The 104,348-nt window shown below is 44.4% G+C and overlaps 1 protein-coding gene across 3 annotated transcripts; it reads right to left on the reverse strand.

Moving 5' to 3' along the window:
* Positions 1-16,467: 16,467 nt before the first annotated feature.
* Positions 16,468-94,897, reverse strand: RIN3 (Ras and Rab interactor 3). 3 transcript variants are annotated; one of them, XM_053376474.1, is made up of 10 exons: positions 94,745-94,897; positions 72,165-72,354; positions 69,823-69,937; positions 58,262-58,334; positions 54,927-55,018; positions 49,601-51,073; positions 40,166-40,474; positions 28,017-28,148; positions 21,205-21,368; positions 16,468-20,177 (listed from the first exon to the last, which is right to left on the reverse strand). In XM_053376474.1, the coding sequence occupies exons 1-10, from the start codon at positions 94,774-94,776 to the stop codon at positions 19,869-19,871; spliced, it is 2,889 nt and encodes a 962-aa protein (XP_053232449.1). In that variant the 5' UTR covers positions 94,777-94,897; the 3' UTR covers positions 16,468-19,868. The 3 variants fall into 3 exon arrangements, with proteins under 3 accessions (XP_053232449.1, XP_053232458.1, XP_053232468.1); XM_053376493.1 differs by lacking the exon at positions 16,468-20,177 and adding an exon at positions 20,184-20,336; XM_053376483.1 differs by lacking the exons at positions 69,823-69,937; positions 72,165-72,354; positions 94,745-94,897 and adding an exon at positions 65,222-65,357.
* Positions 94,898-104,348: the final 9,451 nt, after the last annotated feature.

Raw genomic sequence — 104,348 nt, forward strand, 5'->3', positions numbered from 1 at the left:
GTGAGAGCTGTTTCCTAGTTCTGCTGGATCTCTCAGCGGCCTTTGACACCATCGACCATAACATCCTTCTGGACCGTCTTGAGGGGCTGGGAGCTGGGGGCACTGTCATACAGTGGTTCCGCTCCTTCCTCCTGGGCCGTGTTCAGAAAGTGGTGGTGGGGGATGAGTGTTCAGACCCCTGGGCTCTCACTTGTGGGGTGCCTCAGGGTTCTGTCCTCTCCCCCATGCTTTTTAATATCTATATGAAGCCGCTGGGAGAGATCATCAGGGGGTTTGGACTGGATGTTCATCAGTATGCAGATGACACCCAGCTCTACCTCTCCTTTAAATCAGAACCAGTGAAGGCGGTGAAGGTCCTGTGTGAGTGCCTGGAGGCGGTTGGAGGATGGATGGCGGCTAACAGATTGAGGTTGAATCCTGACAAGACAGAAGTACTGTTTTTGGGGGACAGGCAGCGGGTTGGTGTGGGGGATTCCCTGGTCTTGAATGGGGTAACTGTGCCCCTGAAGGACCAGGTGCGCAGCCTGGGAGTCATTTTGGACTCACAGCTGTCCATGGAGGCGCAGGTTAACTCTGTGTCCAGGGCAGCTGTCTACCAGCTCCACCTGGTACGCAGGCTAAGACACTACCTGCCCGCGAACTGTCTCGCTAGAGTGGTGCATGCTCTAGTTATCTCACGCTTGGACTACTGCAATGCGCTCTACGTGGGGCTACCTTTGAAGGTGACCCGGAAACTGCAATTAATCCAGAATGCGGCAGCTAGACTGGTGACTGGGAGTGGCCGCCGGGACCACATAACACCGGTTCTGAGAGATCTGCATTGGCTCCCAGTACGTTTCCGAGCACGATTCAAAGTGTTGGTGCTGACCTTTAAAGCCCTAAACGGCCTCGGTCCTGTATACCTGAAGGAGCGTCTCCACCCCCATCGTTCAGCCCGGACACTGAGATCCAGCGCCGAGGGCCTTCTTGCGGTTCCCTCATTGCGAGAAGTGAGGCTACAGGGAACCAGACAGAGGGCCTTCTCGGTAGTGGCGCCCACCCTGTGGAACGCCCTCCCATCAGATGTCAAAGAGATAAATAATTACTTGACATTCAGAAGACATCTTAAGGCAGCCCTGTTCAGGGAAGTTTTTAATATGTAACGCTGTACTGTTTTTAACACTGATTGGGAGCCGCCCAGAGTGGCTGGGGAAACTCAGCCAGATGGGTGGGGTATAAATAATAAATTATTATTATTATTATTATTATTATTATTATTATTATTATTATTATCAAATAACCACATTGGATCCCATTGTAAAAGCCCACATAGAGCAGATGTCCCCTTTGCTTAGTCCAGTGGTCTGCATTCACCCCTGGACAGCAGGGTTGCATGACAGTGGTGGCTCTGGCCAAAAGTCGGGTGGCTTTACCCCACACTTGCATACAGCCCCTTCTTCAGCTGGTTGGTGCGGGTGAGCTGAGGAGGTGTTTTTCCCCATCCCATAATCAATCGGATGATCAAGAAGAGAACATCTTGCATTTTTTACCAGGGTGCTCTGCTCTGCTCTCCCCAGCATGGCACCAACTTAATTTCATCCTGTTGCCGCTGCCAAAATCAGTGGGGTCTTGGGGGGGAATGTGGCGAAAAGGCCCAATTGAGTCCCCAAACTGGGAGTTAGCAACCACTGAAAGTAGCTACTCCCCCACCTTGCTGCCTTTCCTAGCTCACCGTTCCTTTGTATATTTCAAAAACACAAACTCTCAATCTGACCTTTTGCAAGTGCTTACGGAGCTGCTTGTAGCCCCAAAGTTCCATGCTAGGAAGCTGCAGGTAAAATGTTGCTGTTGCCTTCTGAAAACATTGAATACTGATCCATTCATTATTCACTGAGACCTAGACTGTTGCGCACACTCCCATGTACTCTGCATCCTGAGCGCTTGCACCACTGATTCAGAAAGTGGTGTATATCCAATATTATTCAGTCCATATCCATCCTGTCTTCTCCTAGGAAATACTTCGTTTTGATCCATTCCCCTGCCCCAAGCCTGCTTTTGATTTGAATTGAGAAAAAGAATGACTTAGCTGTGTTTTACGCTCTTGTACACGGACGGCCCAAATGCTGAACTCCAGCCGGTTGCAGATTAATTGTATTGTGGCAGGAGCTGTAGTTCAGTGGTAGAACACCTTGCCTTGCAGCCAGAAGCTCCCAGGTTGACCGGGCATAAGCTGCTGTCTGGAGAGCTGCTGCCTGCCAGTGCCTGCAATACATTGTCTGCTAAGTAGTGACATGTTGGTGTATGGGTGTCTGAGTAGAAATATACTGCATTCTCTGGAGTGACTAGGACATTTCTTCTTGGGCAACAAGTCTCTTGGAGTCTTGCAGCTGCTGCCAGTTGTAATCCTGGCACAGAGTAGTAGACCTTTTTTGGGGGGGGGGAGAGAGATCTGCTGATTAAACCAACAGCACAGATCTATTCTTTATAGGAATGTTTCCAAGACAAGATGTAGGGGTGCCTTCAGACCCTTTCTATTTTGTGGGTGGGATTTCAAAGAATCATAGAACTGTAGAGTTGGAGGGGACTTGGGGGGGGGTCACCCAGTCCAACCCTCTGCAATGCAGGAGTCTTGACTGGCAAGTTCAAGGTTGCACAGTGAAAGTGGGTTTGGCACTCTTGCACAACTAATCCGCTTCACTGAGAAGTCATTCTTATTTTGTAATCAGTAAAGGGATTGATGCAATGTCTTATAACTTCTCCATAAACAAAGAACAGTGCATGCTCAGTAAGTAGCAGGTGTCAAATAATCCCCAACCCCTGAGGATTGAAAGTTTGAGGAATTTATATTACATCCAACCTAATCCTATGTCTAGGTAAAGGGACCCCTGACCATTAGGTCCAGTCGTGGCCAACTCTGGGGTTGCGGCGCTCATCTCGCTTTATTGACCGAGGGAGCCGGTGTACAGCTTCCGGGTCTTGTGGCCAGCATGACTAAGCCGCTTCTGGCGAACCAGAGCAATGCACGGAAACGCCGTTTACCTTCCCGCTAGATTTACGAGCCACAGGAGCTCACCCTGTCATGGGGATTCGAACCTCCGACCTTCTGATCGGCAGGTCCTAGACTCTGTGGTTTAACCCACAGCACCACCCGCATCCCTAATCCTATGTCTACCTAGAAGTAAATCCCACTGTGTTTGACCCTACTCCCAAATTACTATGCATAGAATTTTACCATTAAACCATTTTATATTTTAGAATGTCTGTGTTTGTATGGGTTCGTCATGGCCTTCAGCTAGCACAATTTACTGAATTTGAGTTTGAACTCTGCCAAAATTGTAAGGTCCCTTAAACCAGATTGCTTTTCACCCCACTTGGATAACATTTTTATTTGTTGCTGCTAAGCACAGAATGGTTCTGTAAGTCTTCCATTGTCCACACTTCAACCATATCATGTTCTGGTATGATTTTGTTCCAACACAAACATCAAATGTTCTGTGAAATGCATGTTTTACAGCTGCTGCTGTTGTTTTTTTAACCACACAATGCTCAGTGTTAGGCCCCAGGATGCTGATTAAATGCTACTTATGTGAAAACTCACGCTATTGAAATCACCACCAAGGCTGTGTATACAGTGGTACCTCAGGTTACATACGCTTCAGGTTACATACGCTTCAGGTTACAGACTCCACTAACCCAGAAATAGTACCTCGGGTTAAGAACTTTGCTTCAGGATGAGAACAGAAATCGTGCGGCAGCAGCAGGAGGCCCCATTAGCTAAAGTGGTGCTTCAGGTTAAGAACAGTTTCAGATTAAGAAAGGACCTCCGGAACGAATTAAGTACTTAACCTGAGGTACCACTGTATTCAAAGAGGAATTCTCTGCAAGAACTTGCCTCTTTTGACTGATCAATTTTTCTGTGACATAGAAAATATATTTTTTTTTTTGCTGGGAGAGCTCATCCTAGTCTAGCTTTCCACAACCTGCTGCCCTCCAGAACTTTTTGACGACAACTCACATCAGCCCTTCCTGATGTAGGCAATAAAATATCCCTTCCAAGACAACAGCCATCAGTACCCTTTTTAAAAGCTACGGTATCTCTTCCATTCCTGGATGCAGCAGTTACACTAGGAGCACCACTGCTCACTTTACATTTTCTTCAGATATCTTTAATTTCAAATGTGCTTCCCCCTTGTTGCCCAGGGATGGGGAGCTCGCAGCCCTCCAGGAGTTATTGAACTCCAAGTCCCATCAGTCACAGCCAGCATGGCCAACGGTCAGGAAAAATGGGAGCTGAAATCCAATAACACATGGGAGGGGCACAACTTGCCTATATCTGCCTTACCCCGTGGAACATAAGAAAAGCCTGCAGGATCAGGCCAATGGCTCGTCTGGTGCAGCATCCTGGTCCCACAGTGGCTGAACACCTGCCTGTGGGAAACCAGCAAGCAGGATTCGCACACAAGAGCCTTCTGTGGTTTCCAGCAACTGGCATTCAGGAGCCTTGCTGCCTCCCAGAATGGAATCCCAGGGTGGACTGCAGGCCATTGCAACACTCCAAAAAGGCAAAGAGAGATGGTCACCTAAGGCAGTGGATGCAGGAGGGCAGAGAGTGGTTGCTGCACAGTGATGGACCTACATTTGGGGGCCCCTGAAGCTTAAACTGTTATGGGGGCTCCTTTGCAACCAGCAACAAGGTCTGCGTAACCACTGTTATCTTCTTCAGAGGGGTGGTTCCATGACAGATCACCACAATTTTTTTCGTGAGTTTGTACTTTAGGTATCCACTTAAGTACTGTTACAAAAGTTGGGTGCCTCGCCATCTCTCTGCTGAGTGGTAGCAAAAGTCCGTGGGGCTCCAGGCACTCACCCAGGGTCTTGCGGCCATTTGGAGAATTGAGACATGACAGAGCCTGGAAAACGTACTACGAGCTTGTTGAAGCTTCAATGACACACTGGGCAATAGATATAGGACAAAATATAGATCTCAACCTGTGGGAGAAACTCTGGAAAAGCGACCTCAAATTTGCAGCATGCTATTCATTGAAAGAGAACTATTTGAAAATGATTCATCGGTGGTACCTGACTCTGAATAGGTTGGCTAAGATTTATAAGACAGAATCAGATACATGCTGGAAGTGTAAAGAAGTGGCGGGAACATTCTTCCACATGTGGTGTGTAGGAGTGCAAATATCCAGAGTGTGGGGTCAGGTGGGATTACTATGAGGAATTATAAAATATGCATCAAGCCATTGTGTCCATGATGAATGCATTGTGTTGACTGGGTTTGATACATTGACAATAATTTCTGACCAAATCCCACAACCCTCTGCATCTCTGGCCATTTCCTCTACTGTCCATTTCTCTCTGCTTGACAAGCAGTTCAGCCCAGTTGCTTCGCCAGGCAGGCTTCTGGGTCATTAAAGATAGTAAGCAAGCTTCTTTGAAGTAGCTTTCTGATATGTTGATCTTAGGATGTTAATCTTAGGGCCAGGAAACAAATCTCACATGAAGGTGATAATGATCGCTGTCCTCCTAGCCATCCTTCTTATCATGTATATTGCTTGTTTATCACCTCCAGGGTTGCCAAATGTACTCCTTTGTAGTTCTGTTAATTAGTTTTGGTAGTTTAACTTTTTTCCCATGTGGGGGTTGTTGAAATGCTCAGAAGAAATCTGATTGGTTCTTATGAACACTCTGTAAAAGTTCTTTTGTGAATAAAACGACCTGGGCCGAGGGGTGGAGAGAGACACATAGAGAGAGATTATTATACGCACCCTTCCAAGAGTCTTGCTGGTTCAAACCTCTGTGTGTATTCTTATTAATCAGAGTTCAATCCTTCCTTTACCTTGGGAACGCCTCATGGTGGACATGTAAAAAGGTAAAAGGGTAATGGGAAATAATTTATAATGAATTGAAAAAAATGTTCAAAATTACTCCCCCACCTCCAAAACAGAGTCATTTTTGCTGGGGATAACCCAGACTGAAATTCCCAGGTGTCAGAAAAGGGTATTCATGTATGCAGCAACTGTGGCCCATGTTTCGTTAGACCCCAAAATGGAGAGTCAGCGAGGTCCCAGCTAAAGAGGATTGGCAACTTAAGTTGACAGAATATGCACAACCTGCAGATTTAACATAGAATAAGAGAGCAAGGAGAACATATGTTTAAAGAAGATTGGAAAACATTTATTGAATATATGGAAAATAACTGTGTACAGCTGAAAATGCTGGCAGCATTAAGATAAATCTAACACAGTAAATAATTTTTGATGGATGAAAAAGTGGAAAATTGATTTGAATGGTAATAGTAAAATATGCAGGGATCTGTAAAATGAACCATGAAAAGAGAAGAAGGGAAGTCATTGGATATTTTAAAGTTTGTAAAATGTTTATTTGAAATTGTAAGACAGAAAAGTTAATAAAAAATTATTACAAAGACATGACAGACACCATTGGAGCTTGAAGAAATATGGTTTATTCACCATTTACACCTTCAGTCTGTATGGAGGGAGAGAGTCCAGATTTTATGTTCATTTCTATAGGGGCCTGTCCCCCACAGCAATACAGCCCCAGAGTGCAAGGCATCTCTCCGAGCCAGCCTGCCCAAGATGGATCCCAGTTCCTTCTTTTTCCTTCTTCTTCCCAGCAACCCTTGCTCAAAAACTCTCTTTTCCTGTCACCTCAATCACACACCCCATCACCTTGGCAACGTCTGTCTCCCCGCCCCGACCAAAGAATTCCTCTCAGATAGCCCATCAATCCCTTTGTCATGTCAACAGATTTGCTCTTTGCTAGACCAGCCACCAGGGATTCCTTGTCTGGGACAGTTCTGCTGCTTGTTGCTGTTTAGTCATTTAGTCGTGTCTGACTCTTCATGACCCCATGGACCAGAGCACGCCAGGCACCTCTGTCTTCCACTGCCTCCCGCAGTTTGGTCAAACTCATGTTGGTAACTTCGAGAACACTATCCAACCATCTCGTCCTCTGTCGTCCCCTTCTCCTTGTGCCCTCCATCTTTCCCAACATCAGGGTCTTTTCCAGGGAGTCTTCTCTTCTCATGAGATGGCCACAGTATTGGAGCCTCAGCTTCAGGATCTGTCCTTCCACTGAGCACTCAGGGATGATTTCCTTGAGAATGGATAGGTTTGATCTTCTTGCAGTCCATGGGACTCTCAAGAGTCTCCTCCAGCACCATAATTCAAAAGCATCAATTCTTTGGCGATCAGCCTTCTTTATGGTCCAGCTCTCACTTCCATACATCACTACTGGGAAAACCATAGCTTTAACTATACGGGTCTTTGTTGGCAAGGCGATGTCTCTGCTTTTAAGATGCTGTCTAGGTTTGTCATTGCTGTTCTCCCAAGAAGCAGGTGTCTTTTAATTTCGTGACTGCTGTCACCATCTGCAGTGATCATGGAGCCCAAGAAAGTAAAATCTCTCACTGCCTCCATTTCTTCCCCTTCTATTAGCCAGGAGGTGATGGGACCAGTGGCCACGATCTTAGTTTTTTTACTTTCATCCATACCCAAATGATCAAAATCCTACCATTTATTAATTTCTAGAGGGGGGGACCCCAAATCTATAACTTCTTTCATGAATTCATTATTATTCCTCTAGGGTCTTGACCTTTGTTAGAAAGGGAGTAAAAATATATTAGCCACAGCAGGACAGCCAACTTACCACAACACGACACCTTTACAATATCTGTGCTACTGACTCTCAAACTTTGGGGTTGTTGGAACACATACAAAACAAAATTAATCCATTTGAGTTGCGTGGCTCAAATTGGGTCTTCTCTACCCAAAATGTTTAAGCAATGTGGTCTAAAGTCTTCTCTGAAGCCCCTCTAGGATTAGGGGCCTGAAGCTTAAGCTTCATTAGTTTGATAGCAGAACTGCCCCTGGGCAGTGCCAGGGAAGTGTTGGAGGGCCGAGCTGTGTGGGCACCACAAGGCCTGGCTTGCACACTCTACAGGGCCAGCCAAGACCCTTTGCTGCCAAATTACAGGTAGGTAGCTGTGTTGGTCTGCCGTGGTTAAAACAAAATTTAAAAAATCCTTCCAGTAGCACCTTAAGGTAAAGGTAAAGGGACCCCTGACCATTAGGTCCAGTCGTGACCGACTCTGGGGTTGTGGCGCTCATCTCGCTTTATTGGCCGAGGGAGCTGGCGTACAGCTTCCGGGTCATGTGGCCAGCATGACTAAGCCGCTTCTGGCGAACCAAAGCAGCGCACGGAAACGCCATTTACCTTCCTGCCCAAGTGGTACTTATTTATCTACTTGCACTTTGACGTGCTTTTGAACTGCTAGGTTGGCAGGAGCTGGGACCAAGCAATGGGAGCTCACCCCTTCGCGGGGATTCAAACTGCCGACCTTCTGATCGGCAAGTGCTAAGCTCTGTGGTTTAACCCACAGCGCCACCCGCATCCAACTAAGTTTGTTACTGGTATGAGCTTCCGTGTGCATGAAACTCATACCAATAACAAACTTAGTTGGTCTCTAAGGTGCTACTAAGGTGGGATGCGGGTGGCGCTGTGGGTAAAAGCCTCAGCGCCTAGGGCTTGCCGATTGAAAGGTCGGCGGTTCGAATCCCCGCGGCGGGGTGCGCTCCCGTTGCTCGATCCCAGCGCCTGCCAACCTAGCAGTTTGAAAGCACACCAGTGCAAGTAGATAAATAGGGACCTCTTACTAGCGGGAAGGTAAACGGCGTTTCCGTGTGCTGCGCTGGCTCGCCAGAGCAGCGATGTCACGCTGGCCACGTGACCCGGAAGTGTCTCCGGACAGTGCTGGCCCCCGGCCTCTTGAGTGAGATGGGCGCACAACCCTAGAGTCTGTCAAGACTGGCCTGTATGGGCAGGGGTACCTTTACCTTTACCTAAGGTGCTACTGGAATGAATTTTTTTTACTTTGCTCCCTAAGGCAGGCTACAAGGTGGCTTCCTCAATTTGCCCTTACAGAAGCTGAGAAGCACTTGAATCGGGGTTTAGTACTGGCGATGAGACAGCGTTCTCCACTGCACCCAAGCTAGCTTAGGGGAGAGAGGGTATGCTAAATGGTGCAAATAGCACTGCCAAATCTACTGGCTGCTTGAGGTGATTGATGAAGCACCATTCCATCCCAGTGAAATAATTCAATGTGTTGCTACCTTCAAAGATGGCATGCACAGTGCACTTTAACTTACCAGTCTCTGTATGTTCACCTAGCTAAGTACTGGTCATTGGCCTTGCTGCCTGGGGTTGATGGGAGGTGCAGTTAAACGATATCTGGAGGGTCAGAGGTTTGTCACTCCTACCATGGAGTTTGGCTCCTTTTGGGTGGTTGAGAGCACATTTAGGGTGTCCTTCAGTGTAATCTTATTCCTCTTTTATCACACTTGCTGTACTCATCTTGTCTTTGCTGCTTAGGAACATGAAGGGAAGGGTCATCTAGGCTCAGTCCCATAATCTTCTGCTTCACAGCCATCACGAGGATATTGCATCACCTATTAGCGTGTATAGGATGAGAATGAGAAAAACAAGGGAAAGCAGATACCAAACAAAATGAGTGGACAGCCAGATCCTGTTTTTGAGAAAGCAAACATTTTATTTTCTCAAGAAGGATTGCAGCAGCAGCAGTTCCCCCCGCCTGACCCCACAAAAAGCAGAAAGTCAGGTTTCTTGATTTGCATGCAGACTGGTTGCACTCAGATTGAAAAAATATCTTTTTACAAAATGCACATGAATTAAGACGCAGTTTGCAGTACGGTTTCCTGTCTTTGAGGAAAGTTTTCTTCTTTTAATATATATAACCCACTCAGCCATGGGCTGTTAGGGGAGGGGTAGTACTTCTGGGGTAGGGATGCAGGGGGCGCTGTGGTCTAAACCACTGAGCCTATTGGGCTTACTGATCAGAAGGTCAGCGGTTCGAATCCATGCGGCGGAGTGAGCTCCCGTTGCTCTGTCCCAGCTCCTGCCAACCTAGCAGTTCAAAAGCACACCAGTGCAAGTAGATAAATAGGTACCGCTGTGGTGGGAAGGTAAACAGCATTTCTGTGCACTCTGGTTTCCGTCCATTGTGTCAGAAGCAGTCTAGTCATGCTGGCCACATTACCTGGAAAGTTTTCTGTGGACAAATGCCACCTCCCTCTGCCTGAAGTGAGATGAGCGCCACAACTGAGTGCCTCTCCCCATAGTCGCCTTTGATTGGACTTAACCATCCAGGGGTACCTTACCTTTTACCTAGTACTTCTGGTGCTCCTCAGCTCTCACCAGTGGCTCCTAGAAGCTGTCAGCATGTGACAGTGGCCACACCCCGGGAAACAACTTTGACTGGCCAGCTAACCAAGTGAGGGTAGCCAGTGGGTCTCAAATCCTTGGTGAGTGAGGGACTTCCCCTGCAGGTGAAGACAGGCTCTGGAGAATTGAATGGACGAGACCAATATTGAGTCCAATGGTCAAGAAGGAAGTTTCTGCTCGTGCTGTAGGGGGAAGTGACCGGCAGATGAGACTTGTCAACCTGGGAATATAGCCCATCTAGGATGAGGAAAACTCTGATCCTAAGCCTCTGCCATCTTGTGGGATATTTTCGGGGGAAGAAATGGCTAAGGAGTACACCCTACTTAAATCTGCTGTGGGGTCCTTAAGACACATTGTACGTCTCCTTCCGGCAACTCCTGCAGCCAAGCTGGTGCCAAACATCTGCTCTGCTATTCTTTGGAGCACATCAGTGAGACCGAGAGGGGGAAGGGTCTTGCCATCTGAGCATCCCAGGAGCTTCATACACACTGCCCAGGCTTGCGCCCCAGTTTAGTGCTGCAAACACACAGATTTGACTTCACCCTTGGAGGCACACTCCATTGACTCTTGAGGCAGATGCCGACAACAACAACCATGGGCTCAGGTAATGCCTGCACACCGAGGACATACTGCAATATTTTGTTGTGGGACCCACTTGTAATTTTGTAGGGCAGCAATCCTTAATGGATGGGGAAGGGAGGCTCAAAGGCGATGAAATTACCTGATCCAAAGCCCTAGTAGGGTTGCATGAGCGCAGGGCAGAAGAGGGAGGGCTGATTTCTTCCTTTGTATGCATGTGTCTGCTTCAGGTTTGTTTGTTTTTTAAAGATTTTCCTGGAAAGGTGGAGAACTGGACTTTAGACTGGGAAAATGAGAAACTGAGAAAAACCAAAACTGACAGATTTGCTCATTCTTAGTTCCTGCTTACCCAGTGATTAAGTGAACACATGACCCTATGTCTCTCTCAAATGCATTTCTCAGTTATTTATTTATTTGCATGCAAAAACAAGAGTTTTGCAAGGAAACAGATGTTTGTCTCCATTGTGCAACGGTCCCAGAGGGCAAAATTCACAAGTCATGTGAATCTCCTGAGTCACTCAGGTCATCCCTCCTTTCACATGATCATGGTGGTCATTAGCACAAAACTGCTGCCCTTGCTTTTGTAAAAACTGTGATAGAAAGGTGTGGTTGTCTGGGGCAGTATAATAAGGAGATAGCATAGTCTCCAAGAGATCAGAGGTGAAATACTCACAAGGCCACACACCAAGGATCATGGTCTGAGGCGCCCCCCCCCCGTCCCCCATGTTACATATTGTGCAAGAATCTTCTCTGACTTCTGTACAGTGTGTTATCTAGTCTGCAAAAGCCTGACATGCACTGATTTTTAAGTCAGTAGGACCTGCATTGTTTTAGCTTACTATGCTAGAAATTTTTATCTACCAAGCATCCTGGTGCTCCCTGTTTATGGAACGCTCAGGTTTTCATTTAATATTTTTTAAATCTATGTTGGAATTGTTTTGACTGCTGTTTTCATTCAATTGCTGTTCACCCACTACTGTGTTTATCTTCTGATCTATTGGTTTTTACAGTGGCTTTTGGGTAAGCCAAACTAGACATTGTTTTACCCTGAAGACCAGGGAATCTGATCATTCAAGCCATCCATCCATCCATCTATTCATCTGCTCTGCAGAAGAGAGGCATCTGCTCACCACTCAGAAGTTTAACTTCTAGGGCCTCGGTGGAGGGAGCTAGAAATACAAATAATGGCAGCCCTATCAGCTTGCACACCAACGCTGAGATCACTGTAGGAGCATCACTGCTTGTCCCCGGAGTTGGTGAGGCCCATTTGGAATCAGCATGAAACTGGACCTTCAATATTATTGGCCTGCTGTTCTTCCAATAGATATTCTACAGGCGCCTTCCGTGTTAATTTTCAAACAGTTTGCTGAAAACTTTTATTTGCTTGCAGGCAATTAAGGAAAACAGTTTCCATAAGAGTCAGCTGTTTTTTGGGGGGTTTTGTGTGTGTGTGTGTGGTTTTGTATTATAATCCCTCTTAACTACTTTTATTGCTTTTATGGAATTGCAGTATACAAATATTTTTATAAATAAGATACTAAAGGCTGTGTTCAACTAGCTCGTTTTGCTAGTGGAAATCAGTGCAAGGAGTCCCACTAGTGCAAGAAAACTTTCCACCTCTAAACCCCCCCACCTCCCCCCAATCTGCTCTAGCAGGTGAGTTTGTACTGTTGGGAAAGCAGAAATTGTTGCACCTTAAGCTTATGTTTAATACACTCCCATATAAATAAACAAGTGAAACACAGTTTTGAAAATACCCCACAGTGATGGGGGAGTGATGGTAAGCAGAGAGAGGAACTCCAGAGGCTTGAAAGGAAATGAAATGCATTGCACACCCAACACATTTTGGCACATGATGACTTCTGAAGTCACTAGTACAGGGTCCCCATGCTTCTAAAAATGTAGCCCCAGGAAGGGTTTCTTTCCAAATGTACTGAGCCTGGAATAAATTTCATTTCAGGTTTCTCTCTTTCTTGTTCTCTCTCTTTCCCTGCCATTGGTGCTTTCTTGTTTTTTGTGTTTTTGTGGGACTGACAGTAGCTTACTATGATACTCAGTTTTCTGTTAGTGTTGGGTACACCATCTACTGCCCGAAGAGCATAAGAAAAGCCTGACTGCTGGATCAGGCCAAAGGCTCATCTAGTCCAGCATCCTGTTCTCACAGTGGCCAACTATGGAAGCTGGAAAGAAGGATCAGAGTGAAACAGAACTTTTTCCACTAGGGCTCCAGAACAACTAGTATTCAGAGGCTGCCTTCTACTCATAGCCACCATGGCTAGTATGCAGGGATAGCCTTAGACCCTTCCCTTTTCATCTAACCCTTTCTCTTAGATCACTTCCAGATGACCTGCTTATTGTTGAAGCATCCTGAGCTGTTTGCACCAAATTGCAAGGTTAGTTGTCGTTAGTTATATATCGAGTGTTTATTCTGATTTGTCTCCCACTTGGACTACTGCAATGCGCTCTATGTGGGGCTACCTTTGAAGGTGACCCGGAAACTGCAATTAATCCAGAATGCGGCAGCTAGAATGGTGACTGGGAGTAGCTGCCGGGACCACATAACACCAGTCTTGAGAGATCTTCATTGGCTCCCAGTACATTTCCGAGCACAATTCAAAGTTTTGGTGCTGACCTTTAAAGCCCTAAACAGCCTCGATCCTGTATACCTGAAGGAGCATCTCCATCCCCATCGTTCAGCCCAGACACTGAGGTCCAGCACCAAGGGCCTTCTGGTGGTTCCCTCATTGTGAGAAGTGAGGTTACAGGGGACCAGGCAGAGGGCCTTCTCGGTAGTGGCGCCCGCCCTGTGGAGAGCCCTCCCTTTAGATGTCAAGGAAATAAGCAGCTATCTTATCTTTAAAAGACATCTGAAGGCAGCCCTGTTTAGGGAAGTTTTTAATATTTAGTGCTTTATTGTTTTTAACACTTGATTGGGAGCCACCCAGAGTGGCTGGGGAAACTCAGCCAGATGGACGGGGTATAAATAAATTATTATTATTATTATTATTATTATTATTATTATTATTATTATTAATTATTATTATTATTATTATTATTATTATTATTATTATTATTATTTGTTTGCAGGGAGGTTATTTCTTGCTGTATCGTATTTTTAGACTTTTAACAAACCAGAGTGTCGGTATCCTAATCTGATAATTAGGATACACTTTTTGCTTTGTTTTTCAGCCTGCTGGTTAATGCCTCTTCTTATGACAGTAGTCAATTTGCATTCTGGGTGAGAGTTAATTTGCAGATAGACTACCCAAGTAGTAACTGCTTCCAATCTCGAAAGTAATTAAAAGAAGGGAAGTTTTGCTGACATGGTGACCTTTCCTAGCACAATTCAAAGTATTGGTGCTGACCTTTGAATCCCTAAATGGCCTTGGCCCAGTATACTTGAAGGAGTGTCTCCACCTCCATCGTTCAGCCCAGACACTGAGGTCCAGCACCAGAGGCCTATTGGCAGTTCCCTCCCTGCGAGAAGTGAGGTTACAGGGAACCAGGCAGAGGGTCTTCTTGGTAGTGTTGCCTGCCTTGTGGAACGCCCTCCCATCAGATATCAAGGAAATAAACAACTATCTGACCATGGTTGGGATCATGTGACAACTACCAGATGAACAACTGACAGAATTAAGGGCTGAGATGTACAGATTGGTAAATGAGAATGCATCAGAGAGACATCAGATTCAAGAATGCATAGGACCTGTGGAAGATGATGTGGCCTGAACATGAGAAAATACAGGCAAAATGGGAAACAGCAGATGATGAAATGGAGTGGATATCCACACAAGCTTTCTGGAGGACTAAAACAGACAAATTGATGTGGTTGTGATGTTGGAAGAGATAAATAGAATGATAAACAGAGACATTAAGAAACCATCTGAGACGGCAGAGAGAGAGATGAATAGAATTATGTTGGAAGAGATGAATTGAATTATGATTGGAGACATTAAGAAACCATCTGAGATGGCAGAGAGAGCTGAGAGAGAAATGGCCTTGTGTACAAGCTGACATGAACACAGAAGAAAAAGCCTCTAAGCTTTTGGAGATTGGTTTGAAAAAAGAATGGGAAAAATGGAAAAAGGACTTCTCTCTTAAAACAAAAAACCTAGGATGGAGAATCACAGCCAACAGGAAATGGGACTGGAAAATTTGGAATTGGGTATGAATTAATGGTTTTCCCAGTAGTGATGTATGGAAGTGAGAGCTGGACCATAAAGAAGGCTGATCGCCGAAGAATTGATGCTTTTGACTTATGGTGCTGGAGGAGAATCTTGAGAGTCCCATGGACTGCAAGAAGATCAAACCTATTCATTCTGAAGGAAGTCAGCCCTGAGTGCTCACTGGAAGGACAGATCCTGAAGCTGAGGCTCCAATACTTTGGCCACCTCATGAGAAGAGAAGACTCCCTGGAAAAGACCCTGATGTTGGGAAAGATTGAGGGCACAAGAAGAAGGGGATGACAGAGGACAAGATGGTTGGACAGTGTTCTCGAAGCTACAAACATGTGTTTGACCAAACTGCGGGAGGCAGTGGAAGACAGGAGTGCCTGGTGTGCTCTGGTCCATGGGGTCACGAAGAGTCGGACACGACTAAATGACTAAACAACAACAACAACATGAATTATTGAAGACATACTTAGACGCCCTCTTTCCTGACAGTTTATCCTGACACTTACTCATTGAAGTCATATGATGTTGCATCAAGCAATTCCTATTAGCCACATCCCCGTGCATTTCCCACAAAAAGTTGAAGCACATTTGTTTGTTCAGTGGAAGCAGATTTGTTGCACAAAAGCACCAGGTCAACTAATTGCACAACCTGAATTCACTAGTATTCCCTACCACAAAACCGTGACAGTCTTGACGTGATCATACTCTTTGCCACTGCTAGTGCAATACTAGCGAAATGGAGCAGACAGGACAGAAGGGTCAAGAAGGAAGTGGTCCTTCTTCAGACAGCACCTCAAGTCTTTGAAAAGGGGCTTGATGGTGTAGAAGAGTCAGATTCAACTGAATATTTGTGCCAGCAGAAGCTTGTGCAATGAGACTCCTGCCGGCATCCTCCGCACATCTGCTCTGGAGAGTCAGAAGAACTCACAGAACAAGACATGGAGGAGAGCGGAGATTGTTCCAACCGCACAAGGATTGCTTGCCAGGTGGAACAATCTCCATAGTGCAATGCTGAATTCCACCCTCAGTCCGTCAACGGCTGCTAGTCTTCATGGCTATATGTAGTCTCTGGGTTTCACAGGCAGGATGCCCTGTTTCTCAAAGACATATAATTGAAATAGGATGCTGGACTAGATGGGCCACTTACCAAATGTGTCATGGACTTTGAAGAAGCATGAACTCTGGGCGAAAAGGAGAAACGAGCTAAGAGGAAGGCATATTTGGCAAACCCTCACCATGATCAATTCCCACCTGGAAACCCATGTGCCCCCTGTGGAAGGACGTGTGGATCCAGAATTGGCCTCCACAGTCACCTATGGACACACCGTTAAGACTGTGTTCATGGCAGACAATCTTAATTAGCTACGAGTGATCGCCAAAGAAGATGCCCTAACTTCTGCAGGGACTCATTATTATTTTTTTCCAGGGAGAAAAGGATTGCAGTGACATCTAAGGAAAACCGAAGCCTTTTGTATGGGATTTTAATGCCAAGGTCAAACCTTTTGGAACAGGAGCAGTTTTTCTTGGAGGAACGTTAGCAATGACAACTTTTTTAAACAGCATGGCTTTATATTATAAAATCACACAGCAATACAGCATCGTTAGAAGATTAAACAGGCAACACAGTAAGAGGATTCATTTCCAGGCCCTGAGTACGAAAGGTAGGGTGATAGCTGAGAGGCCACCCAGTGACCTTTGACTTTCTTTATTTGAGCTCTTGCAGAGGACCCAAGCAAAATTACTGCGGCGAGCATTTGTGCCTCCAAAGTCTTTGATTATGAACCAGACATTGCTCAAAATACATAAAGTGACACAGGGAAATAAATACACATAAACAGGCATTACTGCAACAGTTTTGATAAACTGCTTCTGTATATCTAAGGTGGAGATGGAATATTTCTATACGAAACAAAAGAAAACATTGTTGGAAGATGCTCCTTTTATAAAGTGACAGAAAAGGCCCTTTCTCCTCAAGATATCATCAGATCAGTCCAGCACAGTAGCTAACTTCCTAAAGAACTGGTTGATTTCAAGCTCTTAAACAGCTCATGCCTCAACAGACAGGGAGCAGTCAGTGGGTCGGACATAACCGTGTGCTTTAGAAAATTATGGAGCAGCTTCCCAGGGTGAATGGGTGGCCAATCTGTTTCTAATGCTTTTAGACAGCTTAACTCTAACCTAGAGCTCTAGGGATAGGTTACGCCCCCAGCACACTTTTCACTGCAGAATTGTCACAGAGGTAGACCAGCAACATAGTTCTTCTAGGGCATTGTTTCCTGCACAGCAGGAAACAATGTCTGCACATCTAACTCAAGTCACTGATGCAAAATATGACCCAGCAGTCGGCAGCCCACTTACAACTTCTCTGCTCAGAAAAACTGTGTAACACATATAATAGATCATGGAAGTTGCTACAGCTAAAATGAATGGAGGGGTTGGGAGTAACAATTAATTAGCCACATGTACGAGGCCAATATTGTTCACTCAGGGGGTGTATTTTTTAATATCGGAAGACTGTATGCATTGTGTGATTATAAGTTTATGCTGCAAACATCATATGTACTGAGCTGTACAACTTACATCCAGGCTGTCTAGGTTTGTTTTTGTGGCCTCTGTACAGACTTTGAAAAGACCCCCACATTTTATCCACACAGGGTGACCAACAGCAGAAGAAAATGCACCATTTATCTCAGTGGTAGCATCTCAAAAGCTGCATATGGTGTTACACAGATTCCACCCCCCCAGCCCCAGCCCTCCAATTTTAACTCCGAACATTTCGCTTTCATTGTTACAGAACACAGAATTCCCATAACTGGCTGTTGCTTCTCAAGTCTCTCTTTGTCGTCACTTTCTCTGTGCACCTTTCTCTTCCTCTACTTCTGCCTCCCTCCCTCCGTGTAAAACTGCCTGCCCTTAAACTGTTAGGTGGGATGTTTGTGGAAGGTAAAGAGAAGTGACTTCGATGTGGATTCAAGATGAAAACATTTCCACCACACTGTGTGATCTGATCTTCGATTCTGATTTGTGTCCTTGGTGGAATAAAAAACCCCCTCATTGTTTCTTCACGTGTGTCAGCTCTGTGTCTTTTGCTTGTGAAAAAGCCACATAGAATCACTGTACCACATGCTGCTCTGTCACCAACAGCCAATGATGCAAGGCAAAGCTGGAGCAATGGACATAATCATTTCACACATTTCTTTTCCAACTAAATTGTGTGAGCAGAACCTCTGGCCCTCCAGATGTTTCTGAACTACAATTCCCATCACCTCTGGCCATTGGCCATGCTTGCTAAGGCTGATGGGAAGTGTAGCTTAGCAAGCTCTGAAGGGTCAAATGCTCCCTATTTCTGAACTAAATGTTACAAGGAAGGGTAGGAAAGAAATACCCGGGGGCGGGGGAGAACTCTTTTAAAAATGTCTATTTAGACTTAATTTTATGTAGGCACATTACTTTTATATCCCGGGTCTGCCTTAAAGGTAAAGGTACCCCTGCCCGTACGGGCCAGTCTTGACAGACTCTAGGGTTGTGCGCTCATCTCACTCTAGAGGCCGGGAGCCAGCGCTGTCCGCAGACACTTCCGGGTCACGTGGCCAGCGTGACGAAGCTACTCTGGCGAGCCAGAGCCGCACACGGAAATGCCGTTTACCTTCCCGCTAGTAAGCGGTCCCTATTTATCCCCGAGGGTGCTTTCGAACTGCTAGGTTGGCAGGCGCTGGGACTGAGCAACGGGAGCGCACCCCGCCACGGGGATTCGAACCGCCGACCATACGATCGGCAAGTCCTAGGCGCTGAGGTTTTACCCACAGTGCCACCCGTGTCCCTTAGGGTCTGCCTTACCACTGGGGAAATGTTGGAGTCTTGTCAAAAGTGGTTCACATGTCACGTTAAACCATAGCTCAAATTATGATAAGTTTAATGCAAAGATTTGTGCTAGTATATGCTATTAAAATGTCTTCATGGTGCTCCTCCCCTACCCCTTATTTCCTGGATAGAGGTAAAACAAATCAGGAAAACAAGGCATTAGGTGTGAAATACCACTTATGGTTTGTTGTTTGGCTTACCAGGCAGAGGGCCTTCTTGGTAGTGGTGCCCTTCCTGTGGAACACCCTCCCTTCAAATGTCAAGGAAATAAACAACTATCTGACTTTTAGCAGACATCTGAAAGCAGCCCTCTTTAGGGAAGTTTTTAAGGCCTTATGTTTTTATTATGTTTTTAGATATGCCTTAAGCAGCCCAGAGTGGCTGGGGAAACCCAGCCAGATGGGTGCGGTGTAAATAATAAAATAATAATTATTATCATCATGATTTGTTAGGCGAGAAACAAACCATGAATACTTGGTTTGCATGAAACAGCAAGCTGGTCCCAAGTTTGTTTCCTTGGATGGGAAAGGAAAGGACGCCACATAGATTCACTTTGTTATCTTTTTTTACTACTACAGGAAGGACCATTTGAATTTTCTTTGGTGGACCTTCTCTGATAATACTGTTGATTTGATAACTAGATGGACTGATATATTACCATTTGCCCATAACCACAAACCTACCTACTTTGTACCAGGGCAGCTGGCACAAAAGTTACATCATTTGCTCACGTTTTACAGTTCTGAATTGTTCAAGTCCGTGTCCCCCCCCCCCCCCCCCCGCTCCAAGAGTGCAATCTGCTTGGAATATTCAATTTTCTGTGGAAAATGAATTCTGTTGAGGAAATGCCCCAGATGAAGATTTGCATAGGCTTTCGACCATCACCATTCTGCTCAGAAGATGCACTTTGCTGTGCTCCTGTGACCTGGTGGAAATCAGGAAGTTTTGAAATGAAAAACGCCACGGCTGTTTGAACGAGTCTGCTACAAGAGAACAGCTTGGCTGTTATAAAACATCTGGGTCCTTGATAATGGGAACCGGTGGTTCCTCTCCGCCCATCTCCTTATAAATAAAATGGAAAGTCGGCTTGGGCTCTTTGCTCAGGAGGTGGGATTTGATGCGGTGAGGAAGGGCGTCATCATCTAGCCGCAGGTTCTTGTCGTCAACCTGAACAAACAGCCCATAGTTCTGAGGCTCTGGGACTTCGAATTTCTCAGCGCACTGCTGGTTCAGCTGGTGCGTTGTTGAGTCAGTTCGGTAGGCCAGTGTCCTGGTGTTCGCCTCAGCCTCCATAAAGGAGATTGTGATGAAATCCTGGAAACAAGGAGCGTGGGTTATGTTATCCATAGATATTAAAATGACAATTGATAGATAGTGATCACTAATAGATATTGTGAATCTATCATAATCAACAACATACTATTGATGAGCAATAAAGGCTGTGAAGACGGTGAGGGGCCTGGATATCAAGTCCTATAAAGAAAAGTTGAAAGAGTTAGGTTTGTTTAGCTTGGAGATTAGATGATTAAGAGGTACCACAGCCACCATCAAATATCCGAATGGCTGTCATGTAGAAAGTTTGAAGGAATTAGACACCTTTAGCCTGGAGAAGGGACGACTGAGGCCCAATCTGCGCTATACATTTAAATCATGGCTTCCCTTAAAGAACCTACAGTTTGTTTAGGGTGCTGAGAGCTGTCACGACTAGAGGCCCCCATTTCCCTCACAGAGCTATAATTCTCAGAGTTTCCTAGGGAGAAATGACTGCCTGTTAAGCCACTTTGGAAACTGTAGTTCTGTGAGGGGAGTAATGGTCTCTCAATCAACTCTTTAAATGTATTGTGCAGATGGGGACTATGAGTTGGCATGTCATGCCAAGTATCTGAGGGACTCTCTCCCAACTGTAAATCCCTTGAGGCCGGGGAATAGGGTATGGCATATGCTTTGTTTACAACAAATGAGAGTGCCCAGAATTCCTCGAGGGAAAGGCTGTGCTTTAAAGGCATAGTGAGTACACAGCCTTGGTGAAGAGAGCCAATATGGTATTTTATTCCTGCAGCAAAAGGGAGCTTTGCTGCCACCATGTGGTTGAAGGACAAGATGCTGAAAACTGCCTTTCAACTTAAAATTAGCTTCTCTTTCTCTCTGAAATGTATGTGTGCCACCCTAAACCGCAGGCTCTCACCGCAGCTTACAAATGATAAACCAACAAGCTGAAGTAAGCTAGGATGCCAATTTCATCCTCACTAAGGTGATTTGTGGCCTCTCCTTGTTACATTTGTAAGTTAATGAATAATGAAGTTAAGACAGATTGCTCTCCTTCATTTATTTATCTGCTAACCTGAACAGATGACCGGGAAGCCCGGGCTTTGTTAAGCGTTCTCCTTCTCTCCCAGCGGTGAATGGAATCTTGGACCTCTGAGCTCAGCTGCCGAGTGACTGTGATCTTATCATAGCTCTTGATAAGCTCTACCGCCCCATAAGTAGTGATTAAATAGTACGAGCCTAACAAAAACAGACAAAGAAAAAAAGTTAAAGAGCCCAAACTACTTGGTCTTGATTTTGTACTGCTTCATGCAACACAGGACCCTTCTAGACATCCTTTATATTGTGCATTCAAGTTTACCTGTGTTCATGATGCGATGGGGGAGGTTATATGTCATCATAGGATTGTAAAGTTAGAAGGGACCCCAAGGGTCATCTAGTCCAAACCCCTGCAATGCAAAATAATTTCTGACATATGACTATCCAACCTCAGGGTATGGGCCTCTCACCAACCAAAGCAAATATTGCTAAATGGGAGCCAGGTTAAAAGAGATTATAAAAAGCAATATAGTGAGCCTTAACATGGCAATGGACAATGCCAGCTGGAATCTGTTAACTGGTTCCACAGCTTAGGGGAGGCAGAGCTGCTGCTACAGAGATGCTGGCAGTTCTCTTCTGCACAGTGCAGAATACACTTTGTATATCAAAGGTGGCAAAAGGAACTAAAAGACTTCTGCCAAAAGGATGCAAGATCTTCTGGGTAATTATATATCTCTCTCTTGGAACAAATCGGTTTGTACATAAGAGGAGATCACACCAATTCTCACGAGGAGATTCAAACAGTTCCCAGCAATCCCCAAATGGTTGGTTTCTTTCTTTTTGTCAACAAGCTTCACCTAACTTCTCACTTCACAACTTCTTTGAATATTATTAGTGGTTGCAAATGTTTTGGGGTGCTCCTTTCCATCCAGTGCATATGCTGTTACTTCCTGCTGAAATCCTGTAACTTTCCAAACCACAAATGTTTGGGGGGGTGGGAGGGGAGAGGGGAGGCTGTCCCACTATTGTTGTGCTTCTTCCGGACAGCATTAATGTGGTAGGCATCTCAGAACAACTAATAAAGCAGAATGATTCCAATAATAATAATAATAATAATAATAATAATAATAATAATAATAATAAATTATTTATACCCCGCCCATCTGGCTGGGTTTCCCCAGCCACTCTGGGCGGCTTCCAACAAAACACTAAAATACAATAACCTATTAAACATTAAAAGCTTCCCTAAACAGGGCTGCCTTTAGATGTCTTCTAAAAGTTTGGTAGTTATTTTCCTCTTTGACATCTGGTGGGAGGGCGTTCCACAGGGCGGGCGCCACTACCGAGAAGGCCCTCTGCCTAGTTCCCTGTAACTTGGCTTCTTGCAGCGAGGGAACCGCCAGAAGGCCCTCGGCGCTGGACCTCAGTGTCCGGGTAGAATGATGGGGGTGGAAACGCTCCTTCAGGTATACTGGACCGAGGCTGTTTAGGGCTTTAAAGGTCAGCACCAACACTTTGAATTGTGCTCAGAAACGTACTGGGAGCATTGTATTGTATTTCATCAAGAAAAGGTTGCAGAATACACCTGCTATAAAATACAAAGTGCTTTGCCGCCTCATTGCATATTTCACTGTTGCTGAATGACTGTGCCAGTCCCTGCAAAGGAAGCTTAGTTGGGCAGGGATAAGTTACAGGCACCTGCTGCTGCTGCCATCACCACTAATATCCATGAGACAGTCACTGAGAATAAAGGTAGCAAGAAGAGCAATTATTCTGGCTGGCGTAGGTAGATATGTTGCTATGTGCCAGACATGGACGTAGTCAGGATTTTTGTTGGGGGGACAGGCCCTCAGTTAGCTATGATTTTTTATAGATTTTTATTGATTTAGGGAGGGGCAGCCCCTTGGCTATGCCCATGATGCCAGAAGAGGAGGGGAACCTGAATCCTTAAAGGGAGACATGATGGTTAATGACTGACTGAAAACGCAAATATCGAAATATTACCATCATTGGAAGTGGCCAGCAGATGGCACCCAAGCAACATGCAATTCTGGAACCAACAATGGAGATGCAGGAAGATAGATTGGGTTTATCCTTGCACAATCTGCTATTCAAAATAGTGCAAGGAACATCACCTTATCATGCAGCTTGCCACTAGTTGTACCTAATTAGCACTCCACTTTCTGGTTCCTTCCAGTTCCATCTAACTCAAGAGGTACAAACATTCCCCTTTGGCAGATGTTTTGCAAATTTCCTCATCCCAAGTATTTCTTCTCTCCATTGTTAGAGCTCTTCCCCCTTAAATAGTAATTTAGTGCCCATCTACCCATTTGCTAATAACATTGTGCTAGTTTATTTCCACACGTGAAGTGGAGTGTGTGCGTGCGTGTGTGCGTTTATGTGCGCTTTTGCCGTTGCAGAAGCTGTTCACAATCCAACAGATTATCTGTTATGTTATTTACGGAATCTGGATAAGAATCTTCCAAGATCTAGCAATTCCTACTAGAGAGGTGGATCAGATCTTTCTTGAATTCTATTTGTCTGAATTATAATTAGAGTTGTATTTAGTCAGTTGACTAAAAAGGTTCAAATATTGCAATCCTGTAAACAGTTTCCTGGGAGTAAGGCTGCAATCAATTATTATTATTATTATTATTATTATTATTATTATTATTATTATTATTAATACACCAGCCTATATCCGGAGGTCCCACTTACCTGAGAGTAAGTCCTATTGTTTCGACTTCTGAGTAGAAACGCATGTGATTGCACTGCAAGTCCATTAATTGTGAACATTTTCGCTGATTAAATTAATCAATTTAATTAATAGACTGCTGAAATAATGCCAAAGCAGCAGGTGAATAAAACAATATTTCTGAAGGAAATAATTTTTGGGTTTTTTATGATTAGGTGTTGAAGAAGAATTCTCCTCAGCAGAAGCACCCTCTTCTTGGCAAGAGAGGAAGCTGAATGAACTCTAGCCACTCAAGTTTTTTTGGTAAACACTTGTCTAAAAAACAATTAATGACTTTATTTTGTTTTTAAATCTACTGCCTGATAAATTGGGAGCACCTCAAAAGCTCAAATATTTTTGGCCAATCTAACCAATTTGATGCGACAACTACCGGTAAATATCACAGGCAGCCCTAATTTTGCCAGCTGTTTTTTAAAGCCTGCTAGCCTGCTGTACTGCTTTTAGGGGAGGGGAATGATTTAAATAAACCCTAAATCATAAGATGCATAACTGATCACAAATTAAGCCCCACTGAATGCGAAAGAAAAAAAGCTAAGCACATAATTATCTATCCTGTTATAATCAAAGGGACTTCCCCCATGTATGTATTTGCCTAAACTGTGTCCAGGTTGAACCCATTAAAGACAAATGCCACCACCACCTGCCCACACGGAGGGTAGCAAAACAGAGAGAGAGAGAAATAGAAAATGCATCACCGGAAACATTGCATATGCCAATTTCTATGGATATATTGAATTCAATGGGACTTACAAGTTCTGAGTGGATACGGTTAGGATTGCACTGTAAATACATTTGGCTGACATTTCACTGGAGAATGATATTTTCAGAAGAACGGATTGCTCTTAAAACGCAGCAGCTGATGTGTTTAGAGACTCACTTAAGTTTTCCCTGAAGGGTAGCTGGGTTAGGCTGCTGCAGTGAAACAACAACAGCAAAGGACCTGCAGCAGAACAGCGTATGCTGGCAGATTTACAGCGCAGCCCCACACATGTAGGCAAGCCCCACTGAACTCAATGGGGCGTTTAAGGTGTGATGAGCTTTCATGGGGTAGATTGCACACCATCTGATAGCTACCTGTGCACACACAGAGACAGAGGTGTAGAGTGATTAATGGCATCAACAACGAGGCCAAAAGGTCATGAAATGTAAGAGGTGCAATCTGTGACAGCCTCCCCCAACCTGGAGCCCTAGACTATAATGCCCATCATCCACAGCCAGCATGGCCAATGGCTGAGGATGATGGGGATTATACTCTGAAACAGCTGGAGGGCACTAGATTGGGGAAGGCTGAACTATGGCCTTTCTATGCAAAACTCCAAACATATGCAAAATAAGCACTGCAACCATTCACAACAATATCTTTCCAAATGCATGTTGTTCTGCTCCCTTCGGGGGCATCACTAGGCTTTTATTACCTAGGCAGCAACACTGTCAAAGGGACCTATTTATTTGCGCAAGTGTCCTTGGGGATCCCTGGGGCATATGACCAGGTGGCAAGTTACTAAAGATACAGCACTTTTAATCGGTGTGACAATTAAAGCCCTCCCAGAATCCTTAGTCTTCAAAGATATACAGACTGATGCGTTGGTGGGGCAACCAGTTCCTGAAGGACATGGAGGTGGGGGCAGAACAGGCACTGCCTCAATTAAAAAACTGGGTGTCCAGCCCTGCTGTGGTGCTCCTGCAAAAGCGCTGCATGATGGTGTTTGATGCTGTTCTGTCTTTACAACTAATCAAGCCTGGGATCTAGCCAAATCTAGATGGAATACCACATTTCAGAGGAGCCCATCGTATCCTATTCGGAGCTCCTTAGAGAAACAGCCAGATATATTTATTTTTTAGTAATTGGCCTTAATTATTCTCTGTTGTTGTCGTCATAAATATACACTCAACTCTTCTTTGCCTGCGATGGAAGGCATAGATGGGCAAATCGGCCTATTTCTGTCCCATGTTGCTTTCTCCTATATGCAAAATAGTAATAATAAATGGGCTGGTCTGTCCAACTTATGTGCAGATTTTCTTTTTCAAAATCTTTTTTAAAAATCCATAACATCCTTGTAAGGCTACCAGGGACACAATATACAGAAGAAAAGGTAGCCATCTTCTCCGTATGATTTCCCAGGAAGGGACGGCACATTATGATGCACAGTGGCTTCCTATGAGCATTTCAAAAGGCCTTTTTTTTACCACGCAGACACAGTGAAGTTACTAGCTGCTTCAAGCAGCTGTAAAACTTTTTAAAAGACGGAAGGCAGTCCTTGGACTATCTTTTGAGCATGTTGCCAGACCCTAGCATACATCAGTTCATCATATGGGAAATTCCACATATCTATGTTGTGGGCCGTGCATGGGTCTGGTGGTCCGAAATGGATAGGCTTGCTCCCCAAAGTGGAGCAAATTGGAATCCTTTGACATCCCTAATGGAAACACGAGAAGAGTCCTGGTAGATCAGACCAAAGGTCTACCTAGTCCAGCATCCTTCTCTCCCAGTGGCCAACTAGACTCCTATGAGGTCAGCAAGCAGGACAGGAGTGTTGTGGTACTCTGATGCTTGTGCTCCCCAGCAACTGGGATACAGAAGCATACTGCCTTTGATTCTGAAGGTAATATAAAGCCATTATGGCCAGTAGCCAACAAGAGTCTTATCCTCCAAACACTTGTCAAATCCCCTTTCAAAGCCACCCAAGTTGAAGGAAATCACTCCATTTTGTGGCAGGGAATTCTGTAGTTTAACTGTGTGTGAAGAAGTAGTTCCTTTTGTCTGCCCAGTTATGCCTTTCTCCTCAAAACCCTGAGCATAGTGTTAAGGTCACACAAAAGAAGAGAGGGGGAAAGCTCACTCAGTGGCAGAGAACATGTTGTGCATGCAAAAGGTCCCAGAATCATTTCCTGATTGGTAGCACTCTCTCTCTCTCTAAGCCACTATAGGTCAATGTATGAAGTGGCTCTGGTATAACAGCCCAAAAACCTATGTCACACAATCAAACTTGTGCAAACCAAAAGCATTCCCACATCCACTATCCAAGGGCCATCTGCTGTCATGTGAATATGGTGCCCCCAGTGGCCACTTGTGATCATGGCTGTAGATCGCAGAAGATGAAGAATGAACAAATAAAAAAAGTAAGGGAGAATCTTGGTGATTAGCCTATGGTGGCTCTAGGATGGCACCCTGAGTGGGACCTTCACAACCTCGAAGAGACAGAAGAAGTAGTCTACAATGCGTTATACGTAGGGCTGCCTCTGAAAATAGTTCGGAAACTTCAGCTGGTGCAGAATTCAGTGGCCAGGTTGCTCACTGGGACAAGGCAGTTTTAGCACATAACGCCAATCCTGGCCTGAATGCACTGGCTGCCCATTAGTTTCTGGGTCCAATTCAAAGTGCTGGTTTTGACCTATAAAGCTTTAAACAGCTCAGGACTGCAATACCTCAAGGACCACCACTGCTCATATGAACAGACCTGGACCATGAGATCATCCTCTGAGATCATTCTTTTTTGTGTGCCTCCTCCACAAGAATTCCAGAGGGTGCCAACATGAGAAGGGTCTTTTCTGCAGTGGCTCCCTGCTTGTCCAATGGTCTCCCCAGGAAGGCTCACCTGGTGCCTTCATCATGCAGCTTTAGGCACCAGGAGAAAATGTTCCTCTTCAACCAGGCATTTGGCTGATTGACATCCAATGCCCTTTTAAATGTGTTGTGGGAGGAGGGATTATTGGTTTGCTGTTGTTCTTATTTTTATTATCTACTTTGTGCTTTTTTACATTGTAATTTTATGTTGTGAACCACCCTGCGATCTACGAATGAAGGGCAGTATACAAATTTAATTGATAATCATAATAAGTCTCTTAGGCTGCATTTGATCCTTCTGCATACTCTGTGCAAAGTAGAAACGCTACCAATGTTAGGATGGTGGCCTTGGCAAATGTCCTCTGGTGCCGGCCCTGCCATTGGTCACTAGCTGAAGAGCAGATGTAAAGTTGGGATAAACATTTACAATTATGGTTGCTGGACAGCTTGTACTCATTTCTGCCAGTGGTGTGCCCTTATGAACCTCCACCCTCGCTCCTCCCTCTGCCACAAAGGAGGTCTTTCATACCTTCACCCAGCTGCAGTGCAGGGTCCATGAGTTCCATCATGTACTCCACATTCAGAAGCACCTCTGGCAGGTCGCTGCGGGCAAGTACATACATGAGCACCGGGAGGAAGTCATCTGCCCCGTAAAGCTTCCCTGAAACAAGAAGAGGCCTATTCAGATAACACAACCGAGCAGGTTAAGAGCTGATTTCAACATTCAAAACTGACATGCAGTAAGAGAAGAGAAGGCACAGGGGCCCAACAGTTGGCCCCCACCATGCACAACCTGCATTAGCCTAGGCTAATGTGCAAATCAGTCCTTCTCACAGATTTTGTAGAGCAGCTGTGCTTCATAGCTGCCAAATCACAGATTAGGAAACAGGACTGATGAAGATGTAAATGTGCAAATGAATTTGCCAGCAGTACAGGTTTTCATACTCTCCTGGTGGCTTCATTACTGTGAGAAAGAACCATATTTTGGAAAATTGTATTTTGGAATGAATTTAAGAGCATGAGGGAAGCCTTGTTGGATGAGGCCAAAGGCCATCTAGCCCACCATCCTGTTTCCAACCAAATTCTGTGCTGGCTGGTCCAATGGAGCAAATACCCACACCATCCTCAACCTGCCTGCAATGAGCCTCCACCTTATATGAAAAAGTCTGATGTACAGGGGATTTCTACAGTCAGTGCTTGCTAAAAAGAAAAAGAAAAAAGCATGGTCTGGAACAACTCTGTCATGCAAATGACCCCTTCAATGGCCCAGGAGCAGTTGTGTAAGCCAATGCAAGAAAGGAGAAACGGATAGTCTGAATCTATCGTTTGTAATGTGTGAATGGTCAGATGCAAATCTGTGACGCACGAATTGTGGATATGCTTTAGGAATCTCAGTGTGTATGTGACAGTTTTTCATCCACACCTTTGCACATTCCAAAAGTGTGTGTTAATTCCTTATAAACGTTTTGAGAGTTATGTATTAAGAAAAATAACATCAAAAGCAACCTTCAATTTCTGTTTGCAGGGTTCACAGTCATTTTCTTCCATGCACTACTATTACAGCCATCAATCTCTAAAAGACCAAATGTTGAAGGTCCTTTAAAATTATTGCCACTGTGAATTTGCTGCCCTTTATTCTCACTGGCCACATTCCACCCCATGTTTAAGCGCACTTTAGTCTATTCAAATCAATAAGCTTAAACATGCTTAGCTGTGCATGAGCTTGTGGCCATTGGCTTGATACAAGTATTTCCTATGAAACACATTTCTTTATATGTCAGGCAAAGTCAACAGGGGTTTTATTTGAAGCTGACGGTTATACTCAGCTGGAGCCTTATATAAATATTCTTCTGTCCCTTCATCAAAAAATAAATAAACTTTAAGTAAACCAGAGAATATATGTAGAAAGGGAAAGCCGGTTCAGTTAAAACAAAGTGGTGGAACGCTCGAGTGCTAAGACTCTCTTTATAAACAAAATCTTATGCTGTTATTAGCTGGGCTCTGCACGTTATGAGAGTCATGTTTCCTGCTGTGCAAAAAACACACAGCCAGGTTGTCAAACATTTAAAAAGGCTTCATTGTTCAGTGGGTGTTTTGGCAAAATGTTTCCTTTGTACAGTATTGCAGTTTCTGGTACTGAGGAAGTCTCAGGTTGGTGTGGATGGAGGGCTGAATTTAGCTGCAAGAAGTAGGCATCGATGAAACGGCAGGATCAGCAGTTAATATGGCCAACGCATTCCTTCAGATCTGGCTTAGAGTGGCCGTTTATTCAGCCAGGCTTATAGGACGCTCTGACATTTTGTGCGGGGTCACTTGTATTGATCTGTTTGCTGTTGTATTGCCATGCTTTAAAGCTTTCATTTTAAAAATGCTTGTGCTGGTTGTGTTATTGCTTTTATTGTTGTGAACTGCCCTGTGTTCTTGATCGATGAAAGGCAGTGTATAAATGGAAGAAGTAATAATGTAGGGGTTAAGAGAGGTAGACTCGTAATCTGGTGAACCGGGTTTGCTTCCCCGCTCCTCCACATGCAGCTGCTGGGTGACCTTGGCTAGTTACACTTCTCTGAAGTCTCTCAGCCCCACTCACCTCACAGAGTGTTTGTTGTGGGGGAGGAAGGGAAAGGAGATTGTGAGCCGCTTTGAGACTCCTTCGGGTAGTGATAAAGCGGGATATCAAATCCAAACTCTTCTTCTTCTACTTCACTGAGAACAGTTCTCTATTCACAGGGCTGTCCAGTTTAAATGTAAAGCAAAGAGAGCAGGCAGGGTCCTGAAATTGCCCATCAACAGTCAGCACCCAGGCAGCAGACCAAGCCGGTATGCGCTATGGTTATACCTTTTTGGATCCCCCCCCTCAAAAAAAACCAATTACTGTATCATAAAGGGATGAACTTTTGCTTAGAAACACTGAAAAAGGTTCTAATTCTTCTGAGTTGTGAAAAAAGGCCACCCTGAAATGAAAAGCTGCAATCACCGTATAAACTACTCAGAAGTATTAGCACTTTAAAAAAGTTTATGGGACTGTTCATGGGACTATTTTACAGCTGTCTGGAACTTCCTAAAACTGTATTGGAGAATAAAACTGCAACCTTGTCTTATTCTAAGCAATAAGAAGTGATATACATTGTATTATATGTACATGGTAGTATATATGCTATGCACATTACATAATACATTATATAGTTGCAAATACAAAAATTAATTTATTGATTTCAGGGTGACCTTTTTTCAAAAGATTTGGAAATGACAGATCATCCCTTTGTTTTTAGGCAAAAGTTCATCTAACTAAGCTATAGAAACATGAGGTTGTAAAAAAGTTATAACCCTAGTATGAATGTCACTGGGTCAGTTTTATCTACTATAGTGAGATGGATTTCTCTTTATAGTACCGTATTTTTCACCCTATAGGACGCACTTTTTCCCCTCCAAAAATGAAGGGGAAATCTGGGTGTGTCCTATGGGGCGAATGCAGGCTTTCACTGAAGCTTGGAGAGCGAGAGGGGTCGGTGCGCACCGACCCCTCTCACTCTCCAGGCTTCGGGAACACATCCGCAGCCTAGGCAGCCCTGCGGGAGGTCCCTCAGGGATGTCTAGGCTGCAGATAGCAGCCTGCTTCCCAGAGCATCGGGCGCCCTGAAAGCAGAGCGCCCGGTGCTTTGGGAACACATCCGCAGCCTAGGCAGCCCTGCGGGAGGTCCCGCAGGGATGTCTAGGCTGCGGATAGCAGCCTGCTTCCCGGAGCGTCGGGCGCTCTGCTTTCAGGGCGCCCGGCGCTTCGGGAACACATCCGCAGCGTGGGGAGCCCTGCAGGAGTTCCCCGCAGGGCTCCCCACGCTGCGGATAGCAGCCTGCCACCCGGCGGGCGGGGCGCCCTGAAGCAGAGCGCCCCTCGCGCCGGGCATACATCCGCAGCGTGGGGAGCCCTACAGGAGTTCCCCGCAGGACTCCCCACGCTGCGGATAGCAGCCTGCCACCCGGCGCGCGGGGCACCCTGAAGCAGAGCGCCCCGCGCGCCGGACAGACATCCGCAGCGTGGGGAGCCCTACAGGAGTTCCCCGCAGGACTCCCCACGCTGCGGATAGCAGCCTGCCACCCGGCGCGCGGGGCACCCTGAAGCAGAGCGCCCCGCGCGCCGGACAGACATCCGCAGCGTGGGGAGCCCTACAGGAGTTCCCCGCAGGGCTCCCCACGCTGTGGATAGCAGCCTGCCGCCCGGCGGGCGGGACGCCCTGAAGCAGAGCGCCCCTCGCGCTGGGCAGACATTGGCCAGCCCCACAAGCTCGGGGGACACATAATCACCACAGATTAAGCAAATTTCCTTTGTTTAGGGGAACCTGAACAAGAGAATGTAAGAGCAGCCTGGTGGATCAGGCCAATAGTCCATCTAGTCCAACATTCTATTCTCATAGTGACCAAAGAGATGTGCTTAAGAATGTCAAAGAGGAAAGCCACTATAGTTAAATAGGTAAATGTCTATAGAGCACGCATAATAACTCACCCGCAGTCTGAAACAGTACTGTCCCCTATCTGCCACCCCAGAATTTCTCTGTATAATTCTGATATATGTGTATAGCAGGCCTTCTACATCAGTCAAGAGTAACTCTTTCCATTGCAATGCTTTTCCATGCTCTTCCTCATTTTAATGAGTAGAAGTCTTTGTGGGTTTTGCCCCAAGAAATCTAACCTTTGCTTGACATTATATGGCTGTTGTTACTAAGCTGTGTTTCCTCGCTGAGCTGGTAATAAGCACAGGTAACATTTCTCCAAATTATCACTTTGCAATTTTTGCAATTTCACCCTTGTCCCTTCCCTGCATGTATTATAAAGGCTGGTAGGCGATAACAGTTATAATATATGCATTGCTACGAGAACTGGAAATAATCAACTAATTAATCAACTAGTCAGGCACTGCAGGGGGTCAGAACAGATGACCCTTTGTGTCCCTTCCAACTCTACAATTCTATGATTCCAATAACTCAAGATGCCTAAATAAGTCAAAAGGTACATATGGGGTACTGTATTTTGAATTTAGCCATGGAGGAGGAGGAGGAGGAGGAGGAGGAGGAGGAGGAGGAGGAAGAAGAAGAAGAAGAAGAAGAAGAAGAAGAGCCACAATGTAGTTTCAGTTTAAGTGTCTCCAATAATTTAAATCTCTCTTCAGTGACTATATGAGAACTTATCTGCAGCTGTTTTCCTGGCATAAAGTTTGGAACTGAAATATATCTACAGTGGTACCTCAGGTAAACGTAATTCGTTCTGGAGATCCATTCTTAACCTGAAACTGTTCTTAACCTGAAGCACCACTTTAGCTAATGGGGCTTCCTGCTGCTGCTGCTGCGCCGCCGGAGCACGATTTCTTTTCTCATCCTGAAGCAAAGTTCTTAACCCAAGGTACTATTTCTGGGTTAGCGGAGTCTGTAACCTGAAGCGTATGTAACCTGAAGCATATGTAACCCAAGTTACCACTGTATAATGACATATGATCAATGAATGTGCAGATAAAGGATGGTCAACATATGAAGAGGGGGATGAGTTGGTATCAGTTCAGACTAGGTGTGTAAGAAGGCATCGATTTCTGCTCCAATACTCAGAAGTGTTTCGATTCCACTGCACTTTGGCTTCTGACAAGAACTACGTTATCTATCTCTCTGTCCACACAATTAATTACACTGTTGCACACCATTCATTTCAAGGCAAAGGAAATGCAAAGCATATCGTATGTGTAGGGAGCGGGGGTTGCTGTGAGTAACCAATTATGCATTGTTTGCAGGCTTTAAACAATAACAGCAAATAGCATCCATATTTGCAGGGCTGATTTCCATTCCAGACATGGGATGAATAAGCAAACACTGACAATTTCTGCTTCCATTTCCAACATCCCTATTTCAGACCAGAGGTGGGAGTTCACAGTTCTGAAAACTCCTCCAAAAAATATCCCTGCAAATAGAATACCAGCACAACAGAGAGAAATAAAACATCCCATACCTTTGCTACTATGTTGTGTTTGCAGGGAACTTTAAAGGAAGAGGAGCATTAAAATTGTGACACCCCTCAACTACAGTCTCAGATAGTACTGCCCATCCAACTGCCTCCTCATTTTTGTTGCAATGTGTGCAGACCAGGCCAAAGCCATTTGTGTTTCATATGGAAACTGCCGTGAAGCATCTCCTGTGAAGCATCTCCAATTAAATGGACAGGTTGCAGGTGATGTGAAGGACCTCTGCTGCAGGACCATGGATAGCTGCTGACAGTCTGGGTAGACAATGCTGAACTAGGTGGACTCGGCAAAAGTCTGCTTACTGTATTTTTCGCTCTATAAGACACACCAGACCACAAGACGCACCTAGTTTTTGGAGGAGGAAAACAAGAAAAAAAACATTCTGAATTTCAGAAGCCAGAACAGCAAGAGGGATCGCTGCGCAGTGAAAGCAGCAATCCCTCTTGCTGTTCTGGCTTCTGTGATAGCTGCGCAGCCTGCATTCACTCCATAAGACACACACACATTTCCCCTTACTTTTTAGGAGGGAAAAAGTGAATCTCATAGAGCAAAAAATACGGTAATCTGTTCCTAAATGGTGTACACAGCACATGCCTCTCTGAAACCTCTCCCTTTTCTGCAGTTGCTTGTCCTCCCTATGAAAGAGAACCCAGAAGCCTTAAAAGCCAGGCCCATCATTCTTCTGCCCCACAATGCACTGCAGATTTAGTATCTGCTCCAGTAAACATGAGGAATACATAATCTGAAGGACTGAATGCTTTTGCCTCCCACCATGATTGACATCTTCATCAGCACCTGGCATTCTACAAGCATTTTTACACCTGAGAAAAGCCCTTCTCCCGCCGCCAGCCTTCAGAAGAGTTCCCCAGGGCTGCCTAGGCTGAGGATAGCAGCCTGCTGCCCGGCGCGAGGGGCGCTCTGCTTCAGAGCGCCCCTTGCGCGGGGCAGACATTCGCAGCTTGGGGAGCCCTGCAGGACTTCCCCGCAGGGCTCTCCAAGCTGCGGATAGCAGCCTGCTGCCCCGCGCGAGGGGCGCTCTTAAGCAGAGCGCCCATCGCGCGGGGCAGACATTCGCAGCTTGGGGAGCCCTGCAGGACTTCCCCGCAGGGCTCTCCAAGCTGCGGATAGCAGCCTGCTGCCCCGCGCGAGGGGCGCTCTTAAGCAGAGCGCCCATCGCGCGGGGCAGACATTCGCAGCTTGGGGAGCCCTGCAGGACTTCCCCGCAGGGCTCTCCAAGCTGCGGATAGCAGCCTGCTGCCCCGCGCGAGGGGCGCTCTTAAGCAGAGCGCCCATCGCGCGGGGCAGACATTCGCAGCTTGGGGAGCCCTGCAGGACTTCCCCGCAGGGCTCTCCAAGCTGCGGATAGCAGCCTGCTGCCCCGCGCGAGGGGCACTCTTAAGCAGAGCGCCCCTCGCGCGGGGCAGACATTCGCAGCTTGGGGAGCCCTGCAGGAGTTCCCCGCAGGGCTCTCCAAGCTGCGGATAGCAGCCTGCTGCCCCGCGCGAGGGGCGCTCTTAAGCAGAGCGCCCCTTGCGCGGGGCAGACATTCGCAGCTTGGGGAGCCCTGCAGGACTTCCCCGCAGGGCTCTCCAAGCTGCGGATAGGGGTAGCTGTTCTGAATGTTGGCGGTGGGGAGGAAAAACCCTCCTCCCACCACAAGCCCCTTCAGGACAGGTCCGGGAACAGAGGAGAAGGCATGCTGCGCTTCCCCGCTGTCCCCGGAGATTTCCCTATGGGCTTTCGTCTTGCGAAGCAAGCCCATAGGGAAATTTGTCTTGCGAAGCCGCTAAAAATCGGAAAACCCTTTCGTCTTGCGGGTTTTTCGTTTAGCGAGGCATTCGTCTTGCGGGGCACCACTGTAACTAACTCTCATTCTCTTTTCCACATCCGCATTAGCTATGATCAGAAATTAGCATAAATAGTGAAAGACAGCTTCAGAGGCAATTTAAGCCTCGCGTATGAAAACTGCAAAAAGAAATATCCTCTTCTGCTACGGAAATGGAAGAGGCAAATGACCAAACAACAAAAGCAAGACTTTATCCATCCCTTGGCAGTGGAACTGCATGAAGCAGTTCCTAGCTTGGCGAAAACCACAGTGGCTTCATGAAATCCATAAAGGCCCAGCACGCTAAATACGATCCTTACAAAGTGACAATGTGGGTGAGCATGAAAAAATGGAGCCCTATGCAGGACACTCAGTAAGCAGGCTAGTTAAGTGGCATCCAATATCTATAATACATTGATTCCCAAACTCACCCCCGCCCCCGCCAGACCGCTTGAAAATTGCTAAGGGTCTTGATGGACCACTTAGCTCCCTGCACCCTGCTGTAGCAACTGTAATGCACTGTGCAAGATGCATTATGATTTCTAATTGTATTTGTATTGCTTCTTTTATTTCTGGTGCATTGTGTTTTGTAGTGCTCCACAAAATTCAGACTGCAATACAACAGAATACAATGCTAAAAATAAGAGAGGCCATTAAAATGCAAGTACAAATTATCGATATGAACACTGAATGCAATGGACGTGCCGTTTCCCGTTTTCAACCGCAAATTCACAGAAACACCACCGGCCACCATTTGGGAACCCCTGCTATAATGGTCCAAAATGTGAGCTGGGCTTTGAGAATGTGGGTTTGGTTCCATTTGTGAGCTTGGCAAGTCATCCCCATCTTTGGGAGGTTCAGGAAACAGTAAGAGTAAGAGAGAAAAATGTCAATGTATTTATTACGTGCCCAAATATTTAGTACAGGTAGCGACTGTTTTAGGTGCATCCTATATGTGCGCAACTGTGCACACACACATCTTGCCGAACCTGGAAATGACCCGAAAATGTCACAAAAAGGGTTGGGGCAGGGGCGTAACAGGTGTTTGCAGGCTTTTTCAATGGTGTTTCAAATATACACATTTTCACTTAAACGTATGGTGCCTCGGAATGTAGCCCCTGCATAAATGGGGAGTTGTCTGTACTGGTGATCAATCATGGGTTCATCTTAGTGATGTGCTGTAAAAATGTTGTGTCCAGCATCATAAGACCAGAGGCTAAAGACCCATCAAGCCCAGCATCTTGTCCTCACAGTGGCCTCTGGCAGGCCTGCAAGCAAGATCTGAGTGCGCGAGCATTCTCCCTTCCCACGGCTCCCAGCGACTGGCCTTGGCCCTTGAAAATTTGTCCTCCAGAGGAAGAACTGGAACCAAAGGGCGGAAGTTGCAGGGAAGCAGATTTCACCTTGAGCACCAGGAGAAACTTCCTAACACTAAGTGCTTCTCAAAAGCAGATAAGGATGTCTTCAGCTCTCCTTTGCTGGAGGCACTTAAAGCAGAAGTTGGACATCTGTCAGGGATGCTGTAGTTGCAGCCTGGACTGTGCACCTAGCCTTGATTATAACAGATGGCCTCCAAGATCCCTTTTAACTCTATGATTCTATTCCTCCAGTTCTCTTGAAAAACCTACCAAATGTTTATAAACCAACATTTTATATGGAAATTGCTTGGAATGCATGCAAGATTTCAATATTTTCTGTTTTTATGGAGGGAGGGAGGGAGAGAGGGAGGGAGGGAGGGAGGGAGGGAAGAAAGAGAGAATGAGTGAAATTTTGTGCAAACTCAATTGTCTCCTTTACATTCACCCCCTGGCTCACACCACAGAGCTCAGAAACAGCCAGAGGTCCTTCACCGGCTGCTTCAATGACATTGGAAACGGTCTCACTTGTACAAGGTAGAATTGCCTTATTCCAAATCCAGCTTGCCTCCCCCATTTATTTCTATTTTTCAATGACATGAAACATTTGTTTCATAAATATCTATAAGAGGCTTAAAAATAAGCCCTCTCCAGTGCTACAAGCCCCCATGTTATTACAGTCTAGGGAAACTATCTGCAGCATCAGCCTCTGGTTGGGCTCCAGCACTTGGACGAAAATTGGTATTAAATAATTGAATGCAGAGTTAAAAGGAATTGGAACCCTGCCCAGACCTTCATAAAGGAATGAAGGCTCTGCCCATGGGTTTGCTTCTCCCTTGGTTCCATGGCACAAGGAGGCAATCAATCAATCAATCAATCATTTGTGGAGGAGGAGACTCTTGAGAGTCCCATGGACTGCAAGAAGATCAAACCTATCCATTCTTAAGGAAATCAGCCCTGAGTGCTCACTGGAAGGACAGATCCTGAAGCTGAGGCTCCAATACTTTGGCCACCTCATGAGAAGAGAAGACTCCCTGGAAAAGACCCTGATGTTGGGAAAGATTGAGGGCACAAGGAGAAGGGGGCGACAGAGGACGAGATGGTTGGACAGTGTTCTCGAAGCTACCAGCATGAGTTTGACCAAACTGCGGGAGGCAGTGGAAGACAGGAGTGCCTGGCGTGCACTGGTCCATGGGTCACAAAGAGTCGGACACGACTAAATGACTAAACAACAGACCACTCCTATTCATGGATCTCGAAACACTTTACAAGCGTCTTTAAGCAACTCATTCGGACATCACCCTATCCAGGGAGTGCACTAGCCCTACAGAAATTCAGGCTGCAATCCTATACAAACACTTACCTAGGTGTAAGTATCATTGAACTCTGAGCAGACATGTAGAGCTCAAATCCCCACTCAGCCATGAACTTGACTGCATCCTTAGCATACTTTGCAAGTGTCCTGGAAAAACTGGGGCATCCCAGTTTTTTATCATGAGAAAACGGCAGCCATTTTGGCTGCCATGATCTTGCACGATTTCCCTTGGGAAAATGCATTTTCTGGGGCCACAATCTTGTGTGGCACCCCAAAACACGCATTGGGTGTTTTGGGTGTGCGTAAAAAAACCCACTTTTTTTAGTGGTGGGGAAGCTGCAGCATAAAATTGCATGAGACCATGGTAACCCAAATGGCAACTGTGTTCTTGTGATAAAAAATGGGAAGATGGTGTGGGGTCTCAAGAAAAGTCTTAGAGGCATGTTCTTGTCCTGTTTTTTGGTTAGCTCAGGCATAGGCAAACTCGGCCCTCCAGATGTTTTGGGACTACAACTCCCATCATCCCTGACCACTGGTCCTGTTAGCTAGGGATGATGGGAGTTGTAGTCCCAAAACACCTGGAGGGCCGAGTTTGCCTATGCCTGGGTTAGCCTAACTGATGCCATTTTGCTTTTGTAAAAAACTGTCTGCTTTTGAATTTAGGAGGGTGAGCCACAAATATGTGAAGACCAGATAACGTTGCTAGGCGATTTTCAGGAAAACCTCCCTCTGCCAGGCAGCTCTCCCCTTCAAGGTCTCCAGGCAGGGTGTCCTATTTCAATCAGCGCAAGGAACCTCAATAGGGGGAAAGGGAGAGGGGATGCCTATAAAAAGTATGAACAAAGGCTATTTGGGGTGGCTTCACCATCACACTGGTGAGTGTGGCTCGTCTGCTCTGTTTTACTCAGCTGAATAAACGAGTGGTTATGGGAATCTCCTCTGTCTATGGCGTTTATTGGCCTTTCAGTGACCAAGGCAGCTTGGGCCTGATTAACGGACCCCAACATCGGTATCTGGGAAGATGGTGTCCTGGATTTGGGCTTCAAAGTGTTGGAGGGTATGCATTAGGCCAGACATCATTACTCAGTCTAACCTATATCACCAGACTGCTGCAAGGATAAAACAGGGGGAAGGAGAACCATGTAAATAGACTGAGCAACTTGGAGGGAATGTGGGGTATATAGCACATCATCATCATCTCTGGGCTCTCAAGGTCTTCAGCTGAGTATGTACACAAAGGCACTCATAGAGACATAGCTGCCTATCACCTTAATTTCACAGTTGCATTTCCTGTGCTACATAGCAGGCCTATTCTTCCCGGTCTTATTGTATTCCAGTCTTCTGTCAGTACAGTATTACTACATTCCTTTGCAAAAAGAAAGATATTCCCTGCCCTACCTGGGCTGCTGTGATTTTTTAAAAGAGCTCAAAACAGGGAGCACAAGGTCTCTCTTTCCACAGAAATACAGTCACCAATAACAGCCACAGAGAAGAGAATAGCACTGCAGGAAAATGCTTAATTCACCCTTCCCCCAGCCTGGTGTCCTCCCCCTGTTTTGGAGTAAAAATCACATCACCCCCAGCCATTGGCCTTGCTGGATGGGGATGATGGGAGTTGTAGTTCAAAACACCTGGAGGGCACCAGGTTGGGGAAGGCCAGCTTAATCCAACACAACTGGGGTCTCAACATGTTTTGACAAAATGCCTTCCTTACACGCAATATTCTTGAATGCTTTCATCACTTGCTTCAGAAGGTGCTGCTACCACCACCCTAATTCCTGCAACTGCCCCTGCTGTGCTGAATGAAACTATTTCCTGGGCCTGTCCAAATATCTCTTTTGTGCTTTGGTCTCCATTAACAAACGCCGCCAGCAACTTTAGCAGTGGCTTCAGACAAGCTATGACATGCTTAGCAATACAGTTCAGAACTAGTTGTCATACTGTGTGCATACATTACACCTTGAAAGTAAATTTGAAGCACATTTCCCCCTTCAAAAAATTCAGGGCCCTGAGTTTGTTGCTGGGAACTGTAGCTTCGTGAGGGGCAAACTACACTGCTCAGAATTCTTGGGGAGTGGGTAAAATGTGCTTCGAATGTGTCATTTTACATCTAGTTGGATTCTCTGTAATTCAGAATATATATATCTATAGCAAGAGAAGGAGTTTTAGGATAGTTGTACAGTACCTTGGTTTCCCTGAGTCATAGAGTCGTAGATGAGTTTGCAGGACTTCAGTAGGATGCTAATCTTTTTCTCTGGAGAGTAGGCCTTGTGCATGGTTGTGAATTTGTGCAGGATTTTCTCCAGCAATGTGGATTCAGGCACACTGGTGGTGACTCCCAAGTCAGTGGTCGTTGTGTTTTGTATGACTTGCTGGTTTTCTTTCAGGAGCTTGAAGGATCCGTCTTTGCTGTGGATTTCCCTAAGACAGGTATTGATGGCGTCTTTTAAAGGCTTCAAGACGCACTTGTGCAAAGCTGACTCGACAATCACCTCTGGAGTTGAGAAGTAGAGTGGGGAAACATAAGATAGAAAAGGAATATGTGAGAAATCAGCATCTTAAAGCCAGCCTGGATAGACATTCATGCAACTTACCCTCAGTATGTATTTTGTTCTACCTGTCCATACTACCAAAAGGTATGAAAATATTGACAAAAATATTTAACCTTAGTAGTTCTTAATCACTTTTCCCCTGCCTCTGTGCATATTAATGAAAATTCCTTCTGGAATTTATAGTCAAATTTGAGAGATTTAGTTTTGGTGACGGCTATCTCTGGAGCCTAGAAACTGTGTTAAAATAAAATTAGCACATTGTAACTATTGTTGTTGTTGTTGTCTAAAATGCTTCCTTACTTAAGAATATGACCATCCTTTTGCCCTGGAAATTTGGAAGCTCTGGTCTTGACCCTCATAAGCCTCAATACACTTGCTGCTTATTTTTTTTTTTTTTTTTATAATATTTTTTATTACGTTTCTTTCCAAATTTTATACATTACAAACAAATAAAGAGTTTACAAGAAACCATTTTTTTTTTTTTAACAAAAATCCCAACTTGGACTTCCCCACCCCTTCCGATTCTGCGTTCTTTATATTAACAATGTCAGCAATTTGTTACCTTATGTCATACCTTATTGTAACTTTTACATGTTATGTATCTATATTCAATGTATTATGTCACAATTTTTATGCCTTTAAAATAAACGTAACATGTTCAATTTCATATTATCTCCTTTTCTCTTTTATCACTTAGTTTACTATTTACTTAATCATAATTGCTAAAGCGTATCATCTCCAAATCATGCACCGTCTTAAGATTCATACAGTTTGTAATACTTTTGCAAGTAGTCTTTAAACTTTTTCCAGTCCACCTCAATTGTTTCTACATCCAAATCTCGGATTCTGCCGGTCAGTTCAGCTATCTCCATGTAGTCCATCAACTGCATCTGCCATTCCTCCAGCGTGGGTAAATCTTGTGTCTTCCAGTTCTTTGCGATGAGTATTCTTGCTGCTGTACTAGCATACATAAACAAAGTTCTGTCCTTCTTTAACACTTTCTGGTCTACCATGCCCAACAGGAAGGCCTCTGGTTTCTTGGGAAAGGTATACCTAAATACCTTTTTCAACTCATTGTAAATCATTTCCCAGAAAGCCTTAACCTTTGGGCATGTCCACCAGAGGTGAAAGAAAGTCCCCTCTGCTTCCTTACACTTCCAACATTTATTGTCAGACAGGTGATGTATCTTAGCTAACTTGACTGGGGTCATGTACCACCGGTATATCATTTTCATAATGTTTTCCTTCAAGGCCGTACTGGCCGTGAATTTCATTCCGGTGTTCCATAACCTTTCCCAGTCTTCAAACATAATGTTGTGTCCAACATCCTGTGCCCATTTAATCATAGCAGATTTAACTGTCTCATCCTGTAAATTCCACATAAGCAGCAAGTTATACATTCTAGATAACAGCTTTGTCTTTGGTTCTAACAATTCTGTCTCTAGTTTCGACTTTTCCACCTGGAAACCAACTTTTTTGTCCATTTTGAAAACCTCTTGAATTTGAGCATAATGTAGCCAATCTCGCACCTTATTTTTTAGTTTGTCCTGGCTCTGCAACTTCCAATTGTCTCCAATTTTTTCAGTCAATTCCCAATATTTCGGCCAATAGGCCTCCATATTGGGTCTTTTTCGGGCCTTGGCCTCCACTGGTGATAGCCACCTCGGAGTTTTACTCTCTAGTAAGTCTTTATATTTCATCCAGACTGCAAAAATTGCTTTTCTGACAATGTGGCTTTTAAACAATTTATGTGCTTTAACCTTGTCGTACCATAGGTATGCGTGCCATCCAAAAGCATTATTAAAACCTTCCAGATCTAGGACATCGGTGTTTTCCAACAAAAACCAATCTTTCAGCCAGCAGAAGGCTGCAGCTTCATAATACAACCTCAAGTCCGGCAGGGCAAACCCCCCTCTTTCTTTCGAATCTGTTAATATTTTAAACTTTATTCGGGGCTTTTTGCCCTGCCAGATAAATCTAGATATATCCTTCTGCCATTTTCCAAAGCAATCCACTCTGTCCACGATCTGTAAGGTTTGAAACAAAAATAACATTTTCGGCAACACATTCATTTTTATAGCTGCAATTCTTCCCAACAAGGAAAGTTTCAATCTTGACCAAATTTCTAAATCCTTTTTAACTTCCAACCAACATTTCTCATAATTATCCTTAAATAAATTCAAATTCTTGGAGGACAAATAGATCCCAAGGTATTTCACTTTTTTAACCACATTCAGTTCTGTTTCTCTCTGAAACCCCTCTGTTTCTGTAATTGTTAAATTTTTGGTCAGAACCTTAGTTTTTTGTTTATTCAACCTAAATCCCGCCACCCGACCAAATTCAGATATAAGTTCGAAAACTCTTTTTGTACTGGATTCTGGCTCCTGCAGTGTCAAAACTAGGTCATCTGCAAAAGCTTTCAGTTTATATTGTTTCACTCCGACCTCTATCCCTTGTACCAACCGGTCCTCTCTGATCATATTCAATAGCACCTCCAGGACTGAAATAAATAACAGAGGGGATAGAGGGCACCCTTGTCGTGTCCCTTTTTCAATTTTAAATTCCTCCGTCACCACATTGTTCACTATTAATTTAGCTTTTTGTTCTGAATAGATTGCATGTAATCCATTCTCAAACCCCCGTCCCACTCCCATCCCTTCCAAGTTCTTCTTCATAAACATCCAAGATATGTTGTCAAATGCTTTCTCCGCATCAATAAAGATTAACACCGCCCTTGTGTTCCTGTTAGTCTGCAAAAGTTCTAAAATGTCAATGATGTTTCTAGTGTTCTCATATAAATGTCTACCAGGGAGAAAGCCAGCTTGGTCTTTATGAATTACTTCATTTAAGACTTTTTTAAGTCTATTTGCCAAAATGTCTGCAAATATTTTGTAATCCACATTTAGGAGTGAGATGGGACGGTAGTTTTTAAGCTGAGTCTTTTCAGATTCTGACTTAGGTATCAATGTGATGAAGGCTTCTTTCCACGTTTCTGGTGCCCTCTTCCCATCCATAATCTGGTTACATACCTCCAACAAAGGTTGTATCAAATAGTCCTTCAGAACCTTGTAATATTTGGAGGTAAGTCCATCCGGGCCTGGAGATTTGCCTAGTTGCATATTCTGAATGGCACCTTCAATTTCCTGTGAGGTTATTGTAGAGTTCAAGATTGATCTTTTATCTTGAGTTATTTTTGATAGTCCATTTATCTTTAAAAATTGATCTATCTCTGATTCTTTCTGGGGCCCCTGTGCATACAGTTCTTTGAAGTATCTGTGGAAGCACCTCCTAATTTCTTCTGGTTTCTGTACGATCCTTCCATCAATCTCTAGATTTGTTATCGTGTTTAGCTTTTGTCTTTTTTTCAGCTGCCAAGCTAGCAGCTTTCCACATTTATTTGCTGATTCAAAAGATCTTTGCTTCATCTGTTTTATTTTCCATTCAATCTCCTGATTAATCAATTTTGAGTATTCTGCTTGGTGGAATTTAATTTCTCTCAGCACCTCCTTGGACTTTGGTTTGGTTCTCAGTTTTTTTTCTCCTTGGTGTATTTTCTCCAATATTTTGTCCTTCTTTCCGTTCCAGAGTTTTTTCTTGATTGAATTCTGTTGTATCAGAAACCCTCTCATAAGAGCTTTGCTTGCGTCCCAGATCGTTCTTTTTTCAACTGTAGTATTCAGATTTATCTCAAAATAGTCCTTTAATGTTTTTTGGGCCTTTTTCACAATCTCTTGATCTCTTAGTAGTGTGTCATTCATTCTCCATCTGAAGGAACCGGGTTGAGTTAATCTAAGTTCTATTTTCAAGGCGTTGTGGTCGGAGCATGTTTTTGGGCAGATTTCCACCTTTTTAGTCTTGGGTGCCAGCCCCCTGGAGGTCCAGATTTGGTCGATCCTTGACCAAGACAGGTGGGCCTCAGAGAAAAAAGTTCCTTCTTTACCTAGGGGGTTCTTTGTCCTCCATATGTCGATCAAATCCAGATTGTCAGTCAGTTCGAAAAAAGTTTTGGGCAGTCTGCCGTCTGATGTTAAGTTTTGGTTGTAAGACTTATCCATATGTGTAGACACCACTCCATTCATATCTCCCATCATTATGATGTTAGCATAATCCAGATAGTCCAGCAACGTCTCATGCAGCTTCTTGAAAAATTCTGATTTCCCGTCATTTGGGGCATAAATTCCTAATATCAATATTTTTTCTCCTTGGGTTTGAATTTCAATTGCCAAAATTCTTCCTTGTTCATCCTTAAATAGAAATTTGGGTATCAGGCTCTCCTTAGCGTAGATCACCACTCCTCTTTTCTTTACTTTGTCAGACGAAATAAATTCTTGGCCTAATCTTTTATTTACCAAAACCTTCCTGTGGAGCCTGGTCACATGGGTTTCTTGTAGGCAAATAATGTCCAATTGTTCTTTCTTCAATATGTGAAATAACCTCCTTCTTTTCTCCGGGGAATTTCCGCCATTTATATTCCAACTGAGTAGCCGCAGAGACATCCTGAACTATTCTGCTACACCTAGAGCGGTGTATCTTCTTTCTCCTCTGGTTCCGAAGGTGCAGGTATTGCTCCACCTGGGTTGGGTATAGGCCAATTAGCTGCTGCTTCTTTTTGGAGGTCTTCTCCGTGATCGTGCTGGAACTTTTGTAAGTCCTCTGGTGATCTTATTTTAACCTTCTTCTGTTTGTAAGTGAATGATAGCCCTTGTGGGAACTCCCACCTGTAAGGAATTGTGTTGAGTCTCAGCAACTTAGCCAAATCTGAGTAGGTGGCTCTCAAGTCCAATAACTGTTTAGGAATATCTCGGTAAATTTCCACCCTTTTCTCTTGTATCACAATTGAGTTTTTGAAGTGTAGGCCTAGTATTTTGTCTCTCTCCTCCCTTGATCTCAAAGCTATTAAGCAGTCTCTGGATCTATCTTTTCTTACTAATCTTCCCAACCGAAAAGCCGATACAATTTTGAAATCAATTTCTTCTTTTAAGTCCCAGAACTTTGTAAACTCTGTTGTCAAAAGTCCTTTCAAATCTTCTTGTTCAATTTCTGGGACTGCCCTTAGTCTGAGGTTGGTCTCGCGATTTTTCAATTCCACCAACGAGAGATAGGTTTGTTGGTCCCCTATCTGTTTATGAAGAGGCTTGACTTCCGCTTTAACTTCCTCGACTTCTTTTTTAGCTGATGTTGCAATTTGAACGGCTTCCCCTGCCAGTTTACGATTCTCTTCTGTTGCTCCTTGCAATTTTTCAATTGCTTGGGTATGTTGGGAAACCTGATCTGTCAATTTCTGGATCGAGGATGTTGCTTGGTCAATTTTTGTTGATTGGTTATCAATTTTTTGATTTATTGCTGACAATTGTTCCAAAACTTGTTTCAGTACTGCCTCAGCTCCTCCTGCTGCCATATCTTCCTCTTCAGATTTTTCAGGCTTTTCGGTTTCTACTTTTTGTGTCGCAAGCACAGCTGGAACTGATAATCTACGTCCCTGAGTTAAAGTTGTTTGCAAAAGCTGTGCTTGCTTTTTTGCTTTCTCTTTCTCCTTAGCTTCCTTAGCTTTGGCTGCTCTTGTCTTTCCTGTGCCACTCATCAGTCAACGTTCAAGGTCAAGTGTTGTAATCCCATGGGAAAGGCAAGTCCAGAATTAAAAACAGTCTATTGAGAGAAGGTAAACAGAGAAACTTTCCCAGGCCTCTATATTCCCAATGTCCTCTAGGGGGAGTGCCACCAAAGTTTTAGTAAGAAGAAGGTAACTTTCCGCAATTAAAGTCTCTTTGTTCCAACTTTAAAAACAATTTTAAAAGCAAATTAGTTCCAGCACGCTAAAAGAAAGGTCCTGCAGAGCCCTTTTAAACATATAACAAAGTTCCAGCAAGGTGCCTGCAATTGTATCCACTTCAGCTAGGTGAGCTCAAAATTACACTATCCAGTTACAAAAGTATCTGGAAGCTTGCAACAGTTCCGCAGTTTAAACAACTTTACCCGGCCACCCGGGAATTTGGGGTTAGAGTCTTCCCTTGCCCTTGGGGTGTCCGCTCCAGGTCAATTTTATGCTGTATTTATTCTTTAAAAGTAAAATTCAAATGTGCACGAAAGTCCCGATTTAAAGCTTCAAAGCTTCCCTGTTCACAGCGCTTTCCGCTCTTTAGACCGTCTGCTTTGATCTTGAAAGCAGTGTCGGAAGACGGACTTCCTCTTTCTCGTCTCCCGTTTTTAGCCAAATTTTCCGATTTGATTTGTAGAATCTTAGGTCCTTACTCACGGGTTTGATGTTTCAGCCCGATGTTTCTTGGAAGAAAGGTCAGCGCTCATCCGTGACAGCCGCGCGGCTTCGCCTCCGCAGAAAGAGCGATGAACCCACAGCACCGCTCCCCCTCCTTCACTCCGGAGCCCCTTACGGGGTTCCTTTTGTGATTTCGGGGTCGCTCCAGGTGCCCGCCGGGTCCCACGGCCACGGACTCACTCTGCCCGTGGTTTATCTTGATGGGTTGCCGCTGCGCCGTCGCGAGCAACCCTTTTCTGCGGTGCCCCTCTTCAGAGCTCGAAGAGGTCCGCCATCACGGTTTTGCGCCGCCTCCGGAAGTCCAATACACTTGCTGCTTAGAGCACCATTTATTGGAAAGGGAGCATACATCTTTAACAAATAAAACAAACAAATGTGGTTTTGGGGCCTAGTCTAGCCAGTTCATAGAGATCTCTGGCTAGGCCTAACATAATGGAAGAAACTGCTATTTTTTAACTGTAAGTTTTTATATTGTTGTTTTTTAATTGTAGCCCACCCTGGGGCCTTAGGGTGAAGGGTAGGCAATAAATTAAATAATTATAATAATGTCTCTTGGTTTTGACCCAACAAACTGCTGCCATTTTGAACAGCATCCAAATGGAATCTGGCCCCCAGACTGGTAACATGGAAGCAGACTTTTTCACTGGTGGCACCAGTGTTGTGGAATGCTTTTCCTGCAGAAAAACGAGAGGCTTTTTCCGTATTTGCATTCCGTCGATCCTTGAAAACACACCTGTTTAGGCAAACGTTCACCTGAACTTCTTGATCCAACTGTTTTAATTGTTTTTTAAACTGTGTAATTGTTATGTTTTTTGACAGGTTTGTTTTATTGTATATTTTAAATATGGCTATTTTAATGTTTTGATGGAATTGTTTTACTGTGTATTTTAATTATGTAAGAATTTTACAATTGATTATATGCTTGTAAATCACTTAGAAGCCAATATGGCATGCAAACAACAACAGGAAAAGGAACAGGAAAAATCCATGAATGTCTTCAACAAGTTTTACCCATAACGTATGACCAAAGGCAAAGATGAATCTAGCAAAGTGAACTGCTGGGAAATGGGAAGGAAGAGGAGAAGGAGGAACTAGGCTGTTGAGGAGTGAATTTCTGTTATCTGGATGAAATATGTCCAAAGCATGGATAAAGGATTTTTAGCAATAGGTGCTGAGGGGAGAATGGATTTTGGAAATGTTAAGGAAGAAAAATCACACCATGGAACTGGGTCTGGATGTGAAGGGGAAAGTGAGGCAGAAGATAATCCCAATTTGGCATGCTCAGGATAAAAGAAAAGGAATTTCTCAATGTGAGTTTAAATAAAATGACAGGCACAATTTCACTGTGTTCAGCTGGAAAGGGGAGAGGACACCCAGGAAAAAGTGTTGACAATGTGTAGAAAGATGGCCTACCAGGGTTGGTGTAAGTTGCAGCAACTTTTTGAAAAATTTCATTTCCGTATAAGGCTAGATGGTGGTTGTTTTGACTTCTACAGCTCTGCTGAATGCAAATCTCTGCAATGCTGGAACTGATTACATCCAGCAGCATGAAACTGCATATTCTTTAGTTCGGGTCACTCTTGTTCATGGCCTTCCGAGGCTATTGCCCAACTCTTGCTTAACATCCAGCAAGTGAACAAAAACACCCAAAGAAACGCCTTTCCATCGAACTTGCAAAAGCACAGCAAATTGCATCACGCCTGTCCTGTTGTCACCTCTGCAGGGCCTATAATCCAAGCACACTCAACTCTGTGTTGGATTCTGGCCAGGGTATCTGCAATAGCTGGAAGAACAGGACCACAGGAGTAAACACTGAAACACATGAAATACACCTAGAATCATAGATTTGGAAGGGACCACGAGGGTCATCTAGTCCAACCCCCTGCAATGCAGGAATCTTTTTGCCTAAAGTGGGACTCGAACCCATGACCCTTATATTAAGGGTCTCGCTTTACTGACTGAGCTATTCTGCAGAAGAGCTCTTATATGAGGGGCGTGAATTAAGTTGCTCCTTCCACCAGAGATCCAACTTAATCTGTTGACTCTAAGGCTGGGCTATGAGCACAGAACATACCCATGGCCAAATTTCATCTGGCCTGCAGCATCAGTCCACTCTGGTGCCTTTGCCCGTTCAGTCTGACTAAAGCAAAAGGGGATAGAGCAATCCTTGACTCTGCCACGACCCAGCTTGATTTCTTTGCTGAATATGTAGAAAGGAGCTTCACACACGTGCGCCACGGAAATGTCACAGGTGATGGTGAAGGTGCCCTCCAGATGTTTTGGATGGCAGTGCTAGCTGGGGATGATGGGAGTTATAGTCCAAAGCAGCTGGAAGGTACCAGGTTGAGGAAGGCTGGGATAGAGTTTCTAGTGTTATGATGCAATGGATGGTGTTTTAAGCACTGAAGCTTGTTCTATGGCCTGGGGATAAGTGATAAAACAGGATAGCCTCAAGCATTCCAGTCTGAATGTAGGAAAGAAGGGTGGGTTACAAACATAATCACTAAATAAAAAGCCTGAGAGCTCTGTCAGTGCTTTGGTAACCTGCTCTTTGGCGGTGTTTCTGCATCTAGACTCCATTACATTTTAAAATGTAAAAGACATGAAAAAATAGTAAATAACCCTGTAAATAACCATAGATGTCTGTATGTCAGCCAATGGCTGACAAATACAACTATTTTATTGTGCCAGTTCTCCTGATAATGTGTTATTTTGATGCATCATGTTTTCACCTTGATTTGCCTCTTGAGGAAGCCATGCACTCAAAAGAAGAATAGAAAACGGAAGCTCTTACCTAGTTGCTCATCCGTGTGAACAGCCTGGTCCATAAAGGTTTTTATCTCCCTGCTTTGTACTAAGTAGCTCTTCAGCTGGGTCATCATTAAGCGGATCTCTTGCAGCATCTCAGTGCTGGAGCTCTGCCTCGCCATCATCTCCAGGCTGTATACTTTATAGTCCTGCACCAAGCGGCCAAAGTAAGAGTCTTTGTCTTGGGCCAGCTCCACAATCTTCTTCTGGAGCTTTCGGTCAGCGGACAGGAAAGCAGTGAAGACATTGCTCAGGCTGACCATGGACAGGCGGTTCTTGGCCCTGCCTAATATCATGGAGCGGGTCTTCTTCACCGACGGGCTGGTCACCAGCTCTAGCTCATCCTCAGTGCTGCTGGTGGAATAGGATTCTGGCTCAGAGGCTGGTGTCTGAGCCCCCACGTTGCTTACTGGGCTGTCCAGTGAGTCATGAGAACTTTCAAGATCTGAGAAGCTAAGAGGCTGACGGGCAAATTTTGATTCCCTTTTTGCATTGGAGCAACTTTTTTTTACTGGCTTTCCCTTTCCTTTTGGAACCGGCAATTCTGACTCTTCAGCACATACTGGTTTTGAATGGCAAGAGCTGGCGGATGACTCCTGTCGTGAGATCCTTTTCTTCCTTGGGGGTGGGATAGGAGGCCCTGCCGACTTCTCTGAGGGCTTCTTTTGCAGCTCAGCCACCAGCTGGTTCTTGGCCTCGTTGTTGGGCTCCCCCCCTTGACACGATGCTGGATCTTTCTCCGAAACCTCTTCAAACACCTCTGGAGGCTCAACAGCACATGAAATGCAACCTTCATCCCCACTGCTCCGTTTTCCCACCAGTTCTCCACCTGCTGCTGGACACTTCTCAGATTTTTCAAAGCAGTCCTTTCCAGAATATCTCTCGGATATGCACCTCCTTGGCGGAATGGAAGGAGGGATGCATCTCTTTGTGGTAAAAGAATCGCTGAGAGACAAAGACGGCCGCCCATCATCTTCTTTGCTTTGGCTAACTTCAGTTTTCATTTCCTTTTTGTTTTTCTCCAGATCCCGAAGCTCTTCAGAAGTGGTCATGGGAGACTTTTCAGGCTGCTTCACAGCATGAAGAGGCAGAGGAGGTGGTGGCGGCGGGCGGCGACTGGGAGACCTCTTTGGAGGCCTTGTCACGGTGTCGCTAGTAAAAGAAGGATCTTTCCTGCAAGTCTCTAGAGAAGGAGGAGGAGGAGGTGGTGGAGGAGGAAGAAGAGGAACATCCGGGGGAAACTGGTTGCTTCTCTCCTCTATAAAAATAGGATTTACAAACCACAGCCTGTCATTTCCTATTGACAGCTCAATTTCACATGAACAATTGTCCGTGCTGCTTGCAAAACACTGGATAGTTTCCCCCTCCTTTTTCGCTTGAGCTGTGGCAAAAGCAAGACCTTTCACAGAGTGAGGGAACTGCCCTCCCCGCCTTTGATTTAAAGCGGAGTCCCAGAAACCTGCAAAAACAAACCAACCAAGAACCATGAGAATTAAAAGAAAATAATCAAGTGCAGGGCAGGAAGAGACTGAAGTCCTTTAACTGAATTGTATTGCATAATGTTTATTGAACACATGCATTATTCTGTATTGGATATACAGTGCTGCCTTTAAAAAGGTCAAACCAAGCAGAATCCTCATATGCAATCAATAGTATTACCTGAAAATGGCTGTTTTGCCAAAAGTGCTGTTTACTGCAAACATTACCCGGGGGTAGGGTGGCAAATAGCAGCAAGGAATAGGGTGGAATTTTCCCCCAAGCAGAAAACCCAGTGCAGACTGAGAACATGGTTGAGGTCCGAGGCCCAAACCAGATCTTACTCCACAATAAAAGCAGCTACGTTAAACATGCTTGCTTAGACATGTGTCTAATGTTGTGTGTAGTTTGGGTCAGAGTGGGGTAAGAATGAGCTCGAAGGGTAGCTTCTGCTGTACACAAGAGCTGGAGGGTTTGTCATGTAAAACCACAGCCACATGCATGCACACACAGACACACACACAGTAACATAGTGTGTTTGTGTACCACCTAAAGAAATATAGCCATTGATCAACCAAGTTACCTTTTGTAAAACAGTAACCCCTGTGTTATCGAAGGGAAAGCGCCACTTTTTCCAAAGTACAAAATACTATGCTTTGAGTGTTGATGAAAAGCAACATTTAGATGTCACCTTGAATAAGTTTTTTGTCTTCCTCAGTATACTATAACTGAATTGATAGAACATTTAGACTAGAGAAAAATGTGGTTTGACGAAGTATGGAAATTGCATGCTCTACTTTGCGTTCTATTTTCAGAGAAAATGTCTTGGATAAGGTTCCCATTTCTTGTATATGGAAACTTTAAAAAGGGAGATGTGTAAAATACTTACTAGATTCAGTCCTGTATCTTGTATAGTATAATAAAGGTAAAGGTAAAGGACCCCTGGACGGTTAAGTCCAGTCAAAGGCGACTATGGGGTTGGCGCTGTGGTCTAAACCACTGAGCCTCTTGGGCTTGCCAATCAGAAGGTTGGTGGTTCGAATCCCCGCAATAGAGTGAGCTCACATTGCTCTGTCCCGGCTCCTGCCAACCTAGCAGTTCGAAAGCACACCAGTGCAAGTAGATAGATAGGTACGACTGCGGTGGGAAGGTAAATGGCGTTTCTGTGCGCTCTGGCTTCTGTCACGGTGTACCGTTGCACCAAAAGCGGTTTAGTCATGCTGGCCACATGACCCGGAAAACTGTCTGCAGACAAACGCTGGCTCCCTCAGCCTGAAAGTGAGATAAGCACCACAACTCCACTGTCACCTTTGACTGGACTTAACCATCCAGGGGTCCTTTACCTTTATCTTTACTGTACAATGGACACTGAAACCATTGACATCTTTTGTTGTGGTGATGTCCAGGAAGGTGATGCAAATTCTATTTGTTAATGAGTTTTATTTACATAGCAGAACCAATCTGTGTTATGCCTTTTACTAATTCTGAATTTCGTTTGTTGATATACATTGATTTATAAATCCATCTATATGCATACATCACCCAGAGTGGCTCACAACACTGTAAAACAGCAGATGTATAAATTCTAACATAAAACGGCAATGGTGCTAACAATCTTTTACAAAGCTATGCCATTTAAAACCGTTTACAAACGTCAGTATAAATTGCCACCCTAATGGCAAAACCATCTATACTAAAATAACCAATTCTTAGAGAATCTTTAACAGAATGTGGGTCAAAAGAGAGTTATTTTTTTTAAAAAAAGATTCATTTAAACACTGGCAATGTTGAGGCCACACACACACTTCTGTGAGGAGGGAGTTCTAGAATCCGGGGGCATGCCAGAAAAGTCCCTATCTCCTGTGCCAGCCAAATCAACTTGGCATGCCATGAGGATATGAGCAGAGTCTCAGAGGCAGATCTTAATAGGTCTGCATTGGTGTAGGTGGCCATTTAGCTAACATTGTCCGAAACTATTTAAGCCTTTAAAGGTCAAAATCAGTGCTTTGAATTGGGCCCAGAAATGCACCTGCAGCCAGTGAAACTGAAACAGTATTGGTGCATATGTGCTCCAATTGTCATGTGCACTGGCAGATGAGGAACAGCATTCTGTACCAGTAAAGGTTTCCCAGTCTGTCTTCCAAGGCAGCCTCACGTAGAGTGCATTACAGTAGTCTATCCTCAACATGGATTACTGAGCCAAGGTTTGATCTCTCTAAATAGGGTTGTAGCTGGCATACTAATCTTAGCAAATATAAAAACAAAAAAATTTTTTTCCTTCCAGTAGCACCTTAAAGACCAACTAAGTTAGTTCTTGGTATGAGCTTTCGTGTGCATGCACACTTCTTCAGATTCTTCAGGAAAATTTTTTTTTGTTTTGACTATGGCAGACCAACACGGCTACCTTTCTGTAATTAGCAAATATAGGGCAATTCTAGCCACAGGCTCCCCTCTGTGATTCCACAGATAGGGCCAAGTCCAAGTGGACCCCCAAACCAGAAACCTGGTTCTTGCGGGGAAGTGGAACCCCATCCAAACCCAGCTGTACCCTCTTCTCCAGATAAGCAAATCTCCCTCCCTGCCCTGCTGAATACCTATGTCTGGTCTGGATTAAATTGTTCATTTTTTTAATAGTCTGTAATTTTATATTGCGGTCCCCCACAAAAGATGGACTTTGTTCCCTCTACCAAAGTCTAGGCACAGATTGACAAACAAAAGAAGTCTCAATCCCATCCTGAAGTAGAGATTCAGAAATTATTGTACAAGAGCATTTGCATATAAAGTAGCATTAAACAAATACTGTTGCAGAGATATGATTTGTGCCTAGGGCTGTGTGCATATCTCTCAGAAGTGTCAGAACGAAACGGGGAATTCCTCCTCCTAAGACAGGCATGATTCTGGGGGAAGTGGAAATAAGCATTGTAGATTATGAAATCTTTCCTTTTGGAAAAGAAAACTCTGGTTTGCTACCTGCCATCACCTCCTCTCTGAATTGATTAGGGTTTTTTTTACTAAGGAGCATAAGAAGCACAATACAGTGTATAACTTCTATGTGTCCTAGAAATAATTTCAAGTGCTCAAAGGTCATTTTGGATGTTAATTCAGTAACCCTGACAACAATCTTGTAGGGCAGGCCAGTCTCATAGGATGTTGTGGCCAGTCTATCTGCAAAAATGATGCGGCTCAGATTAAATTAGAACCAAGTATTTCCAGCTGATATCTTATGCTCAACCACATCACACCAATCTTGATCAAAACAAAAGACTAGAATGCGTGGGCATGCAATGAAGATGAGCGCAGGGAGATTCTGGGCAGGTAAAAGAAAGTACTTTTTCCACACACACCATAGTGGATCTATGGGACTCCCATGGCCACCAACCTGAATGGCTGTAAAAGAGGACTGGACAAATTCATGGAGGATAAGACTATCAGTGGCTACTAGCCGTGATGACTATGATCTGCCTCCCTGGTTGGAGGCATTATGCTTCTACAGAGACAGCCCACTTAAGAGGCAGGGCAAAACACCTGCCTTAGGCAAGGGAAGTATACAAGAGGCAGCACCCTACCAGCCCCATTGCTTCTGCCACCTTACAAAACACTCCTCCCTCTCACCAAGGGCAGAGAAGAGGAGATACAAGGCCCTTGAGCAGGGATGATGAACAGGAATGCCTTGCGGAACACTCCCACCTCTTGCTGAGTTCGGCGAAACAAGGGAGCATTCTGGCATGTGATGGAATTGTGCATAGGACTAGAAGCCTTAGGTGTACATCCAAATAATGAACCCATTATTTAGGGTTTGGGGTAAGAAGTTGCTAGGGGTCTCCAACACAACTTACCTATCTCCAGACTAGAGATGGTTTCTAGATCTGTAACACTATTGGCTTCCAATATTGCTTGTGGCAGCTTTAGCGTGGAGGGAAGCAAATCTCTAGGAAGTGAAAAAGAAATGAATAAATATATTCAAAGCTGCATGTGGCTTGGTAAGGAATAAAAGCTGCTTGGTTAGTTCTGCATTATTTCATTTCTTATTCTAGACAGATGCAGTGCTTCGAAATAATTTACAATAATTTCAATGGAAACACATTTACAATAAGTTTATATTCTGAATCATAGAGTGGGAAGTGGCCCTCAAGCAGGGATGGGGGAGAAAGTCCACCTGTGTCCCAAGGCTCTTCAGCCACAGTTTGACATATAAGCCAGGTCTGGGTTCCTGTTACTGCTCTCCTGGACAAACCATGAGCCACAAACCATAGGGCCTTGCTTACAGCTCATGGTTTGCCCAAGAGAGCTAGACTACAAGTCTAGGTATGGGCGACAAGCTAGGTCAAACTTTGGCTTAGCTCAGTGTGGCACAGCAGCAAAACAACCAGGATGGGATGTCAGAGAACACCAAGGAACACCAAGGAAAACAGAAATGGAGCAGAATTTGCTGTTTGCCTATGTGCTCTATGTCCAGAATGGAAATCAACCCAGAGAACATGTAATTGATTACATTCCATGTTTTTTCTTGACATTGAAATGACATAATGACAATGTAACTTTGGTAATTAATTTATGAAAGTTATGAACTTTTACTACAGCCGCCAGCGAGTCGAATACCATAGTTTTGGGTGGAAGACGAACTACAGCAGAATGGAAACAGCTCTGCATGCGATAAGTACAGGGCAAAGCAGAAAACAATAGCTTCTTTACCTCCTACGAGGAGTGAAACAGCCGCAAGCTCTTCTCTGGGAGCCCACACATTTGCAGTGAGCAATTATTTGGCTTAGAGTGTCGTGCGAATGAGACTCAGATCAACATAGAACAAGCCATCAGCATATTTCCTGCAGGTCAGTTGGTTGTAAAATGGCACAGGAGGGTAATCCAACTGAAGCAGGCTCTGATGTGACCTTTGCTGACCCGCATTTCTCTCCTAGGATCCTTCCCACAGGAGAGTTCATAGTACTGGTCCTGTGAGATGGCGAGGGTAGGGTGGAGAGGAAGTCTGGCTCTTTTTATTTCTAACCCAAACTCAACTATAATTCTTTTAAAAACAGCTTGGAACAGCTGAGTTTCAAATAGCTCGCTTGGCTTGTAGTTTCTCTGCACCGCAGGAAATCATTCTTTCACATGACTGGCACGAGTGCTGAGCAAACTGCCTGCCTTGACAGATCCCAGGATGGCTAAGAGATGAACTCATGATGGCCTTTCCTCTCCCCTTCAGCTACTGTTGGCCTTAACTAGGGATGAGGGAGAAACTAAGTCCAATTCTCATTTAAGGGTGAATATTCCTAATTCACGAACTTGCAGTGTGGTTCTCCAGCCAAGTAATGTATACAAAAATGCACATCTTAAAGTAAAATGTGCATTAAAATGCCTGTATTGGTGAAAGAAACAATAAAAGGCCCCCATACTGTATTAGGGAAAAAATGCATTGCAAAAATGTACACATGGAGAAAAATCCACACTAAAATGCTGCTGAAGTTTCAGGGAGACTTAAAAAAACAACAACTGGCAAACTGGTGTGTAAATGTGGAGAACTGAGCACTGGAAAAATGATAAACTGAGAGAAGTCAAAACTGAAATATTCACCTATCCTTAGTCTTAACATTAACCACACAATCTTTTGTTTAGCAAGTACTCTCATGGGGGCAGATGGGGCTTGTCAGCCTGGGAAGGTAGCCCATCTAGGAGAAGGAAAACTCTGTTCCTAAACCTCCAGTGCCCTGTGGGATACTTTCAGGAGAAGGTAAAGCTTAGGAGTAAACCCTACACAATTCCGGGGTGGAGTCCCTAGGGTGGTTGGGTGGTGCCTTGTACACCTCCTTCCGGCGACTCCTGCAGCCAAGCTGGTGCCAAGCATATGGCTCTGCTTTCCTTTGGACCACATCAATCAGAAGGTCTTGTCATCAGGGCAGCCCTGGACCTCCATACACCCTACCCAGGCTTTTGTCTCAGGGAGGTCCCTTCAGCGCTGCTAACACAGCAGTTTGACTTCACCCCCAGAGGCACACTCCATTGTCATTTGAGAAAAACAGATGATGACAACAACAACAACAACTCCCATTGACAGGCAATTTTACTTACCACAGATATTCCCAAGGCTAGCCAGAACACTTGATTTCAGAAGACACTTACTTATTTGAAGGACTCAATTTTCCCTCACTCCTTCCCCTACCTCCTTTCTTTTGTTCTTTTGAAAATCCATACATAAATTGGACGTCATTTTTACTGAGTGTGTTAAAAATTAATTTGCCAAACAGCCTCTCCCCCACCAATTGAAAGCATTCTGTATGCCCTTGAATATTTTTAAAATCAGGACCTCCTATACCCCTGATGGTCACTGAGCAACTGTACATTGTACATTGTCCAAACTAAGAGGAACTCGTGCCCACACTATGTCTCCCCATTGATGTTTAGTTAGAGACTTGGGAACTGATGTCACTACGCTCAGAGTTTTTCCACCCCTTGCAAGAAGCAGCCAACAAAGTTTCATAACGGCAAGGAAACAGAGGGCAATGACATCACACGACTTAGTTGAGATTCCTGCATTGCAGAGGTTTGGACTAGATGACTCTTAGGGACCCTTCCAACTCTACAATTCTATGTTATTTAGCATTATGAGGAAGAGTGGCAGCAGCTCTTGTGTTCACCGAAACATGCTATCAGTGTGGTGTACAGATATAGCCAATAACAACAACATCAAATGAGAAGCTTTTCTTCATAATTTGCCTTCTCACATTCCCATACACAAGGGAGTGAATATGCAGTGACAGTTTTCTGGTTTTGTTCAGTTGCAAACCACATTTATTTATAAAAGATTTATATGCTAACCTCTCGCAAAATATCAGGGCAGTATGCAACAATATATAGGCACACACACCATTAGAAGTACCTCAGCAGAATCATTAAATGAATGGCTCCTCAAAAAAGTTTTTAACAACTGCATAGACCTGTTGGGATAAATAAGTCTTCAAGATGTCCCCACAGCCAAAAGCAAGGATGCCTGTTAAGAGATGCAAATGTTATGCAAATGTGCCCTTTTTGATTGCTGCCCTTTTTGTCCTCTCTTTTTGGCGATGCGTAAGTAATCACCCTATTTGATGGGCTATGTTGTCCTAGAATCTCCCCATTGAACATTCCAATATGAGACACAGAGACACCATAATCGGAAAACATAAGTCCAACTTACCTACTGACACAGTAGAATGCAATCAGTTTGAAGATATCTTCAAACACGAGAAAGGACCCTTCCAAATACAGTACTGATTGAGAAAAAAGAGAGGAAAAAATCAGGGACTTTTTAGTATAAATCAGGAAACTGATGAATCCTCAAGGAACGAGCATGTGAACGTTTCATATTTGAACCAGGAAGCATACATTTTTATAAGATACGGTACAGCGAAATTAGCAAGGAACAGTGAAGGAACTAAAGATATACAGTTTATTTAAAGAAATATTTCACTTCGGTTCATCTCCTAAACTCAGTTCTGCTTTCCCAGTTGTTCAGAGGCAGCATTTTAAAAACGGTTTCGTATTGTGTCATGACCATTCCACAGACCTAGTATCACATGCAAAAGGTCTTGTGGAAGTAGCTTCCTGCTATGCAATTAATTCTCAAGCCACCTAGCACCAAGAGACCAGCTTTCCACAACATATTTCATGTACTGTTCATGAATTTCTCTGAAGGGAGATGTTGGCGGAGTCGCCAAGCTGCAGGCATAGCATTGCCATCTTTCTATAGGTAAAGGATCAATGCTGAGTACAGCTGCATAAGAGGAAGAAATCAATGGGAGAAGCTTCTCCCCAAAATGCACCTTCATACCGGCAAACAATTTAACCTGTTCACTTCTGCATTTTATATGACTGCTGAATTAAAGAATTAACAGGTGATAAACATGTGATCAGGTACAGCAACTGAGTCCCTTTCTCAAAGTGGAGGGGCTTGCTGCCGTCTCTCAATCATTTTGGTTGCCCAAGGGCACCAGTTTTCTCTCATAATAAGCAAAGCATTATAGTGGTTGCATCCATTGCTCCCCTCTCTCTTTCATTCTCTACCTCTCCTCCTGCCCTCCACTCTCCCTAACACATTACAACTTCCTTGCGAAGGTCAGTTCATTCAAATTTCCTTTCATGAACACAATGTAAGTTTCAAAACAAAAAGTAAAACAGACTGTCTTCACACCAGCTACATGAGAGCCCCGCCAGGGTGTTTTCACACACACAAAGTGGCTTTTGCAATGCAAATGTAAAAATCAGGCACTGGCTAGAATGCAGATTGGATTTATAAAAAGCTCTCTTCCACTTTCCACCTGACATTAAGAACATTTGCAGATGAGCGCAAATAGTACAAGAGGGGCTAGAAAGTGCTTTTAGTTTCATATGTGTAAAAAAAATGCCATTCAAAGCTTTTTTTAAGCCTGAGAAATATTAATGTCCTAGACAATGACTTCAATGGCAAGGTATTATATGTAATAGGAGCAGCAAAATGACCATCTCAAAACCTCAAAACATTATTTATTGATTAACTAACTAACTAACTAACTAAGGAGGGACTTTTTGAGTGTGTGTTTTAAAACTTCTTTCCTGGATATCAGCTTAATTATTAGTAGAAAATGATTAGCATACATAGTTCAGTTTTTGTTTCCTGTTCACCTCACTGATGTGAGGGCGGGGCGGGGGCGGGCTGCAGTTTGCAATTGTCTGCTGGAAAGTATCTAGAAGATATTACTGATGGGTGGTTATATAAATGTTAACATCAACAAGAACAAGTAAAAGAGTCTTGAGGCACCTTAAAGGTTAACCAATTCACAGACTCAAGACGAAAAGCATGAAGTAAAACCTTAGATGGCAGGGGAATCCCTGTGAGTCAACTTTGACAGGTAGGGGGGATCGTCCACCTATCAGGTGGCCTACCAGTCACCTAATATCATCCTGACATTGAATGATTGGCACCTGGGTAGTCCCACCCACTTGTCAAAGTTGGCCCATGGGGATGTGGGGAGATAAAGCTCTGGCCCACCAAGCCAAAAAGGTTCTTCTCCCCTGAACTAGCATGTTCCAATGAGAGAGAGGCAGAGAGGGAGGGAGGGAGGGAGGGAGGGAGGGAGTGGTCATAGAAATATAGAGTTGGAAGGGACCACAAGGGAAATCTTGTTCAATCCTCTGCAATGCAAGAATGTCAACACGCAGTCCCCCAACCAATTTGAAACCATACTGGACTCTGCTCACTTTGCAAATGTGCTAGCAGTTTTATTGCTGCATCACTATCACCCTTCAAGTTAGCTGAGAGGGTGGGAGACTGGTGGAAATCTCTCAGCTTTGACACCAACACACGGCACCTTCAGGCAGAAGCAGCTTGCTGGCAAGGACAGAGCTGTATGCCAGCTTCCAGTTAGCTGGGTCCCTATAGCTCACCAGGAGCAGGAGGGGTGAGGTGGCAGCAGGTGCACCAAGTTGGGCCCAACATTGGGGTGCTGTCATGCATGCATGACATCTCACACACACACCCTCCCCAAGTCTGGCCAGGCCTGCTGGGACGTGTGGGTGTCCCTTTGAGGAAGTGATCGCAGTGGGGAGCGGGGAGAGTGAAAAGCGCTCTCCACACCTCCCGCCCCCACCCAGTGCTCACTGGAGGCGGTGTGGAATGGTGGCCCCTCAATATTGGAGGGCTCACCCCCTGCCTACAAATATTGAGGCCCCTTCCACCCCTATAGCAGGCACCCCTGAGTGGCAGAGCAGTCAGCCAATCTAGGCCTTCTGCCCCTTTCTCCCCAGTAAGCAACAAAGACCTACCTGCCAGGAAGCTAGTGTAGCAGCACCACCCCATGTGTCAAACTGCTTCTGCCCTAAGGCACACTCTACTACTGTACTGCCTACTGCTGAGGTCTACCTGCCCTGGGCCCACCTATTTAAATAATTTTTCAATGGTAGGAGTGACCATTTTAACTCCCCAGAGAGATGCTGATGCAAGGTACACCTGTTTTCACTGCCACCTGTTGCTCTCAGGTAAGCCTGCCAGCTATTTTTTTCTTCTACTTAACTGAAGAAAAATTCTGGAGAACTCATAAGCTTGCTCACTATTTTTGGTGGTTAGGTTGGTCCTGCCAAAAGGTATAGCACTGCTTCGGTGTCCACATATTTCCTCATCAATAATATGTGAATTCTGAGAAACACCTACACTACTCGGGCACAAGGCAAGGCAAGGCCTTTTGTTCCAAAGAAAACAGAACAGAAAGAAGGAAATTGTGCCTACTTACAAGAGGGAGATTTTCTTTCCTTTCCTCAGGAAGTTTTACCTCAGAGAAAGTGATTAAAGTTTAAAATGAAAACTGCTTTGTGTTTTCTGGCTGCCTCAAGAACTGCTTCCAGTTTTCTTTCAAATAACCCGGGGCAGAGTTCCCATCAACTCTGACATTTTCAGGACAGTATGGAAAATCCCTATTATACTTTGAATAAAAAACCCCAACTCTTCTCAGATTCTGGAAATATAGAATCATAGAATCATAGAGTTGGAAGAGACCACAAGGGCCATCGAGTCCAACCCCCTGCCAAGCAGGAAACACCATCAGAGCACTCCTGACATATGGTTGTCAAGCCTCTGCTTAAAGACCTCCAAAGAAGGAGACTCCACCACACTCCTTGGCAGCAAATTCCACTGTCGAACAGCTCTTACTGTCAGGAAGTTCTTCCTAATGTTTAGGTGGAATCTTCTTTCTTGTAGTTTGGATCCATTGCTCCGTGTCCGCTTCTCTGGAGCAGCAGAAAACAACCTTTCTCCCTCCTCTATGTGACATCCTTTTATATATTTGAACATGGCTATCATATCACCCCTTAACCTCCTCTTCTCCAGGCTAAACATGCCCAGCTCCCTTAGCCGTTCCTCATAAGGCATCTGCTTATATATCTTATTTTTACAGAAACCAAACTACCCTAGGATACAAAGTGATCCCCAGCCTGCCAGGCTAACCCAACCAATGGAAATAATGTGGGGGGCCCACTCAGGTATCTGACAATGTGATGTGCAGGGGGCAGCAGTGAGATGTTGGAGGACAAAGCTCTATGTGACACATAGACCTAATCTGCACTTCCTAAAACAATGTGTGAAATGAAATGCAGCTAACCTACTGTTCAAGTCGCAAGAATGTCTTTTTGTGCAGTAGAATTTCTACCCCTCTCTTATCCCTCCATGAGCCCTACACCCTCCCCCAATTTGCTTCAGAGGGTTGGGGAAAACCTCAGAACAGATTTAGGGATGGGTGCGAGGTGGGGGTGGGGTGGGAATTTAGTTGTGTAAGCAGAAATCCTTGCACAGACACAATGCGGGAGTTAGTGCTACACTGGATTCCTCCCTTTGAAATTCACACTTGTCTTAATCATATGATGATGCGGCAAGCAGACTTTTTTTTAAAAAAAGTGTACAAAACTGGGTTTATTATGGGAAATTGCAAAACATGTACATCATGCACAACTGTGTAGAAAAATGTGTAGATTAAGGGAAATTGAAACTAAAATGCTGATGAATCGTCATGAAGTTTTTTAAAAAAGCACAAACTGATGTGGAAATGTGGAGAACTGAGAAAATTCAAGAAACTGAAAAGGAGATTTGTCCGTCCCATAGTAATACTAAAATGCTGATTAATTTTCATGAGGACTTTAAATAAAATAGCGAACTGATGCAGAAATGTGGGGAACTGAACTTCTGAAATGAAATGATAATCTGAGAGAAACCAAAACGGACAGATTAGTCTATAACTAGCCAAATGTAGGGTAGCGATATGTCCTATTTTGCAGGGAACAGACCCGTTTGAAGAGGATCTCTATCTGAACAGCAGTCTGATCCAAGCACAGCTTGCAGAATGACGCAAAAAGAGAGCAGAGGCCTTGAAGTTGCCCATCAACAGAAAGCGCTTAAACATCAGGTTGAACAGGCACATGGGCCCCCTGATCACAGTCTTGTTGACTCTGATGAGATGCATTGCATTTCTCAGTTTATAGCTTGTACAAATCTTGAGTCCTCTTTCTTGGGGACGTGCAAGCAGCCATGAATCATCACCCCTGCCTTACAAAACTGCCTGAGCAACACTTCCCCTTAAATTTTGACACCCACCCCTCGCGAACCACTTTGCAGGCGAAATAGTCCCCTGTGCATTCATTTGAACAAAAAGCAACCATCTTACAACTTGGTGTTTGTAACGACATAAACCAAACGCAAAGTGGTAGAAAGCCCCATTCCTTTGCAGGTTGTGCAATCCTGTTCTTTGTTTCAGACAACAAAATTTACTGGGCCGGCCCTGCCCTACCCTCAAGAGCAAAATATGTAGACTTCACTACTAGTTGGAGACAAACTGATAGAGGACAGTCTCTCCCCAGGTGGATCCTCACAACCAGGGCTGCCCCCAAACTTCTTGTTACCTGACAAAGAGTCCAAATGACACCCCCCCACACACCCACACCCTTGATAATTTTTTGCCTGGCTAGTTATCCTTCAGCTCAAATAATGACTCTTGCTTGTCTGGATGGAGGATAGAGAGGGGTGTCAAGTGTGTGCTGAAAGTAGCATACTGCACAAAGGTAACATTCAGGGGCGGTACACCCTGTTTCACTGCCTGAGGCAAAATGGGAATGTGTTGCCCTGCCCCACTGAAGCCTCTCTTATCTGGGATGTGCAGCAGCACCTGCAAAGCGGTGATGCTGACCATGGGTTCTGGTGAGATATTGTGAGTCCTTGCTGAAATCTCACGAGATCTCATGGGATCTCACGGGATTTTGACAAAGTTTCATTAGATTTTTGGCAAGATCTCCTTGGTGCTTCTGCCTGCGCTGCTTCTCTTGTAGCGAAGGCAGGGCACCTGCAGAAGGGCCTGTTCTTGAGCTTCCCCCCACCTGAGGAAGCTGCCTCACCCAGCCTCATGGGTGAGCCGGCCCTGGCAACATTTAAATTCAATGTTCTTCTGACCCTGCCCAACACTGGCATGTGACCTGCAGAAGTTTGCCCAGAGGAGATGTGCCCCTTGGACTGAAAAATGTTCCCCACACGTTTGTAAGCGTGCCATGGCTGTGGGGGAGAGAAATGGTAATTGTGTGCTTCACAACTGAAGTAATGCTGGTGGCCATCTCAGGGGGTGGGGGTGGGCCATGCACCATGGAGTCCCAGGCTTCAGCTGCCCCAATCCCTTCACCATGCTTCATGGCAGGACTGCCCCTGTGCCCAGCAACCCTAAGGCAGAGAAACAGTGTCCTTTAAATTGGTGTGAGGATACCCGGATACCCAAAGTTGCAGTCCAGCACTCCATCCAGCCTGTGATACAGGATTTGGCCCCCACTAGCACTTCTTTGGGGACGCGGGTGGCGCTGTGGGTTAAACCACAGAGCCTAGGACTTGCTGATCAGAAGGTCGGCGGTTGGAATCCCCACGACGGGATGAGCTCCCGTTGCTCGGTCCCTGCTCCTGCCAACCTAGCAGTTTGAAAGCACATCAAAGTGCAAGTAGATAAATAGGTACCACTCTGGCGGAAAGGTAAACGGCATTTCCGTGCGCTGCTCTGGTTTGCCAGAAGCGGCTTAGTCATGCTGACCACATGACCCGGAAGCTGTACGCCGGCTCCCTCGGTCAATAAAGCAAGATGATCGCCACAACCCCAGAGTCGGTCACAACTGGACCTAATGGTCAGGGGTCCCTTTACCTTTACTAGCACTGCTTTGAGTCTGTACCACTACAAACCATTATCAGGAATGCTTCTTTTGAAAGCTACTTCAGTCTGAACAGGCACATTTCCCGGCTATAATACTTCGCTCTCCTCTCGCTTTGTTTACACTAGTGAATAGTTCTGACCTTAATAATGACATTTATTTGAGAATCCCAAGGTCAATGGAAGGAATCATGCTTTAGCTCAGCTAAATCCTTTGCTCTCCATGTTTAATCCATGTGTACAGTTAGTCTGAAGCCAATTAACTTTGCTAAAGCAAAGTTCCTTTTTTTTTTTTAAATAATGATTTAAACTGCAGGAAGTCTATCAGATTGCCCTGGCATGAAGGCACTACCACTGTTATTGTCTTCTTAGAAAAAAATATATGAGAGAGAATTTCTCTTCTTTTTATAAAAAGTTATACAGATAATTCACGAGTAGATACAACAAGGTGGGCAACTTACCCTGAATGAGGAAGGAAATCGGAGGCACGACCCTGAGTTTGCTCTGGTGTGCTGCAGTCAAAGTTACTAAATATGGAGAACGGACAGAGATACTTGAGCTAAAAATAGAATGAGTCACCATGACCGGAATGCAACATCCCAGAGGCTCCAAGGATCGTCCTGCATGTCTGTGGTGACATCTTCCGTACACTGAATGGGATTGAATTTGGAAATCAAACCTTGTCTTCCTGCCACTTCTCCATGCTAATTAACTCTTTGCTGTCACTGGTCAGAAGGTAGCATTGATGTCGACAGGATACTACTTTGGAACTCGCTCTGCAACCATTCATTTAGTCTAGCTGGGATCAAAGGCATTTGATTCCTCCTTTACCAAAACTGCCTCCTTCAACAGCCTTTTCATCTAGCTGAATCAAAGGAAGAGGTAGCTTGGCAAAGTCGACGATCTGGGGGGGGGGTGAGGCATCAATCTGCTCAGGATCCAGTACCATTTAGCTCTGGGCCTCCACAACTGTCTCCGTCTGCACCCATTTCACCCAGTTGAAGCAAAGGGGAACGGTTACAGGCAGCAAGGCTTCCTCCATTAGCCCGGCTAGGACCTGTTGCTATTTGGCGCCTGCCCTCCTGGAAATTTTATATCTATATTTCTTTGTTTATTTGTATACCGCTTTTTGTTATATACTGAATACAAAGCGGTTTCCGATACACTACATGAAAGACCAGATCATTAAAATGCATAGAATCCAGTAATTAACAGTTTGACAGTGATAATAAAATTAATACTGTGGTACAGAACAGCCCCCGCACAAAAAATAAGAATAATACCTCATCTGTAGCCAAGGCAACCAAATTTGCTTCTTCTCCTTGAGACCGGTCCTGTCACTGGTTGGGTGAGGCTGCTGTTTACAGGCAGCTGGCTTGGGGTGCCGTGAAAAGGTAGCAAATTGTTACATTATTTAATGATTGCTGTGTTTTTGCTTCCAGAGAGGGGCACGTTGGAGTTTCCTGCCTTGGGTGCCAAAATACCTTGGCTAGCCTTAGGTACTATGTACCTTGAGCCTTGACTCGCAGGAGGCGATGTCTCGGGATAGCACATATGTCATCAATTATAATCCATTATTTTAACTGTGAAGTGCCTTGAGCTCATCAGCAGAAAGAAGGTACAGTGGTACCTTGGGTTACAGACACTTCAGGTTACATACGCTTCAGGTTACAGACTCCGCTAACCCAGAAATAGTACCTCAGGTCAAGAACTTTGCTTCAGGATGAGAACAGAAATCATGCTCTGGCGGCGCGGCGGCAGCAGCAGGCCCCATTAGCTAAAGTGGTGCTTCAGGTTAAGAACAGTTTCAGGTTAAGAACGGACCTCTGGAACGAATTAAGTTCTTAACCTGAGGTACCACTGTACATAAAACATGGCAAATAAATACAGTGGTACCTCGGGTTAAGTATTTAATTCGTTCCAGAGGTCCGTTCTTAACCTGAAACTGTTCTTAACCTGAAGCACCACTTTAGCTAATGGGGCCTCCCGCTGCAGCCGTGCCACCAGAGCACGTTTTCTATTCTCATCCTGAAGCAAAGTTCTTAACGCGAGGTACTATTTCTGGGTTAGCAGAGTCTGTAACCTGAAGCGTATGTAACCTGAAACGTATGTAACCCGAGGTACCACTGTACAGTATGTATGAACGGTGCAGAGCTCTTTGGAGAAGCAGCAGGAGGGAAGCACGGAATACACATGTAACAAACAACCCCAAGGGGCAATTCTATTACTGGCATTGTGTTGCAATTAGTTTATGCAACATTTCATTAAATCTTTTGCCATGGAACGGAAGGTTTCAAAGCGCACAGTATCTGTGGGCTAAATGACGCCCGCCACAAACAAGACCGAACTCCCGGGAGTTCCCAAACTGATGCAGAATTAAGCTGGAGCAAAATGGTCTCCTCAGTCAAAAGAATAAATCTGCCTTTTGCCTACCTCTGCCTAGTTATCCCCTTCAATTCCCTCATTAGCTTCCCTATGAATAATGCATGGATGCCACTCGAGATAGTTTCATAGCTCCTCAATTGTTCAAGCTAATTTAACACTCTCTGAATCATGATATGCCATAAAGCCCATGAATATTCCCCAAGCACTTCTGCGGCTTGAGCAGTTTGCAGTGCCAGATATTCAAAGAAATGTATGCACGCTGGTTGCTTGCTGCTTCTTTTTAACCTTTCCAAAAGCAGCAGCAGCGAGGCAAACGCCACCAGCTTGCAATGCTGCTTATCAGAAAATGAGCTCAAGCTCTCCAGGGGGCATCAGGGTAAAACGTAACTCTCATTTTATTTTATTTTATTTTTCAGGGAGGGGATGCGGGAGGCTGTGAAGTTCAGATGGTTAACTACTGTGAAAAGTATATATGTGTTTAAAGCGTTTGACCTCTCTTTGGCACAACTCATTACCCCTGTGAATGGAGTTTCTGAGAACATTCTGCTGGAGAAATTTCATCAGCAAGAGGGCCATTGTGTGCCAGGCTGCTTGGAGCACAGGGCATTGTATTTTGAAGGCTGTGGTACTCCAGGGTAGCCATTAGCATCTGAATTCACTTAATAACCTTATCAGCAGGAACTGTGAAGGCCGGCATGCGGTGGTGGCTTATGTAACTAGAAGGTCTACGTTGGAAAACTGCCAGTAGTGTAATTAAGGAGGGGCACACATCCCACTTCAAAAATCACATAAGTAAAATGCCTTCTCCCCGTATAAGCAAGCAGATCATCCAGCTGGTGTAGTTTTATACAGTTTTTCAAGGATGCCCTGTCTAAGGTTACAAGGATCCTTGGAGCTCCAGGTGGTCACTTATCTTCAGAGATGCCTGCTTCATCTAAGCATCTCTATTTGTAAATATAAAGTTTCCACATGTTCTATCCTTCCTCCTCTCCCTTTCTCTTCACTTGTTTCACCACTGGGCCAACAGCCTTAGACCCTTCCCTCTTTCTTCCCCTTTCCTCTTCCCACCCTAGTTCCTCAGCCATCATCGAGGTAGGGCAACATCCTTCTTTTCTTCCCTTCCTCCCCTCCTCCTCCTTTAGTAGAGTTCGTCCTTGCACTTTCCTCACTCTCCTTCCATCCTTGTCTGCCATCCCTCTCCTCCATATCCTCCCCGATGAGATATGCCTTTAAAGCTTCCAGATGTTGTGTTTTATCCAGCAGCTGTGGTGTACTTAATGGTGTGGGCCTCATGCACCCCAACTCCTGTCTGGAATGTCTTGTTGGCCGGGCTGTGGTGTCACATGGAAGCAGCCCACACCAGATGTGCTCCTTTCCTCACCGTCCCTGATTCAAACTTTGGCTCTTTCATTAACATTTTATTTTGGACATTTGTCTGACCCAGCAAAGCAATTCCAATGTGGAATTCATGACCTCAAGACATAGTGATGGCCATTATCTTCTACAGCTGTGGAAAGGGATCAGACAAAATCACTGAGGATAGGTCATTACATTAGCCATGATAGGTAAACTAGACTCTGCAAGGGCAGTATAACTCCACAAAGTAGATACTTGAGGACAAGGAAGACAGGAAGGCCATCCAATTCGTGTGAATGCCAAGAAGGAACAGGGACAGGAAACCTGTGCCCCTCCAGAGGCTGTTGGACTCCAATTCCCATCAGACTTGATTACTGGCCATGCTGACGGGGGCTGATGGGAGTTGGAGTCCAACAACCTCCAGAGGGCCGCTTACTGTCCACCATTAATGTAGTATTACTGGCATGTTGCAGACTACACCTGCTAACAACAGCAGCAGCAACAGTTTGAGGGGGCCCTTCAGCTTTCTGCAGTAAGAAAAGAAATACAAAAGAAGCACTGTGAAGGAACAAGAATGGATGACATCATCGTATGGCCGCCTTGCAAAATGATAATTCCAACTCGAACGCCCAGTGCGTAAGCAGTCAGAAAAGTTGTTTGTGGCTCAAAGGGACTCTCACTGAGGCAAAGGAAACTGCCAGTGTGGAATCTTGGCAACTGGTTAGATAAAAAGGATGGAGAGGAACACTTGTATTTAATGCGAGGCCAAGGAGTTCATTAACAGGAAGCCCAGCAGGAGGTGGAGACATAACATGTTTGGTGAAGATAACCAGTGTTTTGAGAAGACACTGATATGAAATGTGTTTATGAGACAATGATAAGAGAATGGAAAAACCACAGGGAAACTCTTTCCTAAGGCTTGGGCTCTCCTTGGCTGGAGGCATTCAAAGCAGCAGCTGGACATCTGTGGTTTCCAGCAATTGGTATCCATAATCATGCTGCCTCTGGACAGTGATGGTAGAACATAACCATCAGGGTTAGTAGCCACTGAGAGCCTTATGTTCAGCAAATCTGTCTAATCCCTACTTTAAAGCCATCCAAGTTGGTGGCCATCCCTACTTTTTGTGAGCGTGCATTCCATAGTTCACCTATGCACTTTGTGAAGAAGCACTTTCTTTTGCCTGTCCTGAATCTTAATGAAGATCATAATGAAGAGACACACACATTTGCATTGAAAATGATCTAGGTGCAGGTATATTGTGGACAGGGTGCAAAATAGTTTGGTGGAGAGATAAGTTTCAAAACTCAGGAATAAACTTACATGATTTTTCTTCTTTAATCCTGTATTCTGAAATGTCAGAAGCCTCCACCAGGGCTGGGAAATGAACTGAGAGAAGCAGATTTTTCAGGTTCTCATCTTTCCGAACTATGAATATCTAACCAGAGAAAAGAGGGTGCGTGAAATTATATCATGCAACAACAACAAAAAGTCATTATATCAGAACTGGGTCAAGATTTATGTACCTTTTATTTAAGAACATAAAAGGTCCCTGCTGGACCAGACCAAAGGTCTAGAGTAGACCAATGTTCTGTTCCCATAGCAGCCAACCAGATGCTTACAGGAAGCCTACAAAAAGGATCTGAGCCCAATAGCCCTCTCTCAACAACTGATATTCAGATACATGCTTTTACCGATCCTGTAGGTAAAATGCCATTCATAGCCTCCACTAATTTCTCTAATCCTCTTTCAAAGCAGTTGGTGGCCATTACTACATCATACATCAGAAAAATACACAGTTTAACTATGCACGGTGTGAAGACACTGTCTTGAATCTCCCAGTGCTCAGCTTCATTGTATAACCCCAGGGTCTGGTATTTTGGGAGACTGAGAAAAAGAACCGTATCCGTTTTCTCCACACTATGTGCAGTAAAGGTAAAGGAACCCCTGCCCGTACGGGCCAGTCTTGCCAGACTCTAGGGTTGTGCGCCCATCTCACTCTATAGGCCAGGAGCCAGCGCTGTCCGCAGACACTTCCGGGTCACGTGGCCAGCGTGACAAGCTGCATCTGGCGAGCCAGTGCAGCACACGGAACGCCGTTTACCTTCCTGCTAGTAAGCGGTCCCTATTTATCTACTTGCACCCGGGTGGCAGGCGCTGGGACCGAGTACTATGTGCAATACCATGTTATAAATGGCTGTCATGTGCAAGTAAAAAGCTCTCAGTGTTGTCATCTTTCTTCATAGGGTGTTGCCCCAGCTCACTGATCATGTTGATTACGCTTTTCTGCACCTTTGCCAGCTCTACAATATGCTTTTTTTTTAGAATGGACTCTGATTAGGAATGCTGTTAAGGGATGGGCCTGGGTTTTGGGGGCACTGGGTCCTGGATCTCCTCCCCATTTTCGTCACTGTTAAAACTAAAAAAAGAACACACCCTTTACTTTTAGGACACCTCTGCCTGTGAGAGTCAGCCTATGCATCTTAAGTGATAAATTAACACATGCACATTTTATGTATGGACCTCCCCTGGCTATGATGCCCTTTTCTGAAAACAGGAAACCAGACTATATACAAGGAAACAGGGGAAACTGTGGTCCCCCAGATGTTATTGGACCAGATCTCCCATCACTCCTGACCACTGGCATTCCTGGGTCAGGCTGATGAGTCCCACAGGCTGATGAGTCCCACAGCATCTAGAGGGCCACAGGGCCAAAGTATCCCCACCCATGCTAGGGTTGTGCGCCCATCTCACTCTATAGGCCAGGAGCCAGCGCTGTCCGCAGACACTTCCGGGTCACGTGGCCAGCGTGACAAGCTGCATCTGGCGAGCCACCCATGCTATACACAATACACCAGATAAGGCGCCACCTCTGATTTATATACAGTATTGGCATAATGGTACTAGCTGTCTTATTCTCAGCCTGTTTCCTAATGCCATAGAATCATAGAATTAGTCTTTCTTTCACTGCCTCTCCACACCAGAGTTGATGGTTTCAGTAGGACTCTGCCATATGTCCAGAATTTCTGACTGTCAAGTCCTAGAGCCAAACAACACCAGGTTGGATAGATGGCTATCATTTAAATACATTGCTCTGCTGCTAAAGAAAGGCCACTAGACTATAATCAGAGCACAGGTGGGGGAGAAATTTGGATATGTTTGCATTTTAATGGGAACCTACCTAATCAGCACTTCCTGAAACAATCCACAAATTGAAAAGTAGCTGTCCCTCTAAATTCCCACATTTCCAAATTTTGCGGTGCAGTTTTCCAAAAAGAAGAAGAAGTGTGTACAGAATGCATATATTAAGGGAAAGCACAAATAAAAATGAATGTGTTAGTGATAATAACTTGCTGAAATGCACTATCCCACAAAACGTCCGATAACAGTCTAAAATAGTGAAATCAGTGGGGGGAGGAAAAAAGCTGCAAAATACACCAAGAAAACAGAATCTTGTTTAGGGGCAGGAAATCTGTTGCCCTTCAGATGTTGTTGGATCCCAGATTCCATCACTCCTGTCCATTGGACATACTGGCTGGGGCTGATGGGAGTTGGAGTTCAACAACGTTTGGAGTATAGCACATTGGCTTCCCATGATCTAAGTCTGCATGTCATCTCCCTCAAGAACCACAAAACAGTATTCTTCAGAGAAAGTGTAGACATACCCCTACGGGCTCCTTGCAGAGTATTTGGACAGCTTTTTCCTGGCTGATGCTCAACTGAAGCCAAACCGGGCATGTCTTGATGAGCTTCTCAAGGACACTGATGCCTGGTGGGGGACAGCAATGTCTTGGGGTAATTGGCTTGCCCAGATGGTTCTCATCTTCCACTTCTTCACTGGTGTCTGTGACAAGTCTGCAAGAAGACACAAGCAAATCCCCTGTGAGGCGGCTGCAGCAACTTGACTGGGACAGAGAAGTGTGAATTGAAAGACCCTCAGAAAACACAGGGCAGAGCAGCTTATGTCAGATCCAACTAACCTGCTTCCCTTGATTACTGTGCTGAATGTGTTGGGAATCCTAATAAGTTTGTGCAGCCATTCCTTGCCCTACAAGGACCCATCTCATCTATTTGGGTTTCTGGCATTTGATTTCCCTACTACTATGGCTACAAAAGAAGTTTCAGTAAATGCAACATGAAATGTCAAACAAGAACTAGTAACTCTTTTCCTTTATTATATGTAATATCAGCCTTGTTTGTAATACATCTTGTTTGTAAAACATCTGAAAGCAGACCTGTTTAGGAAAGCTTTTAATGTTTAATAGACTATTGTATTTTAATATTCTGTTGGAAGCTGCCCACAGTGACTGAGGAAACTCAGCCAACTGGGCAGGGTATAAATAATAAATAATAATAATAATAATAGTTGTTGTTGTTGTTGTTGTTATACTGTTTGGTTAACGTTTATTGATCATTACAGATGTTCCTAATACCAATTTAGGAAGCTTGATTATATATGTATCTATGTTTGTTTACTGTTTATATAACTGCATTAATATTGGATAAGATTCAGTATTATTCAACAGGAATCAAATATAATAGTTAAAGAATAACTGTCATATAATTAAATAACAATTAAATATATGATGGACTTTAATTATGGAAAAGCTGCAGAATACCTTCACCCAGACAGGTGAACATCAATCAGACCTCTATTTTATCATATTGAATTCCATTGGCTGAACTTTATTTTGCACATGTACACACATGCACAAAACACATACATTTCAGCAATTTACTCTTCCACAAACAAAGCAATATTCTGAGAAGATGTCTCACTTTTAGAACACAGAGGGCAGGTTACAGCAGGCCAGGACTTAACCAATCTATTACTGAGTCCCTATAGAGGCTCTACGAAAATATCATTAACACTTTTAAAAATAAACATCCAGACTGTTTTCTGCCTACATTTAGATTTATTCACAGATGTGAGGAGCAGGTGGAACAGAATTTGTGAAGAGTAACATTATAAGCTCCACCTCTGCATTGTTATTGCAAGAGAAATTGCGTGATGGCTCATGCAAGCACAGAACAGTAGAGCTCTGAGGCTTCGTCTACTTTTTTTTGTAGGAGGGAAGGTCTTTTTTTTTAAAAAACAAACAAACAAGAAAAGCAGTGGGGTGAGAGCGGTGCTGGCCTGTTCCTCAGCTGCAAGCTCACATTTCAAACCCTGCAGGATGAAATTTGCAGTGGAGAAATGCTGGACAAGGCAAAGGGTGAACAACCTCCTCCATCTCTCTATGCTTTTCCACCCAAAACCCCATGGTGGCTGGGCTCACAAGGCCCTGATAAGCTTACCAGGACTATATAAAAGTGCAGGCTCACAGAGAGGGTTGCTTTTGGCTACAGTTAGCAAGGCAACAGCTTAACCATGAGTCCTGGGTTCGGGTGACATACTAAACCAAACTTTGGCTTAGCTCAGCGTGATGCAGGGGCAAAACAAGGTCCAAAGAGGCAAAGAGAAGCAAAGAGGCTGTAAGCTCCTCTCCAGGGGCCCACACATTTGTGTGGTTCCTGGAAGCCATAGTTTACATTTCTGTGTCTGAGAACCAGGCCCATTTGTAGCCAGTCCTGCAGTTATTATTAAGTTGTAGTCCAGGGAGTTCTGGTGCTCTGCAGTGTGCTTTCAAGTGGTCCCTAAGATGAAAATAATGGTGGAGGGGAAACTCTGTTAAAGGAAGGGCGATAACTCCATGGCAAGGCACGTGCTTTTCATGCTAAAGTTCCTAGGTTTAATTCCCAGCATCTCCTGGGAGGTTGGGGGAAAGTTCCTGCCTAAGATACTTCGGACCCTCTCCCAGTCAATGAAGACAGTATTCAGCCAGATCAGCCAGTGATCCAACTTGGTATAATCCAGTTTTGTATGCTGGGATGCTTTCTCCCAAGCAGAACATTAGGATAGTCCTGCTTCCCATGGAGGCCAACTGGCTGGATATGAGAAGAACAAAAGAAGGGCATGAAGATAAGAGCCCTCTGTGGTACTGTTGTGAGGAACTCACTGATAAATTAAACCAGGGAGTTACTAAAGGTTCAAAGGAAGGAGCATGCCAGTCTTGGCTTAGCTCCTTCGATAATGAGCGATGCCACCTGAACTGAAGGACTTAGGGGCAGCCTTCTCATCCCATCCCAAGGTGCTTCCAGATGACATATTTATTGAGCAGCCATCCTGATTTGTTTGCAGAGAGATCTGATGACGTTGGCTTAATGAATTTTCATCCTGATATGTTTGAGAGGATGTTGTATCAAATTCCATGTGTGGCATCCCATGCTTCCCGGTACATTTCCCCATCACTTTCCTTATTGCAAAAATTCCAGTCCTATGGGGGATCGAGTTCCAATCAATAGACCAGGGTTTCCTAAACTTGGGTCTCCAGCTGACTACAATTCCCACCATCCCTGACCATTGGTCCCACTAGCTAGGTATGATGGGAGTTGTAGTCCAAAAACAGCTAGAGACTCAAGCTTGGGAAACCGTGCAATAGACAAAAGTGCAAATGTAAAGTTATAGGACATGAAGCAAAAACTGGAGCAAAAAACCACAATATATTATTTGGAATCATTTTTATTGTTAATTATTTAGGATCAGAGTGGTGACTGAGAACAGTTATTGAATTAATTCAGAGTATTCATAGGGAGGATAATTTTTATAATGATGTGGTTGCATTTCAAGGTAAGAGGATTAGGGATTTGAATGTGCATTTTAATTTTGTACAACCCTAATAGATTTAGAAGAGAAATACAATTGTACTCAGAGATGTTTTCCCAATTATAGATGGGGGAGGGGGTGAAAAGAAACAAGGTCACTTTTTTAAAGCAAAGGAAGTCACACTGATCCATAAGGGAAGAAACAATGTCTACAGCTATCTAATTTTATTTATTTAACAAAATGTATATACCACTTGATTGTAAATAGAACTTCTAAACGGGGTATAAAAGATAAAATAACTATTAAAACAGTCAACAAAAAAAGTTAAAAACAGGTATTTTTTTTTAAAGCAAAATATAATTTAAATCAACAAATGAGAACACATATCAGCTCTTGAAAAGAGTCAGTTTTTTAAATATATTTCTTTTAGGTGTGCACAGCAAAGCTGTTAATCTGGGCTTCCTCCCTTCGCCAATCAATCAAATTTTTTTTTTAATGTGCCTCTTTAAAAGTTTATTAGAAAAGCCACTCCTTGCTGCAAGGGAACAAAAGCCCACAATTGCTGCAAGCGGGAAGACAGTTTTACATCTAACTGATGTCCCCAGTGGATCTCTCCCCCCACCTCCCCGCCCCCAATCTGCTGAATGTCCAAGTCTTAAGTCATTTTGGTTAATGGAGCCAGTGGAAGCAACATTTGGCTCCAGCAATGCTCTCAGCAGGCAGAGCATCGAGAGGCCGGGCTGTGAAAAAGCTTAATCAGCTATTTAATCTGACTCTGTGGCAAACAAAACAGGTAGCTGCAGAAAGAAAGGAGAGGAGAAAAATAGGACAGCTTTTGAGCTCCCTTTTTCTCTGCCCTGTCACAGGATTTGTGTTGAGAAGCGGGTCATTTCTATTTTACTCTGTGTGCATCTAATGGCTTATATCTACACTGTGCTTTGAATAGCACCCCAGGCTGACAGCTCCAACCAGCCGGCAGGCAGCACTTTCTCCCTTGATCAAACAGGGAACAATGGGAGGTGGGAGCTTTGTTGGGTTTTTTATGATTGATTTCTGGGTAACACAGTCCTACAGCCAAGGCCATTTGTGGGGTGGAGGTGGGGGGAGACCAGCTCTAATATAGGTTCCCTATATTCAATAATTTTCTTCCCTGAACTTTCAGCAGCAACTATCCAAGTCAGAGGCCCCTTTCTTTAAAGAATTACAATGGAAAAACCTGGTATCTGAAGAAGTGTGCATGCACATGAAAGCTCATACCAAGAACTAACTTAGTTGGTCTTTAAGGTGCTACTGGAAGGAAAAAATTTTTTTGTTTTGACTATGGCAGACCAACACGGCTACCTATCTGTAAATGGAAAAACCTATTGCTTTGTGAAAAGGAAAGCCATGCCCAGTGCAAATGCTACCACCTGGTGCTTTGGCCAATGAGTGCGAACAGACTGGAAGGACTGACAAACACTGGGACCACTTCTTGGCTCCCATTGCAGGAATGTTTCCCTGTCCCTACAGGTGATCAAGATCATGTTATCAGGTCATGAAATAGTCACTCTCTTGATCTTGCATCCTTCTAAGCATATTAACATTGCAGAATGTGTACCTGTTGCATTGCAAATGTTCTTTCAGTTCCATTGTTTAGGATTCCCATTCCCTCTTACCCATGTGTGTGTATACACACAATTATTCTCACATGTGTGGGGGGAGAGTGTGATTGCATCCACCAGTTATGTTCCCTTGGTGCCAATGCACCAGTCAGCAGCTACACATTCAGAATTAATGTGAAGGCGACCTATGTGAGGACAGACTGTGTGAATACTGCCATTATACAGGTTAGTCAGTAGGGGGCACTAGACTTAGTTGTACCTAGGTAGGGCCAGGCATTTCCTGCTGCTGTTATGTTCCTGTTTAAGAGAAATAACAAAGTATGTGCAAGACTGGTTGTAATATCACCAATTAAATGAGGTATTTAAAGGAGATGAAAAGAAAGGATTCAGTTACACTTCATCCAGATTCCAAAGAGAAATGATAGATGATAATACTAAATTGTTTAAGAAGACGTATAACTTATTATCAGAGTGGGAAACCAAAGACGAAGAGGTTAAATGTGCAATGATTAAGTGGGCGCAAGATTTAGGACATAACATACAAATGGAAGACTGGGAAAAATTATGGAAAGTGAACCTAAAATTTACTGATTGTATAATGCTGAAAGAGAATTATATGAAAATGATGTAGTGATGGTATATCACGCCTATAAAAATGGCAAAAATGTACAGAACGGGTTCTAACAAATGATGGAAATGTAAAGAAAAAGAAGTTACCTTTTTTTCATATGAGGTGGAACTGTAAACTAATTTTAAAAATTTGGGAAATGATTTATAATGAAATTAAATGAATGTTTAAAATGACCTTTGTTAAAAGACCAGAAGCCTTTTTGTTAGGCATTATAGGTCAAGACTTGCAAAGGAACAGAAGAAGTTATTTATGTACGCCACAATGGTGGCTAGGATATTACTAGCCCAGAAATGGAAAGACGACATGATAGCAACTAAAGAAGAATGGCAAGAGAAACTGACGGACTATGTGGAAATGGCGAAACTAACAGAAAGAATTAGACAAAAAGACAATAGAGACTTTAAAAAAGATTGGGAACCATTTATGTTGTACTTACAGAAATATTGTAAAGAAGTGGACTCACTAGCAGGGTTTGATTAAACTCTTACAACTAACAAAACAATATGGATACTAAAATGTATTAATGAAGAAATAATAAAAAGTAAGAGGTAATTTGAAAATAATGACAATATAAAAATGACAAGATCAGAATAATATTCAAAAATTAAGAAAGCTTTATTGAGATATAATAAAACAAGCAGGAGAAGTTAAAATATAATAAACCAGAAAACGGGGTTGAGAGAAGTAGTGGGGAGGGGGTGGGGGAATTGGGGAACTGTATTTTTCTTTTTTGTTGAGATAATGTTATTGTGATGAACAAGAAAATTGTAAAATTTAATAAAAATTAATTTTTTTTAAAAAAGAGAAATAATAAAGTTATCTAATAACTCTATGATCATATTGTTGTAACTTTACATGAAGCAGCAACCACCAGCTGTTTCAGATGTCTTGTGCAGACCATATTTTTGCCCAGGCTAATGCTTTTAAATAAATAAATAAATAACTGGTGTGTCCTGGGACCTATAAATAAATGACTTCCTTACTAGTGTGTCCTTTAAGACTTCTGTGACATAGGCATACATACACAGGCCCCCTTCACATTAATGCTGAACATGCAATATCAGAGTGTGGCCAGTGGATGGGATCTCACCAGTGGGGGCCCATTAGAATAAATGGGGCATTGCCTTACCAGCCTTAATCTGTCCCACCTGCATGTCCCAGGGGTTGGCCCTTCCTCCTTTTGCCCCTGGTAAATCTCAGCAAGGAGGAGGATGGAGGACAAAACCTAACTTTGGGTACCCTGCATCCTGCCCCACCAGTCCCGGTGGGCACCAGACACCATTCACTGTTGAGAATGCCTGTACAGTAGTACCTCAGGTTAAGTACTTAATTCGTTCCGGAGGTCAGTACTTAACCTGAAACTGTTCTTAACCTGAAGCACCACTTTGGCTAATGGGGCCTCCTGCTGCCGCCACGCTGCCGGAGCACGATTTTTCTTCTCATCCTGAAGCAAAGTTCTTAAACTGAAGCACTATTTCTGGGTTAGCAGAGTTTGTAACCTGAAGTGTATGTAACCTGAAGCGTATGTAACCTGAGGTACCACTGTATGTATATTGCTAAGGGCTTAACATTGGAAAATTCCATTGGAGTGAACTAAGCTAGAAAAAGCTCTTCGAGCTTCTAAATGAGCTGATAATTACCAGTAACTGTTGATGTTCTCTGCTAGCTTACACGTGAGTGTTTAACCTTAGAACATGTGACTAAGGTATTCCATTGCAAATCTCCATTTTGAAGGGAGTTGGCTTTGCTTCCATTACCAGGGATAGTCAGAAAAGGATTTGTAAATGATGCCTCTCCAGAAGCTGCATAGCCTCAGGCTTGATACAGAATATGGGGGAGACAGAGCTTTGATTTCAGCTCTGATTGTAATTAAGTTATATATTTAAGAAGAAGAACCTATGCTTCAATACACATACGCTTTGTACTTCTTTCCAGGTGTATCATTGGTGCTTTTGTACTTGTTTTGAAGAAATTCTGGTTAGAAAAGCTTTGAATCATAATTATGGGTCTGGACAATTTTTATTCCAAAAGGACTCAGCTTTTATGCATACAATTGATTCATGCTGCGAATTATTAATATCTAAAATAATCACACACACCCCTCCCCTGCTAAGTGAACACATGAGACGGGTTGTCTTGCCTATCTGCCACTTCACACTTCTGCTAGAAATTTGGCCAATGGGAAGTTACAGCAGCTGCTTAAGAACAGAGCATAATGGTTGCCTTGGATGGCTAGACCCCAGCACACCAACAGTCCCACTTGCAACCATCACCACAAATGCTCAAATTTTGGCTACAAGTCTACCTGGAGAACTACCATATTCCCTAACCACCAAAGAGCCACTTCCCGGCTATTGATGGGCTAAGCTTATGTAGTGTTCTGCAAAGCAGCCTGACTTGAGAAGAGTAACTGGGGATATGGCTTAATTAATGGCACAGTAATTACATCAAAGCACTGTACTTTATTTGACATGAGTTACGAGACAGCTCAGCTGGAGGCGAGAATAAATGGCATGATAATTTGCCTTTGGGGTCTTGTGGGTATCAGTGCAATTAGTCACGCCACTGCCAAACCATATTTCCTTAGGAATAAGCAGCCAAATTACATGCTGGTTTACAACCTTTTATAACCTTGCTCGATCCAAAAGACTGCTGTGTGCTGTGAACCAGGAAGGATAAGCCCCTCTCCTCCTCCTCCCTAGAACAAAGGAGGGGGTTTTCATTCAGGAGCAGATTAACACACACTTACGCATGGCTGAAATGGCTGAAGGGGTTGCTCAAGCTGGCCTTGCTTATAGAATGATATAATCAAAGGAACCCCTGCCTGAGGTTGCTATCCTTGTAAAAAATAACGATGGGGTAGAATTCAGTGCAGGGCTAAGTGGGGTAGGTGAGCACAGAATGAAGTCTGCGATGGACATGCTTGAGTGACAGCTGTTATCAGTGGGAGAAAAAAACATTTGGATTGATTCCACCATCCAGGCATACCACTGTTTTTTTCCGGCCAGGAAGGAGTTGCTGCTGTTGTAGTTTTGTTGCTTTTTTCTCAAAAGTGGCTCAAAGCAACTTCCAGAAACAAAAAGAAAAATAAGCATAAGGACAAAAGTAAAACAAACCCAAACCCTAAAATGTTGATCAGTAACATGTACAAAAAGGCAGATCCAACTCGGACTACCCCACTAAAAAGGAGAGGTCACAAACATACTTTACCCTCCAGATTAAGGTCCAAAGGCCCGAATGATTAAAAATGCTTTTACCTGGCACATAAAGCAGTTAATAATGGTGCCAGGTGTGCCCCCCTGGGGAAACATTCCACAAATGGGGAGCCACCACTGAGAAGGTTTGTTCTTATGCCATCACCCCCTGCACCTCTGTTAGAGGGAGAATATGGAGAAGGACCTCAGATGCCAAACCAGGTTGTTCATATGGGGAGAGGTGATCCTTGAGTGACTGGTAGTCCTGAGATGCACAATACTTTACAGGTCAAAATCAGCAATTTGAATTGAGCCTGGAAACTAATTTGTAGCCGATGCCGTTGTGCCAGGGTTGGTGTGATATGTTCAGACCATCTTGCCCTAGTCAGCAAACGCGCCACTGAAATTTGCACCAACTCTGAACCATCTTCAAAGGCAGCCTTGTGTTTAATGCCAAGGCTGGAGCATCCTGTTATTTGTGTTGTGCAGCAGCACCCCTGAAGCACCGAAAGCAGCTTCCAATGAGATCTAGCAATATCCTGTGTGTTCTGTGAGATCTCACGAGATTTTGGCAAGATCTCACTGGAAACGAGTGCCACTGCCAGCACCGCTTCTCTGGGCTTCTGCCGCTTGACCAGTGGGCTAGACCTGTTTTAACGCACTGCAGTACAGTGGTACCTCGGGTTAAGAACTTCAATTGTCCTCAGTGGCGTAGCGTGGGTTGTCAGCACCCGGGGCAAGGCAAGTAATTTGTGCCCCCTAACCCGGTAGGGACAGAGAGCTGTGAGTGCGAGCGCCCCCCCCCAGATGTTGCGCCCGGTGCGGCCGGCCCCCCTGCACCCCCCACGCTACGCCACTGATTGTCCTGGAGGTCCGTTCTTAACCTGAAACTGTTCTTAACCACTTTACCACTTTAGCTAATGGGGCCTCCCGCTGCCCCCGCACCACCAGAGCACGATTTCTGTTCTCATCCTGAAGCAAAGTTCTTAACCCGAGGTACTATTTCTGGGTTAGCGGAGTCTGTAACCTGAAGCATCTGTAACCTGAAGCGTCTGTGACCCGAGGTACCACTGTAATCTAAAGAGCTGATTTGTCCTCCAGACCTGACTTGCTCTTTGGTTCCCACTCCTGGCTTGCCCTTTGGTCCTGCTTGGCTGATTAGTTCTTCTAGCCACTGACTTGTCTCATGATTCTCAGCTTGTGACTCACCTCCGTTCACAGCCGATCCCTAACAGTGGGAAGTGAGGCAACTATGGCTCCTCCTATTCATGCCTTACTACTTATTTCCCCCCTGAGGAATGAGTGGGGTAGTCCCTGAGAATCTTTGCAAAGGAGGTGATATTTGCAAATAAGGTGATATTTATTTTCAGTTCCCTGTTGCCTGTGTCACCACCCTGTTCCCTGTTTCTGCTGGAAACAAAAAGCTCAATGCAGACTGTGAAAAGCCCCTGAAGTACAGAGAGGAGAAGGAAGTGGGTTCTCATCAATACAATTCAAAAGCTACACTCTATAGAGCAGCTTTTGCCAACCAGGTGCCATCCAAATCTTTTGAACTACAACTCCCATCAGCTGCAGCATGCTGACAGAGAGAGAAGAGAGAGTTGTGTAAAGAGGTGTTTGGAAAAGAAGAGAAAGTCAAATTTTATTCTATCTTTTGCTGGAATTACTAATGTCACAATATCAAATGGCTGAAATTCTGAAAATGCATCTTGATTTGAAACGGGGATGCTATTATGAGGTCAGCATACCGTGAAGAAAATAATACTTTAGAGGTGAGATTTTGCAGCATCTGTTTAAAGCCAGGCCACGGTTGGTGGCTGTGCAGTGATTGCCAATCTGTGTGCCTCTGAGATGGCAAAAGGCATCAGCTGTCACAAGCAACTCATGTAAGAAAGAGAATGACAGATTAACCTTCAGACTGAAAACGCTGAGTGCCTGGGCAGGCATAATTTAGGGCAGGCTAGTTTGTGCCAAAAGCGCATGTGTCAGAACAATATTTCTGATAGATGTAATACCCTCTCTTGAAGGCTTATTGATCTGAGCAAGAGGTAACACCTCATGGGGCCAAACTTACTGCTCTTTTAGAATTAGGTGGAGACTGCTAGAAATTGTATAGAGTTTTGAAGTAAACACATGGTTGCTAAATGGGCAGGCAAGGAGGGTAGTTTTGCATCAGTAGCCAATACAATACTAGGCCAGGTAGGGGAGGGATTACCTGCCCACACAATAGAGGGAGGATCTTACCTGGGAATCCTCACTTGGCTCTAGATTGCCAGCTGGAGGGGCCTAATTGTACTACAGTGCAACCAAATCAGGAGCAACAAAGATTACTGTACTCTGATCTATTCTGATTGGCAGTAGCTCTCCACTGTCTCAGGAAGAGGGCTTTTTCACGACCTGGTACAGCATGGAGATGCCAAGAATCAGATCTGGGACCTTCTGCATACAGTTCATATGTTTTGCTGCTGGGCCTGAAGACAGGCAGTCAGGTCATGTATCTGCAGCAGTAACCAGAGGAAGAATGACAGCTGGGAGGAACACAGAATAAATGCCATGGTGCACCTATAGCAGCAAAACCAGATGCCTTCATCTGCCCCAGCTGCAACAAAATATCTCTTTCCTGTATCAGTCACTGCAGCCACAGCAGGTGCTATAACTCTCCAACAGTCTGACTTCACCCCCAAAGGCGCACTCTTCCATTATCTCCTGAGACAGGCGGATGCCAACAACGGCTGAGCGATGGTCCCTGAATTCACTGGAGGGTTTTTGAAAAAGTACTTTCCATTGTGCATTATTACAAAGGGCTTTTAGTATGTTGCTTGACCCTAAGTAGAATGGGATGTGTGACTCATCCTCTTCCTTCTAATTCACAAACCTGGTGCCTTCCAAATATTTTGTACCACAACTCCCATCAGCCCCAGCCAGCAAAGCTGTTCTGAAGTCTATGAGATGTGTTTCCACCTCCAAGGCCTGAAGCAGATGTAAACATTAAATAAGGGTCCAGGCATCGGAAGAGGGCCACAGGATCACATATTCCACCTCCCACGTACATCTTTCTCTGGTTTCCCTCCAAAACTTGGAGCTAGCACTACTCTCATTGACTTAAAGGAGCTGAAGGCAGAAGTTTCCAAACCCCTGGTCCATGGACCACAGGCTTCATTTAGGTGTTCTGCCTATGGATTTGTGATTGGAGATGGCATATCCATCACATTGAATATGCATGTTGATTTTTAATTTTTTTATTGCTTCTTCTATTTCTTTTGTATTAGATTTTTTTTCTGTTACAATTGGAATTCTAAAGAATTACAATAACTATGGTTGGCATCCGTCTGTCTCGGGAGACAATGCACCTTTGGGGGTGAAGTCAAGCTGTTGGAAGGTTTTAGCTCCTGCTGTGGCTATAGAAACTGATGCAGGAGAGACATGTTTTGTTGCAGCTGGGGCAGATGAAGGCTTCTACAACAGGCAGGAAATAAATCATTACATGGTCTGCCAAGACCCTCAGCAATTTTCAAATGGTTCATGGTGTGTGTGTGGGGGGGGTGTTTGGGAGCCACTGGCTTAAGGCATGCTGGGTCATAGAATCATAAGAAGAAGAAGAGTTTGGATTTGATATCCCTCTTTATCACTACCCTAAGGAGTCTCAAAGCGGCTAACATTCTCCTTTCCCTTCCTCCTCCACAACAAACACTCTGTGAGGTGAGTGGGGCTGAGAGACTTCAGAGATGTGTGACTGGCCCAAGGTCACCCAGCAGCTGCATGTGGAGGAGCAGGGACGCGAACCCAGTTCCCCAGATTACGAGACTACTGCTCTTAACCACTACACCACACTGGCTCTCATAGAATTGTAGAGTTGGAAGGGACCATGAGGGTCATCTAAGTCCAACCCCCTGCAAAGCAGGAATTTTTTGTTCAACATGGGGCTCGATCCTACGATCCTGGAATTAAGAGTCTCACGCTCTACCAAGTGAGCTGTCATGTCACCTATCTGAAGTAATTGCAAACTGCTACTTCAAGGGGTTGCCTCCTTCATAGCTCTTTGCATTTTTATTTCCAAATCATCATAGGCTGCCTGAAGCAAAGAGAAATCTATATATTTCAACAAACTCTTGTAAAGCATTGCTCACATTGGACGCATGCCTGAGTATTATCCCTTGTGACAATGAGCGATCAGCACTTCATTAAACAGAGATAAATGCTGCTTCTCACTAAGTACAGGCAGCACGAGAGTATGAGTAAAGCAGGTGGGTGAGAAGGATCCTCCCACCACCATCAAATGTAGCGCAAAAGGGGAAATCCACACATATAAGTTCCTCTCCGGGCAAAGTAGGCGAGTGTCCGACAGGAGAAGTGCATGGAGCAAACTGCAGTTTACCACTTGCAAGGCTCTATAAACTGTACTTGCAGCACATTGCTACTATATGAGCAGTTTCTAGGCAATTTGTATAGCAATGACCCCTCCCCAGGCAACTTCCCATCTGTTAAGTCAATGCAATGTGGTGAGCAGTTTCTGTTTTCCTTTAGAGAGGGCTTTGGAAGAGTCATCTCCAAAGAATGTGTCCCTCGCACTCAAGGAAAACAGAAACTGCTCACCACATTGCACTGACTTAACAGATGGGAAATTGTTTGGATTTATTGCCAAACTGGTGGTGCGTGAGGCTGGGCCAGGTCCCAGATTCTGAGTTAGCGAAATGGGTGTGGTGGTGTGATGCTGCTGAAAACAGCACAATGCTTATCCCAGGAAGAGAGGGCAGTGGTGGCCTTGAGATTGGGCCGTATTTAAGGGAAGAGTACACAGTTAATTCACGGTGACAGAGTCTCCAACGTATCAGGTAGCCAATACTAGCTGCCCAGGGTGGCTGTAGCAACCCAGTCAGATGGGTGGGGTACAAATAAATTATTATTATTATTATTATTATTATTATTATTATTATTATTTGGCAAGGAGATGTTTCAGCACCTTCCTGCCTATGGACCAGAAACTCAAAAAGTTTGCTTTTCATCTCCTTTTCTGCTCTGCCGGCGAATACTTCTAATAGCATGTGTATGGACAGATGAGCTCCCAGTTACTCCGAGCTAAAATGAGAGGCTCTCCCCTGGGTCTGTGCCCTTGGCAGAGGCCAACTTGACCAATCCCGAGGTACACCCCTGTTAAGTCTAGATGACGGCTGGGAAGCTTGAGGTCCCAGGGGCCAAATATCAGCACTGGATTCAGGGCAGTGCAGGCAGTACCTCTGCAAAGGGCACTGAGCTGATGAGGTGCAAAATTGAAAAGCTCCATAACTGAGAAGATCCATTTGTGAGGTGCCAAATGTTGGCCTAGTGCAGGGCGCAATATTACACAAGATTACCTGCAAATATGACCCTCCAAGCCTTTCTATCTGGCTGTCTGAACTCACCCTGGATAACACCCCCCCCTCCAGCCCACTCTCCTCACTGGTCCTGGTTTGGTGCCTGCCTGGAATTTGTCATTGAATTCTGATAATGCCTCTTGCCTGTCAGGATCGAGGCAAGTGAGTGTGTGTAGAAACTAGCCAAATATAAAGGTAAAGGGACCCCTGACCATTAGGTCTAGTCGTGACCGACTCTGGGGTTGCGGCGCTCATCTCACTTTATTGGCCGAGGGAGCTGGCATACAGCTTCTGGGTCATGTGGCCAGCATGACTAAGCCGCTTCTGGCGAAACCAGAGCAGCGCACGGAAACGCCGTTTATCTTCCCGCCAGAGCGGTACCTAATTATCTACTTGCACTTTGATGTGCTTTTGAACTGCTAGGTTGGCAGGAGCAGGGACCGAGCAACGGGAGCTCACCCCGTCGTGGGGATTCGAACCACTGACCTTCTTATCGGCAAGTCCTAGGCTTTGTGGTTTAACCCACAGTGCCACCCACGTCCCTCAGCCAACTGTACAAAGGTTAAAATTTGCATTAGGGTGTTGTTGTCGTTGACTCACTTTTGTATCTGGCTCCATTCACCATTAGTATATGGCCCTTGGAAGGTTTCCCAGAATGGAATGTGGCCCTCAGGCTTAAGAAGTTTCCTTACCCCTGCATTAGATTATTTTCCCGAGTCCACCTACGACTCATTACTTCCCCGGCTGTGCTTGTCCTGGCAAGCAGGTTGCTCCAGATTCCTGACCACCCAGATTTTGCCCTATCTCTGCTAAGAGATACACTAAAGCTGCCAATCTGAGCTGAAGATGGTATGACAAAGGGAGCCAGGAGCCTGGTGTGCACACTCATCCCACTATTGTCTCCCCTTACAGATTTTGTAGTTCTTTCGAAACCCAGGGAAGGTCTTTGATCATAGGTGAACATGGGACAAAATAAACCAGGTGGCTGCCACCTTCAGCTCTCTGCAAATGCATCTTATCAACTCAAAGGATGAGTGCAAACACTGAACCAAGCATCATTACTTATCATGCCTCCGAATTTAACACAAGGAGCTTGCAGTCTGTACAGAAGCTGGACAAAGGAAGTGTGCTTGCGGCTGTGCAGCAGTGGCTGATGAACGCTGCATGCTAGTTACCTAGAATTCAGGCCAGACACTGTGTTTGACCACAACAACTTCCCTTCCTCTTATGTCAGCTATGTAGAAACCACATGCAATGGAAACAAGCTAGCAAAATGTGCTTGCTTTGAAATGCCTTTGTACTTGACTGGCCTGGTTCGCATCTAGCTTGCAACAGAGTGAATCTATTATCTCTCATATTATAAATGGCAATATGTTCCAGACAGAGAAATTCATGGGAGATAAGGTAGTCAGAGGGCGCTGTTCATGATGGAGGCAGTGTGCCCCTGAATACCAGTTGCTGCAAATCAGAGGTGGAGAGAGAGCTGTTGTGCTCAGGTCCAGCTTGTGTGTCTCTGGTTTCATTGGACTGGTCATGTTGTGCGGATGCCTGACTATCATCTTCCAAAGCAACTATTCTATTCCGAACATAAAAATGGTAAGCATAATACTGGTGGTCAACAAAAGAGGTTCAAAGACTCTCTCAAGGCAAATCTAAAAAAACACAGACAACTGGGAAACACTGGCCTGCAAGTGCTCCAATTGGAGAACAGCCTTTACCAATGGTGCCGTGGGCTTTGAAGATGCACGAACTCAGGAGGCAAGGGAGAAACGCATTAAGAGGAAGGCACGCTAGGCAAACCCTCACCGTGATCAACTCCCGCTTGGAAACCTATCTCTCCACTGTGGAAGGTTGTGTGGATCCAGAAATGGCCTCCACAGTCACTTACGGACTCACTTTTGAAACAGTGTTTATGGAAGACAATCTTATTTGACTACGAGTGATCGCCAAAGAAGAAGAAGAAGGTCATTGTGAGAACAAGATGCTGGACTAGACGGGCCTCTGGTTTGTTCCAGCGGGGCTCGTTTTACATTATTATGTTGAATTCATGCACAAAACCTTTGGCTGAACCAAGATTTATTGAACTAGAATCCTTCATCTTAACAGGGATGTAACATGTCGTGGAAACATGGGACACTGCCAACTCAGACCACTGGCTATGAAGCAGCTAAGTAACTGATTGGCAGTGGCTTTATAGGATTTCAGACAGGAGTCTTTTGCCAGCCTACCGAGTGATGCCAGGAATCAAACCTGGTACATTCTGCATACAATGTATGTGCTCTACCATTGTGTTACAAACCCATCATTTGAAACCAGGCTTTAGCTTAGAAAGGGGAACCAGTTTTCCATGCTGATGCTCTGATGTTATTCTTCCAAGGTTGGTGTTTATCAAACTATGCCCCATGGTGGAAGTGAGTTGCCCATCATACAGTTTTGAGAGTGTTGGATCTAGACCAAGGACATCCTGCTTCTTTTGACTTGAGCACCATCTTTTCACAGCTTTGCACACAGAAGGTCCCAGGTTCAACCCCTGGCACCTCCGTGTAGGGCTAGGAGGGACTCCCTTGCCTGAAACGATGGAGAGCTGCTGCCTGCCAGTGTAGACAATACTGAGCTAGACAGGCAATTGGGGCTGGCTTTCTATATTCCTGTTTAAAATCATAGCAGCTATTTCTTTTGGGCAAATCTGACTCTCTTCTTTTTTTAGAGATGCATCAATGGCCAACTCTACCGGGCTGAGAGATGTGGAAAAGTTCCCTGTACATTTTTCGTGCCCATGTTATGTTACATTAGACAAACATGTTTGGCAGAATTCCCGAAGCTAGCTTTGTTTCTGTCAGCATTAATATATTCCCGACCCTGCATGTACAGTCTGGGAAGTAAAATAAAATAAAATCGCTCCAGACTGAGACCAAAACGTTTGATTTGCTAACATGTGGCTTCTTTCCAGATACAACAATCCAAAGAACAAACGGCAAATTGTCCCTCGGGGTCTGGAACATTAACAGTGGTGAATCTGGTGCATAGCCTCAAACATGCAGTGTGGGCTTAATTGGAAATGATTGAAAATGGAAATTTCTCCTACACTGTACATACTCTTCACACTGTCATTTCTGGTGAAATCTGCAGGGTCTGAAGCATGACAAGAAAGACCAGTGGGCAGAGATGAGACAGTGGAATTAATTTGCACACCCAGGTAAAAATGTATCATACCACCTGTCTACCCTATGATGAAACCATCAGCAGTTATGTGTAAACATCACATGCATGTGGATAAATTGTGTGTGTGTGTGTGTGTGTGTGTGTGTGTGTGTGTGAGAGAGAGAGAGAGAGAGAGAGAGAGAGATGTGCTGCACACTTTACACTAAGGTTGCTTAAAACCATTGAAATCAATAAGACTCATTCAATCTTTGTGCAGGATTGCAGCCTATGTCATTATTGGTGTACAAACATACTTGGTATCATAGAATCGTAGAGCTGGAAGGGACCCAAAGGGTCATTTAGTCCAGCCCCCTGCAATGCAGGAATAGTCCCAGCCCTTTCTGGAGAAGCTGAGGACTGAACCTGGGACCTTCTGCATACAAGGAAGATTCTCCACCACTAAGACTTGGGGCACTTCCAGACAACCAATTTATTGATCATTCTTCCTGATTTATCTGTAGGGAGATTAGACAAAGTTGGCCATTTAATGTGCATTTGTTCCAGTTTGTTTGAGTGAGGTTTCTGCTGCATCAAAGCAAGTGTTATCCACACTTCCCAGTGGATTTCCCCACCACTTTCCTTAAAGCAAAAAGTCTGATCTTTGGGGAAGGGGGAGCTGTTGTGCAAGACCTCCCAATCCAATATAAGTGTGCAACCTGAATTTGCTGATATGTTATTGAATCCCACCCGTAGGTAGTGACAGTCTGGAAGCCACCAAAGTCTCATTTACTTCTGAGTAAACATACTTGGGATAGTGCTGCGTATGGTCTAAGAATTATCCCTTTGCATTTAAAAAAGGTGGTAGTGGGGTAACAATTTTACCTGCATTGATAACATTGCTACAGTTATTGGGTTGTCGCCAATGTTAGTCATACTCAGAGAAGAACCATTGAAAAGAACAGACATGACTTACTTAGGTTTAATAAGTTTACTGGGTCTATTCTGACTCTCAGTTAGTTGAATACAACCTACCATAAAAAGCAGCCATGACAAATGTTCTTTGTACACAATAACATATTAAGCTGTGTAGACACCATATGTTCAAAGCCCGCACACCCCAAGAATCCTGGGGATTGTGGTTTGTTAAGGGTGCTGGGGAATTTTAGCTTTGTGGTGTGGTGAGTAAACTACGGTTCTCAGGATTCAAGGGGTTCATTTTAATGTATGGCGTGTACACTGTCCTGCTGTGAATTCATTCTTTGCCATTCGATTTCCAAGAGCAGGCCTTGGAGCTATATTTTCTTCCTTTTTTTGCCCTCTCCCTCATGCAAGCTGAGCTGACATTTCTGGAGAAGGGGAACCAAAAAATTTCATAAGGGAAAGACTCTTGCTCATTGCAAGAATATATTGTCTGTTGCAATAATCTCACTTTTTGTTTTCTGTGTTGCTAAGTGAAGCCAGGAAGTGCAGTTTATCCTGATATCTCAAGCATAAGAATTTGTTTCCGTTCTTTCTCTGTCAGCACAGGCTTTCCCCCTGTGAGCTTAGCCATGCTATATCTGGATATTTCCCCTTTGCAGGGGAAATAGCAACCCAGGGTGTGTACAAAAGATAAGAGATCCTTGTAAGGGCTGGCATGACATGTTTTTCCACATGGTTAACCAAGATTTTGAACAGTGACATCATCTTCCCTTGATTGTCATTAGTAGGAAAAAAGGAACAACTTTTAGGTTCACTGTCAGGGGGTTTGACAGAAATAAATGCAGAAAGATGTATAGGATAGGCTTGTCCACTTGTTACACTGAACACAGGTAGGCGCTTGCCTGTAAAAATATTTGTGTGAAAGAGTATACATTTGTTGATTTGTACAGCTCAACTACAATATTGTTATACAGGAGAACAGGCTCTACACTCATTTAATGCAATGTGTGAATCTGCCTTACATGACACCCCAAAACTGTCTTTGTTCACAAGCAGTGTCTCCTCATTTAATAACTCTTATAGCAATAAACCGAGCATCCTAGTCCCATTGAAGCAAATCATATAAATTAAATGCTTTCAGACTGTACAGTATCTCATGGGGGTCATGTAATAATCATGGCCTGGTCACAAAATCCTGAGTCAAGATCCCTAAAAAAAAACAAAGCCCCAAGGTTGGCTTTCAAAAATCTGATTATAAAAAAAGAAATCTATTTTAGGCTCACTTTTTCCCCAGAACACATGCTTCCTTACTCACTCCAGTTCTGCATGCTATAACTGTGGTTACTGAGCTGTTTGTGCATCTGACTCTCCCCGAGTATCCAAACGCCATGTGGATCGCAGATTGCTATGATTACAAACACATCTACATGCAGTGGGAAAAGCTGGCATATGGAACCATCCTGAGTTACTTTTTGGAGGGGTATAACCAGTTTCTTGAAGGGATGTATGATCAGTCCAGCCACCCACCTCCTCCAATAATCCCTCACACATCTTGTTTCCCAATAAGCCAACTGCCCTAGGCTTTGGAGGAAAATTGCCAACACACAGCATGGAATTGGCTAGTAAGTCCATTTGCTGCAGTTACCTTCTGCTTGAAGCAGGAACTGGCCCGCCTGTGATGCAGGGTGCAGTGCCTGCCTCGGGTGGCAGAAGTTTAAGAGGTGCTGCTCCACTCACCCCACCACTTTTGCCACCGAGAGGGAGGCATTCTGGCGCATGGTGTTGCTGCTCATCTTTCCTGCTCCGGGCAAAGCAGCCAAATGAGCAGCAAACACTTGGAAGAGCATCTTGGCTCCCTCCAAGATCTGCAAGAACCAGGGTATGGTGGCAGAAGTGGAGTGTGATGAATGGGGCCAGGAGGCAGCAATTCCCCTGCGAAATGGGACAGGCCATCTCTGCTTCTATGCACGGCAGCCTTCCTCAATCAAGTGCACTCTGGATGTTTTCACCTGCAACTCATATCATCTCTGATGATTGGCACTGATGGGTGCTGTAGTCCCCAACTGGAGGGCGCCAGGTTTGGGAAGCAGGTATGGGGAGACAATAAGGGCATGGGTAGAACTTGACCGTATTATAGGCAGGACCAGAGTGGGGCAGGGGGCAAGTGCCCCCACAATCAATGAGATTGCCCCCGCCACTTGCCTCCCTGTTTCTGAACTCCTATTGTTTGCATAAGCTGTTATTTTTCTTTTGTTATTGATAGCTTTATTAAGACTTTTCATAATATAATAAAAAACTAATCTACACACAAAAGGAAGGGAGGGAGGGGACAGATGAATACAAATATCTTAACTTTTATCCCATACAGAAAAAGGTGCAACCCTCCCAGCTCTCACCTGGGAGCACCCCTTTCTTCCCCCAGCCTCTTTCCCTGTGATATCACCCCTTCCCTGCTTCTCACACAGAGTCCTTCACCCACTGTCAATCACCTTCATCTGCTTGCAATTCTGTCTTTAACCCATATGCTGTTATTTCTCTCCCTTGCCCACGGAGAAATGTACATTGCCTCTTCTCTGCCTCCCCACTTTTTTATGCAGCACCATTCAGTAGATGTCTCTGTCAGGATATTGAAAAATCCCTGGATCTCTGCCTTTTAAAACATACACAGACAGTGGCTTCCTGTGCTGCTGGCTTGGCAGAATCACACTATGTGGGAAGGATTCCAGGTAAAGGCCTTTCCTGCTGGGACACCTCTTTCAAGGAGCGCAAAAAAACAAGCTGCACAACAGCAGGGTCAGCACTGCTTATGTGCCACTACAGCAAAACCCTATGGAGGGAAACTTAGCTGGGCCAGCCCTAGAAACCCCAGAATGAAGCAAAGGGAATTACCCAAAATGGCCTGGGGAGGTAAAAGGTTACCCATGATTTTAAGGGCACTCACAGCAGGTTCTTCACCCATGGCGTGAGCATGGCCTTCCAAGCTGTCCTAGATACATGCATGTCCAGCCTCAGCTTTGCCCATGCTGCAATGTATCCAGCAGGCTTTCCTCCTTAATGTGGCACTTGTATGTTTATTTGCATATATATATATATATATATATATATATATATATATATATATATATATATATATTCATGATTCATCTAGTGAAAACAACTCACATACATTTTTTAAGGAGTTGCCCAAACTGCTCTGGAGGGGACTGGATGTGTTGAGTGGGTGATATTAACCAACAGGTAACTGCTTTCTCCCTCATTCAAATGGAGCATAACATATTTCAGGAGATCAAAATCTATGTTTGCATGCAGAGTTGCAACTCTTACATTGTTATATCTGTCTATATTTCCTGGACCACACGTTTCTCTGTCTCTCAGCATTATGCTGTATGGAATTGTTCTTTAGGGTTGCCAGTTTGTCTTGTTCCTACCATTAGGCAGAGTGAGGCAGCTGCCTCGGGTGGCAGATGCTGAAGGGTGGATAGGAGTTGTGAGGTGTTGATGTGTGTTGTATGTTGTGTGGTCTACCCTGGCAGTGGCAGCACCAGGGGAATAAATTCAGGGCGGGCACAGAAGGGGCAAAGTATATTTATAGGTGAGTGAGAGAGAAAAAATAACAGCATGTGTTAATGACAGGAGTTCGGAAATGTGGGTGGGCAAGTGGGGGGGTAGTAAGCTCCTTGTTTTGGGGTGCTTGCCCCTATAGGCCCTCCTCCTACAGGTCCAGAAAAAGATGCTGTCCTGTTGCCAATGTAGAAGGAAGGTTCAATCGCCAGTCCAGTCACGCCTTGCACATGGAATAGGAGGGGGCACCATCTTGTCCCTCTCAGGCAGCAAAAGGTCTGGCAGCCTGGCATGCAGAAACAGGTGAAGCTTATCTTGCGGGACTTGACATCTTTCCGCAGGGCCTGCAAGACAGAGCTGTTCCGCCTGGCCTTTGGTTTGGACTCAGTCTGACCCTTCTGTTTCCCTCCCCTTACGGTTTTGATTTATGGGCTACTTTTAAAATGAGGCTGCATTTTAAATTGTATTTTAACCTGTATTTTAAATTGGGGTTTTTTCTATTATGTTTTTATTGTAATTTTACTAGTGTTAGCCGCCCCGAGCCCAGCTCTGGCTGGGGAGGGTGGGGTATAAATAATAATAATAGTAATAATAATAATAATAATAATAATTATTATTATTATTATTATTATTATTATTATTATTATTATTATTACCATGGAGCTGACATGATGGATAAAACATCACCTGTTTTAATCTGCATGTTCTGAGATGCTGATAAAGGGACAGCAGCAGAGCAAGCCAAAAAGAAAGAAAGCCCCCACCCTTCTTTGCTTTTCAGCCACATCTGTGTGACACAGCTGGGGGGGGGAATCGAAGCCTGTTGCCCCTCAGGATTCATGGAAAAGATTTGCCATGTTTCCAGATACGCACGACAGGCAGCATGGAAACAGCTCCTTCCCCCCTCCCCTCTCCTCCTCAGAGTATTTTCATTTCCTTCTCCCCCCACAGCACCCCGTGCAAAAAGAAAAGAAAAGCTCCTGTTGTTTCAAAGAGGCAATTATTAGCATTCACCCAAGGAAAAAGGCTGTGAATTATCGTGATTGTGGCGGCACAGCTGATAGCTTCCCGTGCAGCCTGCAAGCGGATTTAAGGGAGGGAAGGAGTTTCTTCTCAAAGAGGGAGAGTGGAAAGAGAGCGCGCGGAGGAAAAACCTTTAGGAGGAAAAAAGTACCGCCGCTAAAAGTTTCAGGACTCACCCAGCTGCCCGGTTTCCCAGCGATGTTGTCATCCTCTCAACAAAGCTCGCAGAGGCGCTTCTCGCTTCAGAACCGTTTGAGGTCTCCCTTGTGAAGAAAGTTATACCTTGGCATTTCCTCACAAAAAAGCGTCCACGCCCTTCTCCTTCTCCCCCACCCGGCAAATAAAATAAAAATGAAATAATATATATATCTATATATATGCAAATGATGGTGGATTCAACACGAAGGAAAGCCGAGCTTTCACCACAGTAGTTCCAAAACCCTGGCGGCTCCGAAATGAGAATCCCTTTCCAAGCGGTGTTTCTGCATTGAGCTACTTTTCTACTTCCTGTATTTGTGTGAACAGGGGCTCTCAGGAAGAGGCTGTCCTTGGTGGTCAAGGGTGTTTTATTTCTTCTTCTTCTTCCTTCCCACCCCCCCTCACCGCCCTACAAACCCATTTTTAGTCATGAACTTTAGCTCAGAGAATTAGGAAGCCGGGCCTGCGCTCTCGCGCCTCACCGCCGGCTTCGTACCTGGCTCGCCTCTGAGGGACGCAGTTTCCTCAGCCACGCAGGTACATCTGGAGGAGAGGCGGGGGCAAAGAGGGCCGTGAACTCTGCGAAGCATTTCATGCCGCAGTACAGTGGTGTCCATCTGCAAATTCCTGAGGCATGTGTATTTGTGTTTTGAGTGAGTAACTGGAACCAGATGGAGTCTGGAAACCTTCGCGCTGTTTACATAGGACGTGTGAGAATGGAGGCCTGAGAAGCCAGGGAGAGGCGCAACTTTCTGACAACGCTGCAGTAATAGGTCCTTCTGGGCTTGCTACTCCATGAATTAGTGCCCTAATATATATATTTGTTGCCAGTTAAAAATCACAGAGCACAACTGCTCTCTACCTGTGGTAGGGTACATGGCTTATGTATGGCGAGGGGGGGGGCAAAGAGGGCAAGTAGCAGAGCTCAGTTGGTGGAGCATGAGGCTCTTAATCTCAATGTGGTGGGTTTGCGCAACAATCCTGCATTTCAGGGGGTTGGACTAGATGATCCATATGGTCCCTTCCAACTCTACAATTCTATGAGTCCATGATAGGTTTGCAGAATGCTTACATATGCTAATTTACACATGTAGATTAAATAGTGGCAATGCTTTGAAATCCTTTAGAAAGAAAGATACAGTACATCACATCAGAGAAGACTGTGGCCAGGTCTTTTCTGCGGGTGGGGAACTTGAAGGCCACTGAATATCTCTCTCCTGAGGGTTCTTTATCTTTAAACAAGATAAATAGCCCTTCAAAAAGCCTGGGGTCACATAACTATTAATATTATTGCGAACCAAACACATTTCAACCCCAAAAGGGTCTTCTTCAGTTGTAAATATCCCACTTGGCTTTTATCGCAATTGGCTGGTCATACCAGCTGAGATTCTGGTACAATTATATCCTGGCACGCTTCAAATGATGACACTTTGAACATTTGATTGATTGTGAAGAAAATAAAGTTGTATACAGTGGTACCTCGGGTTTTATACGTTTCAGGTTACATACGCTTCAGGTTACATACTCCGCTAACCCAGAAATAGTACCTCAGGTTAAGAAGTTTGCTTCAGGATGAGAACAGAAATTGTGCTCCAGTGGCACAGCGGCAGCGGGAGGCCCCATTAGGTAAAGTGGTGCTTCAGGTTAAGAACAGTTTCAAGTTAAGAACGGACCTCCGGAACGAATTAAGTACTTAACCCGAGGTACCACTGTATTTCCATTTATACATATTTCATATTAATGTGCAGATTTATGCACTCACACCAAATTTTGCATTTTAGTTAGTCATCTGAGACTGAGTTTTGTATTGCTTTGTTTTTCATATCCTTGGTAGGAAGCTAGACAATACCGTTAATTATGCGGCTTAAACAAAGACAAAACAGTGACTATTCTAACCCAGATACAATTAAGGCCATTTATTATTATTATTATTATTATTATTATTATTATTATTATTATTATAATATCACATTAGCCACACAGAAACCTGTAGCAGCATCAGATTAAAATCGCCATAGGTGGCTTCCCTAATGCATGTTTCATGCTACAGTATTGACCTCCCTTCCTCCCTCAACCAAACAACCAGCCCTTTATGATTTCTCAATCCAGCTGTGTCAAGCCTTCTGCTATTTTAACTTCGGCATCAACATTCGGTTATGGTTCAAAAACAGCCTTCCTCAACCTAGCACCCTTTAGACATTGTTGGACTGCAATGCCCATCATCCCTCACCACTGGCCACCTTACAGAAAGGTAGCCGTGTTGGTCTGCCATAGTCAAAACAATATTTTTTTTTTCCTTCCAGTAGCACCTTAAAGACCAACTAAGTTAGTTCTTGGTATGAGCTTTCGTGTGCATGCACACTTCTTCAGATACACACAGATACAGATGTGTATCTGAAGAAGTGTGCATGCACACGAAAGCTCATACCAAGAACTAACTTAGTTGGTCTTTAAGGTGCTACTGGAAGGAAAAATTTTTTTTTGTTTTGACACTGGCCACCTTGGCTGAGGTTGATGGTAATTGGAGTCCAACAACACCTGGAGGGCGCCTGGTTGATGTAGGCTCCCCCCCCCCCAGATCACCTTTACTTTCTGTTATCTGAAGTCCTTCACATTCAGCAGGTCATGGAGCTGGATCTTGGTGCAATGGACTGCCTCAGCAATTGTAGTTGTTAGCTAGTGTGTGCGTGCATGTGCCTGACTTCTGCTACTCTTACCTGACACACTGAATACAGTGGTACCTCAGGTTAAGAACTTAATTTTTTCCGGATGTCCGTTCTTAACCTGAAACTGTTCTTAACCTGAGGTACCACTTTACCTAATGGGGCCTCCCACTGCCGCTGCACTGCCGCTGCGCGATTTCTGTTCTCATCCTGAAGCAAAGTTCTCGTATCTATGGGACCGCCTCTCCTGGTATGTCCCACAGGGGAACTTACGGTCTTCAAACAAAAACATCTTGGAGGTCCCAGGCCACAGAGAGGTTAGGCTGGCCTCAACCAGAGTTAGGACTTTTTCAGCTGTGGCCCCAATCTGGTGGAGCGCTCTGTCACAAGAGACTATGGCCCTGCAGGACTTGACATCTTTCCGCAAGACAGAGCTGTTCCACCAAGCCTTTGGCCAGGGCACAGCCTGACTCCCTCCTTTGGCAATCTTCACAGAACTCTAGCCCAATGGTTGCCATCAATTTGATTTGAATTAATTTTATAATGAAATGATTTTAGAATGTTGTATTATTTTATTGCTGTTAGCTGCCCTGAGCCCGGCTTCGGCTGGGGAGGGCGGGATATAAATAAAAAAATTATTATTATTATTATTATTATTATTATTATTATTATTATTATTAATCCGAGGTACTATTTCTGGGTTAGTGGAGTCTGTAACCTGAAGCATCTGTAACCCGAGGTACCACTGTGCAGGTAACTCACAACCAAGGGGAAAAGAAGATGCAAAAATGGCATACACTGGGGGGGGGGGAGAGAAAATGGCACGAAAATGGCACATATGGGGGGAAAGGGGGTAGGAGAGCAGGAAAAAATGGCCAGCAGCCTTCATTAGAGTGCAGTGACAGCTTTGTTGAGCCCATCCAGGAAGAAATGGAATCGCCAATTGAGGACCAACAGGTACTGACTGCTGAGCTGGAGGAAATGGCTGGATCAAACTCAGAATGGGAGCGTGAGGGTGAGGATGGTGAGCATGAACCAGCAAGCTGGAACCTGCAGAAATTTTCTCAACTCTTCCAAATCATAAAAGCACACAAATGATCTGATTGCAGAGTTTGACCCCTCAATGGAATGCAGCCTCAAGATCATCCATGGGATTACAGACAGTCTGAGACCAGTGCTTATTTTTTAGAAAAAAAAAGGTGCAGGGACTCCCACTTTTTTTGACAGGCAACCCTAAGTTGTTGTGCTTTTTTTAGGGGGGAGCCAAAGTTATTCAGCTTTTTTTTAGGGAGAAAACAGCACTTTTTGGGGGGGGGACGCTTCTCCAGACAATTGCCCCACCGCTGGCATCTCTGTGGCCACATTGCAATGTCACCTGACTCACCTCCAACGCGTTGCCCTTGCATTTTTACACACACTTTCCCCTAACACACACATTTTTGTATATGTTATTTGACTGGCAAAGGGCATCACAAAATTTGAAGAAGTGCGAATTTCAAAGGATATCTGGGTTTCAGTTTGTGTATGGTTTGGGGAAGTGGAAATTGGGTATGCTTGATTTAAAATGTGGACTGAGCCAAATTTCTCCCACCTCTGCAGTCTGAGTATGAGACACTGAGCAGCACACACACAAAAACAGAATTTGAATTCTGTGGCAAGAAAAGCCCTGTCCTGCTCTGAATACACGAGGGCCTGGATGTAAAGAACTAATGTAGGTGTCTTCAAGAGCATTAAGGGGACAGCCAGGAGGCAACTGTAGCGGATCCAACCGCTTATCACCAATTAATAATGTGGCAGACTCACCCTGCTAACTGCCCCCTATTCAATATACAGTGGTACCTCGGGTTAAGAACTTAATTCGTTCTGGAGGTCTGTTCTTAACCTGAAACTGTTCTTAACCTGAAGCACCACTTTAGCTAATGGGGCCTCCTGTTGCTGCTGTGCCGCCGCTGCATGATTTCTGTTCTCATCCTGAAGCAAAGTTCTTAACCCAAGGTAATATTTCTGGGTTAGTGGAGTCTGTAACCTGAAGCATATGTAACCCGAGGTACCACTGTAGTGCACACACCTCAATGTGCACCAATGAACATGAGGTTTTACAAATTTACCATGGGATGTCTAGTGGGGGACTTGTGTGAGAGAAAACTTAAATGATTATAGTCTCAGGCAGAAAATGTTCAAACAAACAGGAAAAGCTTATTAAACAAAAAAAAGGGGGGATTGTGAAACAAAGTGGGTCAGGAAATGCTGTCTTTCAGGTAGAAGTTAACTTATTTACTTTAACTAACTATAAGATGACTCAGGCTTAAACACAGTGTTACAGTCACAGCTTCTCTTTACCTCTCTTTACTCAAAATCAGTTGTTATACTTCAGTTGCTGTTACTTAGTTAAATACAGTTAAATACTTTTAAGACCATACAGCTTCCTTCACCGATTAATAGCTTGGTTCACGAGTGAGGGGCACTTTCCCTCAGTTACACACTCTTTAAGCAATCCCACATCTGAGGTATTCCAAATGGTATAACAGACCCAGGGCATCACCTCACCCCTTGTTACTGATTCAGGAGTCTTCTGTACCTAGAAGAACTCTCCCCTCCTGGCTATACTGAGACCCAGGTAGCCTGTATCCCCACAGGTTCAACCTCTCCCAATTCAGTCACAGTCCTCCTAGAACACTCCTGTCTGTATACCTTTCCCAGAGGTAAAAGGTAAAGGTAAAGGACCTCTGGTTAAGTCCAGTTAAAGGTGACTATGGGGTGTGGCACTCATCTTGCTTCAGGCCAAGGGAGCCGGCATGTGTCCACAGATAGCTTTCCAGGTCATGTGGCCAGCATGGCTCAACCGCTTCTGGTGTATACAATGCCAGAGCGCATGGAAACGCTGTTTACCTTCCCGCTGCAGCGGTACCTATTTATCTACTTGCACTGGTGTGCTTTCCAACTGCTAGGCTGGCAGAAGCTAGGACACAGCAACGGGAGTTCACCACCTTTGATCAGATTCGAACCACCGACCTTCTGATCAGCAAGCCCAAGAGGCTCAGTAGTTTAGACCACAGCCCACCTGCATCCTACCTTTCCAAGGCTCTCAACACGGTCCCCCTATCCAAGCTTCAGGGATCTGTCCTCTTGCTATGGATAGTTTCCTCAGTGTGGATGTTTAACAACTCAGAACCAGTTCTCCCTCAGTCAAATCCCATCCTACTCCCTATCTGTCCCCTTAAATCAAGCCCTAACTCCCTCAAAAACTGCTCCTTTTGTTTTCCCTCCTGAAATGCTGTTCCTTCTTCTTCTGTGGCTATCTGACTTGGTTTACAATCAGGGAGTGGCTCTAGCACTCTGGTGGCATTTCAGGGGGACTGCATCACCAGACTCTGGTCTGGTTCTGCTGTCCGTCTCAGCAACATCCAGGAGGGCAGCTGAAGCTTAATGGCACAGCCAGCTCTTCTCTCTCACTTTCAGAAGAGGTTTGGACATATGACATGAATGGCAGGGGCTGCTGTTCAAGAAGTGCAACCACACGGTCCCTTTGTATGCATGAAATTAGTTGCGTGCAAGTTTGGATCACAACCAAGGCAGATTTGCATAGATTTGCTTGCCTTCCACACTTCCAACTGATTCCACCAGGCTTCAGAAGAGTGGCTACACCTCATCTATTGCTAATAAAAAAAAACACTAGCAAGAGTTTTATCCAGTTTCTCTTGCCTCTCGCAGTTTAACAAGCCGCCTGTCAGTTTCCTCAATTTTTCTCTGTAATCATGAGGTCTAAAATGGTGTATGTGCATGTATGTATGCATGCATGCAGGTGAGCTGGGTTTAATATGCGTCGCCTGGTGAATGTGTACAACACACAAGCAATTTGTACATTCATCAGACTTTGAACGAACTGACAGCATGCACTCTTTGGCACCTGGCAAAGGTTTTTTGTTTTGGTTTTTATCTCCCCTCCCCCTGGCTTTAAATACCATCTGTATTGTTTCTAATTCTGTGTCTATTGGCTTTTATTTTCTAATTTGATGTGATTTTTCAGGGCTACTTTTTATTGCTTCAATTGTTTTAAGATTATCCGTAAACTAGCTTGAGAAGTAGAGAAAACGAGTTAATTCTTCACTTGCACAGTGCAATGGTGGGCATTATTTTACCCACCATGCATAGCATATCTATTTAAAAAAACATTTTTGCACAATCTCTTTCCAAATGACGAGTTTCAGTAACGTTCATGAACTTTAACAAGTGCCAAAGGGAAAAGATAGCACAAGATTGGCTTTTACTAAAGTGCCCTCAACTGATGTGCGGATTGCATAATCGTAATACTTCCCCACCCCCTCTGTCTGTGAGCTGCTATATATCATCTGCAGGCTGCATAAGGACGCTGGATGAGCTGTTGTGGGCTCCTGTACTGTTAATCTGCAGATTACAAGCCCGTTATAGCACAAACCCGCATTACATAACTGGCCAGTGAAGCCTGCTGAGTCAAACTGTTGGCTGAGTGATTTTGCACATTGGAATGGGGCTGTCTCTCAATACAGAGCATTTTATGATCAGTGTACACACAAATGCTACCCTTTCCCCAAGCAGAAATAAAAGGCAGGATCTCTCACTCCCCCTCTCCCTTTTCTGACACACACACACACCTGTGTGAAGAATGTCCTGAATTTATATTTTGCTCAGCTGACCTAGTGGCTTATTATGTCATACAATCCAGCCTATTTAAGAATCTATGGACCATCTCTCCAGATCCCTTGCATTTCTGTTTGGGCTCCTTTCAGCTCCAGCATCAACAGAGAAGGTGGTTTTGTCGCTTCTCAGCCCTGCATGTCAAAGTTGTGCTTTCCCAAGAAGTTTGGTGGCACAGGGTAGGGGGTGGTAGTCACCTCTTCCTCTGCTCCCAGTCTGATCTCCCTCACTCTGATCTCATGCAATGACGAGCATCTTTATTTTGGGATGTGGTGAGCAATTAAACAAAAGTAACAACAGTTTGCTTTCTTCTTACTGAAATGCCCAGTTCTTGCATTTAAATGCAACAAGCTGGGTGTCAGAGGGTGTTGTGATGGCAACAGAGTGCCACGCTGGGAACCTCAGCCCTAGATTGTAATGGGGAGGAGGGCACAGCTCAGTGGTAGAGCATGTGCTCTGAATGCAGAAGGTCTATGGTTCAATCGCAACACCTCCAGCTAAAAGGGTGAGGTGGCAAGTAGCAGGAAAGGCTGCTGCCAATTTCTTGTTCTTCATGTTGAAAACAGCTTTGCATATAGGAATATTTTCCATGTAACCCTTTAACAGTCTTGCAGCTGTCTTCAAAATTATTTCCAGCTTTTGTAGGAATCCGTGAAACACAATTTAGAGCACATATAAGGAACAAGTTACAACTTGAATGCAGCCCTAAATAGGAGAGTGTTCATTCCTGATGCCTGGACACACTTTTCCTGGGGAAAACATCACTGCCACTCTCTTGTTATCCTTATATATTTTATTGACAGTGTACATGTGTTGTTATACATATATATATAGTGCCTTACAATACTGACTGCTAGGTTTATTTTAAATATAAATCTTCATTTCATATTAACTATTGTTTCCCCCCTCCTTTTCACGATAAAAATAATCAAAGGTCATGCCAATATTATGTAACAAATTATCACGTTTGGAATTTTCTTTATAATGACATACAGATCTGTACAAAGAACCCCCATATCACAAAAGCATTCACAGTGCATAAGGTCACAGTCATTGAAAAAATAAATAACATGATAAATAGATTCTGTAATTTACAGTTTACAAAGTTGTCACTTTCCATTCTCTGAGCAGCACTATAAAAAGCATCTCATTTTTTTTTCAGATGAGGTACCACCATACCCCATTGTGGGATGCACACTGCACACACCTGTTGCACATGGAAGGGAAAAAGAAAACTACATGGATTAGCAGTTAGTTCTGTGCTCGGAAATGTCCCTGAATCATCTCACTCAACAAAGGGAGAGCTTTGCTGAAGAGTTTTAGCCACTTGGAACAAAACTGCTGCTTTCTGAAGAACTATATACGGTTTTGCTTTTTGCTTTAAAAAAAGGGGGGGAAACACATACAGTTGATGAATATAAAGGCCATAATCTTGTAGCAATGAAAAGTGAGTGTGACAGGGCCGGCCCACCCATGAGGCAAGGTGCGATGACCGCCTCAGGTGGCAGGATCCACAGGGGCAGCAGATCCCAATGTAGATTTTTATTCTCCCCTTGTTCCTGATGCAGATCCTTGCTCACCCCTTCTTCCCTGGCAGGGAGTGGAAGCCATTTTGTGGTTTGCCTCAGGCGCCAAAATGTCTTGGGCCGGCGCTGGAGTGTGGTGTGTATTCAGTCATACTAAGAGTAGGGCCACTGAAACCACTGAATTTACTCAAAGTATGCTTACTATTGGATATCATCCAAAGACTGGTGATGGGCATAGTCTTATTTGAAGACCTTGCCTGTCTGGCCATGTCAGCTTCTGATGCTTTCAGATTTCACCGCATCTTGAGTTGACAGACCTTAGGAGTTCTACATTCTTTCTGTGGGCGTATGAACAAACAAGCCAACAGAGAGACAGACAGACAGACAGAAACAACATGCTAGCAATTTTCATTAAGGAGTTAGGAAAACGACAGTAGCTCTCGGTTACAATCAATTTTCTTTCAGAAAGTGCTTTGAATTTCAGGACAGCAGCATGGAGAACATGCAAAGTACAAAAATAAAATAAAAGGTAGTGCACATAAAAGTGTCCTTTGCAAGACCAATGACCCAGAGGCCTTGCCAAATTTGGTGGTGAATCAGGTTGTACTCATGAGGGGAGTGGTTTTCTGACAGTGCTCCAAGAAACCATGGGCTCCTTTGGAATATTATCAGGGAAGATCAAAAACGGCAGCTCTGTTTTCCTGAAAGAGTTTTCCATC

The sequence above is a fragment of the Podarcis raffonei genome, chromosome 1, assembly GCF_027172205.1.
Source record: "Podarcis raffonei isolate rPodRaf1 chromosome 1, rPodRaf1.pri, whole genome shotgun sequence".
Taxonomy (NCBI): domain Eukaryota; kingdom Metazoa; phylum Chordata; class Lepidosauria; order Squamata; family Lacertidae; genus Podarcis; species Podarcis raffonei.

Coding starts and splice junctions, on each gene's coding strand:
- RIN3 (XM_053376474.1), bottom strand. CDS start 94,776: ATGACAACATCGCTGGGAAACCGGGCAGCTGG. Junction 69,938..72,164: donor TCTGCAAGGAGCCCGTAGGG/GTATGTCTACAC, acceptor TTCTCTGGTTAG/ATATTCATAGTTCGGAAAGA. Junction 58,335..69,822: donor GATTAAAGAAGAAAAATCAT/GTAAGTTTATTC, acceptor TTTCTCAATCAG/TACTGTATTTGGAAGGGTCC.